The following is a 144,179-nucleotide window of genomic DNA, read 5'->3' on the forward strand; positions in this document are numbered from 1 at the left end:
CCATTCTCTTGTCTTGTGAACAAGGAATAGTCTTTCTTTGACTGTTTGTAACCAAGCTTCATTAGGAAGCTTTTCAATGTTGAATTCCATGCTCTAGAAGCTTGTTGAAACCATAGATGCTTCTAATCAATCTACATACTTCACCTGGTTTGCCTTTCTGTATCCTTTAGGAGGCTTCATGTAAATTTCTTCTTCAATGTAACCATGCAAGAAAGCATTGTTTACATCTGAATGTTGCAATTTCCAGTTTTTGATAGTGGCAAGAGCTATCAAAATTCCCACAGTACTGAATTTTGCAGTGGGTGAGAAAGTGTCTTTGTAATCTTTTCCTTTGACTTGTTTATCACCCCTAGCAACTATCCTTGCTTTGAGCCTCACCACCTTTCTATCTCTATCACACTTCACTTTGTATACCCACTTATAGTCTATGGCCTTCTTCCCATCAGGAAGGGGAACCATTGTCCAAGTTCCATTCTTTTCCATTGCTTGGAACTCTTCTTCCATTGCAGCTTCCCATCCTGCATGCCCTTGAGCTTGTTCATATCTGTCTGGTTCTTTCACTTTGATTACTTCACTCATACAAGCAATGTAATCAGTAGAATGACTCTTCATTTCTTTCACAGTCTGGACTGTGAATGAGGCTGATTCATCTGTTTCATTCTCTACTCCAGGGATCTTATACACAAAGTCTTTGAACTTGTTGGGTACAGTTCTTGTTCTTTCAGATTTTCTAATCTCATGAGGTTGTTCGGGTTCAACAAAAACACCTGAATTTATTGGAGAAATCTCCTGATTTGGTGAAGAATTTACACCAGTTTGAGAAATTTGAGGGGAGTTCTCATTTGGAACCTGTTCACTTGACTCTGATGATTCCAGAACTCTAACAAATCTTCATCACTTAAAATATTGCCTGAATGATCACCATCTTCAGTTGGATCACCACCAAAAGAAGGCAAAATTTTCTGATGTTCTGCTCTTTGTAACTTTGTTTCCTTTTGTTCAATGAAAGGAAACACATCCTCTCTGAACACCACATTCCTACACATGTATATTTTCCTCCTTTCCAATTAAATCAAAAAGCTTATATCCTTTCTGCCCATATGGATATCCAAGTAAAACTGATCTAATCCCTTTCTCTCCAAATTTATCAGTTTTCTTCAAAGTGGGAGAACCATAACACAAACATCCAACTACTCTTAAATGTTCATATTCTGGCTTTCTTTTATTGAATCTTTCAAAAGGAGTTTTCCACTTTAGCACAGAACTAGGTAACAAGTTAATCAAATAGGTAGCTGAAAGAATGCATTCACCCCAGAAATATCTAGGCAAACCTGTATGAAGTCTGATTGCTTTTGCAGTTTCCAAAAGAAATCTATGTTTCCTTTCAACTCTCCCATTCTGCTGAGGTACCCCTGCAATGCTTCTCTGATGCATAATACCTCTCTCACCAAAAATTCTTCCACATTCTCATTGGAGAATTTCAGTACCATTATCACTCCTTAGGGTTTTAACCTTGCTGTCATATTGAGTTTCAACAAAACTCAGAAAATTACTTAGAATGCTTTTCACTTGTTCCTTACAAGAAAGAAGTTGAGTCCATGTTGCTCTACTATACTCATCTACTATAGTCAGAAAATAACTTGCACCTGTGATACTTTTGACCTTATAGGGTCCCCATAAATCAACATGAATCAATTCAAAAATTATGCTAGCAATGGAATTGCTTGGTTTAAAAGGAAGTCTGTGATGCTTTGCTACACAACAGGTGTCACAAAAATACTCATTCAAGTTCTTACAATGACAAATACTCAAACGTTTCATCTTAGACAAAGATACATGTCCCAATCTACAATGTAATACACTCAAATTTTGTTTCATACTAGCCATTGCATTATTGCTAACACTACTACTGCAAAGAAAACTACTACTCTTCACTTCATTTCTCCCAAAATCCAGCTTATAAAGTCCCTCTTCACTCCTTCCTTGTGCTATCACATCCTTACTGATAGGGTCCTGTATCACACACCCATTTTTGTCAAAAATCACCAAACATACATCTTCCTCTATCAGTTTACTTACTGACATCAAGTTATGTTTGAAATCATACAACAACTACACATTTTTAAGCACAATTTTAGGAGTTAATCTTACCGAGCCCATCTCCTTAACAGTTTTAACCTGACCATCTGGTAGTCCAACCTTCACAGGAAATTTGAGAACTTTTGTCTCAATAAATAAGTTTCTATTTCCAACCATATGGTCGGAAGCTCCTGAATCAATTATCCAAGGACCTGGGTCAAAAACTTGGAAATAGTGTCCTACATTTGAGGCCAAGAGATTACATGCGAAATTTGCCAAATGTTGCGTCTCACTCAATGCCTTCATCACTTCTTGCACCAAAGTAGCTAGATATAAGAGTTGCATCTGTCTTTGATCCACTAGTTTCATCTTGCTCAGTATTCTTGTCAAGAGGACTCTCCCTTGCATACTCAGTGGTCTTCTTGCTCACATTTGCTGCTGTCTTCTGAGTCGCCTTTCCCTTGGAAGGGTTTTTGAACTAGTCTGGATAACCCACCAACTGAAAACACTCTTCCTTAGTATGTCCTTTCATCAAGTAGTGGTCACATTTCTTTCTCATCTTTGCTTCTTTGGATTCTCTCTTCTGCCAAGTGTTCCCAAATTGCTTCTTGACATTCATTGCACTCATCTCATTGTTGACATTCATGTGTTCCTGTGATCTCTTTTTGCTTCTCTTGCTGTTGAACAAGGTGAAAAGCCCTGTTGACTGGAGGCAAAGGTTCCATGGCAAGAATACTTCCCCTTATGTTCTCAAAACCTTCATTAAGAGCCATAAGGAACTGAATCAATTTGTTGAGAGATTAAGCATCAGCCAACTTTTTCATCATGTTATAGGTGCACTTGGTCATTGCACCACAAGTACATTCATGTATACCTTCAATAGAAGATATATGATCCCATAAATTCTTCAACTTGCAATAAAAATTTCCAACTGCTTGATTTTCTTGTTTTAAATCACTGAGTTCCTTTTTCAGCTGATACAAAAGAGGAGCATTAGTCTGTCCATACCTTTCTTTCACTTCATCCCATAGCTCTTTTGAGGTTTCCAAATAAATTAGGCTCTCAGCAAGTGTTGTAGTCATTGAGGCCAGTATCCAACCTCTTACAACATTGTCATTCCTGTACCATTTCCCAAAATCAACATGACCTGGATTTGGCCTCTTAATCTTTCCATCTATGTACCCAAGCTTGTTCCTTGAACCCAACGCCATTCTGATGCTCTTGGTCCAGTTTAGGTAGTTCTCACCATTGAAAATGATGATTCCAAGCTGCTGATTTGAGCTACTGTGGTCAGAATTTGCCAAGTAGTAAGGATCTGCATATGCATTCCCACTTTGATTTCCATCAGATTCAGTAGAATCTGGCATTTTCTTTCCTTAAAGATCGAAGATTTTAAGGAGAAAAGGATTTGTTAGTGTATTTTGAGCGTTTTCTGCTCTGATACCATGTAGAAAATAGAAGATTTTGGAGATTATTGCAGCAAAGTTACTGCATTGATTTCATTCTTTTGTTTTGTTCATACACTGATTTTTGTGTACTAACTTTCTTGTTGGCTGCGCACACCCATCATGCATATATTTATATGCTCATTACAATCCCTAGGAAGATTCTAACCTAGGACAAACAACCAAACAAAAGTGGACAGCACATCAACCAACAAGGCCAATGAAATACTGCCACAGAAGAAGTAGCACACTAGTCAAATGGCTCACATATGACAGTGTGAAATACCCATTTTCTACATATATAATGAAACCAATTTACTCTATCGAGTTATCCCACCTTAATTAATTATAAACAGGTGGGCAATTTTGGTGTGCCAGATAATTTTGTTCTTAAAAATATTTATAAGGATTAGTTTGTGTTTTATATACGCTTTTCAAAAATATTTTTAATGATAAAATGACCCTAGATTTTCCGGAGACTTGGGTCTACTTCGGATATTCAACCAAATATGCAAAACCTCATTACGTTCCAGTTATGTTTTCTTATATATTGGACGCTCACGATGTAATTGTAAGTGAATCGGATGATCCTCACCATATAAAGTGTGATAAATTGAGGTTGTTGATCGATCATAGATGCTTATAATTGGTTTGAGTTTAAAGCTTAGCAAGTGAAAATAACATCTATGAGGATCGATTACGTGTCTTCTGGAGATGGATTTGAGTTAAAATGAAGCAAGACGTTATTTAATTATGAAATATCAAAATCAAACATTGTCTACTCTTTCGATCATAAGTCAAGTTATACAAATCAAAATGAAGTGATTCAAATTGGGCAGGAAACTAGACTTGAAGAGCTTTCCAACTAAATAATAGTATGTAAAAGAATCAGTTTACAAAAAGAGTGTTCCTTGAGTTCCTTATTGCTATAAGCTTTATTACGTACTAGAGTTTTCTATCAAATTGTATTTTGGGTTTAAGGGTTGAATTGAGTGATCCTTGAGTGACTTAGAGTTAAGTCAGGGAGAGAAATAGTGACTTAGAGTTAAGTCAGAGTGAGAAAAAGGAGCACAGTAATCGACGGAAATTGATGTGGGGAACTCGTGTTCGAGAGGAACTCAAGTTAAAGAGCGTATTTGTAATAGAGGTATTACATTAATACAAAAGAGTTGTGAAGTTCTTCTTGATTAGTGTCAAGAAGGTTTCTCAGTTTCATATCTTTCTTCGCTTATTGATCACAGTTTCTTTATTGTTTAAATTCCGCAAGAAACTTACCCAAGTTCACAAGAAGCAATTCACCCCCTCTTGTCAAGTGTTCCTACTGAACTATCAAACGTCCTGCCCATTTGGCGCCTAATCGCCTATCACACTGATGCATGGTTGTCGATCGCTGCACACCCCAAGACTCGTTGTCGCTAGGGGTGTTCAAAAATACTCGACCCGCATTACCCGACCCGTTGACCAGCCGACCGGCACAAATAAACCGGGTAATTAATTTTCTGTTTTTACAAAAATAAATGGGCCGGGTACCCGACCCGGATAAATTAACGGGTCTCTGGGTCGGGGCATGGGCCGTTATTTCTGGGAATCGGGTACCCGGATACCCGTTAAAACTAAAAAAAAAAAAAAATTTAGGGTTTACTGGTTTAACCATTCATTTCTGGGTTTGCAGTCGCACACAAAGTTACAAACCGCTCCCCTTCTCTCTCTTCTCTCCCTCTTTTTCAGTTTTCAAACTCGATCACTCTCATTCACCACCATGGTCGACCATTGTAACCCCAACTCCAAGGTGGCGTCCAGACCGGGCAGACCCACTGTTCCAAACACTTCGCTGCACAATTGACATATCGAAGCTTTATCACCTTGCTGCTTCTTTTTTGTGCTTTGCAATTACTTAATCATTCTATTTTGGTCCTTTGTGCTTAGCCTAATTCTTTGTAATTAATTAACGATTTGGAGTAATAAACCTCAAAAATTGTCTTGATTGATGGGTGGTGTAAAGTCAAGAGGGTTGATTTTGCAGAGAGATTATTGAGAGAGATGATTGATAAAGGGATTGACCAGAATGTAGTTTGTTACAACAGTTTGATCAATGAGATTTGTCAGAAATCAAGTCTGCACCTAGATGACAGATTCGAGAGGACGATTCGAGCTGCAGACAAGGTGTTTGATGAAATGCGTGATAGAGGAATTGAACCTGATGTTACCACCTACTCGATTTTGCTTCATGTGTGTAGCCATGCTCATAAGCCACACGTCTGACTTGACTTTACAGAGGTTGGAGGGGATGAAGTTGAAAGGGATTTGCCCAAGTGTAGCTACCCATACTTCAGTTGTTAAGTGTCTTTGCTCATGTGGGAGGCTTGATGATGCTGAAAGTTTTTTTTTTTTTTTTTTTAATTTGCAAGGTGAATGAAAATGAGGATAAAACATCCGGGTACCCTACACCTCGACCCGGGAAAGTCGGGTACCCGCAAGTCGGGTACCCGGTTTTCCTGGGTCGGGTCACGGGCCGACTTTTCAACTACCCGCAAATGTGGGTACCCGCTTTTCCAAGTACCCGAAAAGCCGGGTACCCGGTACTGAATACCCCTAGTTGTCGCACATCTCAGTTCTCACTACCTGACGTACACCATTAATCGCACGAGTCGTAGGTTATCCATTTTATTTTATTTATATATTCTGATTATTTTATTTTATAAGATTAAAATTACGAAATCTAATATATATATATATATATATATATATATATATATATATATATATATATATATATATATATATATATATATAGAGGAGGCATATTTGCTGAACTATTAGAGTGCCACCTAGGATTACTAATGGTGTCGGACTGTCGGCCAATGAAAAATAAGATTTCTAATTTATTTTTGAATTAAAAAAATCGAGTGCCACGTAGATAATTAAATTAGTTAATTAATTACTAATATGTATAATTCCATCCAAAATCAAACGCTCTAATAATTAAAAAATAAATCTAAAATAAAATTCATCCATAATCAAACACTAATCTAAAATAAAATTCAATCCAAAATCAAACATTAATCCAATATTAGAGCGCCACTTCGGAAATCTAATGGTTTCGGCCAATGAAATATAAGACTTCAAAATTATTTTTGAATTAAAAATTCGAATGGCACGTAGATAAATAATTAGGTGTCACGTAAATATTTTTATTAATTAATTATTAATATTTCTTATATACAATTTCATCCAAAATCAAACACTATAATAATTAAAAAAATAATCTAAAATGAAATTCAATCCAAAATATAAAAAAATCTAATCTAATACTCCATATAAAATATAGCGGTTAATATATATAGGAATTTTATTTTAACCTAACAATTTAATAGAAACTGTGCATCACACGATATTAAAGGAGATTTGTTTTATTCTTTTCTTCTCTCTAGAACGTAGGTTAGGTTTTCTCTCAAAGCCGTATTTTTTCTTGTTCTTCATGAATTCCACAAATCTAATTCATGCATTGAGGTACTTTTATATCTTTCTCTTTTATTTATTTATTGCTTTAATTATGTTTTCTTTACTAGATCTTGGTTTTTTTACAGTTATTCTACGATTATTGAGTGATTTTCTTTTTGCCGTTTAGGGATCCATGTTTATACTAGGAGTCTTTATTGTATTGTTGATGGTTTGATGATTCATTTAGATTTCTAGTTGACTAAGTTTACATTGTTAATATTTGCAATCTGATCAATTGGTTGATTTAATCATGCTAATGGGGGTTATGATCAAAATATCGATGTTTAGAGGACACCTACCGTTAGCATGAACTTCTTATTATCTTAGCTAGAGACATGTTGAATTGAGAGCATTAAAACCCGATTGTATAATTAACTCATACTTTATATATTTGACTGATTGAACTGTTGATGGTATTTAGTCTGTTTGGTGCTATGTGTAATGGTCTATATTTATAAAGACCCTAGTACTCTATTTAGTGGGTAAATCTTTTAATTTATGTGAAAATTATGCCCATGTCAAAAAAAATAAACAAAATTATCACTACAAGAAATTGTATCATTAACGACGGGAAATCCCGTCGCTAAAAGCAAATAATTGTTGATTAACGACAGGATTTCCTGTCGCGAACCTGTCATAAAAGGGGGCCGTCGTTAATGGAAAATCGAGTCGTTAACCCGTCGTAAAAGACATTTACGACGGTTGTTCCATTCTTTGTTTGGTTGTTAGCCCCGTCGCAAAAGACTTTTGCGACGGGATTTTAGACCCATCGTAATTAGGTTGTCATTGTCATTCTGCAATATGCCTAAATATTCTGTGAAAATGGTGTATAATAAGCTCATTGCTTCCAAGCCTATGGTTCACTGGGATAAGATGGTATGGAATAGGCTTACTGTGCCAAAACATAGATTCATTTCTTGGTTGGCAATTTAGCACAGACTGCAAACAACAGCAAAAATGGCAAGAATTGGAGTTAGCTCAACTTCAGATTGTCTCCTCTGTGGTCAAGCTCCTGAAGATCATGAACACTTGTTTTTCAAGTGTCCTTACAGTAGCAGATGTCTCACTGATTTGAGGAGTTGGTTGGGGATCCAAAGTTCCCTTAATACCTTACAGAGAGGGTTTAGACAACTGTCTAACTGCAACAGTTCCAAATTTAGGAAAAGTGTTATGTATGCTAGCATGGTTGCTTTGATCTATCTGATCTGGAGGAGTAGAAATAGTAGTTTCTGGGATAAAGCTTTCCCTACTGTATTGAATGTAATGACTCTCTTAAAGCAGATTGTTAAGAGTAGAGTGATGGTTGTAATGCCAAAGAATGTAAGTAGGAAGGATAGTTTGTGGTTTCAGAATCTCTGAAACTTAGTTGTTTTGTGCTTTCTCTTGTGAGGAATGGTCCAACCTAGTTGGTTTGTTCCCCTTGAGTTAGCCTAGGTTGTATTCTGTTTTGTGAAAATTAATATTATCCTTACTTGCTTAGCAAAAAAAAAAAAAATTAGGTTGTCATAAAATATATAAATTCTTGTAATGTATCGATGGTATTTTGATAGATTAGGACTATAATTAACATGGTGAACAAATTCGCAAGGTCTTTCTATGTTGAGATAACGTATTTGTCCTAGATGATATAATATTGTATGTGATAGATTTATGCTATATCTGAGCTATATAATTTAACATAAAAATTTAAAAGACTTAGAAAACCTACGAATTGTAGAATAATTTATCCCTCAATAACATTTTACATTTTATTTGTTTTTCCTATTTTTATTAGATTCAAGACTTTGTTAGTTTTTCCGTACGTTGAAAGTTAGATCAAAATAGTCATCTGTGTGTGGATTTGATGCTGCTTACCCTAGTCCATTATTAGGAGTTTTTGTTAAGATTTTATTTTTGATAATAAGTGTACGCCAACTCATCAAATATCCAATCCAAAGAACTCTGAATGACTGGATGTGCTAATTAATCCGTACTTATGTTTGTCAAGTTACAAGAATAACAAAAAGAAAGAAAAACTTACATCTACGTAAAAAAATCAAGGTAAAAGGGAATACAAATACAATATGGAGTATACAAAAAAAAAAAACTAGTAAAAAAAAGTTAGTAAATTTAGTTGATTGTATAATGGGGTAAGCTTGTCAATATATTTTAAACGGTTTTTTCATGAAATGCCCCCGAGGTTTGCAAAAACGCACCAAATACCCTCGCGTATTTTGAATCACATAATATACCCCTATTTTTCCGTACTGTTCATGAGATGCACCTTCAGTTAACAGACGTTAGTCTGCCGTTAGTGGCGTTTTACTATTTTGCCCTTAATACATGTTTTTCGACATAAATTCCAAAAAAAAAAAATCTCAAATTCTTTCTCTTTCTCTCTCCTCTCAGATGTTCTTCCTCCTGCTCTCTAGTCGCCGACGGCTTCCGATTTCCACTCTCTGGTCGCCGGCGGAGGCCGATCTCGGCCCAGGGTTCAACATCCTCGGTTGCACCGTCGATTCAGTGACCCAGTCAACTCTCCATCTCCTCCATTTCTGGCGACGCTCATTCCAAACTTTCCAAAGATTGGAAACCACTGTTGCTCAAACCCAGCAGGAAATTCGAAAAATCTGGATTAATTCTTGAATTCTTCGAGAAAAATGGATTCTCAAAAACCCAGTTGGAGACTTGGAGGAATTGGTGATACGTGATCCTCGTGTTCTTGCTTCTGATCTTAACAGAGGTATTAGGGTAAAATTCGAAGGAATTAAGGATTTAGGTTTCTCAAATGATGAACTGGCCAATCCATTGTGTGCCGCTCCGGCCATTTTTACCCTGCCACGGAGCAATACCTCAAGTGCAACGGGCCATCAACCCGGCACCCTTCAGGCACATAAACAACAATCAAATCAGGAGCACCAACCCCATTAAGAGACCAAAACAAATCACCTTCAAAATTTGCCACAAATTCAAACACTCTTTTTACAATTCCCTCAGAAGATAGCTTTGCCAAGCTACCAACATACACACCCTCGGCTAAACCCGATAACCCGGATAAAGAATCAATTGAAGATGATTTTGACGAAATTGGGTGTTTTGATTTGCGATTGAATGAAATTCGAGAAGTTGAGGGTGTTGGGAATTGAGAGAGTGAGTAAAATTGAACGGGGACTGTTTGAAGAAAATTGGGAGTCAATGTAGAAGCAGACATTGATTATGGTGGTGGATTTCCAGAATCGAATTCTAATTCTAGGATTTCCAACTTATTACTAAGATAGTATGAGCACTTAGTTAAGGAATTCCCTGTAAGTGTTGTTGTAAGTGTTGTTGATCTGAATATCTTTGATAAAGTGGCTCAATTTTTGCAGCCTTTGTGTTTTAAGTAGCTCAATTCCGTATGTACTTCTCTGAGTCCGCCCTTATTGTTTCTCCAATCTCAGTCCAATTTGTGGGCGATTATTGTGAATGGAAGTAATTGATTTTTCGAATTTGATTGTTTGCACATTGATTCTTATTTTGGCGGTTGTAGAACAATGGAGTGCACCGGAGAAAATGGATCAGGAAAACAGAAGGAAGGGATGGAGAGAAAAGAAAAAAAAAGGCAGTTTTGATATTTAGTGCAACTTAGTTTACAAATAGGTGTATATTATGCATTAAGTTTATAAAAAGGGGTATATTGTGAATTATAAACACGACTTAACGGAGGACTAACGGAAGGTCGGTTTAGGGGTATTTGGTGCAAACTTGGAAAAAAATAGGGGTATATTATGTGAATTGAAACACGCGAGGGTATTTGGTGCGTTTTTTCAAACCTCAGGGACATTTCATGAAAAAACCGTATTTTAAACACTTATTGCTTGTAAAGTTGTAATGCTAGACTTTTACTTTTGTCATTTACTATTTAGTTTAAAATATTTTAAAATAGGATTATCCTGATGTCCAAAACTTGTCAAATATGTTTTTGATGGCCTCCAAATCATCCAATGCACCATGTTGCTGGTTCTATAAACCAAACCAGTTATTATCTGTTTGATGGTTTAGGAATTAGGACCACACTTTTGGGCTTCGGTACTTATCCACTTTAGTTTTGGGCCTCCTCAACTGGCATCCATGGACCCATCACTTTCCTCCTTTTTTATGATGTTGTGTTGGAAGGATTGGATCATGTGTTGAATGGATCATGTCCTTTGTTTTAAGTTGAGCGGTCTGAAATTCTGAATTACTCCGTAATAAATGGAAGAAGTACGTATTTTAATAAGCTGATACTGTATAAATATACAAAATGACTGGATATATTGCTGCATGTAGAAGTAATGGAAAAAAACAATAAAGTAAAAGTAGCAAAGAATTGAAAATATTCAAGATAGAGAAAAAAGAGTTGTATATTGAAAATTTGTGTATGATACAAGAAGGCCCCTTATTGAAGCTGCTCTTACGAGTTACGAGTTACGAGCTGAAATGTGTTTTGGCCATAGACAAAATTATGTCTTATCCTATTTGTTGTACCTTTGTATGAATTCTTTCTTAGAAAGAAAGAGATCGATAATAGTTACAAAAAAACACATGCACATGCACATGCACATTGCACAAGATATGATATTGATCAATCATCAATCATCAATCATGAATCATGAATCATGAATCATGAATCATCAATGGCAGCTTGGTCCTGGAGTTTGATCCATTTCAACTTCAAATCCTTCAGCAGCAAGCCACTTGTCCTTGTACATATACCATTTTGCACAAAACAAGAAGACTACAAAGTTAATCAAGCTTATGATTCCCAATAGCCAATAGAAGTTGTAAAGGCGTCCTTCGTTAAGGTTGTCTGCTAACCATGGTTTAGAATGTGCAGTTAGAGAGTTGACTAACGAAACTAGTATTGTACTAAAGAAAAAACCTAAGGAAAGTGTGCTTAAAAACAAGCCTGTACTAATAGTCTTCATTCCCTTTGGACATTCTCTTAAGAAAAAATCAAGTTGACCTGCATATATCATTGCTTCTCCAGCACCAGTTAATATAAATTGTGGAATTAACCAGAAAACAGATATTGGTAGTATTGCATTTGGATCATGTACCAATTCATGTGATTCTGCAACTTTAACCCTTTTGATCTCAATAAGGGCAGCAACAGACATTGCAACAGTAGCAAGGAATAAGCCAACACCAACACGACGAAGTGGGGACAAACCTTGTGGGTTTTTAAACAACCGGGCTGCTATTGGAGCAACTAGACGGTCATAAATAGGGACCGTTAGTAGAATGCTTGCAATTAGGAAGGCTGTCATTGATGCTGGTGGTATTTGGAATTTCCCACCTATATGACGGTCCATTGTTACAGCTTGTGACACTGAAAATGTTGTCATTTGTGCATGTACTGTCCAAAACTCTATTGTTGTTGCCCATATTGGTAGCATTCTTACTATCATTTTCACCTCTTCTACATCTGTTTGTGTTGTTAAGTCCCATTTGCTTACTGTGGCTAAGTCTTCTCCCATTTCACCTGTCTTTATGGCTGCCTTGTCCAAGAACCTATTTTCCATACATTTAATCAAACTACGTTATTCAATATTAATAAACATAACTATATATATATGCTTAAACGTAACTATCTAGTATCTAGGGGCTAGGGGCAATAAATTAAATAATATCAAGTGTCCCTTACTTAAAGGATACATCAAATAAAGAGTTTCAAAAATGGGATCCAATGAATCTAACAACTAATGAATATATTATACTTCTATATAGTATCAAGGGATTAATTACTTATTGTAATGTGAATATCAAAGCTGTAGATTCCAATTTAAGAAATCAATATTCTAAACATACTTAACACTTCCATCAGATTGCCCGGTGCATAGTGGTTAAGACTGAGGGCCTGTGTACAATAGGTCTCAGGTTCGAATCCCCCGCCCCCATTTATAATTTATATTGCCCTTGTGGCTCATTCGCACCAAAAAAAAGATTGCCTGGTGCATGTGTACACTTTCCTACATACTGCAGTCTGCATACACCTAAGAAATCCATCAATCCATCTGGGGGAGGTCGTTTCTTAGATTCACTTGAGACCAAAACGTGGGGTTTTCTAAATTATACTTGCTCATCACTCACACGTTACTCCAATTACCAACATTTTTCTACTCCAACCTCTAAGTGGTCCTAGTTAAAATTCATTCCCTCCATCACCCCGTCTTAAAAAATAAAAATGATATTCATACGTTAAGCAAGAACTATTTAATTAGCCAGTCTCTTATCAGATCATATGACACTTTATTTAACTGTCATATCATGTCTAATGTCAATTGGTCTTCTTTAAAAAGTTGTATATCGTTTATATGTTTCATTTGACCAACTTTATTGAAGCATAGAAGTCTAGGTATGTTTAAAGTAGAAAGGTACTTAATTGATAGTAGTGGGTGGAAATATCTAATCAAGACTTTAAGATCGAGGCAGCCAACAAGGTTGGAAAAGTAGTGCTTTGTTGAGTATCTAATTAGAATCTTTAGTGGTATGGGGGGAATCACCGAATCATGAATTCGGCGTCTCCTACGCAAACCAATAACATGGAAGATCGATACTCCCAAATTCCCAATAGTTTCTTTGACATTATTAGGTTAAAACTGACAAATACATTACTATTTTCTGTGGTCACAACTCACAATCGCCAAACTCTATTTTCAGGTGGTCACGCTCACACTCTCACGTTGAGATGTCTCCATAAAATCACGAAAATTTCGTTTTGTTTTCTTTTACAGATTTTTATGATTTTTTCCAATCTATGAAGTATAAGGATTACTGATATAGACGAGATTTGATCAATGTTCTTAAATATGGAGTACTACCTATAGTTGTCATATTCACGGTTTTCATAATTTATTTACCTATAGTTGTCATATTCACGGTTGTCATAATTTATTTGTGAGATCCAATGGTCAAAGTGATATTACTACTTGACGCAATGACAAATTAACAATGGTCCGTCCTATGCTAAGGTAAATCAATGTGAATTATGAACGGATGAACCAATGATGTCTTGTCTAGTGGTTAATATACCAGGAGTCTGTGTACTATTGGTCTCAGGTTCGAATCCCCCGTTCCCGATCATTTGTAATTTATATTGCTCTTATGGCTCATTTGCGGGGAAAAAAAAATTATGAGTACTATGGATTTGACTGGGCAAAATTTTCAGAAAAAGGTATCTTAACATGGACAAATTAATCAATGGACTGCAATTCACATGATATCATATTCCTAGTGGTGGATGAGATGTTTACTTTTAATACTCTTAATAAATAAAAAAAAAAAAAAAAAACGTATTAATAGACACTTTTGTCTTTAAAAGGTGAATGAATACATATGGTCCATATACTAGCCTTACTAGGATGTATGATGTATCACTATTCACTACGTAGTTGCACTTGCCAACAAATTAACCACTAACCACTAACCACTTCGCCCAACTTGGTGCGTGTAACAATATAATAAATCAAATATCATATGCATCTTTAAATAAACCTAATCAGTATAGAATATGATCGAGTATATATTAAGGAAAATCTACATATCTGATATATGACTACTTTTCAAACACTAAATAAGAGAAAGGAGGAGAATTGAATCCGTAAGTCTTATGAGCCAGTTGACATACTATATTTTACCAATTGATTGTACGTCAAAACTTTGCAAGATTATTATTTGATCACATTTCCCTCCTACCTAGCTAGGATTGTGCTTGGCCTAATAAATTAAGTAATTGTTGATTCCTAAATGTTTGTGAGAAGTTTGGTAGGACAAACGATGTGAATAGAGAGTTTAAGTTACAAGAGAAACACGCCTAATTTGATAAACATATATAATACATGTTTTTGTTTTTAGATTTCGTATATAGAAATATATATAATTGGAATACCTATTCGATCAGTTTTGATTTGTAATTATAAATTTGTTTGTTTTATTCACGATACAATTAAGTGGGAATTTACATGTGTATGTTCATTTAAGACTATTGTTCGGGATCATAGATGATATAGCTAGTGATTATATTAATATATTAATAAAGAAGGAACTTAAAAAAATATATTAAAAAAAAAAAAGAAAAAAAAAAAAAAGGAAAACGTGGGAGAAACGAACCTGAATTGCTTGCTATGAGGGAGTTTTTGCTTAGATTTAACACTAGTTTCTGCCAAGTCATCAATGTTGAAAAGTTGGGACGAATGAGCAGGAAGTTGTATCTTTCTCTTTTTCCAAGCAGCGACAAATACTGCGCCTATTTGAGATAGAGGGCTACCGGCAAGCTTCTTAAAACGGTATCGTTTAGTACCCAAAAGGAAGAAAATAATGCAGACGACAACAGCACAAGCACATATTCCATAACCCCATTGTCTTCCCAAATTATCTTCAATATAAACCAAGACTGTAACTGCTGCTAGTGAACCAAAACTGACTATGAAATAAAACCAATTGAAAAATGTTGTCATCATTGATCTTTCATCTTTGTCCTTGTCATCAAATTGATCTGATCCGAAACCAGATACACTCGATTTAAGACCACCCGTTCCTAAGGCAGTCAAATAGAGTGCTAGGTGAAGAACGCCTAGCTGAGTTCCATTGGCTTGAACACATGTTGTGGAATTCTCCGGGCATGCGGGTGGACGTAGATTCGGGATTATAGTTGATATTGTTAAGATTGTCACACCCTATATATATAGTAATTCAACATAAATCTTCTCAGTTTCAATATATAAATTTAAATTTAAATTTATTTAATTAGCTAAATACTAAATACTGGAGTACCAAACTAGTACGTACTACTCCGTATATGTTAATTAATATGTGAATATTATTTAATTATAAGCTTGTGCTGGATAGTGGATATGGCCCGGGTTAGATCACTATTACATCTGTTCTCATTCCACACCCGGAACAACATCCATCTTTTAATTTGCATCCAATATTAAACTTCATTGCTAATTAATATATAATAATTATGTTTACATATTTTGTCTAGTCGATTATATATGTTCATATTAATTACACCAAATTCAATCTTCATTATCATTAATGACGAATATTCCGATTGAGAGGTCTTGTTTTCTTATCATCTTTTTCAGTTCGATAATCACCAAGTGTTTGAGGGAGTCTGTTTTCTTATGGGTGGCCCATTTTATTAATTGGATCTACTTATTCGCGCGCAATAGACAAAAGAATCTTAATAGGGAAAGGGAAAGGGAAAGGGAAAGGGAAATAATTTTGACATCCCATGAGGAAATTAAGATTTTAAAACAAGATTGTCATCTTAATTACCAGAGCTTGAACTGTAGCAAAGATAGCAATGGTCAAGTACCTGTTCACAAAAAGAACAATCAGATATTAATAATAACCATGAATATTGAAATAATAAAGAAAATATGTCATGGGAAATTATTGATTTGATGACCATGCATTTCACGTTATTTGTCTAACTATAAGGTGACATGTCGATATAATTTTTAGCTAAATCATATCCGAATAAGGGTTCACATTTATAATTTAGGGTACGGTGTATATCATTAGAACATGCCACGGTATTTCATGCACGGATAAAATTCTAGCCAGCTCGATGGAGCGGTCGCGGACCAGAAAATGATAGGTTTAGTGGTCACAGGTCTCATGCACCAAAATTTCATCTTCTCATGCACCATATATGACATATATATATATGTTGGATATTACTTTAAAGTATCTTTTGAGTTTAAGGAAATTTTCGCTTTTGTAACGATATTATGTAAAATATGAAGGAAAAACACAAAAATTAAACTTATATGAGAATGACCACGATAAAATGTTTTGGTAGGACCAATATTTTGTAAAGGTGTTGTGATATTATTTAGGGGTAACTTGTTATATTGTCAGATTTGAGGGGTATATAACCTGTTATATATATTGTCAGACTTGATATTATTGAGGGGTAACCTGTTATATATATTGTCAGACTTGATATTATTGAGGGGTAACCTGTTATATATATTACCAGACTTGATATTATTGAGGGGTAACCTGTTATATTGTCCGGCTTAATTGATATATATTTTTTTCTTAACAAGAGATAGTAATACCAAGTTGGAAAATTAAAAACATATTTTGTAATTTGGAATTTACGTCGATACCAATATTTACGTAAAAAGATTCTAAAAAAGTCCAGGTTGTTTAGTCATAATACGGAGGTCTGATGTTAGATGTATATTATATTAAAAAAGAATAAAGAAATGGAGGAAGAAAAATGAAGAGTTTACAAACCGGCCGAGAAAGGTGTCAGCAACGAAGCCACCGAGGAGACAGAGCATGAAGGAGGTACCAAGGAAGTTGGTGACAGTATTAGCAGATGTAGCATTCCCTAAATGCATAACTCCAGTTAAGTACGTCACCAGGTTGAATGCAATCCCTAAAGTTATCAACCTTTCACATGTTTCAACACCTGCAAAAATAAATATAAATATAATTAAGAAAATGAAAACCAATATATACATATAGAAGTATATAACAAGGTTATATATATATTTAGGTAAAAGCTAGAAAAGAAATGAAATGAAGATGGATGAACCTAAAATCATGGCGGAAGGGATCCAACCGCCAGTCTTAGAGCGATTCGCAGGAAGGCCTTTGTAGTCCCAGGCATCACTTAGAGTTTTCCCGAATTCATCGCTTATGGGAAGAGCCATTATATTTCTATTTGTGAACTATAACAATTAACTAGCTTACCAATATTATACTTTTTATAGAAATATATTTTTATGTTGTTGTTTTGAAGGAAAGCAAATGAAAGTAAGGAGAAAGAGAGAATTAAGAGATGATGTGGTATATTCACGTTAACAAGGATTCATTCCCTTTTATAGCACTTAGCCAACCAATTTGTATCCTACATGACATATTGACATGTCCTAATAGGATACCAATCTGGACCCACCTTCCCTATACAATAATATATTAACTTTCTTACTTTTTATTTCTTTCAATTCCTCTTTACATTTTACGTTTTACGGCCAGCTAGGAACCGATATTAATGTACTTACGGGTGGAGGGGGAACCGGGGAGAAATCGAATGAAACCTGGCGAAAAAGAAGTTCACACGAGGTAATGTAATCGCTAAAGTCCAACCCCGTTCCAACAATGCACTTCTCGGACTGAGAAGCGAAGATTTTGGTAGTTTACTCGCTTAAGCGAAGATTTTGTGGAAGAGACTTTTTTCTATATGATAATCAAAGGGAGTGGGAAAGGGATTTCTTCTCAACTCCTCTAGAGAATTTCGGTCCGATGGAGCCTTCGGCTGCCCCTCCGACTCATTGGGCAACTTGCTCTGACCAAGACTCCACTTTTGACTCCGTCCATAGAGCGTATGAATTTCCTGGTAAAATATTAATATCTATTTTCAAAGGAAAACGGGTGTTTGGATTCCTAAATTTGAACAAACATGTCACATGTGTGAATTTGTTAGTCCTCCACTGGCGTTGGAAAAGCGTTATTAACTTTGTATCTTTAGAAAAGCTCCTCCAATTAGCGATCGAACGTCCACGGCTGCAGGAAAATTTAGAATATTCTGCAGGAAAGTGGTCAATCACTAGCTAGCTAGGGCATCTCCTACCGTTCGTGGTGTTTCATTTATCATCCATCATGCCTTATGAATCTTGCAATTCCATGCCTGTTCTCTGTATAGATATATTAGTAAATTTTATTTAAAATATAGGATAACCTTTTTTTGCTCATCAAATTACTACAGAGAATATACTCTTGGTTTTTAGTTTTTTACTTTGTACTTTAATTAATTAACAATACTGTCAAGGTTAATTTCCATCGTAAAACAATCTTGTAAAATTCCGAATCAATGAATTAGGGCTTGTTTGTTATCATTTTTTTGTTTCTAATTTTTTGTTTTTTACAAAACTAAAAAGCAAAATATGAAAACCGCATAAAGTAGTTCCCTTTTTGTTGTTGTCGTTTTCAAAACCAACGTGATTATTATACATATGACTATTTTTTGTTTCATGATTCAATCTTAACCATTTGACTTTTAAAACAAAAAACTTGAAACTTGAAACTTGAAACTTGAAACTGACAATGATATCGAAAGAGTCCTAATTAAACTTTCCTTTTCTAAATTTTAATTAGATTTTTTTGTTTTTGTTTTCTAGGCCAACCAATAAACCCAAATTGGCCAAGTATTTCGTTGCACTATAGAAAAAGTTCATTTAAACTTCATTTTCACAAAATCAAAAACCAGGCCTCCTATTAAATTCCCCAAGTTGCATATAATACTCCATTATCCATGCATATTTTAGCTTCACATATACTCTGTACTTCATTTTTGAAAAGTCTAAATGATGTGACCGATGTCAATCAATGTATAGTAATCAAGTCAGTAAGCCAAGTTGTGAACTTAATTTCTCATAGGAAGAATCCTTGATGGAGAAAATGTACGTAGTACAACAAAAACATAACAAAATTAGAGAGAACTCGAACTTTTATAAACACTATTTCCGAAAATGGTTCATATATATTACGTATAAAATGATTACTACGTAATTAAATAATTTCAAACAGAGGGTGTATTATGGCATACGGAGTACAATAATGTAATTAGTTTTCTAAGTAGCTGATAAAAACAAAAGCTAAGATCACAATACTTAATTAAAATAAACATTAATCCTATATATAATTAACAAGCATTTGATCAGTCGGCAATTTTAGAATAATACTCCGTAAGCGTGCACGCTCAACTCTGAGCGGCTCATTGGCTCAAGGTAGAGCTGTCAAAACAGGTCATCGGGTCGGGTTTGGGTCGGGTCATCCCGGGTCTCGGGTCATGATCAGGTCGGGTCAATATTTCATCCGGGTTGAGTTCGGGTTCTGTCGGGCCGATTTCAGGTCGGGTCATGTCGGGTTTTTTCTTATCCCGGGTTCAGGTCGGGTTCGGGTCAGGTTTGATTTCGGGTTCGGGTCTTATCGGGTCGGGTTTAAGTCGGTTTGCAACACAGTTATTTTCGGGTCTGGGTCTTAGTTTGGATCGGATAAAAATCAAATCAAATAGAATTCAGGTCGGGTCACTCTCAGGGACGGGTCAAACTCGGGTCTGATAATTAACCTATACATTTTAATTATTTTATATTCTAAAAAAATTTGTTTAACTTATTTTAGAGTTAAATTTTTCAGTATCTAGCAATAAATAATTAAAATAGATTTATCGTTGAAGTTAATATTTGATCGTGTCATTGATAACTCGGGTAAATCGGGTAGCGGGTTGTCACAGGTCGGGTCAATAGCAGGTTTCATCGAGTTACAATCGGTTTCGGGTTGACATCGGGTCGGGTATCGAATCGGGTTCGGGTCATTGTTCGGTCGGGTCAGTTCGGTTATCGGTCGGGTTCGGGTTCGGGTGTTACAACATCGGGTTAAAATCGGTTATCGATTTTTTCGGGTCGGGTACAGGTCGGGTTTCGGGTTACCTATTTTGCCGTAATTTCGGGTCATGGTCGGTTACGGGTTCGGTCGGTTCAGGTCGGGTTTTCAGGTCGGGTCAGTTTTTGACCGCTCTAGCTCAAGGACCTTCATAGCGCAACATATGTCAAAAAGCCTATGGAGTATGGAGTAGCAACAACATTAAGAATTTCCCACCACAAACTTGTTCAAATTTAATTTTAATAATTAGTACTAAAACAGAACATGAGATTAATATTTTATTTGATCGAATTAACTGTCCAAATTAAGCTTAATTAATCCGGTATTAGTTATAGGTATTTATACAAGTAGTTGATTTAATTTTCTTTTTCTTTAATTGATCCTTAACAACTGATGGTGACATTTATAAAATAAAAAATAAAAAATAAAAAATAAAAAATAAAAATAATCTAGGTGATGACTTCATATTCTTTCAAGGCATTGCCAAAGGAGGAAAACAAAAATAGTACAGAACTTGTACTCTGTATAAAATAACAAGAGTCGTTTGTTACATTTAAAATCTCATGCAAGAGGGCTAATAAATACTCGACGTATATACACTAGTTGTTACATTTTCTTTTCTTCTTTTTACAAATCTCTCAGTGTCGTATTTTTATCTGTTTATAAAATGAAAATATTCCGATTTCAATTGTCCTACTGTCCTACAGTACTTTATATTTATATAGACTACTAATTTAGCTACCGGTCTATATACAATACTCCTAGCTAGTTAATTAAGTAATGATGATGAATAAATGAGTAATAATATATCATGCATAAGGGATTACTCTGATTAGGATTTATATTTCAAGGCAATACATAGTAGATAAAGTTATACGAAGTAAAGAAGATAAAAGTATTCCGTACACTATAAGAATTTGTATCATTAATGGCAACCCCCAATAATGACAGGTAAAAAATCCAGTCGTAAAAGCCTTTTGCAACGAGGCTAATTAACAACCAAATAAAGATGGGACAACCGTCGCAAATACCTTTTACGACGGGTTAACGACGAGATTTTCCATCAATGACGGACCCCTTTTATGAGGGGTTCGCGATATGAAATGCCACCACTATTTCTTTTAGCAATGTGATTTTCCGTTGTTAATGGTAGAATTTCTTGTAGTGGTATTACGGATGTGGTACGCCATTTTAACCAGATCGGAGTATGCATGTGGTATTTTTCATTAACGATTTTATTATGAGTTCCAATTTACAACTGTTTTTTATGCAAAAGAGGCAATAGAATTACAAAGGGAGGAGTTAGCTGCAGATATCTGACTTTATTATGAGTCACAAATGAACGATTTTATTATGGAGTTCCAATATCTGCAGATTCGATATTGAGACCTAACGTAAACACTAAACAGACTCTCACTGCTAACCACTAAGCAAAGACTTCATTGGCACAACTTACAAATGTTAAACCCTGTATTTTCAATAAACAAGTGGAATGATTAATGTGGTTAGTTGCTTAATTAAGGAAAAATCTACTTTGAAATTCCAATGGTTGCAAATTAAAGGATATATACTTTGAGAATTAGTAGAGATTCTGTCGAAATTAGAATATAAGATCTGTTATTTCATTAATTGATGAAAGGGTATGTACACTTATACATGAAACATCAATTATGTGTTACCATTAAAGTCAACTGTAATGGAATCGAGCAGAATCAACCAATTCTTTAATTAGCAAATTTTATCTTTATCGCTCTTTCAGGAGATCCAAAAGCCAATAGGACAAGTGGATTCATTATAAAACATCCTTAATTAATTATATTCAATGTATTTTATTCAATCATTGAGAATTTTATTTTGTAATTACCTTTTTTTTGTATATGGACGTGTATTATTAATCCGTTATTTGAACAGACATAGAGACAATGTGAGATGCAAATAGAACAAATTCTAATGAGTGAGGTAATTAACTACCATAATACCATTAATAGTCAATTTTACAACCCCATGCCTTATCCACTTTCTAATTCATTTTCTTTGGAGAAAACTGATCAAATATAAACAAAAAGCATAACCCATTAATAAATATAAAATTCTAACTGGTTTGACCTAAGTATATAGTTAGACCATCTGATAAAAGACATGCTCTTTTGAAGGGAAATGTTTGTCAAAGTAGCTAGCCAATCATCATAAAATTTATATCAAGAAATAGATATTACATAAAATTACAAACTTTGGTTTGATTCCATGTAAAAGCAATCATAGCGCTGTGGAATATGATCATAAGAAGTAAGAACTACAATGTACAAAAATGTTACACCATTTTTTCAGTTGCACTTGCATGTCAAATACTTCGTATACTTTAATTATAGAGTGCTCTGATTATGTTTACCTTTGGAAAGTTCAAATTGGCAAAAGATTGTATTGCACGAGTATAATATTTAAGAAAAGCTTAATTAAATTTGAAAATAATCATCAACAAATAAATAAAATTTACACAATGCGGCATTAATTTGAATTATGAACAAAGGTGATATTAAAACTCATAAATCATACGCAGTACTCCGTATAAATCACCAATCTTTTCGACTAGGTTAACGGTTGAAAAACATGGGGTTAATAGTAACATAAGGACATTATCAATGAAAACACTCTGTGGTCTATGGCATCTTAATTTGTGTCAACAGCTTACATGATTGAAAAACTGACTTGAAAGTTGAGGTTTATATGCAGTAGGTAATACAGTAGTTATATACTTCCTCTGTTTTTATTTACATGACACAATTGGATTATGGACACTATTCATACAAACTCCCACTACAAGAAATTGTACTATTAACGACGGGAAATCCCGTCGCGAAAGGCCAATAATCGTTGATTAACGACGGGATTTCCTGTCTCGAACCCGTCATAAAAGGGGGCCGTCGTTAATAGAAATTCCGTCGTAAATTCGTCGTAAACCCTTCGTAAAAGACATTTGCGACAGTTACTCCCGTCATTGTTTGGTTGTTAGCCCCGTCGCAAAAGCCTTTTGCGACGGGATTTTTGACCCGTCGTAATTAGGTTGTCGTTAAAGATACAAATTATTGTAGTGTCCTTTGGCTTCATTTTGTGATTAAAAAACGTAGTCGTGTGGGGTCTTATTAGATTTGTCTCAATAAATATTTTTTAAATATCAACTTTTTATAATTTTTTCTTATCCATAATTGAAGATATTAGTATTTGAAATCGTGTATTGACAAATATGTCTAAATAATTGTATCATTTAAAAGAGAACAGAGGAAGTATATAAAAAGTAATTCAGTAGTTGAAGAAAGGCTTCAATTAATACGGAGTAATTAAGAATGATGAAGTGAAGGGAAGATATAGCGCGTGGTGTATACTTTCAATGTGTGCCACTCAAAATAAATGTCCACTAAGATGATGGGTTGACTGGATTAATGTATAAAATCCAGATGTAACATTATAATTGGACCCAGAGCTTTTGGAACCCTAAAGTCCAATATCCTACAACCACCCACCGGAAAAAGAATCTTTTCATTGGCGTAGGGGTCGAAAAGTCTAAAGTTAATCAATGAATCTACATTTACCTTTTCTTTGGGCCCGTCCCTTTAAACTTTAATGTTTCACTTACAAAACCTAAGGGTTGCAAAGGAGCAATTATTTCCGATTAAACTTTAACACAAATTCTTATTTACAAAGGTTGTACAATAATTATTGTACACTGGAGTAAAAGTTAACTCAAAATGCTTAAAAGTTATGCTTACGCATGTAAAAGTTATCTTTTTTTAGTGATAAATTTTTTCATTTTAATAAAACTTATTTCTTCAAAATCACTAATAATGTATAAAATTAATCATTTAATCCTTTAAAATGTTTATCCATCAACTTTTTTTTACTAATATAAAAATCAAAACTAGGTTAAAGTTACAAAAAAATGGGTTAAAATTATCTTGGTGTACAATAAATTTATTGTACACCTTGTGCACGCAAGACCTTTTGAAACTTTAAATGTTTCACTTACAAAAGGAAAGGGGTGCACACTTGCACAAGAACAATTGTTTTGTTGTTGTGTCGAATCAGGTGTATAATAAATTTATTATAAATATCGGAGTAACTTTTAAGTATTTTGGCCAAAATTACATCCAGTTTTCAATTTTTATCGTACACCGAAGTGTAATAAGAATAGTGTTCATAGCATTTGTCCTCAGCTTGAAAAATCAAGTTTCACGTTTAGATAAGCTAGTTTCTATCAGATCTAATAAGTTTTAATGATCAGGCCGGATAATTTTTCTCTCTTGTAATAGTCTGATCTGATCAAATAAGTTTCAATCATATCCAATATTTAGATAACTAGTAGATAAATTTAGGGATTTTCAGGTGAAAGATCACATGCTTATACAACTTCACATAGTATGATAGAGATAAATCTTATTATTTCAAGCTAAGTCAAACCACAAATTTAATAGTTTTAGATGATGGGTAAAACGGTAATTCGAAAATACAAGGAATACGAAATATGCGTTGTGTATGGGAGGCACCATGTTTCTCGGTATGCAACACGAGTATAAATAGAACTATTGGGACAGCTTAAGGGGCATCTTTATAACATGACGGTTATTATCAATACAAGTATTATTCTAGTAAGCTTAAGTTGTTTAAGGTATTCCATTTTCCATTATATACTCCGTAGGTGTCAAGACAACGTACATCGTCAGAAGAATCCTTAGTTTGTCCCAATATTATTTGCTTTGAACGTCACAAATCATAAGATAATCAATAAATAATTTACTAGATGCATGTTTGAGAGTTTGGTGCATCGTACTTATGAACCCAATGTAGGTTCGACATTAAAATTAAATGGCAATAGTGAGAGTAATTCTTCAAATTGATGATGATTTCTCTTCTCTTTCTCCAATGTTGGACAATTTACACATGAGTAACATTGAGTTTCAACAATATTGACAAAAATCCTGTAAACAAATTACACTTTACGTACGTAGTATTTCATAAAAAGATTGTTTGTTGGATATCGTTACAATGAACCAAATGTCGTTTTGACGGGTTATGGACGGAACTTTTCACTAATGACGACCCCCTTTTATGACGGGTTCTCGACAAGAAATCCCGTCGTTAATCAACGATTATTGGCCTTTTGCTACGATTTCCCGTCGTTAATGATACAATTTCTATATTCAGATAGTTCACTTTGTGCATAACGATTAACGACTACTAACTTTGGTTCTAAAAGTTCTTGACAGCACTTTATTTCTACATCTTCCACCAAATGATAGTGCTTTTTTCTAATACTACTTCTGATTTAAAAAGATCTTTACACTTACTATTTGCACAGACTCATGTGCAATGTTTGACCGTTAATATATCTAATTCTGTACGACATAAAATTATAAAAAAATATGATATTTATAAAAATACATTTTGAGACGAATTTAACAAGAAATATCATGATAATTATTTACAGATATAATAGTGAGAATTTATGGTAAATTTTATTATTGGACACATTTTTCAAAGCGTAAAGAACTAAATGAAACAAAAGTAGTATCTACCATAAAAAAAGGACGGAGAAAATATAATCTGGTAAAAGCCACCCGATTACCAAAAGGCACCGGCATCGATCCGAGGGATGAACAAAGCATACAAACCAAATTAGGTGCTACTTTTAGTCGGATTATCACGTGGTATCTAACGGGTTAATTAAATTGCATATAAGATGCATATGGTAAAGTCAATTCTAGGGGAATTTCGAATCAATAACTTTCATTATTCGGGAAAATGTAATATGATAAACTCTCAGGCCATATACATGTCCATACAAGAGAAGATATTGCTAACATATAAGTTACGTGAGGATTCATCCTAAAATTAATTGGTGATAGGTGGATTAGCCCACCAATCTTATACGTTTATAATCTCCCTTTATTTCTTCCATGTAGGACAATTAGTCTTCACTCACACGTGGATTAGTTTTCTCAATATGGTATCTAATTACAACATAAACTTTTTATAACGTATTTAAACTCTTTTTTTCCCCGCAAAAACAATTCTATAAGGTAACTTTTAACAAATTTGTCACATAACAATGTTAAATGGTAAGTCAACTGTATTGATGGCATCGTCCAGAAGATGTTGATCTGTCAAGCCTAGTAAGGCTTTATTTAAATTGATTCAGTAAGCAAAGATCATACAATATTAGTAAATTTTTCAAACTAGATACAATATTACATTCTAGCTAATTATTATTCATCAACAAAGTACTTTGTTAATAAACAAATTAATATAATACTGTGACGTGAATATCCGACCCTGATACTACAAACCGTGATGTGAATATCCGACTACGATCCTAATACTTATTTTATTTTTTTATCGTTTTTATGATGCCTTTTCCATTTTCTCTAAGGGCATCTAAGTAAAAACAAATAAATAAACTTGGTTTCACGTACTTGTTTTGGTGACCATATCAATCAATTAGCACCTCCCTCAAACATATACCATAAGTGTGGAATTAGCTGATGTAATCTTGAAATTATTAATTTTCAAGGTCAATTGATTGGATTAAGAACAATGTATTTTCTTAGGAAATTTTATACGGGAGAATTATTAATTAGAATATTATAAAACTTTTAAAAAAATATTCTTAAGATTAACAAGAATTTCTTAGCTAGCTACAAGGACTTAAAAAAATGCGACAAACTACAGAGTACTACGTATATTTTACTATCATTTAATCACTTTATTACTACGGGCCATTTGTTCTCTACAAGTTGGGCTTACCCTACCACTCTTAAGATTCGGACAAGATTCTACTTATGCCCTTTCAATCTTCTCACCCTATCCTTTACCAATTAATCCACTTAATGATTTATCCTATAATTACGGATAAAATAATTCTTTTATTTATACGTTACATTTCGCTTAAATAATCTACATTCTTTTTATTTATACCATACATTTCGCTTAAATAATCTACATTCCATTTATTTTTATGCAGTTTATTACATTTACATTGCGTATTGACTCCAAATACATACACGTACAGATTGTAATTACGCCCCAAGCTCTTGTAATTGGGCGACTTGTCATCAAATAAATAAATTAAAAATTAATCTGGTAAATCATTAGCTAGATTGTATAAGTATTAGTATGATGTGGAGATGGAAAATGACAATCTACTAAAAGAATTAAAAAGAAAATGACAACATATATTTGACAAAGTTTTCAAACCTTTAGGTGTAAATAAATTAAATTATAAAAGAAAAAGAAAAAGAAAAACATAAGAAGAATTGATAATAGATTTTTTTTTTTGGTTCTACTACGAGGAGTTCCCACCGCCTTCGGCGAGGTAATCTCCCGTGGGAGTTTGCATGGGTACCTCGATGGGCAGCATCCCTCTCAGTTGAGATTTTTTCCATTCCCAAGGCTCGAACCCGAGACCTTGGTTAAGGAGCAAGAGGCCCTTAACCACTCATGCCAACCTCAATTGGTATAAGAATTGATAATAGATGATTGGTGGTTAATTAGAATAAGATGTTGGTCGGGGGAGTCCAAGTGTATTAAGGTGATGTAAGTTTTGAGTCAACTCTTCTTAAAACTTAAAGTGTGATTAATGTATATCTTGCCACCTTTGAAGGTTCCCATGAGCCACACGGCCCACACTTTAAGAAGTTTTCATATTAACCACTTATCCCTTATCCTAGCTATAAGCTATAAGCTACTACTTCCGTTTCAAAAAATTCTTTACAGTTACTATTTGCACGAACTCCAATGCAATATTTAACCACTGATATATTCAATTTCGTATGTGGAAAAATTATAAAAAGTTGATATTCTGAAAATACGTATCGATACCAATCTAATAAGATCTTACATGTAACGTTTTGATGTATATAATAGTGAGAATTTACGGTCAAAGTTTTCATATTTTGGACACATATTCCAAAACGTAAAGAACTTTCAGAAACGGAGGAAGTATAAGCTATAAGCTATAAGCTATATATATTATCCCCTACTTAAGAATTGAACATCGTCATTTAGGTCTCCCCCTATAACAACCTTATTTTATCAACGTGTTTATTTTCCACATCATCATCTTTCATCTTTTTAGATGCGGAAATTCATCTAATAAGACCAGTTCATAATTCTAAGATTGATTGAGATGGATCGGAAATTGCAATACAAAGTTTAATAGGCGGAAATTATTTAATGTTAATTACCATCATCCATCTATCATCTATGATATGACTTATGTGTAAATTATTTTGAGTTGTACGTACTAACTATTAAATTATCTTAAGCGTCGATGTTTGCTGTTAATTTATTCAAAACTAGGCCCCTTTTTTTTTTTTTCAAGTTTTGGTGCGGGAATGAGTCATAAGAACAATACAAATTACAAAAAATTGACCTATCTTACACAAATCGTCATTCTTAACCTATAGACCAAGACTGACCAACCGCTACATAATTTCTCGTTCTTTGAACACACTCATAAACTAGTCTAACAAAACATTGACCAATCAAAACTTTGACAAGCCTCTTTAGATGATTCAAAGCCCACATTAACGGTCGTGGACTTGTGGGTCAAAACATAGGATCTCATTCAAAGCCCACTCAGGATCTAACAACTTGATGATTATTTATTGCTTTTTTATACACGAAGGCCCAATTCTAACATTGAAAAAACTTTGCCAGGCTTTGTCATACTCATTTTGTTTAGAACTCGAGGGGGGTTGGGCCAACTTTGGACGGGATTTAAGCCCATTCTAGGCCACGCTCGAGGAGTCTCCTTGTGGGTCGAGCAAGGACCGGGAGAAATTGATTCGAACTTATTAACCCGAATTGATTGACCCAATCCGATACGCGAGTTTAACCCAAAACGGGCGACTAGATGTGAACTCGAAAATCCGAAAATAATCTGAACTGAAACTGAAACAAAATTTGACTTGACCCTATATGATCCGATACCCGAAACGATCCAGGCAAGCAATCGAACCGAAATAACGTCCGGTCCCAAATATTAGTTCGTTTACTACATAATATTTTTTGGATCAACCACTAAACGAAATATTATGTTTTCCGACCATTATTTGCTATCAGTCTATTACTATTATAGAGTATTTTTTATAACCATGACATGATTTAACCTGAAAAATACGATCTAACTGAAAAAATCCATGTAGACATTTCTGTTTGCAAATATTACACCATACGTACGGTTTTGATGATTAATGTCTTTAATTTAAATAAATCCATATAACTATAATTTGTTTATGTAAAAATCATAGTAAATTATGAGTTATGAGTAGGTAGGAAACTGTATGGGATGCTATAAATTAAGTTGAAAGGATGCAAATACTTATGGGACGAAAGATAATGAAAGTTTGCATCTTACATGCATGACATTAATAATTAAATCTAAAGTTAAATTAATAAATTCATTGAGAGGTTCTTTCCCAATGTACGTAATAGAGAAAGCACAAAATACAAGTTAATTAATTTCTACTACAAAAGCAGAAACAAGAAGAAAACAATTATATTGATTAAAGCAAAGCTAAAGCTGGAAATGTATTGAAATTGTTATTCGATCCTGGATGATTTGCAAATTAATTAGGCGCATTGGAAGTCGGAGGGAGTAGACTTGCCGCAAACGTTGATAAGAAGGTTAAGAACAATGGGAATATTAAGGTTAATCCCAAGAATATTAGCCTTAATAGCAGTGCATAAGCAGATTGCAGCTTCCAAATCAAGAAGGCCTTGAATAACACTACAACAAAGGTGGGTTGGAGGGGTTCCAATAACAGCATTGACAGGGCCATTCAACACTTTTGCACATATGCCAAGTTTCAAGGCATCCCTTGGGCAGTGTTGTTGACCACTCGACCCTCCCCCTATTGATATTGTTGGTGATGGCTTGTTTGGCTTCCCACAAACGTAACAACTGTTAACCAGGCGGAGATTTAGTAAGAGAAAAACAATTGCTAAAGCTGAGCTCTTGCTCTTCATCTTCATCTTCATCTTCATCTTAATTTTGATCGATGTTTATTTATTTTTAGCTAATTACTTAATTAGTGTATGGATAAGGATTAGCACCGGTACGTTATTTATAGAGAGGATTAGGGTTATAGATCGAGTATATTATATATATATACGCCAATTAATTAATATGCATATACAGATTACAGACTACTTCCTAGTTCCTAGTTCCTAGTACTAAGCTAATTAAGCTAGTTGGTGTAACTTTCAAATGGAAACAAATTAACTACGTTTTGTTAAGCTTTTGTCTTTAGTCAATTTAGTATTAAGTTGGATTCAATTGGCTCCAACATCTATGTTAACTTGGCCCGTGATCAAAAACCCACGTTGTGGTCAGTGCTCACTGCTCACTGCTCACTGCTCACTGCTCAGTGGTGTTGTCTTTGGTGAATGTCCTAAGTGCATAAAACCACCGGCCTAATTCTGCCCATTCATTGCCCCTTTCACTCTCATCCTCTATCATGTGTATTCAACTCATTTTTATTGACAAAGATTCTATCAATTTAGTAGGACCATAACGGATATTTATAAGGTAAAAACCTTGGCTAGCTCTTAATTATGTTCCTTTGGGTCATAAGAGATCGTCGTTGAGCCAACTTCTAATAGTGTAATTAAAGGCGATACGTGTTACAATATCAAGTAGAAATTCTAGGCTGGCTAACCTCAATTATATGGCCATCTCTTAAGATTTGTCTTTACCGTTTATAATGTTTTCCCTTTGGCCCATCGTATAATTAAGATCCGTTTGCTGATAGTCCACTTAGATAAGTTTAGTTAAGATAAGTTAAGGACAAATAAGGGATCACTAACTACAATTTATAACTAAAACAAGTTTTGATATTTTCTAATATGTTCATGAAAAATAAGTAAAAGTCAGATAAATAGAATGCACCCTAAGAGTTTGTTTATTTGGTTCAACTTACTTTAAGTGTTTTTAACTTATCTTGCTTATTATATTTTGAAAATTGAATATTTCAAAATTTGAATGTTATCTAACTACGGAATGTTAGATGTTTTGAAACTACACATTCATAAAAGTAATTAATCTAATAACATAACATTGTTTTGCATAATAACATAAACGTGATCCCTCCATCCAATGTAATTATTCAAATAATATTGACCTTATTCATATTCATATATAGTATATATCTAAGTAAAGAACATATTTGTCCATCAATATTACTTATATTCATATTGAAATGAATTAGTACTTATAAGAAATTGATATGGATTTGTACGAGTATTAGTTGATGTTTATTCCAAATTTCCAACTAATATACTTCTTCTCAAGTAAGTATTAGTTGAAATAATTTGAATTGCTTACCTTTGGCAAATATGGGAATTAATACATGAACGAGGTCGGGAGATATGGGTTAAGATTCATAGGATAGTCAGCCGTTGACTTTAGAGTTTAGAGCTATTAAGTGACAATGACATACCTATAGGCCAATATGCCGGTTGCATGGACCCCTATCGGCTGACATGAGATATGTTGGATTATGTATGTTTATCTCTATGAAAAATACAATCGTTAATATAGCAAATTCATTCAAAACCCTAACTAATTGCTCTTGTAATTGCGCTTCTTTTTGTCGGTCGACTGCTTTCATCTTCTCCAATCTCTTTCTTAATCTCATCGCTCATATTAACTACTACGGAGAAGGTTATTGATTGGTGTTACTTTTGACTTTTTATGCTGGTGTTATTTTACATTGTATTCGCTGTTACTTTTCTTGTTTTACGGTAGTTGCTTGAATTTCATGTTAGAGGTTCCTGGTATAGGTTGATGTTACTTAACTTTCTATGCTGGTGTTGATTTAAGTTTCGTTAATCAACTTGTTGGACTTTAATCGTGCTAGGCTTTTTTATAAGTGTGAGCGTTGAGATTAAGAAATATGGAGTAGATTTTATGAACAAACCAAACTTTCTTTTTTCCTGTTTTTTTTTTTTACCCGCAAAGAAGGATGAAGGTTGATTCTAGGGTTTGGACTCATTATATAAACTCTCCTCTCTGGGAGGGCTGACTGTGTTATTATACCCAATCTCAGGGGTGTAAATGTCCGTGCATAAAAAAGTTAAAAGAACACGAACTCACTTTTTTGTAGGTCCAGAATTAATAAGTTCTTGCCTGGTCGGAATGCTTTAATGGTACTTCCGCCCAAATAATGAATTGCAATCGCCTCCTCGTCCAACGATGGCGACACGGCGGCGAAATCTTCACAGCTTTCTTCAGAGCAACTGCAAGCAAATGGCGAGGGCGAGGATTTCGGAGGCTGCAGCAAGACGGAACATATGGGAGGTAAATTTATTTTGCATTGATAAATTAGGTTTAATCATATTTTATTAGAAATTATACCAAATTACTGAATTTATATGATGTATGATTCAAATTCATAATCCAATGAGTAATTGATTACTTCAAACTAAGGTCGTGATTAGTAATTCTTATGTTTCATTTTCAATTTTGAAATCACATTAGCAAAGTCATGCAAGGGCTGATTGAAATCAATCATACCCTCTTCCCCAATCATTCACAATAAATTCAACGGTGCTTAACAAAGATTACAATTAGACATTGCTTTTGGCTAAATTAGAACTCCATTTATTGTTGTATAACAAGGTAGTTTACCCCCATAAAGCCCTAGATATGAGCAAGATTTAGTCTAACAAGGTAGTTGGCCGAGGCTCCATTTATTGTTGAATCATTGTTGATTGCTCATTTTATGAAAGCTAACCGACTTGCTGCTGTCTTTGTTCCAAGTTCACATATTTGATATTGTTGAACTGGATTATGTCTGAGGAGAGAGCTATTGCTAAGGTCATATTGGTTATACGGACTTTGAGTAGTGTTGTTATTGGACTTTGAAATGTTATTAATTTTGAAATATCAAAATTGCGTATTATACTAGGTGATCACTACTCCTTGCTGCTTGGACGCTTGGTAGTGTTATGATGATAAGTCTATGTAAGAACTTGTGACGGAGGAGAAAGGTATAGGTTAGTGACTTTGCTTAGCTTCCATGTTCCAGCTTTATGTTAGTTTTCGTATCCTTGTCAACAAAATTTTATGTTTAAGGATGATTGTTTGTGGAGGAGCTTTTCATTGATTGTTCTGATAATTTACAATATATATTTTGTTGTTGTCATTCAGTTTGTTTTGATATTTGAGTATAGATGTGTGCTTTATGGTAGCGTATGAACTTGATGGTAGTACTGGCCAGTGGCCACAATAGTTTCTGATTAGGCTCCAGATCATGTCGTATTTCATAGAAAAATTCCTTGGGCTTATAAGTTTCTGGACCAGGTTCTTTTCAATCCAAATTCTGAGCTTAGTGAGCTGTATGCTTTTATAGTTGTAATTCCACAACTTCAAAGTTGCTGATGTTGTTGCAGTACGTGTTCTTCTTGGCTTGAGTTTATAATTTATGAATTTAACTAATAACCAAATGCTACGTGCATGCCGCTGACAAGGGGAAAAAATTATTTTGCTAAAAACAAAAAACTTCAAAGGAATTGGTATTATCTGTTTCCAATTGTAAATCTATCTGAGAACTTGTGACTGAGGAAAAGGGTCTAGGTTAGTGACTTTGCTTTGCTTCAATTTTGTGGATTTATGTTGGGTTTATTATCTTTGTCAAAAGAATGGTCTATTAGCTTGATTATTTGTATAGTTGTATGTTGAAGAGTTTTTGTAGATCATGGAATCGATTATTCTGGTAATTTACTTGATTCTTTTTGTTGCTATTGCCTTTTGTTCATTTTGACTTTTGAGTTCAGGTGGTGTGCTTTGTGGCAGTACATGAACTTCATAGCAGTCCTGGTCGCAGACCATACAGTCGTCTCTATGTAGGCTCCAAAAATATGTGGTCTTTATCTATAGAAATCCCTTAGGCTTATGAGTTTTGGACCAGGTTCTTCTCAATCTGAACACTGATCTTAGTGATGTACGCATGCTTTTAAAGTTGTTGTAATTCAACAGATTTAGAATCGCTCATGTTGTAGCGTTATGTGTTTTTTTAGCTGAAGTTTATAGTTTATGAATATTACTATTATTTGTATCACCTTGTGCCTAACTGGATATTTTAGCTATTCCTAACCTTCAAGAATCATTGAGAACTCTAAAATGTAACTCACCCTCAAATACCCCTCAAGGACTCTAGAAACTCTCAAACGGGGTATCAATCAGCTGATATTCAGATACTCATTTGAATATAGGAACAGACAGAAACAAGCTAAAACACTTAATATAATTAAACCTAAGCCATATGGACCCTAGACATATTCCATGATGTATTCAACTACAAGGACGAGACCAGACCTCTCCAGTTTCAAATTGGATGTCCTGTTAGTGCATTTAGGTTATGTGACATGTTTCTTTTATTTTCAATGAATGTCCAATATTTCTCCCACTTTCCAAAATTACTTCTGAAAATAATAAAAAACCTTCTGGCAGCCATAAATAGACACCACCACAAGACACTTACTTTCATTTGGTAATGACCATGTTTCCACAATGACTATATACGAAATATATCACCGGAAACAGGGAGAGTTGGGTTTTTTTTTTGTTATTTTAGAAATGGCACTAAATTGGGAATTTGGGTTATCTTCTACAATTTTGCTCCCTTCTCACCATTGCTGCACAAGTTGAAGCTTTATTGAATTTCTCTCACAGAATCTTGCGCACAGATTCTCATTGTTGAAGTTAAACTTTTTTGGACTCCTCCTCTAATAATTTGCAGGATTCTTTTCTAAACGTCCTTTCAGTTTCGTTGGGATACTGGAGAGGATCTAAGTTCCCCTAGGACAACCTCTTAGTCGACTCCCCCAAAATAAGGTCATGATTAGAAATTGTTATCTTTCATTTTCAATTGTTGAAATCACATTTTGCACCAGCCCTCTTCCCCAATCATTCCCAATAAATTTGATGCTGGGAAAAAGGTGGTTAACAAAGATTAAAATTAGACAATTGGTTTTGGCTAATTTAGAACTCATTTATATTGCATAACAAGGTAGTTTACAGAGATAGCCCTAGATACGAGCAAGATTTAGTGTAACAAGGTAGTTTGCCATGGCACTATTTATTGTTGTATCATTGTTGATTGCTCATTTTACGCTAACTAATCGACGAGTTGCTATCTTGATTCTAATTAAACATGTTTGATACCTTTGAAGTGGCTTATGTCTGAGAATGAGCTGTTGCAATTTCCTAAGGTCAATTTTGTTATACAGACTATGAGTGTATTTTGATATGTTAGAAAAATACTTTAGTGCAGTTGACTAAAATATCAATGTTCCTATTATATTAGGTGATCCACTGATCCCTGCTTTTCTTGCTGGTTGCTGGTGATATGATAATAGTAATATTAAAACCTTGCTTGTGAAATGCCAAGCCACCTCATCAGACTAAGCTGTCACGTTATAAAGATAATTGCGTCTTTACTCTTGTTTTCCCCGTACCTCCTTTCTTATAGGCTTCTTCTATCTACATGCCACTGACAAGGGAGGCAATGTTTTAGGTAAAGACAAAAAGTAAACATATGAATTAGTATCATCTGTTCCCAACGTCGAGTCTATGTAAGACTTGTGACTGAGGAAAAAGGTCCCGGTGTGACTTTGCTCTGCTTCAATATTGTGGCTTTGTGTTGGGTTAAGTATCCTTGTCAACAGAATTTGATTTTTAAGCTTTGATTATTTGTGTGTGGAGGAGTTTAGTTGATTATTCAGTTAAGTTACAAGATTTTCTTTGTTGCTATTGCCTTTTAGTTTGTTTTGTCTTTTGGAATTTAGTTTATATGTTTTGTGACAGTATATGAACTTCATAGCATTACTTGTTACTGACCTTACAATAGCTTCTGATTAGGCTCCAAAAACAAGTGGTCTTTAAACTCTTTATCATAGAGAAATGCCTTAGGCTTATAAGTTTTCGGACCAGGTTCTTCTCAACCCAAACTCTGAGCTTATTGAACCATTGTTACCTGATTCACTAGTATGGGATTGGGTACGGGTCCGCAATTCGCTCCATAATTTGCTAAATGAGACCAGAAAGTACCATTTTCATGTTATAATTCGCCTTTTCGGTTCGTGGGGTGATTAGGGAATTAGGTAACACTGTATTGAACTAGATGCTTTTAGAGTTGTAAACTTGTTATTCCATAACTTTAGAGTTGCTGGTGCTGCAGCTATACGTGTTCTTTTTCACCGGAGTTTATAATTTATGAATATAATTACTATTTTCATCACCTTGTGGTTAACTGGATACTTTAGCTAATCGCCTAATCCTAACCTTCTTCAAGAACCATTGAGAACTCTATGTAATTCACCCTCAAATACACCTTAAGGACTCTAAACCAGAGCATACAATGAACTAATATTCAAATACTCATTAAGGGGGGAGGGGGGGATAAAAAGAGTCAGAAAACAAGCTAAATCACTTTTAAAACCTAAGCTGTATGGGCCTGAAACATGTTCACTGATGATTCAACCACAAGGACGAAACCAGATGTCTACAGTTCCGAATTAGATTATCCAGTTGGTGCTTTAAAATAAAATAAATTAAACCTCTGGCAGCTATCAATAGACACCACCACATTGGCAAGGGCCATGGTTCTACAGTGACGATTGTCTGAAATGTATCACTGGAGGAAAACAGGGGAAGGGGTTAGTATTCTTGAAATGTTACTAAAATTTGGATTTTGGGTAGTCTTCTCTAGATTTGCTCTAGTTGAAACTTTGTTAAATTGTGCGAGCAGATTCTCACCAACATTTTTGGGCTCCTTCTTTAACCGTTTGCAGGATTTTTTTTATAACTCCTTCAATTTCCTACAGGTACGGGTGAGAATCCAAATTTCACCAGGACAACCTCTTGGTCTAAGATATGAAACCAACCAAAACTGTTTGAGCAAATTTACGACCTTCTACCTGTTGCATTGGTATTACAGAGCTAGACGGAAGAGCCTACTAGCTTAGTCTCCTCTTTCCAATTGGATTTCGAATATACTTGAACGTGTCACCTTGATTAGCCTAGATTTAGTGTCCTCGTAAGCCTGTAGATAACATTACTGATGTTGCTTTTTCAAATTTCTTTCCTGGTATCGCCTTCTTGCTGCTGTGATTTATCTTTTATTTAAGGAGCATATATGTTATCATTTTTGTCCTCCATGTATCTCCTCATAATCACAACTAAACAATTTCCAAGTGGTTGTTTGGGAAGTAAATTATGTTATAGGAAGATGTTTTTCCCTAGTTGTTTCACTTCATAGGAAATGCAAAATGTAATTTTCCATTAATTTCTGGCTTCTATGGGGACTACAATGTGCAGATCTGAGGATGGCAGATCATCCGATGATTTTGGTCTTCCATGTTCAACACATAGATTAACTTTTCCCTCTGACCTCTGGGATGTATCAATTGTTTGTCCCTTCTGCAAAAAAGATCGTGAGCTTGATCAGAAATAAACAGTGGAACTCCTCTTCAGAGATTGTGAGGATCGAATGCTTTTGGGAGGCAAATAGACTTGGAATGGAAGTGGGTAAATGTTCTTAAATCACCAATTCTGCTATTTTGAAGCATTGTCTGAGTTTTTTGGAATGGAAGGAACAAAATCCTCGTGGATCGTGCAGAGGGGGACACTAAGACAGCATGTTCTATGCAGCGAAGCAGTACAAAATGTTAAGTGTTTTCAGGAAGCAATACCAAACGTTTGAACTTTTACTGCAGACATCTCACAGGGTTACCACAATTGAAAAAGATGCTTCTTGAGTCTTCAACTTTTATGATAGGATGGACCTCCAATTGTATTACCAAGAATGTCGGTTATTCAGGTACTTAATAGCCATGCCGGGGTTCGATTAAGTTTACTTGGAAACATGAGGCAACTAAGAATAAGGATACGGTCCTTGGTGTGTTCTAGATGCTTAACATCAAGCACCAAGGCATATCCTCAAGTGACCACTACATAAGCAGAATGCTGGAAAACGGGGAGGCCAACACCCCTACAATATCCTCTACTCATTTGGATAGCTATGGCATTCCATTACTTATGTAACGGCATTAGACACCACCCCCTATTAAGGAATCCACAGAAATGGTAAATACATCATGTATTTCCAGTAACAAACGTAATCTGACCGTTAAGTGACATTGAAGATGAAGATGCACTTCGTGATCCTACCATGCATACCGGAAGGATTACGGCCTGGATTTATAAGCTTGCACCTACTGCTCACTGCTTAGCTACCTCTTTCAGTAGAACTCTAATTCAGAGATTGTAAATCATCCAATGCTTTTGAAGGGGAGACGTGGAATTGAAGTGGATAAATCATACATGTGCCGAAATTCCCGATTCTTTAGGAGAATTATCTGCGTTATTTGGAGTGGAAGGAACATAATCCTCAAGGATCGATAGGAGGATGGGCGCATGCAGTGAGAAGATTATCTCAACCGACCACCGCATAAGCAGAATGATGAGGTAGTTTTACCTTCCGCTTGTTATAATAACAGGTTTTGCAACTTTAATTGCTTTAATGCTTTCTATCTGTTACGAACTTGTGCTGCTTGTTTGTTAATCTAGGGTATCATACTACTTTGTGTTAAACTTGCCTGCCTATTTACCAATTTCCTTCAAATGGATCATTTAGTATGCAATTTAGTACATTCCCTAGTTTTCTTCTATACATTCTCCGTATTTGTTGTGAAGTAGGAAGTCTTTTGATTATGGGTCATGAGTTCATGACCACTGCCACCCTGGCGAGGCGTCACGTATCATACTATCATGGAATGCTTCTTCTAGATTAAGGCCTAGACTAGAGGGTATAGGTGAATGTGATGTGGGTCAGAAACAGGTATTATAGCCTTCAATTTTGGTAAACTTTTGGGTGCTTTGAACTATCCCCTTGGCCTCTTAAATGACACTTTAGCCGACTTTTTTAAAAACACGCGTTGTCGAATAAATGTCATTCTGGGGCCGTAAGGGACCAATAAGTTGGGTTTTTTTTTTTACCAAACCTTGTTATATGACCATAATAAACATTTTCCAAAATTTGAGGAGATTTCGGCACCAGGTCTCATGTCTTCGTTGTTGTACCAATGTATTTTTTTTTTGGTTCTTGAAACTTCAGGAGGCCATAATTTTGCGCTCGGGTGTCCAAATGACATGATTTGATTTTTGAAAGTCATTGTTTTTAAGAGTATTAACTAGCCATGGTGGCAGATTGTTTCGTCGATTCACGGATATTCATACTAGCACATGAAAACTTTGAAGGGCCATAACTTAGTCTCCAGTGCTCCGATTAGAGGCAAAGCATGAGCAATGGTGAGTTTGTCACAACACACTCTCTCCTCTTGGTGAGTAAGCTCACCCACTAAAAAGAAAACTTGTATAGCTACGGATTTATAGCCGTATCTAATTTAGAGAATATTCATAATCCGTCTCTAAGGACGGAAATTGTAAATCAATCCCTATGTCAAAGAAACTTAGATGTAATTTAGAGACGGAATTTAAAAATCCATCTATAATTTAGCGGAATTTTAAAATCCGTCTCTAATATAGAGACGAAAATTAGCAGCGTTAATAATAATCCCAGACGTCTTTATTTTTATTTTTATTTTTAGTGAACCTAAATTTAGGGACCGATTCCAAAATCCGGCCCTAAATCTAGAGACGGACTCCAAAATCTGTCCCTAAATTTAGAACGGATTTAGAAATCAATTTGAAGAGCAAGTTAGTGACGGATTTTAGCGACAAATTTTAGTGACAAATTTGGAGACCAATTTAGCGACGGGTTCCGACAAAATTAGAGACCAATTTAGCAACGGATTTAGTGACCAAATTTAGTGACGCCTGAAACTCCATTTGTTTTCGTGTTGTCAATCACAAGGCCTCCTTAAGGGTTAGATAACTTAATCTGGCTCGAGACGCCGGCCTTGCCAGTTTCGACCGTGAACCCAAACTCCAGTCTGATTGAGTTTTTTATATTTAAGAAAAAATAATTCTTCAACTTGAGTGAGTATCTTCCGTTGACGTTCTTTTGTAGATAGAATCTTCTATGAGTGAAAACAAGCAACCTTTTACTAAAAAAGAAAGGTCTTTGATCAAGTAGAACAAAACTCTTTAAACTATTGATCCGATTGGAAGCAAGCACTCTTCTGTAAGCCTTCGAGAAGGTTCGTACCCTTGTAGGTAACAGCAGGCACAAGCAACTTGACCGAAGGGGACCAGCGCTTCTACTCTTCCACCGCACCGAGGAGCCGGTCGCAGCGAGAAGCAAGGGATATCGTGAACGGTGGGAGGTCACGGAGAAATGTAACAGATTCAACATGTGAGATCAGATTGCACTAGAATATGCACACTCGAAGAACAAATGCTGCACCGACTCAGGGAATGCAGAACAAAGAGCTTAGTAACTCAGTGCTCTATACGGGGGAAATAAAAGCAGTTGCATGGGGACTATGATGTTACGCTGCTCCGCAGCTCTTTGATTTAGTGACCATATTTTCTGATTTACCTCATGTAGTTACCAACTTTGTTTTTTTTTTTTTGAGACAAACAACCAACAAGCCTTAGATGTTATTGAAAGCCAAAATAAAGTCTGAAGCTATAACATCCTCAAGCACACTAGATACACTTCCAGCTCATACCCTCACCGAGTAATTTATAGGACTGAGGTGTGCCATTGTATGTGCCGCTACATTAGCTTCTCGATAGACATGTTTGAAAACAACTAACGCAAAAGTACTAGCTACTTGCTTAATTTCTCGCAAAATCACACCTAAGTATGACCCATCTAACTGGTCATCATTCAGCTACTTGACAATGGAAAGATTATCACATTCAACCACTATATTTCGCTCCCAACACTGGCTGGCCATTTGCAGGCCTAAACAATTGCCTTCGCTTCTGTAATCTCAGTAGACAATTTATGTTTAACCTGTGAAACAACTGCACTTCTCACGTTCTCCTCATGGTCACGAATAATGCAGCCAACCCACTACCTTGCTCACCAAATGTAGCTCCCACCTCGCTTGGGATCACAGCTGTCTTCTTCCCAATTCTGACAAGCTGGAGATCAAGCTTTGCCATTTGATACACTGCTAGCAGCCCCTGGGCATTAGCTACAACTTATTCAGGTCTTCTGTACTCCCCACCTAGCCTAACACGATTCCTTTCAAACCAAATATGCCACATAACCACACAGGCCAACTCCACATTCGCATTACTCGTGTTATTTAGAGCCCAGTTGAACCAATCAGTAATAAAAATGTAACCCCTCCACCATATTCTTCCCAAGCCCTGCCTCCTCCCATATTACAATGGACCACTTGCACCTTAAGAGTGCATGAATATCACCCCTCCTCGCATCTGCACCTCATACACGTAGCATCAACACTGCATCCCCTCTTGTGCAGTCCTACACAGGTGGGTAATGCACGACGACAAGCTCTCCACATAAAAGAGTGTACCTTAGGTGGGATGTTTAAACTCCATACCCTTTTCCATAAATCATTTGTGCTCGATATCCCTGCCCGCCCCCAGCCACTCCCTTAAAGAAAGTAATGAAGTGGTAACTCGTTTTGACAATATAGCTACCATATTTGTTGTAGTACCACGCGAAGATGTCATCTAGAGGTGTTGAACATGATGGAATAGCAAGAACCTCAGCACCTTCAAAGGGCAAAAACAGTTGGTTCACAACCTCCTCCTTCCAGTATTTGACTCTTCATGAATGAGATTGAGCAGGAAGACGTCGGTGGTCTTCCAAGCCATTGATCATTCCATATATCAACTGATCTACCATCCCCTATCACCCATATGCATCCTTTTTCTATTACCAATTTGCTTCCCCAAATGCTCCTCCACACGTAACTTGGCATGTTCCCTACATTTGCACTTAAAACAGTACAGTTAGGGAAGTCTCGTGCCTTAAAAATCTACCTGCCAGAGAGTCAGGCTGCTACATCAGACGCCATACTTGCTTGGCGAGCATTGCCTCATTAAAATCTGCTATTTTTCGAGAACCCAACCCTCCTCTAGCTTTGCTCGAGTACATTTTGTCCCAAGCGACCCAATGTATCTTCCTCTCATTTTCCTTACACCCCCACCAGAACCTCGACATCATCCTCTCAATATCACAACACAAGGCACTAGGTAGTCGAAACAAGCTCATCAAATAAGTTGGGATCGCTTGTATGACTGCCTTTATTCAAATTTCCTTTATTCAAATTTCTCTACTTGCGTAAGACAAGACAAAGTGTGTTTCTTCCATCCCTTTATCTTCTTCTGGACACGTTCTTTCACTGACGCAAAATCTTAAGTTTTTGATCTTCCAATCCACGTTGGCAGCCAAGGTATTTCCCTTGCATTTCTACCAATATAACACCAAAACTTGCTTTAAGCGTTTCCTTCCTCTCAGCCGGTACATTTGCGCTCATTGTAACTTCAGACTTGCTGAAGTTTATTTTCTGCCCAGATTCATTCTCATATAACTCAAGCACCCTTTTAAAGGCAGCCACATCTTTATCATCAGCCCTACAAAAAATAATACTATCATCGGCGAACAACAAATGTGAAACCTCCGGTGCACTCCGACATACTTTAACACCTTTCAGCTCACCCCTATCCACCTCCATCTGTAACAAACTTGAGAACGCTTCAGCACACAAAATAAAAAGGTAAGGTGACAACGGATCACCTTGTCTAAGTCCCCTTTCCGGTAAAAAAACTCACAAGGTTCGCCATTAATAATAACTGCATGAGATACAATTGAGATGCTATTCTAATCCAATCAACGTGGAACCCCATCTTCTCCATAATTCTCCTCATAATCACCCATTCAACTCTATCATATGCCTTACTCATGTCCAACTTCACCGCCATACTTCCATATCTCCTAGTTTCAACACTACCCATATAATGAAAAGTCTCAAATGCTACCCAAGTATTATCTGTTATTAGTCTCCCTCGGGTAAAAGCAATTTGGTTAAGGGAGATGATATTTGAGAGAAAAGGCTTCAACCTATTAACAAGGACTTTCGATGCTATCTTGTATATAACATTAAAGAGGCTAATAGGCCTATATTCTGCCAATGAAGCTGGGTTTTTCACTTTAGGAATAAGCACTACATGGGTTTTGTTCAGTTCCTTGAGATTACGTGAGCCATTTAGCAAGCCTATAACACACTCAGCCACATCCTTCCCCACGATGTGCCAATGTTTCTGATAAAAATTTGCGTTCATCCCGTCTTGGGTGCATCTAAAACAACGCACTATGAACTTCACCTGGATTAAACGGTCGGACCAATTCCTAATTCCCATTAATGCTTCCTCAAAAGAATGTGGCCCAGCTGATGCAAATAATTTGGTAAAGAAATCTACAGCCACCTTAGACACCTGCAATTGATCACCAACCCATTCACCATTATCATCCCTCACACCCTTGATAAAATTCCTTTTCTTTCTTCTAGTAGCCTGCTGGTGAAAGAACTTTGTGTTCTGGTTCCCCTCCGCCAAGTTCATCACTCTCGAACGTTGACACCACATTGTTTCTTTAATCAATAAGAGCTCATCAAGCAAGTTAGACACTTTTTTCCTTCCATTCACAACAACACTCGTAGGAACAATTATCAAGATAGCTCATTTTCTTCCTAGCCTCCTTTATCTTAGTTTGGACATGTCCCAACTCTTCCCTGTCCCACGGTCCCACCTCATTAAGGTCTCCCCACATATTTTAATCTTCTCAAGAATATCAGCTGCATTTTGTGTACCATCTCCTGACATCCAAGCCTCCCTAACTACATTCTCACACCTCGACAACGATAACCACATATCCTCAAACTTGAACTTCTTACGCCCTCTTCCCCCCACTAGGATATCAATAATTTTTAACGTCTTGTGATCCGACTTATCGCGTGGCAGATGCTTAACAGACACATGAGGGAGTAACACCACCCACTCTAGTGAGGCCACCCTTTTGTCTAATCTTTCAAACACTGAATTATGGGCTGCTTGTTTGTTCCACCATGTAAAGACATCACCTGTATACCCTATGTCTTGGAGCTCACAATCATTTAATGCCTCCCGAAACTCATTCATCTTTCTCTGACTTTGAATAGCACCACCCTTCTCAACATCAAACAAAATTTGGTTAAAATCACCTCCAACAAGCCATGGGAGTAGCGAGGCATCCTTCAAGGAGCGTAGCAACTCACAGGAAGATGTTTTTGATTACTTTCCGCCCATCCATAAAATCTCGTAAAGCTCCGCAATTCCGCCGTAAAGAGCCCCTTCACCGTGCAATCAATATAATGTGATGCAACCGAGAGTATGTTGACCTCCACATTATCCGACCAACATACTTAGTCCACCCGATCTTCCCATTGCATCTACGTAGTACGTACGTAATACCCATACTGCATTTGAAGCTCACTATGCAAAATATTCATTTCTTCTGATCCTAGTTGTCTCCATTAGGAAAACCATCTCCGGATGCTCCCTCCATAGCAACCTTTTTAGCCTCCCAACTGAATGAGGGTTGCCAAGCCCTGGATAGTTGTAGCCAATAAGACTCATTGGTCCCGACGGGGTTGACGTAGAACATCAACCTTCGCCTCGCGTGAGCTAGCAATCAATGTGGAATAGGAATAACCGTCTCAAACCTATTAACCATAGCACCAACCAAACCCTTATCATCGTACATAGGGACATCGATATTCTTTCCTTGAACCGCACCTTTCACCACCTGGTGCTGCTACCCTCGGCCTCGCTTTAGAGTCCTTGCCTCCTCACTTTCAGAAAAGTCCACCACCTTTTTGTCCAAGGTCATCTTATTTTTTATTGAGGAAACACTACTCCCTATTCCAACGTGTTTGGTACTCTGGGTTTGGTTGGGAGCTTTATCAAAGTCTAAGTGCATCTTTGCTCTTGAGTTCGCAATTGAGCTTTTGAATTCCTGGTACATCTTTTTCTCCTCATCCTTTATATGTTCATTACCTTTTTTTTTCTTCTTGTTTGGTGACCCAGCCAACCACCCTCCGTACTCTAGCTTATCCACAGAAGTCTGTCCGTCATAAGACTCACACTCACTATAAACATGCCCGAAAAAACCACATGCATAGCAGAAATCCATCAGGCTTTCATACTTCAATTTCACCCACTTGCTCCCCTTTCAACCTACTTGCAGTCTCATTCTTCTTCTCAATGGTTTGTTTAATGGCAAGTCAACCCTCACCCTCATGTACTTTCCCCACCCTACCCAGTGTTTAAAAAAGCGCGCTTAAAGCACGCTTAAGCCCTGAAGCTCGAAGCTCTAGGGCAAAACGCTTAATTAGGTCTGAGCGAAGCTCTTGTGATTAAGCCCGCCAAAGCGCGCTTAAGCGCATGAATCCCGCGAAATGCAATAAGCACGCTTTTGGCGCTTCATTGATTATTTTTTTTTTTATTATTATTATTACTTTACGTTGAAAGCTTTTTTATATGTTGTTATTGTATTTTGGACCACTCCCTATTAATCCTTAACAATAGAAAGTATACCAACAGTCCAAAAAAGAAGAAAAGAGAAGACAACAGTCACAACAGCCGACCCTAGCTTCTAGCTTCTGGATAAAGACTATGTTATATGCTTTATTTTTGTTAAAGCAAGGAGTAATATATTTTTGTTAAAGCAAGGAGTAATATGTTTTTGGAAGCAAATCTGATGTTTATATATTTTTGTGGTTATTTTAGTAAGATATATATTCATAATAGTAAAAATCTTTAATTCTTAAAAAGTGCGCTTCACTTCGACGAAGCTTGCGCTTGCGCTTTGCGCTTAAGCTCGAGGACTCATAACGCTTTAGTGCGCTTTGCGCTTTTTTATACACTGACCCTGCCGGATCAGAGTATCAGACTCATCATATTCAACAGAAGAGCCCATTTTCTGAGCCATAGCTACAGCCATAGATTTCTTCCTCTTCTCAAAAGGTACATCTTTTATTTTCACCCAAAACCTAATCGTATCAAAGACCACTTCCGACGGTTGTTCTCCCCCCTTGATGCTTTTGACTAGGAGAGGGCTACCATCTAACTGCCACGGGCCGTCTTCAAGTACCCTTAGCTTGTCTGCCAGAGCGAAAAACTAGAATATAAACAAGTTACTCTCAATCTCTCTAACAACCAACCCCTTCATGGATGTGCAGGACTCCAGGCAGACCTCATTGTATTCTTTAGAGCCTCCACACTAAAAGGTTTCGAAGTAAACAGTTTTCCTACCAAGCAGTGTTGAATTTGTTCCGCGACCACCTCGTCCTCCTCATCGTCACACACCACAATATCCTCTTCCTCCTCAGTTAATGTCATCCCCGAAAATCTGTCCTCCAGCATTTGAGCCATTGAGGACACCTTTATACTCCCTCACAGTCTGCTTGCTACCTTAATAATGACACTCGTACGAATCACAGGGTGTGAATTAATTCTTGCTTCTAGCAAAGTTTAGTAATCACACTGTATAGAGTGAATAGAGCTCCACGAAAACCCTAGGGAAACCCTAAAAGCCACGAGAGATAACTAAAATTATGTAGTTACCAACTTACCATTAGGATATATAGATAAAATGATGTACGAATAATAGGCACAAGTAATTAACTTGTGCTTATGTCGTGTACTAATGTGTATCACTTGTATGTAATATGTACTAGTTACCCATACTAGATCTTTTGATGATGTAAAGCTTACATAGATAATTACAACTATTCCTTATTATGCTCTTCTTATTGTGGATCATTAGTAGTTGCTTGTTTTGTTTTGGAAGTCAGAAGAATAGGATAAATCCTAAATATTCTGATTTACCTTATGTAGTTACGATTAGGATAGAAAAAATTGTGTACGAATAACAGGCACAAGTAATTAACTTGTGCTTATGTTGTGTACTGTGTACTAATCTGTACTACTTGTATAGTTGTATGTAAATGTACTAGTAACCTATGCTAGACCTTTTCATGATTTTAAAGCTTACATAGTTAATTACAACTACTCCATATTATGCTCTTGTTATTGTGGATCATTAGTAGTTGCTTGTTTTGTATTGGAAGTTAGAAGAATAGGATAATTAACTAACTGTTGGATAGTATAGGATGAGTTGAGATTTGAGAAAATGGAAGGTATCGGATTTTGTTGATTGCTGAATATATTGTATATGTATGCATGGTAGTCTTTCAAAAGTAACGAATATTGGATGAAGAAGGACTTTACATCTTTATACCTTCTATAGGAGTTTATGGTTATCACTTAAGTGACAATTATAAGTATTATATTTTGTCTGTAGTACAATATTTCTCCGCCCCATAAAGACGTTAACATCTCCATTTTGTATGGAGTTTGAGTAATGTGTGTAAAAATGGAAGATGTTACAAGAGTAATATTTTTATGGGATGAATTCACGGGAGGATAAGTGTTAAATATTTGTGCTTATTGTAATGTTTCAATTGTAGTTTCGTGATGCAAATATGGTGTTGGAGAATTGCTAATTAGATGTGCCTTTGAAGAACTTCTAAAGTTTGTGGATGCAACTTGGCCAAAACATACATGTGGTTTTAGAAAAGCAAATTTATGGATGGATATTTTGTTGGTCATTGGTGTTTTTACTTAAATGACATATTAGGTAGTCCAACCCTTTAGGGTTTTCTGTTGCAAATTACTATCGATTTGTCTCGATCATATGTTGGTTTATTCCAAGTTTTTCAGCATTGTCTTGGAGCTCATGTGTTTCTTTCCCTAGTCATTTTTTTTCTTACAGTCTATATAGCTGTACAACAAAGTGTTCATGCTTTCCCCTTAATTATAGCTTGTACGTGGATAAAATATAAAGGATCGATTTGTAAGTTCTTTTTTAGAGAAACTATACCCGAACAAGGAGTGAAGAGATTGTGAGAATACTATACTCTGGCAAAGAATGGAGATCAAACCCTATTCCTCTCCTAACTTACAAATTTTATATTAGGGAGTGCTCTATGGATCATAATACTGCAGTTATTATGGCTGCAGGATGTCGAGGTAACACTTGGGCTCAACACCCAAGTGGGCTCTATTCTGTTAGCTCTGGGTATAAATGGTTACAAAGTCCCTATCAGAAGGTAAATTGGCATAGATGGGTTTGGAATAGGTTTAATGTGCCTCGTCATAGTTTCATATGTTGGTTAGGTGTCCAAGGTAGACTGTGACTGCAGCCAACTTGTTCACCATTGGGGTCAGTGATGATAATAAATACACCATCTGTGCTGAACTTTGTGCTGAACTTCCTGAGACCCACAATCACTTAATTTTTTGATAATAAATGCATTATTGGTTTACTTAATGCTTGGCTTAATATTCAATGCTTTAGTTTGCAGTTTCTTCATCTATACAAGTGGATTTCTCGTAGCAGGGCTTCTAGATTCAAGAAGGCCACCATATATTCTGGGCTTTGTGCTGCCATACATCAGGTGTGGATAGCTAAAAAATGAAGCATTTTGGGAGAAGAGACTGCCCACTGTTAGCAGTTCTTGGCTGCGGATTCAAGCTGTTGTAAAAGGATGAATTCGGGGTGGTTTTATGCGTAATTCTTTACAGCTTTGTTTTTGGCCGTTGTTCTGCTGCTTTGTTTTGGTTGTAAAACGTTTTAAGTTCGTGTCTCTTTGGGCCTTTGCCTTGTAGAATGTAGACATGTTCTTGTTTTGCGCTTATTTGTTTAATTCGATTATTACCTTTAGAAAAAAAAAAATTGTACATCCGCCTCAATTTTAGCGCCGAAATATTATAATCTATAACTAAATTTAGTGACGGAAACATCTGTCTTTAAACTTAGCTAAGGAAATTTTAAAAATTAATAAATTTAACGACATAAATAATTGTCGAGACATTCTTCTATCTATAAAAATCTGTATCTGTAAAAGTGGTGATAACTAAATCTATCACCACTTTAACATGACAGATGTATCATAAAAATGTTGGAAAAGCATAATTTTATCGGCGCTATTATCTGTTGGTAAATGTACAAAAAAACACGAAAAAGCGCCTAGATATATTAAAATCCTGGACTGTTACAGACTAACAAGTGTCGAAAAAACTAAATATAATCGACAACGTTATATGTCGGCAACAGTCTAATAAAAGCGGCGAAAATGAATTTTTATTGGCGACTGAACCTTACGGAAAATGTTCTGCTAAATTGACAGTAATTTAAATTAACCGACGCTTTTTCCTGTCGGAAAATTTAACAAAAAACTCGGAAAAAACGCCCAGGTACTTAAAAACCCTAAATTGTGTTTTTATCATCGAAACCAAATGTCGGTAACAATTTTTTTTAAAAGCGCCGGGAAATCCAAAATTTTCGGCTACTTTTTGTCTGAATATGTTTTATAAAAGCGCGGTTGATAAACTAATAGCGTCGGAAACACCTAATTTTGTTTCTTTAAATAGACGGAAAGTAAATATTTCCGTCACCTTTTTTCCAGCCAATAATCAAGTAAGTGAGACACGAATAACAACGGAAATTGGAACTCATTTTACGCGGATTTTTCTGACAGCAAATTTAACGACGATTTGGAATATTTAGCGACCGAGTTAGTGACGAATTTAGCGACGGATTTTACTGACGGGTTGTTGGAATAAGTAGCGATGGATTTAGTGACCTATTTAGCGACATATATAAGGACTATATTGAGACCAATTAGAAGAACCATTTAACGGGCTTCACGATTTTAGCGACACATTTAAACTCCATAATCTGTATACCTTCTTTTTTTGTTTATTTAATTGCATATCAAGCACTTATTCATATTCATCTGCTTTCAGTTTTCTCATGCTTTATGTTTTGATCCAACTCCACTTCTACTGTTTGTCATTTTTTTCATTTTTATCTTCTTTCAAACTTCTATTTGAAACTAGGTACTGTAACTAACTCAATGTTGTAAACTAAATACTAATGATGTCTTGGCCTGAAGGTTAACCAAAAGGGCCCGTGTAATTTGTATTTTACTTAACTGCTTATTCACACCAAAATAAATGTTGTCCAAGGGTAGTAATGTAGAAATTCAAGACACTGGCTTTAACCTTGCTACTTGCTAGATGCAAGTCAAAGGTCACAACAAGTCACCCGCAATTTGGATTATACACCATTTACCGCATAACGCATTCTACTTATTGAAGCCAATCTTCAGAGGAATTCTACGTCGTGTACACTGGTAAATAACCAAATTCATTTAAAGAAAGCTTCTCTGGAATCGTATACATTTTCCTCTGAGACTAGTATTACACGGCTGACAGTTTATTATGCCTTCCTGCAAGTTGTAAGTAGCTGCGGAGAGAGCTTATACTGGTGATAACTAGCACAACTACGAAGCATCACAGGTTGGATAAGAACTTTTACAGCATATAACATACAGAGTAGTTGATAACAAAGTACGAAAAGAATCAAATCTGGAGTTAACCACGTTATCATATTTAGGATAGCCCCTGTTAATCAACATCATAAAGGTAGCAATGGCATTGCACATCCTTTCCAATATATTTCTTACCAGTCTCCGCTCAGAAGTCTGGACATAGATCTGTGTTTCGGTAAGCTACTTGTTTAAGAAAGACAAATGGCATGGGGGAGGGTTATGGAGTTTACAGCAACCCTTTGGGCTTGTGGCTTCACAGTAATGATATTATCTAAAGAAATCAAGTTCAATTCATCATGGGCCTTGACTGTAATCCAAGAAAGAACAAATGCTGGATAACTGGCCGGATTGAATCAAATAAGCTACTATTAAGCAGGCTAAGGAAATTGTTGCATGGGATGCAACTAGCACAAGAATGACAAAGGTGCAGTAGACTATAAACGAGTTTGTACATGAATCGGATGAAAACAGAGAAATAAAGATGTCATAAAAATTCCCGACATTACCTTTCAGTCAAAATCCAAGATGTTCCATTAATCAAGAACCTAAAACTATACTCTAAGCTTACATAGGCGCATGAGAACAAAAAAATAGGCGCCCATAACACACCACAACCATCAGAACCGCTGCCAAACATATGGTGACACAGTCCAACACAATATATGGGACACCATATAAAGATCTACTAAATACACCATAAATCACACGTATCTAAGTCATTTACATGCACATATCACAAGAGAGATTATTGGAAACCTAGGTCAAAACTCACTCCCTCAGATTGAGCACCCTCGGAATTAGAACATGCCAATGGAAATAACAAATCAATAGATGATAAGACCAGAGTGAAATTCATGCCTTTATAAACACCTGTTTGAACCAGAAAAGAAAGGTCATGTATTGCCAACATCCAGACATGGCATAATGGCAGAGCAGTCGACATAACCAACCATTTATTATTTCAACTGGGATTTTGACGGGAAATATGTGGGATAAAGATAAAAGGAACACTATAAGTTTATTAAGATCATACTACGTACTATTGCATAGTATTGTGGGATGATTCTATGATACTATACTAACTTGTGATGAACAAACTTAGTCAATTTTGGGTCGAAACTCGTTTCTAAGTAAACAAACAAGCTTAAATAAAAGTATAAACTTGATTAATAGATAAATCTAACTTTGTATCTAAGTAAACAAAAGAGCTTAAACAAAAGTATAAACTTCACTAATAGACAAATCAACTTGTGTTTTTCGTCCATAAAGTCGTGTGTGTTTGTTAATAAGCTCGGTTAAAGTTCGTTCAAGCTCCAACTTACAAAAAAATAAAATAATGGATATTGTTTTATTTTAATAATTGAATGATAAACAGTAAACCAGAATTGAAGAATTTAAATAAACGGAAGGAGTATACGATTAATTCAAGAAAGATATACAGAGGTACAATAACCTTACACAATGTTCTTGTTGATGATCTAGTGTGGAATCTGCAAATGGGAGTCGGCATCAATCCAAAATTAACACCCAAGAAACTGCAAGAATCTGAGCAGTAATTAGTTTTTAAAAAAAATACAGAAAAAAATAATCCGTTAATAAAGTTACCTTATAGGCCTGATGTCTTCATAAATTCGCCAGCAAAGATGATCTTGGATTTGTTCTCCATGTACCAATTTATCTTTTTTTCCCTTTCAAAACATAAAGCAAATATGTTCAGAAATTATCTTTAGAAGGCTTGCTAAGGCAACCTTTTTTGGTTACATTTGATTAGAAAATATGGTACTATGGTCTGAGTCTGAATATAGGCATCCAAATTATTAAACAACACCCAAATTATTAAACATAAAATATACCAGAATGGTCTGATCGGCTCTTGACATCCCAAACTTAGAGCCATCCGGCATAGGTAAACGAGCAGGGCTATTTCTGACATAGTTCTCTTGCAGAGGCTTTGGAATTTGAAATGAAAACAGGGACATAGTCACTCCTTCCGTAATGAATTATGGATGCTCCAACAGGTATATGCATACAGACAAAACAAAGGAGTCGTGGATATTGCATAAGAATGAAACTTCTGAGCAGTCTTAACATACATTACAAATAAATATCTATTAAAGTAGATAATTTCAAGATGAAGAGGATAATAGAAACATACCTCTGAATCTCAACCATCGACCGAAGTCTCTTACCAGATGGTGCAATATAGTGCCTGAAATTATTAAGCAATCAACATTCATTGTCATGAATATACATAAAAAGAATCGCATAAATAACAATACAAGCCGGGCTAAGGGTGCAAAACTGGATTGGTTAAGAGGAAAAAATAACAATTGAAGTTTACGGGGGATTGCGACACGAATTGGAATTAATCAATGGCTACTTTTGTCCGGTGTAAGAATCTCACCATTCGTTTGTTGATCATTGTGATGATCATTACTTGTATTACTCCTTTGGGGGTTATGTTTGGAATTTGGCTGAAACTGATGAGTTGCAAGAGCTTCATAGCTGCTAGAACCTAAATGTTTCGAAGGTGGAAACTGACTGATAATTGGCCCGTTTTCCACTTGATAATTGGGCATTCTGATTAGATTATCGTTCAATTGGTTTTGGAAGGGCATGGTTGAATAACAAAGCAGATTAGTAATTTTAGAGGCCCCAGTAGGTAGATAGCTGCTGCTTGGGCTTCACCTGCAACTTGTTGAATATGTGGAATTTCGCGAGTTGGGTGGCATCAGATTCCAACAACCTGAGTGTATCCTCCAAAGTAGGAATCCCATTGCCAGTACTGTTGTTCATCATGAGACTATTTCTGAGGTTGACAGCCATGAGCAACTGAGGGAGGTTAGCTAGCAGGTTGAGGTCTGTCCTCGGCCTGTGAGTCACATGGTCGATACCTATCTGCAGAAGCTTTTTTTTCAGGTGGGTGTTCCAGAAGTTTTTAATCTCGTTGTTCGTGCTCCCTGAAAGATGGCTTGCTATTGCAGACCGACCACCTTCAATCAACCAGACAATAATACAAATGCATAAGAAGATATTAGACGCATACAATGCAGTAAATTTGCTGTTAGTAAAATTGTCTGATGGACATGGACATACTTGTTGCCAAGCACATAGCGAAGGTTGATGATGGTTTGCTCTTCATCCTCAGAGAACTTTCCGCATTTGATATCAGGACGAAGGTAGTTGGTCCAGCGAAGCCTGCAGCTCTTTCAACAGCAGTTCAAGTCAGCCAGTTTTGGTAGAGCTCGCCAACTTCCATGGCCGTGTCTGTCAATGTAATCCACTAGCTTCTTGTCCTCCTCCGGTGTCCATGGCCCTTTATTTAGCCCACTTTCATCGCAACACGGTGATCTCCCCATCATTTATCCTTTTATCAGGTCCTTTCCCCTTCTTGTGTCATCACATAACTCAATTAATCAAATCATTATCATATGTTAAATGCAAAATACACAAGGTTGTATCTATAGTCTGATAATATATCCGTACCAGCAACACCGATCCACGCGGTAAATTCGAGCTCAAATGTATATTGATAGATGAGTTTGTGTTTGCTAAAGGATGGAGTGGATGGTGTTTATAGAAATTGCGTTTATTTTAGAAGTCCTAATCTAAAAAAATTTAAAAGTTAATAAAAGAGCTAACCTAAAGGATAGAGTGGATGGTGTTTATAGAAATTGCGTTTATTTTAGAAGTCCTAATCTAAAAAAATTTAAAAGTTAATAAAAGAGCTAACAAAAGCATAATTAATCTGGGTAAATTCCAGAGCAACATAAATTGATTAATCAATACATTCAGAAAGATAAAACCCTAATTTAAGTTGTCATAACCAATCAAATATGTTCACAAGTTACTCTTAAACCAAATGCAGGAGATACTCTTAAAACTAACCATAATTAATCAAATATGCTCACAAGAATTGAAGGAAGAGTAAATAACCTGCTCAAGGACGTGGGCAATAGAATCGCTGAGACATTTGACACTCCTCCAATCGATATGCTCCAGAAAATCCACCTTCAAACAAAAATCAAAACTAATTTGATTAGTTATATATTCAATTTATATAAAGAATGCCAAGCTCCACTGGTGGGTTGAACAAATCAACAACATTTTTGCAACACCTATTCAATTCCACAGTTCACTCAAAACAAATCAAAATAAATAAGTAAATCGATTTGCAAAACATGTTCACATTAAATCTGAAGAATTGAAACCAAATCCTAATTTTGTAGAAATCTTCAGAAGGCCGACTACTAAATGGCGACTTCGTGAGGGCGCGAGGTGTCACGGTCCGAGTGTTTTGACACTGGATCCGTGCGGCGCCCTCTTGCCTATTGGCGGCAAGGAGGCAAGCCTTGTGCGGAATGAGTGTCTTGTGACTCGTAGGGGCACGAGTAAGCGTCTAATCTGAAAGGGAACTCTTGCCTATTGGCGACAAGAGCGAGGGTTGAGGGTCGAACGGGGCGCTTGTGTGCGCACAGCAGGCACAAGCGGGACCGACGACGAGAGTGTATCTGTTTTGCAAGGGACTTTGATGGGTCTTGGAAAGCTTAAAGCATGCAGCAGCACAATATCTATAAAGGCTAACAATAACACATGAACCAAGCAAAGGCAACTTCTGATGAGAGGTATTGGTTCATACCCCTCATAGAGGTTTATTTTGAATTAGCTAAAACTTGCCAGTGAACACTGGAATTACAGTAACATAATAATTCTCCCTAAAGCCTAGAAAACTATTAGAAAAATCCTAGAAAGCAATAGAAAGGAGAAATACAAGTAAAGGAAGGTTGGATTCTAACATCCTCCCCCACTTAAGCTGTCGACGCCCTCGTCGACTTACAAGAGTTACAAAAGATGAAAGAAAAAGCTCCTATCCTAAACTCTGTAGTCTTCTCTGCGCCGTTGGTTGATGGCGGTTGCTGGAGTCTTCTTGAATCTTGATAGGCTGGTGAATCTTGTGAATCCAAGTCTTCCTTGTTTTTGGTTTCTGGCTCGGAGCAGCTTGACTTGAGCTTGTATCTTGTTTCTGATGCGAGGGGGTATCTGGGATGTCGCATTTCTGAGTGGCTCCATCACTCGCATTGCCGAAAGAAATCGGCCCTTCTCTTTTTTCTTTGTGGGAGTACCTGTACTTCGAACTAGACAAGTTTGTCCACCTGCTACAAGCAAAGAATTCAAGTGAGGCATTACAACTGCTTTGCTGGAGCGGAGGAACTCCAATCCAAGTACAAGGTTGAAGTCGTCCATGTTGACGGCAGTGAAGTTCATTTTTCCTTCCCAATCTCCCAACTTTGCTTCCACCTGTTCTGCCACTCCGAGAATCGGTTTGGCTTTGAAGTTGACGGATTTCATGCTACCGCCTCCTTTCTTGAGCACTAACCCCAATCTACGGGCTTCTGCTTCGGTCACAAAGTTGTGAGGGGCGCCGGTGTCTACCATGGCTCGAGCATTCCTCCCATTTACCATGAGGTCCACATACATCATGTCTGTGGATTCCTCTCTTGTCTTCGGGGTCTCTTTCCCCATTGCATACATCATGTAGATGGAACTCATTCTGCGGGGCTCGTCGTCTTCATGGCATGCTTCTTCTTCTGTCTCTTTTGGGGTTTCCTCCACGGACATGGCCGACAACTTCCTCTGTACGTTGTCGATCTCCCCTTTGTGTTTGCACTCCCACCATTTGTGTGGAACTCTTGCCTATTGGCGACAAGTCTACTAATGTTTCCCGAGGGCGTGCTGATCTTGGATTCCTTTGTTGATACGGAAGGTGATGACCAGGATTTCTGTGAATCTCCTCCCCCATTTCCTTTCTTGAATCCCCCGACTGAGCTGGACGACACCCTTGAGTCACTTCTGACACTCTTGGGTGAGCTTGGAGTCGGGCCCTCCGAGCTTGTAGGCGTCCCCCTTGTTCCTTCTTCCGAGCGATGACCCCTTCCTGCGGAGTAGTCCATCAATCGCTCTGCAGCAGTCATAGCGGCCGAAAGCGTATCCACTTTCGCCCTCAATACTTCACGTTGCGCCCATTCTTGTAGTCCGTGAACAAAGTTGAACAACCGATCTTTCTCATTCATGTCTCGGATGTCCAACATGCAGGCCGAGTATTCCTTCACATAGTCGCGTATGGAGCCCTTGTGGCGGATCTCCTGTAGCTTCATTCTTGCAACAAACTCGGTGTTCTCTGGATATAATTGATCTTTGAGTTCCTTCTTGAACTCTTCCCAGGTGTCTATCTTGATCTTCCCACCTTCGACGTCGGCAAGCTTTGTGCGCCACCATAGCTTCGCATCATCCGACAAGTGCATGGTCGCAGTATCAACCTTTAGATTGTCACTCAGTTGACAAATTCTTAAATACTGCTCCATGTCGAAGAGGAAGTTATCAACTTCCTTCGAGTCTCTAGCCCCACTGTAGTCTCGAGGCTTTGGAGGTTTGATCTTGATCGCACCACCTCCACTCGAGTCAGTGTCGCGCATTTGTCTTGGGCATCTTCAGCTTGCTTCTGGACAAAGTTGAGTTGTTCCTGAAGCGCTTCTTTCTCTTGCATGAGCTCATCGACCGCACCCTCGAGTCTTTCTATCTCTTTGGCTTGGCCAATCACAATTTCCTCGAGTCGGGTCCAGCTCTCCAACTTGCCTTCTAGCCAGGCTAGTCTTTCTTCGATCGTTTCCATCTCTTTCTTTCTTGGGTCTTTCGGGGCCTAGGTCGAGCCTTGGCTCTGATACCAACTGTCACGATCCGAGTGTTTTGACACCGGATCCGTGCGGCGCCCTCTTGCCTATTGGCGGCAAGGAAGCAAGCCTTGTGCGGAATGAGTGTCTTGTGACTCGTAGGGGCACGAGTAAGCGTCTAATCTGAAAGGGCACTCTTGCCTATTGACGACAAGAGCGAGGGTCGAGGGTCGAACGGGGCGCTTGTGCGCGCAGCAGGCACAAGCGGGGCCGACGACGAGAGTGTATCTGTTTTGCAAGGGACTTTGATGGGTCTTGGAAAGCTTAAAGCATGCAACAACACAATATCTATAAAGGATAGCAACAACACATGAATTAAGCAAAGGCAACTTCTGATGAGAGGTATTGGTTCATACCCCTCATAGAGGTTTATTTTGAATTAGCTAAAATTTGCTAGTGAACACTGGAATTACGGTAACATAATAATTCTCCCTAAAGCTTAGGGTGAGTTTATCCCCAGATTCACCTTCAATCTTCAGACTCTGCCACATCAGCTTTCCACTAACTTTTTCATTATCCAGACTCACACAAAACTCACCCTATTTTTACAAATTATCCCCAGACTCACCTCAGACTCACCTAACTCTTAAAGTATTTTATGTATATATTTTTTTTTTGTACATTTCCCAAATAATATTGAAACTATGTTTTCTTATATATAAACAAAGTAGACCCGATCAAAAGGTGGGCCGGGTCGAGAACATAAAAGTTTGTCCATTATGTCGGGCGAGCCGGGCCAAACTTCGGGCAAATTTTGTATGCCCAAAACCCGCTATTTCGGGCTAAAAATAGCGGGTTTTCGGGCCAATTTTGGACCGGGGCAAATTTATAACTAAAATTGTTGTTTTGCGTTGTCCAAAGGCCGTATATTTTTTAAAAAAATTGGGTCGGGCCGGGCCTTCTGCCCAACACCCGGCAATTTTCGGATCGGGTCGGGCCGGGCTAGCGGGTCAAGCCCATGTTGATCGGCTCTAAAACAAAGTAATTTATAATTCGAGAAAAAAAATGAAAAGAAAAAAAAAGAAAATGTTAATTTCGAAATTGACATATGTTCCGTACAAATTAGAAACAATAATACAACATAGTATTAAATTCAAAAGATCTAAAACATAAACTTAAAGGCAAATGAAACAAAATAATACATAAACCATCAATAATTTAGTTAGGTGAAATAAGATAAATTAAGTATGATGATATGATGTGGCATGATTTGATTGGAGGAATAAAAAAAGTGGAGTCTTAAGTGAGTCTTGAGTGAGTCTTGGATTTTCAAACTCACTTCAAGACTTAGTGTAGTCTTTTACCACATTATCCCAAGATTTAAACTTGAGACTCAACTCGAGACTCCCTTCAAGACTAGGGATAAACTCACCCTTAGAAAACTATTAGAAAGATCCTAGAAAACAATAGAAAGGAGAAGTACAAGTAAAGGAAGGTTGGATTCTAACACGAGGGCATGGTTAATGTCTTAAACCCTAGAAATAGATGGTTCAACTTACTGGATTCTTCGTTGATGCTCGTGGCTTCTTCATTGCCATTGTTTTTCTGATCCATGTCTGAGAGTGTGCAGAGAAATAGCTGGGAAGCACTGCTTCTCATCAAAGTGATGACGGGAGGTAAAAGAAGGGGAAATACGAAAAAAGTATGAGGGCCAAAGACAACATGTAAGTTAGAGGACAACAAAGAAATGGGCATGAAAATGGAGGTTGGACCATAATTGCACTATTACGTGAATAGTAAATGGAAGTTCTCTCTGTGTTGGGACTAGTTGTTGGCCATTGCGCTAGCGCGTGCACAATCACCCAAGGTATACAAAATTGTCTTGTAAAAATGTTATATAAAATACGAGCACTTACAAATTCATGATTTTTTTTTTGAAATATTGTTAATGATACGGAATATAAATGTTACGTCAAATTTGGTTTAACATAGAATAGATAATACGAAACCATAAATAGATAAATAAAGTAGGAGTTATACATACATGCTTGAGATTGGTTATGTTGTGTTTTCTATACTAAACTAAATCACCAAATCATTGTGTTGGTATGACAATATATCATCACAATTAACTACATAATTCTGAAACAGATTATCCACAACCATTCTCGTAGTAGAGAAAAACATCACGTCCTTCTGTTCTCCATACTCGGGAATGATATCTACTAAGAAATAAAAACCTAAACATAATTAGTACTCATGATTTTTCCTCAAATCATTTATGTTTCCACTACTTTTAGGAGGTACTAAAATTGTTCAAGTAGCACGTGACAAATTATCCACTACCTATTTATTTTTCCCATATTTCGTATTTAGTCATCCCTATTGTTTTACTATTTTAGACCGTTTCTACTATTTTACTCATCTACACTTCCCTGTAACATTTTAAAATCCAAATGATTCGCAAAATACTTGTAATCACCTTGGATTTCAATTCATGTCATTTTTATACCAAGACTTCTTAATAAATTTACAATAAAGCGAAAACCAGGTCAAATGAGGAAGGAGGTAATCGGTAGAGAACCACAACGAAAAAATTGGGGCGAAGAAACCAAAGTATTTTGTACTATGAAAGAAGAAGGCAGCGCCGTGGGAGAGAAGAGGAGAAGGGTGAGGGTGGATAAACCAAAGAAAGCGGATCGAAGAGGAACGCCATGGCATAGAAGAGGAGAAGCGTAAGCGTGAAGAAACCAAAGAAATCTGATCGTAGAGGAAGAGGGGCGCAAAAACCAGAGGTTCCTTGATCAAAGAGGACGTGTGGCATCATCAAGTGAGGAGGGGTAAAAAAAGGCTTTGCTCTATTGATAAAGAACGAGACAAAAAACTACTTCATCGGTCCAAAAATTGTAGTCCTATTTCTTTGACTAAAACACGAATTTTAATAAAGTGGAATATAGTGTGTGGGAAATTGAAATATAGTACACTGATGATGAAAAAAGTAGAATATAGTACATGTAAAAAGGAACAAAATACATGTGGAAAGGGAATATAGCACATGAGAATGTTTTCAAGTGCATTTTTGTTTTGTTTTGTGGTCCCAAATTAGGGTAACAACTCCGCATGTGAGTGTCACTTATGCGGCAGTCACTTGTAAGTATACTTATGCGGCAGTCACTTGTGAGTGTCGCGTGTGCGGCATTCACCCAAGGATAAAGGAGGAGGGTTGCGGTAGGCTTGGGGCGGCCAGCGTAAAACTAATCCACATATTATAACATGAATCGACAATGGAACATCGTGGGGGCGTCCGCTTCTCAGCGAAGCGCTACACCTCTTAAGCCGGTGTAGTGAAAAATATGTGAGGGTTGCTAGGTCGTCGCCCAGAAGCGGAGCGCCACCCCTACATTTAGGGGTGGTTTCAAGTATGCAAGGGTGTGTTATACTTCCTAGGCCCGAGTGTAGTGGAAAATATGCAAGGGTTGCTAGGTCGTCACCCGGAAGCGGCGTGCCACCCGAGGATGGTGTTAACTATCCAAGGTTTCATGGTAAGGATAGGGGTAAGGGTAAGGGTAGTAGGATGCGTTTTGGGACTTGGAACATTTGCTCTTTGACAGGAAGATAAGTCGAATTAGTAGAGGTTATGAGGAGGAGAATTAACATATTATGTTAGCAGAAGACCAAGGGGGTTGGAAACAAGGCAAGAGAAATAGCTTCATGGGGTTATAAACTTTGGTATTCGGGAAACACTACAAGAAAATCGCGTTTTAGTGACTGATTCTTGCGACTGACAAAAAAATCCGTCGCAAATTTGATTTTAGCGACTGCAGTCGACGAGCAGTCGTAAAAACTGCGACTACATTAGCAGTTGTCGCTGCGCCGTCGCGACCTTGCGACTGCCGTCCTATATCCGCGACCACATTGTAGTCGCAAAGATCAAAATTAAGTAACCTTTTTTTTTTTATCAGTTAGCGACTATCTTCTGCGAGTATTTTAGCAGTCGCAGTGTTTTTTATTTAAAATATTTTGTTAAGAGTTAAGTAAAATACCCTTCCTTTCTGCCTTTCTTTCATTTCTTTCATTTTTCGATTAACAGAAGGGTTTTCATTCCCATCCTTCGTCGGTCTACATCCCCGTCGCCCCACATCTCCGTCACCCCACATCTTTGTTGCGTCATCACTACTCTGTCATCTTCTCCGGCACCGTGCTTGTGACTATGTAAGTCTAAATTGCCCACTTTACTGAATTTCTTAGTTTAGGGTTTGGTAATATAATTTGAGTTGTTTTTATGCAAGTGTTGGAGTGAGTTAGAGTCTTCTTAGCGTGGATTTGGGGGGCCTGTAGTTTGGAATTAAACACAAGAACTTTGAATTTAGAGAACCAGTTGTTAAATTTGAATGTGGAAAATTTGATTTTCGGGGTTGGTACAGAACTTCGGTTGTGGGTTTTAATTTGAGTAGATGGAAGTTTTGGGTCAAAATCATTGGAGATGTAGGTGATTAGTTATGTATATTCTAGTTCCTAGTTCTGAAAATAACTTTCCTAGAGAATTGAGAAAGTTATGAAAATTGTTTGGGTGTCAAGCTCGCTGCATACAATCCCTTAGGGCTAATCAGATGTTACTGTGAAGCTGATAACATTCTTGTTTTTAGTTATATAATGCAAACATGTTGATTTCTCTTTCTGTTGAATATTTCAGTATAGTGGTGATCTGCAAGGATGTTCATTAACTTGTTTGGTAGGAATAGGTGTTTCCTTTCTTTCGAGAAATCGGCTGCTCTTCATAATTCTGTTTTTATGACTAAATCATGATGTTTATTTGGAGTACATCATCTTTACTTTTTACTAGCTCTGGTCCGTGATTAAACAGTCAGCCAACCATTTAAGTGATACAAATACTGCCTGGAAAGGCAATGATAATAACCCCTGTAGTGATAGGAACATCAGTAGTACATTAAAGTGAAAGTAAGAAATCACAAATTCATAATCAAGTGATATTGTTATGGGAACACATTAGTAGAAAATAGAACTAGGAAATATTATGTTTATATTGTTTAGATTTCAAAGAGCTTAGGTATTTCCTAGGGGTCTTAAACACGATAGCTTAGATATTGATCTAGGTGGCAACTTTTCTCCATGTAAGTTGTTGAAAGAGACTGACTTATTTGGTGAACTGCGGTACTTCTTATATCAGCTCTTACATGGCATGAAATATGTACACTCTGCAAAGGTCTTACATGATGATCTCAACTATAAATTAGAAAATAATTCGGCTGGGTTTTAATTTGAGTACTTCGTATGTATTTTAACCAACTCTAATCATTATTATATGGAAATTACATGTACATGGATGCATATGTGTTGTTGATGTATTTCTATACTTTGGTGTAGCTTGTTATTTGCTTCATTTTTTTAGGTAGTTCATATACCGATGTTGTCAAGCTGGTTTCGTATATGCCCACTTTAGTTTATTAAGTTATTGTCTATGTAGCTTTACTAGATTTTATATTTTTGGAATGGAAATCATCTTTATATATATGTAAGACCAATACTTTATAGTACTCCCTCCGTTCCTAAATAAGTGTCCAGTTCCCATAAATAGTGTTCACTTATAAGTGTCCAGTTTCCATTTTTGGACATACATCTTTCCCACTTTTCCACACACTTTTCCCACTTTTCTATAAATCATTATTACTTTTTCTTACACATTCTACACTTTTCATACTTTTCAATCCCCACATCCCTTTCTATTTGTACTTTTAACATTAAACAATTATCTACTTTTTCCTTTCCCCAAATAAAACATTCCCAATCATTACCCCTTACACACAATTCAGTTTTATTAAATCCCGTGTAAATGTCCAAAGTGTGTAGGAACGGAAGGAGTAGTAATTTTACAACTTTTATAATATACTCGTTTTTACAAAAAGAACATGTCAAGTTAATATTATTTTTTTAATTTAAATTTAAGCTACTAGTTCATACTTAAATACCTAATACACATTTTTTAAAATGTAATTAGTTAATGGGGGTGGTTTAGATTTGATTTCTATCTTGTAATTGGCAGAAAGTGGAAACTATCACGCTAAGTTATATTTTAATAATATACTACTTGTAAGGGAAAATGTCATATTATGTTTTATAATTTATTATGTCATTTCAGAGCCATGGAGAGGTTGGATAGAAAATGGATGTATGAGAGACGTGAAGGTCGCTTACTAAGAAAAGAGTTCATAGATGGCTTGCGAGGGTTTATTGAGTTTGCTAAGCAACACCATGATTTTCAAGAATCTTCAAAGATTAGATGCCCATGTTCTAAGTGTAGAAACACTGCATTTTTAGATCTTGATGGTGCTAGGCACCATTTGTATAAAAATGGATTCTTGAGTAACTACTTTGAATAGGTTTGTCACGGGGAGGATTTCGCTTCTTTAAAACCATCATATGAGGCACCTAATCCTTACGTTGACATAGTCCATGATGCTCTTGGTCAAATTAATGGTAATGCATTTCCCGAAGAGCTACATAATGTTGAAGAAGAACCCAATCTTCAGGCTAAGAAGCTTTTTGAGTTGTTAAGAGCAGCAAAAGAACCATTGTACGAAGGAAGTCGATTATCTCTTTTAGAGATAGCTTCAAGGATCACAACCCTAAAATGTGAGTACAACTTTCCCCATAAATGTGTTTATGGGTTTGCATCTCTCATTAGTGAAGTAATTCCTGATGAGAATTCAATGAGGAAAACATACTCCGGAATCGAAAAGGTGGTTAAAGGCCTTGAACTTCCTCATGAGAAGATACATGCATGCCCCAAAGGGTACATGTTATTCTGGAAGGATAAGGCACACCTTGAGAAATGTTTAAAATGTGGCGGAGTGCGTTATAAGATGACTTCTCATGATTATATGCGACCAAAAACCTTGCAGATGTTAACCTACTTTCCGATCACACCAAGGTTGCAAAGATTATATGCGACCAAAAACCTTGCAGATGACATGCAGTGGCATTCAAAAAATCCTAGAGTCAGCGGAACACTAGCTCATCCAAGTGACAGTGAAGCTTGGAAACATCTAGATGACACATATGAGGATTTTGCTAATGAGCCACGTAATGTTAGAATGGCTTATGCACGGATGGGTTTGCACCACATGGAAAATTCGGGGGTCAGTACTCTTGTTGGCCTGTTATCATTACCCCATACAACTTGCCTCCATGGTTGTGTATGAAGAAGCTATTTATGTTTTTATCCTTACTCATTCCCGGTCCTAAAAATCCTAAAGGGAATCTCGATGTATACATGCAACCTTTGATCGATGAATTAAAATCCTTATGGGAAGTGGGTGCAATGACATTTGACGTGTCAAAAAAGAAGAATTTTAATATGCGGGCTGCCCTTTTGTGGACCATTAGTGACTTTTCAGCATATAGGGTGTTATCCGGTTGGTCTACTTCAGAAAAGTTGGCTTGTCCGTATTGCATGGACAAGACTAGATCTTTTTGGCTCGACAACGGCTCCAATGTATCATGGTTTGATTGTCATCGTCAATTCCTCCCCACAACTCATCCTTTTCGAAAGAACCGCACAGCTTTTTGCAAGAAAAGGGCGGAGAGAAAGATTCCGAAGTCTGTTGACCAAACAATCCCTTCGAACAAGTCAAAAAAGGGTAACAAAGGGTGGCATAAGCAAAGCATCTTTTGGGGGCTTCCTTATTGGAAAGATTTGTTGATTCGACATAATTTAGATGTCATGCACATTGAAAAGAACTTTTTTGATCAACTCATCAACACAATATTGAATGTGAAATGAAATGTAGTTGATTCACAAGGTGCTTGCGAAGACATTGGGTTGTATTGTAAGAGAAGTAGTCTAGAGCCTATTGAACTTGATGGGAAATGGACTTTACCGAAAGCACCATACATTCTTGATAAAGCACAACGCAAGGTGCTATGTGAGTGGATAAAAGGTCTAAAGTTCCCAGATGGATATGCATCTGATTTGGATAGATGTGTTAATTTGGAAGCTTGTAAGATATATGGAATGAAAAGCCATGATTGTCATGTGTTCATGGAGAGGTGGTTGCCCGTTGGAATGAAAGAGCTACTCCCGACCAATGTTTGGAAAGCGGTCACTGAAATTAGTCAATTTTTTTGAGATTTATGCTCTTACACTACAACAGCTGATAATATGACAAGTCTAGAGAAAAATATCCCTGAAACTTGTGCAAATTAGAGAAAATATTTCCCCCTGCCTTCTTCAATTCTATGGAGCATCTACTTGTGCATTTGCCTCACGAGGCAAAGTTGGGTGGTCCTGTGCAATACAGATGGATGTATCCATTTGAGAGGTAATTTTCCTTTTTTCAAGTTCCTCCACATGATACAGATTTATAAGTGCTAATTGGCCACCTTGACTTTTTTGTAGATTTCTTAATCATTTGAAAAAAAAGATCGGTAATAAGGCAAGAGTTGAAGGATCAATATGCAATGCTTACTTAACGGAAGAGATTTCGAACTTTGTACTCACTACTTTCAATCCCATGTTGACACAAAGGCTAGAGATCTTGGACGCAATGTAGTTGGGTCTGATGAAGTAGATTCAACTATTCCGGAATTATTCCAATGTAGTGAAGGTCGTGGCCTAGGTGGGAAAACATGGTTTTTGGATGCCAAAGAAATCCTGCATGCACACCATTATGTTCTTTCTAATTGTGGGGTGTTAGGAGAGTATGAAAGGTAAAATTTTATACACTTAGTAATAATGTTAGAAATTTTGATAATTAAATAACATTTTACGGTTTTTAGGAAGTTTGAAGAATCGATGATGCAAACCTATCCTAATATTGATCTACGTGATATTTGGAGCAAGTTTGCACTTCAATTTTCAAAGTGGCTTGAAGATAACGTAAGCTTTTACAACTAACTTTCAATGTACCAACAATTATATTTATATACACATTTTTATATTTTGTTAAATAACACTTTGAATTTGAAAATAGGTAACTCACTCTAATGAGACCGATGAAGTAGTTCGTGCACTGGCCATGGGTCCATCTAGACAAGTCAAAACATGGAGGCAATTTCACATCAACGGCTTTAGGTTTCACACTTTTGACTATGAAAAACACAAAGCTACTATCAATTATGGGGTGGGTGTAAAAAGTGAGGAGGAAATTGATTATTTCGGCATTCTAGAAGAAGCTATTGAGTTAGTTTACTTAGGCACCCGAACTGTCTATAAAACTGTCTTGTTTAAATGTAATTGGATGGATTCAGTGAGCATGAATATCCATCCGCAATATAGATTGGTTGAAGTTAACCATACTAAGAAATACCCCGTTTATGATCCTTTTCTACTAGCACACCAAGCGTATCAAGTGTATTTTACCTCTTATCTAAGCTTAAAGAAGGACAAGAGTCAATGATGGGCTGTTTTTAAGACAAAATCCCGATCTACTATAGATGCTCCCGTTGATGAGTCATTTTTCCAAGTGGAGGATGAAGATACTCCAGCCCTTTGTGAACCGGATGGTGATGAGGTTATCTACGAGGATGATATGGAGGTGGATGGTTCAGATGGTGAAGATCAGGAGGAAGAAGAAGAAGGGGAGTGGGAAGATGTTGAATCTGAAGAAGAGGATGAAGAAGAGTTAAGAGATGATAATGATGATGGTGATGATAATGAGGAGGAGGATTGGGGATGAGGATGAGGATGAGGATGAAGAAGATGATGAATGATTTTGATTTTAAAGTGTTAGACAATTGTTGAGATTATTTGGTTTGGTAGACAATGTTTATTTCTATGGATCATGTTTTGAGATTATTTTTTTGTTAGACAATGTTTTTAATATGTGATTCGTGTTTGAGCTTATTTGTTAATTATTTGTTTGTTGGGCAATGTCTTATTTATTACATTTCTTTATGTATATTATTTTCATTTGTTTTTATCATATTGTATTAGAGAACTCTAACTTAATTTATGAGCATGTATTTTCTAGTTCTTTGACAATAAAGGGATTCATGAGAGCTTCAAAAAGTGGTCGGGGTCGAGGCCGTGGTCAGGGAACTCCTATGGTTACACCTCCACCGCCACCGCCACCGCAAATTGATGGGTTGGAGGAGGGAAAGATTGAGCTAACACCTGATTGGTTATGGTGAGTCATAATTATTGGTACATGATATTTATTGTCCATATCATATGGAAAGATTGTTCCTTGATGTGACACTTAACTCTTCTTTGCTTATATTTTTCTTCCACTAGGTTTTCCAATAGTACAGTTGTTGGTGATGTCACGAAGGCTTGGAAGGCGCACTACAATTACCCTTACTTGAACTATAAGGAGGTGCCACTTGCCGTGAAGGATCGTTGGTTCAATGAGTTTGAGGTACTTTTTATTGTTGTTGCAGTGTTGGATTTTGAAACCAGAGAGGTTTCCCTTGCATTCTTACATTCCACAAACAGATAACAAACTAACTATTACACCAAAACAAGCCAAATATATTGAACAATTAAACTAGTATATAACTATAATATACCTGTTTATGTTGCATTGCTAGTAATTCAATATAACAGATTCATACAACATTATCATGTAAAACTAAACTTCGTTTATAGGTTTCTCCCTTAAGCTCTATTTATTGGTAGAGATATGTCTTGAAATTTGAAGTTGATTATCAAGAAATGTCTTTTTTTTATGATACTGATAATGATGCATTTTGAAGTAAGTAATTGGTCTCACATATCATGGATGTATGTTGCAGATATAATGTGGGAGTAATACAAACAGATAACAAGTGCCTTCATGAGTTAGTTATATTGTAAGCTTAGTGCGAAGTTGATATTAGCTGACTTTGTTGTTTTTTGTTGCTTTTTCCTTATCTTTTTGTGCAGCGTGGATATACTTGGAGACCTGAGTTCAATATTAAGGCTAGGGAAGATTTTGATGCAAAATGTACGGATCGCCTAAGGGATACAATGAACAAAGATGCTAAAATTCATCTTCATAAGGATATTGAGTTCATGCTAGGTGATGTTCGGGCTGCATATATGAAGAGAAGGGAAGATCCAGAATTTCAGAAACGTTCTAAGATAGGCAAAGCTAATAGATTATCTGGCCAAACGGAAGGTAGTTTTGACCCTGGCCATCGCCAAGGTAGCATTTCTACTCCTATGGTGGTTGCAAAAATGGTAAGAAACTATTGATTATTGATTATTTATGTGGTGTTGATTATCAATTACAGACGAGTCTTATTCAACCACCCCTTCCCCGCTTTTTTCTGTATTATTTTTTAAAAACTCTAATAACTTCATTTATTTTAAGGCGAGCCTTAACAATGGAGTTTTACCAACTGTTGCCGATGTCTATGAGAAGACACATTCTATTCCCGTGGGTGACGAGGGTGAAACTGATGTGATTGGTGAAAAGGCAAATGATATCATGGTAATGGTTTTCGTACCTTATTTCTAATTATGGTAATGAAATCAATTCTGTGTTATCTGCTAGAGCATTCTTAGGTTAACTCACTACTTGTATGTTAGGAGTTTTGCAGTTCTGTTTGATTTATTTGGGTTGATATTTGTGTGGGTTTGTTGGTTTGCTGGTTTACAGTCTGTATCATTTTGGAGTTTTTCGGCCTCAGTATGTGATTTGCAGTTGGGATTAAGTTTGTTGCGGGTGCTGCTCAATTTTTTTTTCTGTTGGCTGTTTGTTTTTGATGCTTTTGGCTTGGTAGTCTGTTTCCTAGGAGTTAGATCATATGGAAGATTGTGTTGTTCTTGTTGGTTAGTGTTTAGTTTTGGTTGTGTTTGTGTGGTCAACTTTGGCATGAGTTGACTATTTGGGGTGCTCTATTTTTTTCTTTTTTTTGGCAGAAGGATAACAAAACAACTAAACTAAAAGTCTGCCTCTCAAGATAATCTTCACTATTTTCCCCCCTTTCCCTTTTAATTACAGAATGCAAAAGAAAAAACACATTAAGAAGCTAACTAGGACAAAAGTAGTTTCCCAAATAAGACAAACACTTGACTTCTGAATCAAATTTTAGTGTTCCAAAAATCAGCCCAGCACTTAGATTATGCAGTTATTGCAGTAGAAAAATACCAGTTACATTTTGTATTGGCCTTCGGTAACCTCGTGTGGGTTCAATAGCTTTGACATGTTTGAGTGTTAGACACTTCGGCTGTTACCTTGTTTAACAGTTTTGTCTTGGTACCTCATTTATAAAATGGGGATTTTGAATTGTGATAAATCTGTTAATGCATTATTAGGAATTTCTTAGTGAGGAAACCTGATACTCGCCTCAATTCCCTAATGCTTCCACACAACTAAAGAAATATAGTGACTTGACTTTTTTTTAAAGTATTTCCCCTTTTCCTGTTATTGCACTCCTATTGCATCTTTTACGCTATCCGCCTTACAGTATTATCATTTTCGGCAAACAGGAACACATAAGCAGCAGCTACACTGCACAAACAGACTGAACAAACAAGATTGATGAGACTACATGCTTCTATCCTAACCATTTATTTGTTTTAGTGAACATAGACGTACTCCATTGAGCATTTGAGCTTCATTATTCCCGTTTATGTTTATCAATCTATCTGGAAGGAAAACTGATAATTGCTGCAGTAGAACTGATAATTGCTGCAGTAGGTTACTTTTCTCATAAGTTATTATTGGATTTAATCTTAAATATACTCACAATGAGAAACTCGAGGCATGTAAGAGTAAAGGAATTGAGATAGACCCCAATGATTTATACCTAGAGGTTGTTGGTGGGAAAAGGTAAGGCAGAGTTTATGGTTTAGGGAGTGCCTCACATATGTATTGCAATCATATTTCTTCTCACTCTACTGCATCATCTTCTACCCCTTCCATTACTTCTCCGTTAAGCTCTCAAGTTGAAGAGTTAAAGAAGCTGGTAGAGGAAACCCAAAAAGTGGCAGCGGAAGGCCAAAAAGTGGCAGCGGAAACCCAAAAAGTGGCAGCGGAAAGCTTAAATTTAGCTAGAGCAACTGCTGAAGACTATAAGATTGAAAAAGCCGAATGGCAAAAGGAGAGAAAAAATATGATAATCTCGATGAGTGAGATGGCAGCAATGTTGCTTTCTACTCCTACCACTACTTCTACCACTACTCCTACTCCTACCGGCTCTCGTGACCCATTGCGATCCACCGGGACAAGGTTCCTCATACGTCACAAGTGCTGCAAGACTTGGTTGAATTTTTTGCTTACCATGATAATACTTGGAGTGATGATTTGGAACGGTCATTTTGTGAATATAACTAGCTTTGCTCATTTGGAGGTAATTTTAAGATGTCTAACATGCTCGTTTTGGAGTAATTTTGTGAATGTCGTTAGTTGGATCCCCATTTTGGAGGTAATTTTGTAAAGCACTAACATGATCATTTTGGAGGTATTTTGTAAATGCTCTAATACATTTTAGGAGGTGATTCTTGAAACCATTAGTGGTATGGTTCAAAACTATGTATTTGAACAATTTATTTAGTGAATGAAAAATCAAGAAATATTTAGGATATTCAATATATGTAAATGTAAGTTATTTACATAGTTACAAAATCATTTATTTTATATAGATCGTTAATATTATATGAATAACAAACATACAAAATCATTTATTTTATATAGATCGATAATATATAACAACTGTTTGCGACTAAATATGGGATTTTTGCGACGAATATGTGAAATAGTCGCAGAAAAATTAGAAAAATTAGCGACTGCACATTTCATTTTTGCGACGGAAATGTTGGTCACAAGGAAAAGTAAATTCAGTCGCCAAAACGTCGCAATTTACTGTCGCAAATGATTGCGACGGTTTCCAAAGTAGTCGCCGTGGTTTTAAAAGCAGTCGCAAAATTGTTGTCGTAAAGCCGTCGCAAAAAAAGGCGACAGCGCAAAACCAGTCGCAAAAATGCAATTGCGACAAGGGTTTCTGCGACCATCCAAAATCTAGTCGCCTCGGTCGCAAATTAATTTTAGCGACGGAAATTATGGTTTTTGCGACTACTTTTATCTGTCGCAAAATCGCGATTTTCTTGTAGTGAAAAGCTAGGGGTGGGGATAGGGTAGGTATCCTTATTGACCGAGAATATATTGATGTTGTAGTGCACGTGTCTCAAAAGAGTGATCGAATTATGAGTGTTAAGCTTATGATAGGGGATGAAGTTGTAATTATTATGGTGCCTATGCCACACAAGTAGGACTAGATGCTTCAACTAGACAAGAATTTTGGGAGGATTTGGAAGAAGCGGTGCAACGCGTCCCTAGAAGTGAGAAACTGATCATTGGTGGGGATCTCAACGAACATGTAGGCTCGAGTCGTGATGGATTTGAAAGCATCAATGGTGGTTTTGGGTATGGGGATCGGAATGAAGCGGGAAATGCTATTTTGGATTTTGCATTGGCATATGACTTGGGTATAATGAACACTTGGTTTGAGAAAAGACACTCTCACCTAGTAACCTATAGGAGTGGAGGGAATACGAGTCAGATCGACTTCTTTTTACTAAGGGTAGCTTTGAGGCAGTGCTACACCAATTGTAAGGTGATTCCGAGTGAGAGTACATCAACCCAACATAGACTTGTGGTACTTGATTTTCGAGGTAGAAGTTGTATAAGGAGGAGAAGACCACTAGTAGAGTCTAGGATCAAGCGGTGGAAACTTCAAGGAGAGCAACAACTAAAATTCGTAGAAAAGTTGGCAAGTGAAGGTATTTGGGCCGGTGATATGGATTTGGATATAAACTCATTATGGACAAGAATGGAGCGCACCATAAAGGGAGTGGCGAAAGAGGTCCTAGGGCAATATAAAGGAATCATGCTACCAAGTAAGGACACATCTTGGTGAAACGAAGTTGTGCAACAAACTATAAAGAGTTGGGAAAATGTAGAAGTGATGAGAACTACGAGAAGTACAGGGAGGCTAAAAGGGAAGCAAAGAAGATCGTAAGAAAGGCTAGAGCAAAGGTGAATCAGGATCTCTACGCAAGATTGGATACAAAAGAAGGGGAAAAGGACATCTATAGACTTGCTTGAATGAGAGATAGAAAGACGCAAGACATCGGGAGGATTAAATGTGTGAAAGATGTTGATCAAAAAGTTTTGGTGGGAGATAAGGAAATCAAGGATAGATGGAGGTTCTACTTTGATAACTTGTTCAACGGAATCAAGGGCGCGATATTGGAGATACAAATATCCCTCGAGATATGGTTAACCTAAACTTTATGCGAAAAATTCAAAAGAGAGAAGTCAAAATGGCATTGAAAAAGATGGGACGCAAGAGGGTAGAGGGGCCCGATGGCATACCTATCAAAGTCCGGAGATGCTTGGGAGAGAGAGGGGTTGTATGGTTAACAACTCTTTTCAACAAGATTTGGGGAAGTAAAAGGATGCCAGTAGAGTGGAGGAAAAGTACTATCATCCCCTTGTACAAGAATAAGGGTGATGTCCAAGATTGTTCCAACTATCGAGGAATCAAACTAATGAGTCATACTATGAAACTTTAGGAGCGGATTATTGAGTAAAGATTAAGGAGAACTGTGAAGATTTCGGAGAACAAGTTTGGATTTATGCCCGGGAGACCGACTATGGAGGTCATCCATCTTATGAGGCAACTAATGGAGAATTATCGAGATAAGAAGAAGGATTTACGTATGGTTTTCATTGATTTCGAGAAGGCGTATGATAAGGTACTGAGAGAAATTCTTTGGTGGGCATTAAGTAGGAAAGGAATTATGAGAAAGTATATTGATATCATCAAGGACATGTACGAGGGAGTTAGCACAAGTGTGCGCACTAGTGTTGGTAAGACCGAAGAATTTTCCAATACGATTGGAGTCATCAAGGTTCCGCACTTAGCCCGTTTCTTTTTGATATAGTCATGAACGAATTGATGAGGTCAATTCATGATGGTATACCAAGGTGCATGATGTTTGCAGATGATATTGTGTTGATTGATGAAACCAAAGAAGGAGTGGAAAGTAAGTTGGAGTTATGGAGACAAACTTTGGAATCTCGGGGTTTTAGGCTGAGTAGAAACAAGGCGGAATATATGAGAGACATGGGCGATTACCTTAGATGGGAAAATTGTCCAAGGTTCTGAAATGTTCCGTTATTTAGAATCTATTATCCAAAAGGATGGGAAATTGGATGGCGATGTGGCTCATAGAATCAAAGCAGGTTGGTTAAAGGGGAAAAGTGCCACGATGTTCCTATGTGATCCAGGCATAAAGATTTAAGGAAAAATTCTACCGCACGGCAATTCGACCGGCGTTGTTATACGGCACAGAATGTTGGGCAGTGAAACATTAACACGTGCATAAGATGAATGTGGCGGAGATGTGCATGTTACGTTGGATGTGTGGGCATACAAGAAATGATCCTTTGAGGAATGAGATTATTAGGAAAAAAGTAGGGGTTGTACCGATTGAGTTTAAGATAATGGAAAATCGTTTAAGATGGTTTGGGCATGTAAGCAGAAGATCAAGTGATGCCCCGATTAGGAGGCTAGAAGGGTGGCAAAGTGATAGAATTGCAAGGAGTAGGGGAAGACTTAAGAAAACTTGGTGGAAGATGATTGAGCACGATATGAGTCTATTTGGGATTGAGGAGAATATGGAGTTGGATAGGACAGAGTGGAGGGAGATAACATACGTTAATGACTTCATTTGACTTATACATCTTCTATTTTGACTATCTTACTTTTACTTGCGTTGTTTTTTTTATTATTTATTTATTTATTTATTAAAATGATATTTTGAAATGTGCTTATTTTACTTATATTTATTTTAATCTTTATTTATTTTACTATCCTTTATAATATTTCTTATGTAATATATTTATATATACGGTTTTTTCATGAAATGCCCCTGAGGTTTGCAATAATGCACCAAATACCCCTGCGCGTTTCAAAATTCATAGAATACCCCTATTTTTTCCGTATTGTTCACCAAATACCCCTATTATGACTTTCCGTTAGTCCTCCGTTAAGTCATGTTTATAATTCACCAAATACACCTATTTATAAACTTTTTGCATAGTATACACCTATTTATAAAGTTTTTTGCACCAAATACCCAAACAACTTTTAAACAAGTACTCCGTATTAAAGATCAAACGGAAATAGAATATTAAAATGGTATAATATGATCCTTGAGAAACTAAAATGCAATGTAGAAGAAACCATGAGTAGTATCAATTGCCCCACAACAGTTTGGGAATCCTCGGATTTTCCCCTACCTAATGCAGCAAACCAGTGCAACACCTTAACTCCCTTTAGGCAAATACAGCAATTCCAGCTGGTAGCTTGTAGTTGGTGGTCACTGGCTCATTGCCAGCTTCCCATTTAACTTTTACGAAATTCTTTAAGTTTATGATGCATTTTAAATGAAGACATATGTGCACTGATCATGTTAGTTTTAGAACCTAACTACAAGAAAAACTAGAAACTAATTGTCCAGCAAGTTTTCAATAAAAATGAACTCTCGAATTAGAATATTAGACGCATGTTCACAAGTGAAGAAGTGCATTACGGCACCTCTCTTTCCATTTTACAAATAAACTAGGTTTATATTCGGAACAAGGAAAAATTCAACAGGTTTTAAAGAAACAGTTTCTCTTAGAATCTTGCAGACCTGAATCGTGAATTTGCACAAGCCTTGATTCTGCAGGTTAGCTCAAGAAAAGTACAACTATGACTCAAAAATCCTACGGTTCTTATCAAGCCATCCTTTCCCTTTTTATCCCCCTTTTTCTGGGTGTCTTCAAGCATTTAAATTTACCCCCAAATAACAAAAAAAGATGCAACATGGAAGAAAAACAGCATTGTCTGGTAGCTTTAGCCTCAGTATAAACCAGTGGTTGTCATAGTGTGGTAAAGGATGCAAGACTCTGATATAGAATGTTAATATTGCAAGAGATCACAAGTTCCCAACCCTTACTCCGTATCAATCTATAATATAAACAAGCAATCCAAATTGATATCAGATGTGAAGGAAGAACAGTTTGCAAACGTTTAACTCTGCAGCAGAAGCACCATTCATCTTTTCTGCAATCTTCTTCAAATCAATCTCGCGCATCAAATTCATTTTTCTAGAGTAGAACTTCAATATGTCACAACGAGACTGAAAAGATAGAATTCAGTAATTTAGTATAATGTAGAAGCGCCGTAATCAGCTGAGACTGTGAGTGACATTGATGAGGATGGATCACTTGAGTTCGCCGTCGATTTGGAAATGGATCAACGAGCAACAATAAGCAGGAGATCATCTTCTTCGTTTCTTCGGTAAATACTCGCCCCTCTTCTTCTTCTTCATCGTTTCTCTTCTCTCGCCACCGTCTTCTCCTTCCTTCGCTGCTACTGCGCTTAGTCCTCTCCTCTCAATGAATTTCTCCGGTAAAATGGATTCGCCGAACTTCCTCTCCTCTCGCCGCCAACCTTCAACCTTAGTCGGCGGAAATGGTGGATTCGCCGGACTTCCCACCACCTGCACCACCAAATTACCGGAAGAAGCAGCTTGTATTTTTGGGTAATGTGAGGTGAATTAATGGCTACTGATGAATTGGGGATGAGATTGAAGATGGGTCAGAAACAACAGAGGAGATGAGAGGAGAGAGAAGAAATGAGATTTTTTTTTTAAGTTAAAATGTAGAGTATTGGGTGAATAAGGGCATAAACGTAAATTAACGCTAACGAAGTACTAACGGCCGTTAAATTCAAGGGCATTTGGTGCACTTTAAGTTTAAATAGGGGTATTCTATGAATTTTGAAACTCGCAGGGGTATTTGGTGCATTATTGCAAACCTCATGGGCATTTCATGAAAAAACCATTATATATATGTATATATATTCCTCTTATCTTACTTTCATTAATTCCACTTTCTTCCTCTTCATTGTTTATTCTTTTAACTTCTCGCTCCTTTCTGGTTTGATTTGTCACAATGACGATCTACTAGGACGATTCATGTTAGCCGACCCCAAATCATTTTGGTTCTAAGGCTTTGTTGTTGTTGTTGTACCAAATGAGGGTAACATGAAAAATATTTTATGCTCAAATAAGGAAACATGACTATAATTATGGGACGCCCGATTTGGAATACAGGACTATAATTTTGGGACGGAAGGAGTATGAAGGAAATTGAAGTTATATAGGTAATTGCACTATTGGGTGAATACTAATAAAAGTTTGAGGCTTTCTAAGTGTTAGGATTTCTATCCATAGATATAGGTATATCACCACTTTAAATGTTTTTCCATTGAGTTAGTTAGCATCTACGTAGTAGACTAACAAATAACTACTCTTTATTCTTTAAAATGTAATTAAAAAAAAATGTTGGATTTACATATGTCTATGGTTTACCCATAATTTATGGTAGAGTACGAATGATTTCTTAGCCTAATGGTTAACTTCAAGGGCCTACTTATAACATATCACATGTTAGAATCCCCCTTATTTCATTTGTAATTTGTATTGCCTTTGTGTTCATATGAAAATAAAAATAAAAAATAATGGTAGATTATTTATTCCGGTATGGGACGGAAAAGGTAGGAAGCGCTTGCTCTGATCTCTTTTCCCATGTGCAAATATACTATGAAGGTGATTCGAGGGTCATCTTCGATTGTTAGGTCAACAAATATATATGATTCTCAAGTAAATATTAGTCGAAAGAATTTGAATTGCTTGCCTTTGGCAAATATGGCAATAAACGAGGTCGGGAGATATGGGCTTTAGAGTTTAGAGCTATCAAGTGACAATGACGTACCGAGATACGCCGGTTGCATAGACCCCCTACCAGTGACAAGAGATATGTTGGATTATGTATGTTTATCTCTATGAAAAATGCAATCGTTAATATGTGTTGAATTCATGCATAATCAACATACTAATAAACTTTTAGTAACTAATTATTACTTTAAAGGCAATAATTAAAGGATTGATTAGCCTAACTCCTATCTAACTATCTCACTCATCAGTCATTGACTCATTTCCCAAGGAACAGCCAGTAATCAAACACAATGGGTTGTTGTTGGCTCGATGGAGAGGGATGGGCTGTTAGGTCGTGTTGGGCCATATTTTCTGTTGAGCCTACATTGATTGTGCTAGGTACTATTCTTGTGTTGTGGCAGCTGGAATATTTGCTGGGCTTAGATGCATAATCCGAGCCAACGTTGAGCTTGGTACATTTCGTCAATATCCTTGCTAAGCATATTTGATATAATAATATTTTCACACCAGTTTGTTGCCAGTTGCCACAGCCGACTTAATTACAAATTATTAAAATTATATTCCTGTAAAATATTAATATTTTCTTAAAAACATAGAGATTAGAGAGCCAGAATCGTGATAGATGTTCGTAGTTGGCTACTCCGTACTTGCTAAGTTGTTACCACCTACCAAACATAACCACAATCCTTGGTATAAATTAAGCACAACGTCATGCAAACCCATCAATCTAGCAGCCCACCATAAGAATGCAAATCTGGGCCAAAACGTAAAGCCCACAACATTAAAATACCCCAGATAAACCGTCAACGACAAACTAACTAGCTCCTCATAATAAATTTAGGTGACCCTTTTCTCTCTTTTTTTATACGGAATAGCATCTATACGGCTATACCTAGTACGATGACAGATTTATTTTTATTTTTGTTTTATAAATAATATTGTTGAATATAATATTAGGTTATTGACGTACTACATATGGATCGACATGTTTATCTTTACAGGTCAATTTACTCAATAAAACCGTAATTATCAACTAATTATTTTTATACACATAACTAATACAATAACAACGCGACCAACAAACAATTAACAACTATCAGAAATAGGCGAATCACGAATGAATAACTAAGAAGTAGATGCAAATTGGCAAATAAAGTTATGATTAAGTAGTAATGTCTAGTGTTTTAGAATATCGAACAAATGTTAAGTAAAGCTTTTCTTAGGGTATAATGTAAACATAAATTATGGATTACTTTAAAAATGATGCTCTAAGATCACATGATATGTCCTGAACTTCTAGTGTGGGAATTAACATTACAAGAGGATGCATGGGAATCAAGAATAGAAGCAGGCAAATGCATCATGTGCACTCGATCATCTTTAGCAAAGTTAACCAAAACTAGTAGGGCCCCCCAACCCAAGCTAGTGTGCAGCTAATTGCAGATTTTGGAGTTGTTATCCCTAATTAAGCAAGTGAGGGCCCCACCCATCACAATACTAATAGTAGTAAAACTCTAGGTGCTCATGTATGTTTCAACTTTGAAGCGGCCAAATGCAACGTAAATGGACATAAATTAAAGGGATGGTTCCCCATGCAGTAACTCCCTGCTTCGGCTGCTTGTATATAAATTATATGAGCAATATTATACCATTCCCTGTGTACTAATTACAAATACATTGCCTAATAAGCAAACCTAAGAAAATACGGAGTATTCCTTACAATTTTACTTATAAGCTAGTATTAGGATCATCACCATTAGTGATTACTGAAATAACCAAACACAAATCTACTTTCTTAGTCAGGCTATAACAACAAGAATATTATACATTTCACACTATGGACAACCTTATGCTCCCAAGACCACAATACACGAAATCGGACCAAAATCTTTTTTAAAGAAAGTTTGATTAAGATGTCATTTAAGATGCAAATCACATGGTTCTAAGAAGTAAGAACTCAATATGTCTCCCGGGGACCAATGGGGTATATGATAAGCGCCCGGATCTCTACACATTCGGGGAATTTACGGGACCAATAAGTTGTTTTTTTACCAAATTTTTTTATTGGAAAGAAGGAAAAACTAGCTACAAAATGTATGCGTACAGTTCGAATAAGTTGAAATGCCACCATCATCATTCATCAATATCCTCCAACAGGCATCAACGAGGTGTTATACAAATAGAGTAATACACTAATACCAATGTTCTTGGTACTTTCCCTATTCGAAAACAAGTTATACTCCGTACAACAGCTTTAATCAATCAATGTTCGAACCTCCCACGAAACAACATAACGTAGAGCAACTAAACATGAAGAAATGGATCAGGCCAAGGGGGTAATTAAGACTCATATATCATATATGGGTCCATCAAGCTCAAAATCGATAGTTACAATACAATATAAGCTCCCCAAAGCGCTTGCTGTTTAGTCAAACTCGAGAGTTAACAGTGCAAGCTACGCCTAAAGTAATGTTTCTACATCTAGAGATCATAAAATTAAATTAATCACTACGTACGTACTAAAGAACTCAGAAACAATAATAGTAACCATCAGGGCATCAGGCCACGAAACTATAAACACACTCAACAAACCTCAGTAGTCCAGCAACTCCCCTTGCTATTCGTTTAGCTTACTTCAACATTGTAATTTCTTTGGGCTTCAAAAACTTGTGAAGTTCAAAGGGTCTGGGGGCTTCAACATGTATATTATACAGCCAGTATAAACACTTACCCAGTTGGATTGGAAAATGCACAGTTAAATTAGGTTAACTAAGATATCCTGATTCCCCCGCCTTCTGCCATGTTCAACTCTCCAACACTCCACTTTCCCACAAAACCATTTCCTCCATTATCAGACATATGTTATTCCTCTTCTGCCACTCCCTTACCTCTTTCCCATAAAATTCTTCTTTATCGATCCCACTATATTTGGTGTTCCAGGATATCCCACCTTCTTCTGCCACATTCAACTCTCCAACACTCCACTTTCCCACAAAACCATTTCCGCCGTTATCAGACATATGTTTTTCCTCTTTTGCCACTCCCTTACCTCTTTCCCGTAAAATCTTCCTTATGGATCTCACTATATTTGGTGTTCAGAATATCTGATTCTGTCAATATCCTCCAAATTTGCCAAGAACCTGATCATATTTCATTAATGCTTAAGCTAACATCAAACAACCCATAGCAGCATAACCTATTCGAAGAAGATAACATAGGGGGTTCATAGTTGTATAAATGGTACTTCAAACTCGTCAAAGGACTCTTTCTCCGGCATCTAAATCAAACCATAATTTTCTAGTAAAGCATCATATTCTTAGCACCACAGTAAAACAATCAAAACTAAAAAGGAATCAAGCACAGTTCCACATTATATATTGTTCATCTTCCAATGTACCTGATATGTGTGTTTTATATAGGGTTTTACCCCCGTCCCTTAGTACTTTTTATGCATCAAATGAGCTCTTAAGAGCCGTTTTTAGTACTAATCTGTGTTATTTAATGTGTCTTGAGTTTCAGGACTACTTAGTGAGAAATTGGCCTTTTTAGGCTTGTTTCATGGTGATTTAGGCCACTACGTAATACCGTGGGAGTTCGGGACGACTATCGTCGACTTGCGGGAGCCTTAGATCCTTATAGTTGAGCCCCGGAAGTTAGACTCGGTGTTACGGGCAAAGGACAGTACATTTAGCTTTTCGCCCAGTTGATCTCTTTTCGCCCACCGGGCGAGCAAGAGGAGTTGTTACATCTCCAGCGGGAGCCCGACGGGCGGAACTCTGCCCGGTGGATAGCGGGCGCGCATCAGAATGAAGAGTGCAAGGCATCTCTCTTCGCCCGGAGGGCGGAAGCTGCCCGATCGGGCGCGTGTCGAAATTTCATGGAACGTCACAATCCGCTTGGCGGGCAGACCTGCGCCCGACGGGCGGTTTTCGAGCTTTTCGCCCGGCGGGCGGTCGTCTGCCCAACCGGGCGACGACAACCCTGGCGGGCTTTTTCGCGGTTTTCTTTCCGGTTTTCTTTTGTTATTTTGGGCAAACTATAAATACCAAGCCCTATTATTTTAGTTGACACCTTATATTTTCTAGTATTAAGCACTTAGTTCATTTTCCTAAGCTTAGATTATTCTCTCTAAATTGTTTTTATTTTGAATCAAAAATTCAAGCTTTCTTATTTCATTGTTCTTCAATTAGGTATTGCTTCGTACTTTAATTTATTGTTTTTCCTTAATCATGTTTTCAATCATATTAATTGCTTTGTTTATTGGTAATAGGTGTGAGTAGTCTAATTTCTAGGGTTTGGGGATCCATGAATAATTATGAAGGGATGATTGAATATTGTTGATTGTTGGTATTGTAATTGATTCTTATTGATTGGTTTATTCTACTATGCGATTAGATTTGCGCAGGTTTAATTGTGATAGTCTAGCAATATCAAGTTAAGATTCGAGTGATGCAATTTGATGTTTAGGCTTGTGTCAATAGGTAGAATTAGGATTAATACGTAGCGAGAGCCCATTAATTCTAAGTCTATGATTAGTATCGATTCGAGAGAGCATGTTAGTCTAATTAATTACTCTATTGATTATTGTCGATTGTTTATCATCCTGGATTGTTATTTGTTGGTGAACCTATGCCCTAGATTCTTTAATATTGTCGTAGTCTTAGTATACAACCCAACCAACTCTTGTTTCCCAATAGTCTAGATTAGTTGATTAATAATAGAAAGAACGCATGTTCCCTGCGGATACGATCCCTACTTCCCTTGCTATCTTGTTAGTGGACTTAGGTTATCTTTGACTAGGTGATACGACTTTAGCCTGTGAGTACCCCTATACGTAACAACAGTCACAGTCCAAATCTGCATACTTTACCACTATTGTTCATCTTACTCTAGTCAATAATAACACACTCAATCAACGAGATCAAAAAGACCACCCTTCACATTCTAGTTTTCAGAAACAAACTTCTGTAACCATATCCCCCCTCCCCCTAATCGCTCGCTCTCCTACTTGCCATACAACCATTGTAACATTTTTATTTCCTTAACGACAATCAGCATTCAAAAACATTTTGGCAAAATTCCGCTAATACTGCTTTGTAAAATATTACCTCGAGTTTCTCGAGCAGATGATTTATGGTGGAATCCGCTAGCCGATGAAACTCATCTTCCTGCAGCACAGAAATGTTTTCACATCAATTATTATATTATCACATTGAAATTGAGATATATAATCATCACAAAACATATTAGCATTGCTTGTTCTAAAGCTGCTCAATTTTACCTCAATCGAGAATTTTTAACAATCTTCAATCAAGCAAACAAACTCAATAACATAATACAAATAACGAATTGTATACTAAGTTTCAATTTCACCAAGAAAAAGGGTTTCATATGCTAACTAACCCAAATTTAAAATGCAAATTAACAACTTCCTAAATTCACTTGAAATCTAAAATTTTCACCTATTCAATTTTTCACAGTTTCGACATTAAAAATCAATAATAAAAACTCAATTGAGCAAAAACCCTAAAACCTTAAAATTACAGTATAATGAATTAAACAGAGAGAAATTGAGAGTGAGTACAGATAATCGATGGGAGCAGGGGCTTGAGATTCGTCGACAACATTGGAAGAGAAACTTCTAGAAGCGAAAAGAGGAGCAGTGTAGAAATAGCGCGGTGAAGAAGAGGAAGGAGATGATGGTGGTTCCAAAACATTCCAGATGGTTCTTAAAAGAAGAAATCTGGTCGGCATGATGGACGCCATTTTCGAGTGGCAGTGCAGTGTGGAGGAGAGAGATAGACGAGTGAGGAAGACGGCATGCCGGAGTTTCCGCATGTTTACCGATGCCGGCGTTAGGAAGGGCAGTGAGGAAAGAGAAAACAAGAATACAGAAAAATGGAATCGTGCCGGCCGTTTAGGCACGCGTGTAATGCCACGTGTCCCAGTAGGCTAAGGAAACATAGTTTCTAAATGCAGAAAATTAATTTCTTTGTACAAAATTGGAAAAGTCACACCTACCCTTTATATATCCTATTTTTTTAAAAGAAAAAACACATCATCAGATTCATCATCATCTTCCTGTTTTTTTGCACTAGAAATGCTGAACATGAGAAACACCATTAATACTTTCCAACGTCAACCATAATTAACTTCCTTGCTACTTGACACAAACCATTTCCATGCCAGCCATTAAAAACTAATGACAGCCATTAAAACCTACTCAATGAGTAACTTATTATTGCGGATCTCATCATAAGTTTGAGTATTCAATGGGTATCCCGTATGGCCGTATCCTTATATTTCTTGTTGAAGATGGCTGGTCTTTTGGTTTTGCAGTTATCAGGAAGCTCGAGTAAATAGGTCTGGAGGTCCCTAAACTTTGCCAAAGGAGCAGTTAGGTCCCTCAAGTTTCAAAAGGAGCATTTAGGTCCCTCAAAATGGATGGAAAACGCTGCTTTTTGTTTTCCGTCACTAACGGCCGTTAAAATTCAATTAAATTAAAAGGAAACTAAATAAAAGGCACTAAACGACAAAAAAACAGTTACATTTACCATTTACCAATAATTAAATAAAGGGAAATTCATTTCAGTTAGCTTTTTACAAAAATATAGCCGTTGAGGCTCTCAAAAAACAGAGTATTTAACATTCCATGGCAAACAAAACAACAATAAAACACTTTAAAAAAAATCCTTGAGGGTAGTGGTATGGGAGGCGGTACCGCAACTTGGCCCACCTACGCCACTGCTTGCACACCATCTGCACAGCAGCCTGCCCCTCCCAGTCCAGCTTGGTGAAGATTTGGGTGATGAGGATGTCTTGATGATGACAAAGGGGGTGTGCCTCCCTTAAAGCAAGGTCTCCTAAAGTCAAAGTAACGGCCAAAGTCAATAAAACAGTAAGTAAACCCTAATTATTATACGGAATCTAGATTAAAATACTTCCAAATTAAACAATAGTTTAAATAAACACCATTTTCAAGAACATGCAAGCATCAATTCGAATTAATCAAACTCTGTTTTTTATTTAAGTGAATCAAAAACAGTAAGTGAAACCCTAATTACTACAAAATCTAGTTTAAATTAATTCCAAATTAGGCAACAATTGTATAATTTAACATATTAAACACCATTTTCAAGAACATGCAAGCATCAATTCGAATTAAATATTGGAAAGTAAAAACGGACGAAACCCTAATTCCAACTTCAATTGATAAATTATGCGAAATCAGCCCACGATTGTTTAAATTAACATATAAAAAACCACAATCAAGATAATGCATGCACCAATTTTGGGAAAAAGTTACTTAACAAAAAAGCCCTAATTTATCATGGCTCAACTGCAAACATTTATTGAAAAAACCGACAAATTGAATGAAAATACCTTCGTCCCATCTGGAAATTCTTGTTCTCTTGGGGGTGCGACATTCCCACTTATCAGCAGTCCTCTTTCCTGATACGCAAGAACCCATTTTTGCAGAAAACTCAGAGCAATAACTTCAAATTCTCTTAAGTGTTTGAGTAAGTAAATGGCAAAAAGACAACTGAGAGTGAAAATGAGGAGGGACCATATAAATAGGAAGTGAAAAGGGGGGAAATAGGGTTGGGAACAGTAAAAAAATTACCGCCAAAACATTATTAGGAAGGAACCAGAAAATACGAGGGAAGTTGGAAGGTTTCCACGTGTACACATTGAAAAAGTAAGTTGAAAAGGCTAAGTAATTGGAGAAGGCTTATTTTAATCAAAATCATCTGTTTTCAATCATTAATCTACGTGTATATTAATTCTCCTTTTATTTTAATAATTTTTTATATTATTATATTCATTTTAACGGCCGTTAGTGACGGAAAATAAAAAGCAGCGTTTTCCATCCATTTTGAGGGACCTAAATGCTCCTTTTGAAACTTGAGGGACCTAACTGCTCATTTTGGCAAAGTTTAAGGACCTTTAGACCTATTTATTCCAGGAAGCTCGGTAGCTTGATATTCTTTTTTTATAATTTAAAATATTTGGATATTTTAGTCATTTCTAATTCTGTGTGAAGAAATTAATTTCTGTATTTAGCAACACCCTAAGGAAAAGTTGTTTCGGGTCGAGCTCGTACCCTATCTTTTAGAATGAGGCTTGTGCACAGCCGGTCTTATAAGTAGGGGTGTTCATTAGCGGGTACCCGGCTTTTCGGGTACCCGAAAAACCGGGTACCCGCTTTATCGGGTAGTGAAAAAAGAGGGCCATGACCCAACCCGTGAAAAGCGGGTACCCGGAAATCGGGTACCCGGATTTCCCGGGTCGGTTAATAGGGTACCCGAATTTTCTTAAAATTTATTTCAATTCCACCAAAATTTGAAAATAATTTTGTTTATTACGAATCTTACACATCAAAGCTCCTGCCTTAATTTACTAAGCAAATTACAAAGACAATTAAGTCAAATCTTTCATCTTCACATTATTTTTTTCTCCAACTCTGATTTTTTCCAATTGTTTTTAAATGAAAAAGAACCAATACTTTAATTGGTGAACCACTGAACATCCTCTAATTGATAAGTTATAACCTATGGTATGAAAAATTAAACAAAAGAAAATGAAGCCTTGTTTAAGCAATAACAACGGGGTGCATGCGGTGGAACGTCATCGCTGGCGCAACCGTTGTGGTGTGGTGCGGTGGTGTGGTGCCGCGGTGGACTCATACTCCATAGTATATGTCTTTTATCCAAAGATTAAGTGAGTGAGTTTGAGTGATTAGGTGAGTGAGATTGAGTTTGTGTGGGAATTGAAGGAGAGGAGAGAGAGTGAGATAAGGAAATGAGCATTTGTGAGTTTGTGCGGCTAGAAGGTAGGTAAAAGAAAACCTACAGACTACCAAGAGCCCAAGAGTACTAACGGCCCAATGCTCAACTTCCAACATTTTTTTCTTTTAAATTATTTAGCGGGTATTCGTTTAAATAAAAGAATGGCCCATGACCCGACCCGGATACCTGGACATTTTCCCGGATCGGGTACCCGGTTCGATTATTTTTGGAAAAACTGAAAATTACCCGGTTAATTCGTGTCGGGTAGGCGGGTCAACGGGTCGGGTAATGCGGGTCGGGTTTTTTTGAACACCCCTACTTATAAGCGAAGTTTTTGGACTCTTCCTAATTTAAAAATTTAACTAGCTTTTGAGTCTTTGAAAAACGCACAAATATATATTGGTATGTCTTTCAAAGTTCTAATTTTATTCAGATTTTGTATTTTTAATGATAATATATATGATTTAAACTGAAGTGAAATTTGAGGGTTAGAAGAATATAGTGGAAAAATGATCAAACAGATAAGAATGTTCATGACACCTTTTGTGGGTTTGGTCCTAAAGTGTGGATCATCGGGTTGAGAAGAGTTAAATGATGAATTAATATTGAGTGTTAAATAGAGAGATGAAGTGAAAGACGTTGAATGAATTCTGAACTAAATGATGAATTGATGTTCATTGAGGAAATAAAGTGGAAAGTAAAGTAGCAAACAATAAAAGAGAAAATTGAAAATAATGAAAGTAGGGGATGCAATGTGTCACTTAATTATCTATAGTTTTGCTTTTTAAATACTAGGTATTATTGAGTGTTGAAAAGAGAGATGAAGTGAAAGACGTTGAATGAATTTCTGAACTAAATGATGAATTGATGTTCATTGAGGAAATGAAATATAAACAACAAAAGAGAAAATTGAAAATAAATAAATAAATAATGAAAGCAGGGGATGTCATGTGTCACTTAATTATCTATGATTTTTATTTTTAAATACCAGGTATAGACTAGGTATAGATAGACTAGGTATAGACTATGGTCTTGTTCGGCAAAATTAGCGTTAGCGAGTAGCGGTCAGCGGTTGAGTAGCGGGTAGCGGTGAATAATAGCGGGTAACGGTTAGCTGTCAAAGTAGCGGCTAGCTGATATGTGTGTTCGATAAAAGTAGCGGTTGATATTCCAAAATAAAATAAAATGTAGAATATTGTTTAAAACTTTATTAAAATTTGTCAAAAGGTACCCGCTACCTTAAGGGTGCGTTATGTTCACCTTAAAAAATTAAGTTTCAGTTCAGATAAGTTCAGATAAGTTTCAGTAAGTTCCAATAAGTTTCAATAAGTTCAGATAAGTTCCAATAAGTTCAGATAAATTCAGATAAGTTCCAATAAGATTCAGTAATAATAATAATAAATAAATAAATAAATAAATAAATAAATAATAATAATAATAAATAATAATAATTAAAATAATATTTAAATTATTAAATTATTATTCTTATATTATTATTCTTCTTCTTCTTAATATTATTATTATTCTTATTCTTATTATTCTTCTTATTATTATTAGTGATATATTACTATTATGGTTATAAATAACCCGACACGATATTAACCCGAACCAAAGAACACAAATTCGGCAAAAATTAACCCATTACATTCAAACCCGATTTACCTGATCTGACATGAAGATGACCAATATGATTCTCAAATCCGTTTAAACCCAACCCCTTTTCAACTCATTCCCGTTTAAACCCGTACCCGTTAATACCCGAAACCGTTTCAACTCTTTCCCGTTTAAACTAGATCTGTTAAAACCCGAACCCGTTTCAACCCATACCCGTTAAATCCTAAACCTGTTAAAATCCGAACCCGTTTCAACCCGTACCAATTAAAACCCGAACACGTTAAAATCCGAACCCGTTTCAACCCGTACCTGTAAAAATCTAAAAACGTTATTTATTATTTTATTTATTTTACATATATATTATTAATTAATTATTATTATTATTATTAATTATTAATTTTTTTTAATTTTTTTTAATTTTTTATTATTATTATTTATTATTTTTTTTGTTATTATTATTTATTTATTTATTTTTAATAATTTGATTTATTGTTATAAATAATAATCATTATTATTATTATTTTTATTTTTATTTATTTAAATTATTATTTAAATTATTTTTATTTATTATTATTATAATAATAATAATAATAATAATAATAATAATAATTATTATTATTATTATTATTATTATTATTATTATTATTATTAAAAGTTTCAATAAGTTCCAATAAGTTCCAATAAGTTCAGATAAATTCAGATAAGTTCAGATAAGTTCAGGTCAAATAAGTTGAACAGAACGCACCCTAAAGCTATTAATTTTAACGTTGGACAAAAGCTACACAAACGTTACATCTGCCGCTACCCGCTACCTAAACCGCTACCTTGCCAAACACTAACAAAATTTACAAGTAGCAACGTGACTAGGTCAAAACGCTACCCGCTACCTCAAACGCTACTGTCAAACACACCCTATGTATACATGGGAAGAGTTTGATAAAAGTGTAAGATGTTCATCCACATCCACCCCGTTTGACATAAATGGTATTGATTTGGTGGAAAACTTTGGTAGAGTCAATGTGCATAAACGAAGTAATCATTAATTTACATCATTACCAAAACGTAACATTAATTATAATATATATTAAATTGACAATGATTATAGGTTAACTACCTCGCCAAAGTTTGACCTGTGCAAACTGCAAAACAATGGCAATGGGTCCTTCAATGTTTTCTCCTGTAATACGCATCATCTGCTTAGCGAACTTGTCCTACAAAGTACAATTCAACATGTTGTTTCTGTAATACAATTTAAAATAATATAAGAAATTATGTTTAAGAGTAAATAACATTTAGATTATATCAAAAGAATAAAGATTATGTACTCGCAAAAAAATAACAAAAGAATAAAAAATAACAAAAGAATGCTTACTTCAAGTCTTGTAACACGAGAGGTAACTTGTTGTTTGGTGTAGTGTCTTTGGACGTACATATCAATGGGATCTCCCTTTTTAATTTGGTCACTTCCGCAATCACATATGTCGTTATGGTTTTTTATTTAGTAAATTAAGTAATGATATTATCTAAATCCCCCCCCCCCCCAAAAAAAAATCAATGGAAGAAGATTAATTAAAAGTACATAACAATAATAGCGACTGTTAACATACCAACTAAATCAATCTCACTAATTTCTCTTTGCAAAATTTTATCAAATGGGACCAAATCCAATCCGTGTAGGGAGAGTCCCACATCATCACATTCCTTCACTTGAGTTTTGAAATAAAAACTACGCTTATAGGTGTTAATTGCCCTATATTTATCCCCATTCGGCACAACTCCAAAACTTGAAATTATACGACAAGAACCATCTTGCACCAGACGACCAAAACGTTCAAGGGCTAGCAGTTTTGTTTTTAGTGAATTTAGTATTAAGTTGGATTCAATTGGCTCCAACATCTATGTTAACTTGGCCCGTGATCAAAAACCACGTTGTGGTGTTGTCTTTGGTGGATGTCCAAGTGCATAAAACCACCTAATTCTGCCCATTGATTGCCCCTTCCACTCTCATCCTTGATCATGTGTATTCAAGTAATTTTATTTATAAAGATTCTATCAATTTGTTTGTTATCTCCTTTGTATCGATGTTCTACTCTTTCCGTATTTTTTTTAAGAGTCTTAATTACTACGGAGTACTCCCTCCGTCCCAGAATACTCGCAACGGTTTGACTGAATACGCTTGCCAATGCACAACTTTGATCATTAATATCTTCAATTATATATTATAAAAGCTTATAAAATATTAATATTTTGAAAATATATATTAAGATAAAGCCAACAATATATTATATGCTACTCCGTAACACTTATTTTCATATACTATAAATAAAATAGGGTCAAGGTGAATTATGTGAATAGTGTAAAAAGTCAAACCGTTGCGAGTATTCCGGGACGGAGTGTGTACTTCCAATCCTAATTTTTACGAGTCATTTTTTTTTATATATATATATATATATATATATATATATATTTTACACTCACTTCTCAATTGTTTATTAGAGAGTATTATTTTTTTATATGATCTCACCTAAGTCATAAATAATTCCATTTTTGTTAACTTTTACAACCCACTTGTTTTTTTTTAATATTTTTTTTATTATCAACTACTCCACTTGAATTATTATTATATCAACTTCCACTATACTTCCTTAATATTTGTGCCGGTCAACATGACATGTAACTCTTAAAAAAATACGGAGGGAGTATGAAGGATTTCGTACTACCTCCGTTTCAAAATGATCTTTACACTTTCCGTTTTAATCCGTTTCATAATGTTCTTTACACTTTGCTTTATTCTATTTGTGGACATGAAAATTTACCACCTTATCCTTCTTACCCCACAATATTTACAATTTTCCATTGACTTTCTCTTACTTTATTCATGTTTCTCTTACACCTACACACTTTTTTACAAATTTATCTTATTTTATTATATTCAATCAATTTTTCTACTTTTATCTTAATATTTGTGCAAATAGTAACAGTAAAGATCTTTATGTAACGGAGATAATACTTACTTAATTTTCGTTTTTCGATATTTAATATCGTTATATTCACTTTTACTTTAAAGTATTTTTTGCAAATAAAATTTATCATCAAGTACTCTCATTTTCGATACATACAATATTTCTACGTACACTTTCACTAATTAATTGTCTCTTATTTTATCCACCATGTTTATGTATAATGTCTCGTATGTGTTGGATGCTGCAATGTTCGTATGGGAAAACTAGGATGGTCATCTACACAAAGAACAAATATGGCCTCGAGAATATTAATTTGTTTCCAAGTAAACTTAATTCTCCGATGATAAAGTCACTTGCAGTTTTTAGGTTTAGACAGAGTATTAGTTTATTTTTTTTGATAGCACAAAAACAAACAATCACACCATCATGCCCCTTCTTGCGTTGGTCGCAAGAGTATTAGTTTTAGGGTTTATTTGTTGCTTAGTACATTTTAATAGGACCATAACGGATGTTTATAGGGTAAAAATCCTGGCTTAATTATGTTCCTTTGGGTCGTAAGATATGATCGTTGAGCCAAATTCTAATAATGTAATTAAAGGAGATACGTGTTACAATATGGAGTAGAGATTATAGCTAGGCTGGCTGGCCTCAATGATATGGCCATCTCTTAAGAATCGTCTTTACCGTTTATAATGTTTTCCGTTTGGTCCATCGTATAAGATTCGTTTGTTGACGTGTTGTAGTCCACTTAGATAAGTTTAGTTAAGATAAGTTAAGGACAAATAAGGGATGACCAACTACAATTTATAACTAAAATAAGTTTTGATAATTTCTAATAAATTTATACGTAGTATAATATAAGTTCAGGAAAAATAAGTAAAAGTCAGGTGAATAGAATGCACCGTAAGAGTTAGTTTATTTGGTTCAACTTACTTTAAGTGTTTTAACTTATCTTGTTTATAGTTATAATTTGAAAATTGAATATTTCAATATTTGAATGTTATCTACCTAAGGGACGTTGGATGTTTTGAAAGTACACATTCATAGAAGTAATTAATCCAATAACATAACATTGTTTTGCATTAACATGCATAGACGTAATCCCTCCATCCAATGTAATTATTCAAATAATATTGATGGACCTTATTCATATAATCATATTCATAGTATCTAAGTAAAGAACATATTTGTCCATCAATAGTACGTACTTGTATTCATATTGAAATGAATTAGTACGAGTATAAGAAATTGATATTTTAAAATTACACCCCTTATTAGAAATGGATTATGGATGGTGCCATGCATGGTGGAAATTATTATACAAAACAAAAGTAGTATTTAAACACAAATAAGATAAAGTGAAATGTCTGATTCGGTCGATCTCACATATACATATTTCAATTTGTACTACGCAATATATACGAACGTACTAGTACTAGTACTAGTAGAAGAGATCAAACAACTTAGAGATACAAGTAGACACTAATAAATAACAACAATTAATTGGTAAAATATATAATACGTACGTACGTTTGGATCGAGCATGTGAAATGGAAACAAGAAGTTAACCATTGAACAACATCATGATTCATGCATGCACTTATTATTTTGATGTCAAATATATTATATATAGTCCATCAATTGCAAGCTAAACCTCATATATAGTTTAAGAATCGTGGATATATGTAATGGCATGTACGTTCACCATCGATGTAATTAGGGACACTGGAAGCCTCGAGGGACAGTTGTACCGCAGTAGTTGAGTAGCAAGCTAAGTGAGAGGGGGATGTTGAGGTTGATCCCCAATATGTTAGCCCTAATTGCAGTGCAAAGGCATACAGCTGCCTCCACATCGATAAGCCCTTCAATTAAGGGGCAACAAGGTGTCCTTGGAGGTGTACCTAGGTTTATGTTTAGCAAACCACCTAACACATTTGCACACACACCCAACTTAAGGGCATCTATTGGACATGCCCCAGATGATGATCCACCTGATCCCCCTCCACCTCCGCTTCCCCCTCCACCTCCACCTCCCCCTCCCCCTCCACCTCTGCTTCCACCTCCACCTCTGCCTGAGTAACCACCACTACCGGGGTAAGGTTTACTGTGTCCAGGATTGGGCTTGGGCTTGGGCTTGGGATTAGGGGTGGTACCAGTTCCGCATTCCCCACAAGCGGAAACAAGGGAGAAAAATAGAAGATTGAGAACAAGGAAAAAGATAATGGATTTCGAGAATGATGAAGATGCCATTATATATTTCAGATCCAGGAGGAATATATGTTTTGTAATCGATGGAGAGAATGGCGTTAAAGGGGTTGGAATTTATAGATTGTAATTTGTATGCATGAATTAATTAGTGTATTATTTTATAATCAATAATTTAATTGTAAAACAAGGTAATTAAGAAAGAGTTGCTGCAATCTGCATGCATGTGTAGCTGGCAAAACATATCTGAAAATGGGCAAAGTTTTGGTCTATACTCTATAGTGAAATCATCCAGACGATATGGCCCGGGGTTGGTTGGTAACTTGGAATTATGTCACAAATTGCTTATTAATTTACGAGTAATTTAATATGCGTTGTCAGTGTAACTGTAACCTTATATATGCCCATGTCTCGAGATCTCCCTCTCTCTCAATTCTCAAATGCATGTATTCGTCTAATGTAAAAAGTTTAACCCTATGCCAATGTATCAAGTACGTTTATTTAACCCTATATGGCTATATGTCAATGTACGTAGGACGTTTAGTTAAACATTGTCGAAATCTCTTCATCGGGAGGACGAGAAAAATAAAATGCAAACTTTAAATTGTGAACAATGTACATAAGTAATTTTCAATTGAGATGTGTCCACCTTTTAAAAGGAGGAGATTTTAGTTTTTTTTATTATATTTTCTATTTTTATTTTTATGTATCCACTCCTACTCTATTCTGATTTTGGCAATCATTTATTATACTCTTACCATTTTTTCCATAATAATTACACATTTTTATCATCTCTTATTTTTTTTCACCTTTTTCTTACACTCAATCACCATTCCTCAAAACAAGAGTTACAGTAAACGGGAACATTAAAAAAACGGAATGAGTAGTTAAGGTGAAGGAACCCACTTATTTTTTTAGGTACCCATGCAAACTCCCACGGGAGATTACCTCGCTAAAGGCGGTGGGAACTCCTCGTAGTAGAACTTGTTAAGTTATAATGCAACTTGAATATATTGCTTTATTAATCTCAAAAATCACGGGTAATTGATCTAACCGTTACAGTACTAGTTCACGTGTTCAACCATAATTTATGATTATTAATTGACTAATAGTTACCTTAATAAAAGTTGACAAGCCCTACAATCCTGATTTTAGGAGTCAACCTAAATTTGCTTCTGTATACGGACTATTCTGCATATATAGTATGTGCCGCCGGTTTCACCTATTTGTAAAACAAATTTGTAAAATTTGATCTGACCTGAACTCGTACTTAATCTAAAATACACATGTTTTATCAATCGTGTCAATCAGAGTCTGAACTGAATTTTAAACAGTTAGAACGTTGAGGTTTGAAGTTTGAAGCCCATCACTTACCATTACTATTGTACATTGTACTAGAATTTAACTTGGATGTTTATACTTTATAGCACACAGCTAGTATATATAGTCCGTGACCTCCAAGAGTTTCCCTCCAAGAGTTCATATTAAGCAAAACGAATAAAGCGATGTCAAATCATAATAATTCAATCTAGTGCTCATTTCTACCAAAATATATTATAAAATATAAATAATGATAATTAATTCAGATGATCACATCTTTGAAAGCACATTAATTAAGCAAAGTGATTAAGTGATAGAGGATACAAAATGTATCCTAAACGTAGGCCGGAAGAGAATATTTTGCGCATATTTTCTAATCTCTATCACAAAATATTAACAACAATTAAGTATACTTATTGTTTATAACAAAAATGTCATTAGGATTTTTGGATATATTTCACGGAAGGTTTTTTAATGGCTACAAATGAAATGGTAGGCACCAAAATTTTAGTAAATCTCAACCCTTCAAATTTAAGGATTAATCCTATCCATTTATTTATTTAGCCATAAAAAAATTAATAGAATTTTTTTTTTTAAAGAAAAAAAACTGTGGTTCGGCAAAAGGAAGAAAAAAAAGGCAATTATTAATCTTATAGTCTTATCAAATTTGCAAACATCTCAAATCCACAATACGGAGTATCAACCAAATACTATCATCATCATTCATCATATCTCTCACCCACCCAACAATCAACCCCTATTACTTGTACTGTACATAAAATAGATTCAGATCGATCTTCTAAAAAATAAAAATAAAAACCGTTTAAAGAGGTTAATTAATTAATTTTGTATTATTTATTTTCTTCAAAAGTCAAGTCAACAAAAGTAAACGGCGTAGATTTCGTATATCAAAATACAGGGTCAGGATTAAAAGTTTATAGTGGCTACGGAATTAATATAGCCATTGTAAAATTATCCATATTTCACAATTGCTGCATCTTTTCATGGATTTTAATGTGCGCACTTAAACTAATTACTCTACTTTTAATTTGGTACACATACAATTTCACATTTGTTTTTTTTATAAGAATGAGTCACTTCACCATTACTTTAATTGTTCACCTAAATTCACATTAGTTTTTTTCTTGTTTGATGTTTTAGTCGACTTTGGAAAGTCGACTATAAAATGGGACGGAGTAGTAAAGTTATTAATGAGCGGGAATTATTTAAAATTGAATTTAGTATCACCACTCTTTGTAATGTACTCGTATTCCCAATAGTTCAGAACAATTAAAAGGCCACATGTAGTATATCTTTAACTTTAATCATGTAGTGTAAAACTTAACCCTAATAATACAGAATAGACGGAGATTAGGAGATTTGGTATTGTCACTTGTGATATAATAATCGGCAAGCATATAATTAAGTTAATAATTTGTTCTTTAATCAATTATAGAAACAGTTCCCTCCCGTGAACTATTTTTGTCTTATTCTAAATAAATATACAATATCTAGATAATTACAATTATACGATCCATAAGCTGTATTTATTATATTTCCGCAAACTAATGGTGATGTTTTGTCTATAATAATCAAGCTGGATTTTAAAGGATATATGTACGTGCTCGCTCATTGCTAAAATGTCATTTTGCTAAGAATAATAAAATCAAGCCTTAATTACGTGGGAGAATGGGAATTGAGACACGTTAACTAGAATGATTTTTTTTTTTTTTTTTTTTTGAGAGGAATGCAAAATGTTAGAAATAACACTGTGGGGAGACCGGATAAAATCTTCAAGGCACGAAATAGAACGCTTTCCTAATAGTATTTTATCGACCCACAAAGGAACAATAAGGTTCACGATAACACTATTGAGATACAATGAAGAATCAATTGATCTTGTGTGTTCTCACAAAATCAATCCAACAAGAATTTGTGTTAAGCACTCAAATGTCTCTCTTTGAAGAAATAATTTGCAAGAAGATTTCTCAAAAGTATGCAAGAATATTAATATGTTAACCATTATATTAAATGTGTCATAAGACTCTATATATAGAGTTCTTAATGAAGAGTCACCATTGGAAATAATATCCAACGGTTACATCCAAGCAACCGTCACAAAAACGCTCAAAACGGACACTTTCTCCATTCGCCCGGTGGGCGGAGTTCCGCCCGGCGGGCGATTGGAGAAAGTCGCCCGACGGGCGAGGTTTGCCCGGTCGGGCGCGCGTGCAAACATTTAACTTTCTCCATTCACCCGGTGGGCGGAGCTTCGCCCGGCGGGCGATAGGAGAAAGTCGAATGCAACGCCAAAACCGTTGCAATAGTCCAAATAACCGTTGCATCCGCTTGGAATAAACTCTAAACATTGTACTACCTCCTCAACTCCCAGTATAATACATACTTCACATTTAACTCATAAACCCATTTACTCTATAAATATTCCAACACAGAACCTACTTCATTTTTTTTGCAACGAAAACCTACTTCTTTGTTTATATCTATTGCAGATCATTATTATATTTATATGTCAGGACGTTACATACTTTGGACAGTCATATAATTATTGCAAAACGTACTTCATTGTTTATATGAAGTATACTTATTGCAACAACGCGTCTCATGTGTGACCAGTTACACCATCAAGTTGATGGTGTGACTTGCGCACGTACACAACTACTATGGATTATGGAGAAGGTTATTGACTGCTACACTACAAGAATTTGTATCTTTAACGACAACCTAATTACGACGGGTCAAAAATCCAGTTGCAAAAGCCTTTTGCGACGGGGCTAACAACCAAACAATGACGGGAATAACCGTCGCAAATGTCTTTTACGACGGGTTTACGACGGATTTACGACGGGATTTCTATTAACGACGGCCCCCTTTTATGACGGGTTCGCGATAGGAAATCACTGTCGTTAATATACGATTATTGGCCTTTCGCGACGGAATTTCCCGTCGTTAATAGTACAATTTCTTGTAGTGTTATTACTTGACTTCCTATGATGGTGTTACTTATATATTTTATTCGTTGTAACTTTTCATGTTTTACTACAATTTCTTGAATTTCATGTTATATACAGGTTCCTTGTATATATTGGTGATACTTGACTTCCTATGTTGTCGTTAAATATACATTGTATTCGCTATTACTTTTCCCCGTTTTACTGTAGTTTCTTGAATTTCATGTTAAAGGTTCTTAATTTGTATAGACTGACGTTATTTGACTTTCTATGCTGGTGTTACTTATTCATTGTATTCGATGTTACTTTTCTTGTTTTACTACAGTTTCTTGAATTTCATGTTATAAGAGATTCTTTGTATATATTGGTGTTACTTGACTTTTTATGCTGGTGTTACTTATACTATATTGATATTACTTTTGTTGTTTTATTGCAATTTATTCAATTTCATGTTATAGGTTCCTTGCTGTATAGACAGATGTTACTTTATTTTCAATGCTAGTGTTACTTTTATGTTCAGTTCACCAACGCGTTGAGCTTATTTATAAGTGTGAACACACCACACCATCAAGTTAATGGTGTGGCTGGTCACATATAAGACTTGAGGTTATTGCAAGGTTTTCACATACCGTTAATTGTCTTCCATCTAGGGCAACCTAGCTGGCTAGTCGGCCGACCGCGATGAAGTGTCACATTTCATTCATTTTTTTACAAGATTTTTTGTTGGAATGAGCTACAAGGACAATATAAATTACAAATGGGGAGGGGAGATTCGAAATCTGTGATGCTGAGACCTAGCTATTGTACACATACCCACAGTCTTAACAACCAGACAAACATACCCACAATCTTAACAACTAGGCAAACATACCCACAATCTTAACCATTAAACAAGATCTCGCCGGTTATATTTTTTGCAAGTGATATGAGAAGTTGGGATATTTTGTGTACTTGTGTGTTAATAAACATATATAGTTAACATCGATCTATTGCCTCGCCTAAATTGAAATGTTTGTCTTGCAATTGAGGGTATTCCTGTTACAATTGATTTTCTAATGAAACTAAGTACTCCAAATAAAACAACTTTCGTAGATGGCTCATGGCTACACACATGCATAATATATACGCTTTCATTCTACGACCTAGCTTATTTCTATGTGTATAGTAAGTAACACTAACATCCCCAGCCTGATAGATGTAGATTGAGATTATTATTGACTAACTTGACAATAATTAATCATTAATTAAGGATTAAATAAAACAAATACCCAAGCTAAATAAATAGAATTTTCTTCAAGGACTTAATTCCATTGACATACAACAAAGAAACGATGAGCTAAACAAGTACTCCGTAGCAAGTTGCTACTCCTACTAGCTAGCAACTAAGCTAAGTAAACTCGACGACGTACTCAGTACAGTAGATAAAAATAAAAAATACAATAACATCTTAAAACACTTAATTTTCTGGGCTTGTTAATTAGGAGGTGGATCGATAACAGACTACAATGAACATAGATCGAGAATAAAATTATTAAGATTTAAGAGATAGGTGGACAAACGAAAGCAGGTGGAGGGTTCAATCCACAAGTTGCAAGGACAGTAAGAGCTAGAGGAATGTATATGTTCAAGTTTAGAACCTTTAGCCTTATTGCTGTGCATAGACATAAAGCTGCTTCAAGCTCTAATAAACCTTGTAGTACTGGACAACACACGTTTTTCACTGGGTCTCCTAACCCAATATGCACCAAACCTCCTAACACATCCAAGCATAACCCTAGTTTTAGTGCGTCTATTGGACATGTCTTTGGAATTGGAATTATAGGTGCTGGAGGACCATAACTTCCTCCTCCACCACCACCACCACCTTTCCCTGGAGGACCATGACTACCACCACCACCTTTACCAGGGGATCCAGGACTACCAGGAGCTCCTGGTGGACTAGAAGAACCAGGAGCTCCTGGTGGACCAGAAGAACCAGGAGTGCCAGGTGCTCCGGGTGCTCCTGGTGCACCCGGAGGACAAGGAACTGATGGAGGAGTGATAATTACTGGAGGAGGCGTAATAACAGGAGGTGTTGGAACGATGATTGGTGGCATGATTATTGGAGGGACGACAACTGGTGGTGATACCCTAGCTCCACCACTACCTCCTCCGTGATGTGGTGGCCCATGATGCCCACCACCATGGCCTCTACCTCCATGATGAGGTGGATAGGGGCTTCCATGAGGAGATGGTCTTGAAGGAGGGTGGTGAGGCCTGTCACAATAACCACAAGCATAAATGGGTGGAAATGAGATCACCATGCATAACATGTAGATGAAAAACACCGCCGCTACTTTAGTTTCTCCCATTCTAGGGCTTTTTATTCTATTTTCTTTAATATAAGAAGCTTAAATTAACTAATGTATGATGGATGAAATATGAAATATGAAATATGAAATATGAAATATGGATCATAGGTTTGAGAATATATACTCCTCCAAATTACAACCCGTGACTAAAAGTTGAGAAATGCATGCAAATGATCGAGTACGTACGTAAATACACGTTGTGGAAATATTTCCTAAAACGAACACGTATCACTGTTTCACTAAAGAAGTGGGAAAATTAAATGAATATATTTACTCTTTAATTTTTGGAATGTTGTTTTCATCCGTTTGCTAACTTGGATGCTAAAAAATAAGAATCCGTGACTTGGAAAACATTACAATCCGTGATATCATAAACAAACAAAGCTTGGATCTCATAATTGTCAGTTTGATCTACTCCGTATGTATTACACGATTTTTCATGCTTGTCTATTTCTTTATCATGTTGTAATTTTGCACTTAAGTAGGTCCAAACTCGATTAACGTGTGTCAGGCTCAAAATCTCATGAGCCTAGACCAACGTACTCCATCATAAAATCAATTTTATTGAAAGAAATTCAATTTTGAACTAACAAACAGATTACACCAATCAAGCTAAGGGATAACGAAGCAAATTAATTAAGGTGATTGAGTACAAATATATATCATGCACGCATGCATGAATATATATATATATATATATATATATATATATAATGATTAATGAGATGAGAAAGTGGTAACATGATGTTAATTTCAATAAGGACATTGGAAGCCGGAGGGCACACCTTTGCCACAATAGTTAAGCAACAAGGTCAAGGAAAGATGGATGTCAAGGTTAATGCCCAAAATATTAGCCTTAATGGCAGTGCAAAGGCAAATTGCAGCCTCAAGATCAACCAACCCTTGAATGAGAGGGCAGCATGGTGTTTTTGGTGGTGTACCAACAACAACGTTGATCAAGTCACCCAATACATTGGCACAAACCCCTAACTTTAGTGCATCGATAGGGCATTTTGCTTGAGCTGGCGGCATTATCGGTGTTGTTGGCGTTGACGGGCTTCCTCCATGGTGGCCACCGTGGTGTCCTCCATGGTGACCACCGTGGTGTCCCGATGATGGAGGGCAATTTGGTGCATAGGTTGAGCTAACCAAAGTGAAGAACAAAAGGTTTAGGCAAAGGAGGAGGGAAGTTGATGCAAATGCTTTTGAAGCCATCTTAGGAGAACTCACAAACAGAGTTCAAAATTAAGTTTATAAGATGGCTTGTGATTGGGTGGATTATGGTGAGAATTATAGAGGTTGATTTAGGCTTTTTATAGTGGAAGGTTGTGATTACCTTAAGAATAAATAAATTGGATAATTATTAGAGGGTACGTTGTTTTGTATTTTTATAAGGATACTAAACCATGTGTGGAGGCCGGGGTTAAATCAATGAGCACCAAGCTGGAATACGTTGTTCATATATATAGATTCTTGATCACATTATTGGTAGTAAACTAATTAAAGTTGTCAATCTAATTATCATGTGTCTTTCCTTATCGATCTTGAACTTGCTCACTTCAACTAGTATACGTACTACAGCTTTAAAGAATGTAAATTATATATGCTATGTAGTGAGGATTCATGGAAACAGATCTAGCTTGATGCGTATATAATTATATATGATAATTGATTATGTCTCATAGATCTATATTAATTTGTTTGTCAATACAACGGGATTTTCTGTTCCGAATCCGTCATAAAAGGGGGTCGCCATTGATGGAAAATCTAATCGTTACCTCGTCGCAATAGGCATTTTCTACGTAATTTTTAGTCTGTCATTATTGGGTAGTCATTAATGTCTCAAATTCTAGAAGTGAATATTGTTTTTGGTAATTAAAGAGGATGACCTTGGGAGTAGGGGAGGTAATTAAGGGATCCTCGTTCAAAAATAACCACTTGGTAAGATTTTAACCCGAAACTTTTAGGATTTAACGTAAAACTCTTTATGAGCGAGTCAAGCCTTTCCAATTAAATTCAATTTTTAGTTCATTTACTACCTTTAGAGATCTTAAATGAATTGAGCGGTGATAAACTAAAATTTATTTGGTTTTAATTAAGGAGCCTTAAAAATAATGTTAGTGGAGTGTTGACATGGCATAGGATGAACAAAAGTCTCTAACTTAGTGTTAAAACTCAAGCTGAAAACATGCATAATAATTAAAGTCACTTTAATTTAATAAGTTACTTCTAATAGCTGCTAATTAAGATGTAGCTCCGGATTAATGATCATACGTTAACGTTGCAATGTCTTATTTAAGAAATACATGTATATATATTTATAAAAGTATATTTAGTTACTTGAATGAAGAAGTTACAACAATAATCTTAGGCGTGAAGGTGATGGAGGGCTTATCTAACTTATAGCTAGCTAGCTTAATCATCAACAAAACTAAGTTATACAAGTACGTACCAAAGAAATATCAAACGTATACAAATTTGAATAAAACAGTATAGTAACGTAATTATATATTACTTGATGGGTAGCTTAAATATCGATGTCCATATCCATATTTAAATGCATTTGAAGCCGGAGGTATTCGTTTTGCCACACTGATTGAGCAACAAACTCAAAGAGATAGGGACATTGATATTAATCCCTAAGATATTAGCTTTAATAGCGGTGCAAAGACATACTGCTGCATCAAGATCAGCCAACCCTTGAAGAAGAGTGCAACATTGACTCCTTGGTGGGTTTCCAATAACAGCTCCGAGCAAGCCACCTAACACATTGGCACATACTCCTAACTTTAGAATATCAATAGGACAGTTTCCTTTTGATGGTGGTGTTGGGGACATTGGTGGGTTCCCTCCTTGTCCACCGTGGCTAGGTGGGGTAACTGGTGTTGGAGACATTGGTGGGTTCCCTCCTTGTCCACCGTGGCTAGGCGGTTGTGGAGTACATCTATTACATGATGGTGGTGGTGGACATGGGACAGAATGGGAACTCACCATAGTGAAAAACACTATGTTGAGGCATAGGAAGATAGCAATTGATGACAAAGCTCTTGATGCCATCTTACAATGATCTGATAAACAAAAGAAATACTCTAGTATATTTTCTTAAGTGCTTACTATGCTTTGTGATTAGAGACTAGAGAGATTGTTGTGGGAAATTTAGGAATTGAGCTTCGGCTATTTGTAGGACCCTATTTTGCGAAAATAATAGGTTCGGAATATAATAATAAAAAATATAGCGAAATGTAGATATTATGTTTACCAAAAGATGGTCCATTGAAGGACTAATAATATCTACTCGTATAAGCTCAATTATTCAACACTTTTTTCTTTATTTATTATTATTATTATTATTATTATTATTATTATTATTATTATTATATGATCATTTCAAATTTGTCTATCTCCATTTACTTACGAGTTACAACTAAGGACAGGGAGTGCTACTTTTAGTAATTAACCTATATTTTAAGTTTTAAGAATTAAGCTATCTAATTCATACAAGATGTATTGTCTCAATTGATCTCTAGAAAAATATTAGTGATCGATAGTGGAGTTGCAAAACTAAATGTCGTACAAAATAAAATAAAAAGTCTATTAAAATCATACGCATAAAAGAACTCAAGGTTGAGTGAATTTTAAACGAGCATGAAAAAATAAAAACGAGTTTATGAACGGACACAAATGAGTTGTCCGTGAGTGTTAGCGAGTCAAACACACAATTGTTCTAGTCAGACTTTTGTTCAATCAATCCTAAAATATTGTTCAAGCTCATTTAGTTATTTAGAGATTAAGTTTTTGTTCAAGCTCGTACGTTCACGATCTTATGGACCTTAAACTTTTTGTATAGCTAGTTACTTCTAGTGAGCAATCAATGTCTACAAATGCCTTAAAATGATTAAACTTAAATCAGATGACTAAAAGATAGAGTAGATCGTTAATCCATATTATTGTTCGTGATTCTATTTTAATACGAGCTGAGGAGAGATATCAACCAATCAATATGTTTGTAGTAGTATGTCAAAAAAAAATTGTAGTAGTAGACTAGTAGTTATACTATTCAAACAAGATATAATGGCCATGTTGGTGATCGATGTAGCCGCACAAGTGCACAACAAAACAATGAACAAGTTGTATATATTGCTGGATTAATTGCTAAATATAACCCATCAAAATCATGCACTACCTTATGCATTGGGGTAACTTGACTATCACAAAATTGAATTTCATTTGGAAAGTTTAATCAATGCTAATTTTGTACTTTAACTTCAAGCTAAGCTAGCTAGCATAGCCTCATTTGACATTTGTAGTATCACATTACATTCAATCCAATCTCACCTTCTTACTAAGTACGTATTACATATGCCATTCGATCAACATTAATATTGGTGTACAAGAATCCACGAATCTCGACGATATTTTGGACCTAACATATGCAATTGGCTAATTGTTCACTTTCACCTTGCACCGATTTCTTAAATGGACCTGGTTCACTATAAATTTATTGTAGATCATTGTAAAAAAGAAATTCAACAACTTGGCATGTTTATTAGAGTTACTTTTTGAAGAAAAAAATAATTGAAATTGTAGTTGTTAGTACAAGTTGTGCTGGAATAATGTAATTTTAAGTTGAGTATCACTTAATAAAAAAAATAAACTGCAGTTTTTATTAAAAAATGGTTACTATATATAAGAAAATTAGTGTTTTATTATAGTGACAAGCTAGAGGAAATTATTGAGTTTGATCACACTAAGATTATTCTTCACATTGCTACGGAGTATTTTCTTAGGATTTAGGATAAGTGAGTAAACGCATTATGCATTTTCCTCCTTATAAAATATGGGCCGCAAATGTAGGTTTTCCTCTCATGTGGGTTGTATACTGGATATGTTAACTTAATATTTACATGCCTACTTTCCCTCTTTATTTATTCGTCCAAAGTCTGTTTAATTTTCATACGAGGTGACACATATATTAGGCAATGAATTTGTAGTTTAGTTTAGGAAATTCCGAAGAGATGGTGGTACGTACGTTCAATAACTATTCAAATATATGAGGACGAGCACAACGTAGCACGCACTGCGAAACGACCAACAAGTTGCATGTATAATGTATTGCTTTAATTTTATGTTCCTCTCAAAGAATGACACATCAAAATCACTTCCTTATGCTATGCATTAAATCGTGGAGATCTCAATAAGGAAAGAACTAGCATATATAGTCGACATTGATAATTTTGTGAAGCTTAAGTATTAATACTTAACATATATGTCTAGGGGGCAATAAATAACATTATTTGATAGAAAAGGTAGGCTACATTTATTAAGAAGTAATATTCGGAAAGTTCGATACAAACTTATACGATATATTGAGATATATATAAATAACAGTATTGATAACATTATAAGTGATATTCGGCAATAAAAATAACAGTATTGATAATGAACTTATATGTAATTTTGTAATTATATAGATTTGATAATAAACTTAAATAAAAATTTGATATATTAGTGGTTAAATATTACATTGAAATCCGTGTAAATTATAAATATAAAAAAACTTAACGGGGGTAGTACTCCGTATTTTATAGTGAAGATGCAATTATTCAAAATTGATGCGCATAGCACGCATATAAATCCAAGATAGATGAGACATAAAAGGAACATTGACTGTGTTGGAAAATAATGGTTCATTTACATATAAACTAGTTTGTATATATTATCTTCATATCAGCATCGTCTTGGTATGAAAATACGCTGGATCAGGAAACAAGAATCCAAGAAGTTGGATGATATTTTGAACCTCAAATCTGCAATTGGTAAATAGTTGACTTTGACCATGATGTGAGCCATTAATTAAAATAATTGATAATGATACTGCTGATGATGAAAAATTGTACAAGAGATTCGTAACAATAATAATCCAATTACAAGTTCAAACAAGAGCTCTTGACGGTGCTAACTTTGGCTACATCTTAATTCGATCGGATCATAACATGTCAACTTTTGCCACTAATTAAGTACTACCTCCGTTTCAAAAAGATCTTTACAGTTACTATTTGCACGGACTCCAATGCAATATTTAACTAATAACTAGTGTGTAGCCCGGGCGATGCCTCGGTTGCTACTTTGAATAATTAAAATTCGATTTTTTTTTTCAACTCAATATTTGAGTAAGATACATGTAACCATAAAAATGAAAAGATTCATTAAGTTCATCAACTATACATGTACATTACCTTCATCATGCAAAGTAATTTTTCTAATATTTTAATTGTTTAATTCACGGCTTTCCTAATATTGTAACTGTTCTTTTTATTCTAATATAGTCCATACGAAATAAGAAGTAACATAAAAATTTAGTTGTTTTAGACTTCATGTTAACATGTATTATAAATTAACGTGCATGGATAAACAACAATTAGTGGTTGGTTAAGATGGTAATGAGAGTTATTCTCCAAACTTGAGGTCTTGTGTTCGAACCTCCTTTTAATATATTAGTATAGATGTGAATAAATAAACCACAATTAGTGGTTGGTTAAGATGGTAATGAAACTTATCGTCTACACATGAGGTCTTGTGTTCGAATCTCATTGCATTAGTTTTGGTTGTCTATGACATGGCATAACACTTGGTGAGTGGATGATGTGGCGTAAAGGGGAGAGTACTATGTGGCACATATACATTTTTCACAACGCCTTTTAATATATTATATAGATATATCCCATTTTGTATGTGAAAAAATTATAAAAATTTGATATTCTGAAAATACATCCCGAGACTAATCTAACAAGATCTTACATGTAACGTTTTGATGTATATAATGGTGAGAATTTACGGTCAAAGTTTTTATACTTTGGACACATTTTCCAAAGCGTAAAGAACTTTCTGAAACGGAGGTAGTAGTAATTAACATCCACATCTACCCATTGCTTTTGGTTTCCGCCGGCCGTATTCACACTTAATTATTTCGGCAATTCAACTCTTCCGCGCACCTGATTTATACTGGAAATTATTAGTTATATCTAAGGGTATTTTTATGTCCGTTGGTGAATATTTTCTCCTTATATGTAAGGAGAAAATAAGAGAGGGTGCACCGTGTACCCTGGTACATGTAATATGCTCTATATTTATGCTAGTTGTGGTTTTGGTTTTGAATCATCTGTCCACGATTCTTATACTACTTATTTTTCAAATAACTTTATTATCGGTTGATATTCGAAATTGATGAACTATTTTTATTTCTATATTTGAAATTACATTATTTTCAACCAATATAAAAAAGTAATGCACAATATTATTGGTTGGTTAGAGGATTTTAATTCATTTCAAAAGAGTTATAATTCAATACTCCGTTGTTGTTGTTTTTTTTCTAAAGCTTTTGTTGATGTCGGTATACTTATTTAGTTATTTACAGATACCCAATTGACCATGTACTAACAAAAGCACTTATCATGTATTAACAACAAAGGTTGTGCTCATTCAAAAATTAAACTAACCATTATGATTTATGGGTTAAGACATCCTCTTTAGGTCCAGATTTCAGAAATTTAATTCACGTTAGTGTTAAAATGTTAATCTAGAAAAATCTAAATTTAGAATGTACTATACAAATATCTAGTAGTAAAGTGTGTAGAAAAATCTAGATATGTAATGAAAAATGAAGTATGATGTATCTAGAAATATCTTAGACATGTGATGTTTAATAGACAAGTCACAAGTGTAGAAAAATCTAGAAACTAGTATACACCAACTATAAATAGGTTGTATGTGCCTAAGTTGAGAGGTGGGCTAATCAAGAGAGCTCCACAAATATGAGGGGTAGAAACAAGTATTCTATCAAAGAGATAAGTGAGAGACATGAGCTCTCGCAAATATTGTTGTACATCAATTTTTATCCATATAATCAATGATGGAAATACAATTTTGTTATATTATTCGGGTCCATCAAAACTTCCGCGTGCGTCCTCAAATTTCTATCATGGTACCAGAGCCGGAAAAGTGATTACGACAAGATTGAAGACCGAAGACCCAAGACATGAAGGGTTACAAGATTTGAAGAAATTATGGAAGAGAAAGGAGGTAAGTTCTAAATCTAAAATATCTTAAAGATGATAACAAATGTGGGAAAATTAAACTAGAAGAATAAATTTATGAAAAAAAATGAAGAAAAATAAAAGTTGATGATAAAAATAAGGAAGGAATGAAAAAAACTTAAAGAAGAAAATATGTTTTTGAAGAAGAAAGTATTTGAAGGATGCTAATGACAAAGGGCATTAGCAAGTAGGTTGGTGGAAAAAAAAATTCACGAAGAGAATTTTGGAGTTTGCTAATGACATGAGCATTAGCAGTGATGGGTGGTGACATGAGCACCACAACAAAAGAAAAAATTGGAGAAACAAATATTAATGGAGAAAATGTAGAAGAAAATTTTTTGAAGAAAATTTTGAAATTTGCTAATGAAAAGAGCATTAGCGGGTTGATTGGTGACACGAGCACCAATAACAAAATAAAATTTGAGGAAAAATTTTAGGAGATAACTGGTGACATGTGCATCAGTGGGATAGTTGGTAACATGAATACCAACGAAAAGATCATCAAGATTAAGAAAAGGTATCAAGCCGAGAAGATGGAGGTTGGTAACACGGGTGCCAACATTAATGGAATTCAAGTGTTTATGTCGATTGGTGGTTGGTGACAAGTGCATCAACGAGATTTTTGAAAGAGAAACATTTTGGAGTACAAGATTTTTCTAGATTAAGGGGGAGTGTTAAAATGTAAATCTAGAAAAATCTAAATCTAGAATGTACTATACAAATATCTAGTAGTAAAGTGTGTAGAAAAATCTAGATGTGTAATGAAAAATGAAGTGTGATGTATCTAGAAATATCTTAGACATGTGATGTTTAATAGACAAGTGTAGAAAAATCTAGAAACTAGTATACACCAACTATAAATAGGTTGTATGTGCCTAAGTTGAGAGGTGGGCTAATCAAGAGAGCTCCACAAATATGAGGGGTAGAAACAAGTGTTCTATCAAAGAGATAAGTGAGAGACATGAGCTCTCGCAAATATTGTTGTACATCAATTCTTATTAATGTAATCAAGGATGAAAATACAATTTTGTTATATTATTCGGGTCCATCAAAACTTCCGCGTGCGTCCTCAAATTTCTATCAGTTAGATAGGAGTACATATAATTCGATCACCGTTTAAAAATACGGAGTAATTGCAATATTCTGAATTTTAGGCTTGTTAATTAACCCATAACTTTAACTAAATGTTACCTTGACTTTAATTTACAATAAAAGTGTTAAATTTAGGGTCACTACTAGAATTTGAGTTATTAATGACAACCCAATAATGACGGGCTAAAAATCCCGCCGTAAATGACTTTTGCGACGGGCTAACAACTAAATAAAGATGGAAGCAATTGTTGCAAATTCCGTTTACGACGAGGGAAACGACGGAATTTTTCATCAATGACGGCCCCTTTTATACGGGTTCGCAACAGGAAATCCCTTCACTATTGGTCTTTAGCGACGGAATTTCTCGTCATTAATGAAACAATTTCTTGTAGTGTACGGAGTCCTTAGTCTCGTCATTAATGAAACAATTTCTTGTAGTGTACGGAGTCCTTATTCTAATTAAATGGCATTCACAATTCATAATATTCCGTATAAAGAGAGATTACCTATAAAGTACTCCGTATAAGGTTAGTATTAAAACTTTTTTAATATTTTTGTCAGTTTTCGTGCATGCGATGTTTGCGTAATATACGGAGTATAGCAATATTGTAATTTACCTGAATTCATCAAAACCTATGAAATTTACGTAGTTATAAATTATACTTTGTTAACCCTTTTTTTCCTAAACTTGTTTAATCTGAACTTATTTTCCTAAAATAAGTGAAAATAAGGTAAATAGAACATGATATCAGAAATGTTCCTAGCAACATTGTGGTGTTGCAATTGTTTTTCATTTTGGGACCAAATGCCTATTTGATCTTTTGATTGATGTAAAAGAACGGCATTTGGTCATGAACTCATGATATGCAATTCTGCAAAGCATGTGAGCACTATACCCTGCTAAAGGAGTACTTCATATATTTGTTTTTGGTGTTAGCACCCGATTCATTTTTAGGGCTAATTCAGATTCGGGGCGAGTTTTGGGTGGATAGGTTCCAGTCCCCTCCCAATTGTTGTTGCGGGGGATCGAACACGAATTTTCCCAACCAAATTCAGCTCCAATCACCACTGAACCAACAAGCAATTGGTGGAGTACTTCATTTATAAGTTATTCCTGTGATCGTTATACGTACCAAGGTTAAACACGAGTTTTAGATCTATAAAACTAAAATTGATACTGAACAGGCCCTAATATTTTTTGTGTTATAATTGTCATCACCGTTATCGTGCATGGTGCAACCTTACATTATTTACCTAGAAAGAAACCTTTTGGATATTCTGAGTTTCAAGTTGTATCAAACTATCAACGGTGAAGTTTTTAGACAAAGCAAGAGTCACTCCTGCTTATGGGCGGGGATGATCTTCAGGTCTCACAGACTTCACCATTCCATATTTATTTGTATCTTTAGTCCATCCCATCTATGAACCAGTGGGATTTCCAGCAAATTAAGCTTTGTTAGTGGTAACTGGAGAATGAGGTATTAAACACTACATCAATACTTGGTTGTTAGAGCAAGCAGTCCCAAGATCTACAAACTTATTACAGATTTATAGTTGCCATTTACAACAAAAAAGCAGCATCACCATTACCATAAAAGGTACCAACCATATCCCTTACCAATTTTAGAAACAACAGAACTAACAACAATGTCAGATATTTATTTTCAAAACCCCAGAGTTACAAACGGAAATAAAATATAAAATGTAAAATGAGGGCCATGTAGCTGAATAACATTTGATACAATTGTCCCAATACAGATCCATCTACGGTTCTTCGCCAAGCTCTACCCTCAAGTTGTCATATGGATAAACCTTTGGAGTCTGTTGAGCACAAAACCATTAATAGTGAGTGATTAGCAAGAAATTAAGAACTTACAAATACCTCAAACAAAATATCCAACTTCAACATCCTCAAAATCAAGATTTTCAGCTCAACTTTTTGAAAAAAGAATGACAACCTACTACAATTCAGGTGATGTTTCAACTCCTACATATCCACGGATCTAAAATAATCTTTAGGTTTACTAAAGAGATGTTTTGTGGAACTAAAACAAACATGTCTCAAAGAGATTTACAGTTTGTTTGTATTAGTGCAACGTGAAGGGAAATGGAGGGAAGAGAAGGTGAGGGATTCTTCTTCACTTGTTTGGACAAAACTTTAATATGCCAAATCCTTCTAGTGTTGGGAGAGATTCGGAAGGGAAATACTCAAATACTCCCCTATAGATTCAGAAACAAGGCCATGGCCAGACAAGGATATATGGCCCAAATAAGATCCCAAGCCCACTAGAAACAGAAGATCTAAGTTGTAGCTTCCACTTTCGGTTTCTTGGGAACTGTTTTGCCCCATTTAACGAAAAGTTATATTGGCAATAATACCCTTGATAGAAAAAGTATGGACATCCTAACATCTCTCACACACAAATCATACTAGAAATTAACAGCAAATATTCACTCTCTTTGAATATGGTGAGTAACATCAATCAATATCAATTATTTGCAGTTATAAAATGGTTGAAATCTAACATACAGTGTTGATGGGTATCAGATTTGGATTTGATAACATGATTTTTCTTTTCATAATGGTGAGTACGATAAATCCATCATTGTTTTTTATAAACAATAGTGATTACTCGTCGTTACTGAAATAGGGACAGAGAGGGCTAGGGGAGAAGGGAGACGAAGGAATAAGAAATAAAAAGGGCCAAAAATTCATTAAAAATGGGCCAAACACTGTAAGAGTGTTTTTGTTTCTTAAAAACAATTCTTAAATTTGTTTGGTCAAACAACTAAAAATTTATGTAAATATAGCTTCTGGAAAAGTGAGGAAACTGTTCTTTTCGGGAAGCTTGGCTAAACAGGTCCTTAATTGCAAACTTCAACACTTTAGCAACCCAACAGGTGGGGGAGACAGGTAGACAAGTAAAGAACTTGGTAGAAAAAAAGACCAATAGATCACTACCATCAAATTGTTGAAAACTAGCACACAAGCAAAAGTACAAGGGAAAAAAAACAGGAAACAAAGAATAGTAGAACAAATATTTGTTACTAGTTACTCATGCTGCCATGTAACTTTTGTTACCTTCAAGTTACCCCAATCCACATATGTTGACAGAACGCACTCAAGTTTTATGACATCTTAAGCGCCATGTTACAAGTTTCACGACAAAATTAACAACCTCATCTATCCACCGTAACCTAATTGGCTTAACCCCACTCCCCCACCCTCGAAACACACTCGGGTCTTTAGCGCCATTTGACAAGGCTCACAACATACTTTAAAGCCTCATCTATCCACCCTAACCTAATTGGCTTAACCCCACCCCTGGAACTCACTCAAGTTTTATAACGTCTTAAGCGCCATGTTACAAGGTTCTCAATGAACTTAAAAGCTTCACTTATCCACCCTAACCTAGTTGGCTTAACCCCACAAATCAAGTTACGGGCATGCTCACTAGTACATGGTATACTGGACTGATCGGTACACAGTTGAACTAGTCTATAGGTAACATTATTGATAAATAGGATTTTATGTCAAATTGTCAACATATTTTATTTTTTAGGAAGAAACATAGTACATTTAAATATGTAATAACGCTCCCACCCTAATTATGCAGTCCTAGGAGCCCGAGCTATACAGCCACTTCAGACGAATAACAAATCAACCCTCCTAAAACCTAAGGTTTAAACCCATATATAACAGAGCATTCGACCGTAGTTTCTCTGCCTAATTTATTATTATCTGTCTTATTTCGGGATGAGACAGTTCTGGACTTCTGGTGCTGGAATGTGTGGGTTGTCCTCACCCAATCAATAATTCGATGCTCCAGTCCCCTGGTTATTCGAAGAACCAGATACTTGATGCTATTCTTTGGCTTGTTAATCTGGCTAAGGATTCTGATGGGAAGACCGAGAGGTTTGTTTTACTTGATTTGTGCAACCTTCATTTTCAATATGTATTGTTGAAGGAAATGTGAAATGCTATTACTCGCTCCATGAGGAATTGTTAGTCACTTCGATTGTGTGGTTAGAACTACCAATGTGACCTTTGAATTAATCAGAATTCACAATTTGGGTTTTTGTTTTAATTTATTTCACAAGTGTTATTTTTTTTATTTTTTTTTGCATTTTGGTTTCATGCAATTATAATGTTGTCTTGTTCGATATTTTATCACTCCCTCTGTTCGGGATTAAGTGTCAAGTTGATGATGGTGGATTAGAACTATCTGTTACATATTGTGAAACTCCGTGAATTGGAGTGTTGTCATTGGTCAAATATATATAGTGGGTCAACATTAGTGTTAATTGTATTATTAAACCTAATGCAACTAGAAGTCTATCTCTATCACTATCAATGTGATTATTAACTTCAGAAGGATTTTTCATGTAGTATACGGTGTATGTAGGAATTAGCTTGGCCATTTGATTTGAAAGGTCTATCTGCATTTAGTCAAATTAGATTTATTAGTCTGTTGAGCACAAAACCAATAACAGCTCAGCTGAACTTTTTGAAAAAAGAATGACAACATACTACAATTCAGGTGATGTTTTCAACTCCTACATATCAACAGATCTAAAATATTCTTTTGGTTTACTAAAGAGGATGTTTTCTGGAACTACAGAAACATGTCTCATAGAGATTTACGGTTTGTTTTTATTAGTGAAACGTGCAGGGAAATGAAGGGAAGAGAAGGTGAGGGATTCTTCTTCCCTTGTTTGGATAAAACTTTAATATGCCAAATCCTTCTAGTGTTGGAATGATTACGAAGGGAAATACTCAAATACTCCCCTATAGAAAGCAGAAACAGGCCAAGGTTAGACAAGGATATATGGCCCAAATAAGCTCCCAAGCCCACTAGAAACAGAAGATCTAAGTTGTAGCTTACGCTTTCGGTTTCTAGGGAACTGTTTTACCCCATTTAATGAAAGTTTATATTGGCAATAAATACCCTTGATAGAAAAAGTATGGACATCCTAACATCTCTCTCACACAAATCATACTAGTAATTAACAACAAATATTCACTCTTTGAAAATGGTGAGTAACATCAATCCATATCAATTATTTGCAGTTATAAAATGGTTGAAATCTAACACTGTGTTGATGGGTATCAGATTTGGATTTGATAACATGATTTCCTTTTCATGATGGTGAGTACCATCAGTCCATCATTTTTTTACAAACAATAGTGTTTACTCATCGTTACTGAGAAAAGGACAGAGTGGGCTAGGGGAGAAGGGAGAGGAAGGAATAAAAAATAAAGAGGCCAAAAGTTCATTAAAAATGGGCCAAACACTGTAAGAGTTTTTTGTTTCTTAAAAAAACACTTCTCGAATTAGATTGGTCAAACACTTAGTTTTAAAAAGCGCGAAGCGCATTGAAGCGCAAAAGGGCCCTGGAGCTTAAGCGCAAAGCGAAAGCGCACGCTTTTCGTAGGCGAAGCACACCCGAAAAGAAATAATAAATTTTCAAAAGTTCAGAACATATGGAGAAAATATGGAAAGAAAAGATGGAAAAAAAATAGAGAAATCAAAACGATGAAAGAAAAATTCAGAATCAGACGGGAGAAATCCGGCGAGAAGGCTAGAGAAATCCGGCTACGGGAGAAAATTGCACTAAGGTTTTCAAAAACTTCCCAAATATTCGCTTTTTAAAAAAAAAAATCACGTGATACTTTTAAAAAGAAGATTAGAGTCACGTGGCTTTATTTGTTATAGAAAAGAAGGGTCTGAAGTGCCTAGACTACAGGAAGCGCAAAAGCGCTAGGAAGCGCAGAAGCACCGAAGCGCTAGGAAGCGCGCGCTTCTTGTATGTCGCTGGGCTTCGGCTGGTAGAAGCGTTTTGGTGTGAGCTTCTGAGCTTCCGAGCTTTAAGCGCAAAAAAGCGCGCTTTTTAAAACTAAGGTCAAACAACTAAAATTTATGTAGATATAGCTTCTGGAAAAGTGGAGAAAATGTTCTTTTCGAGAAGCTTGGCTAAACATGTCCTTGATTACAACTTCAACACTTTAGCAACCCAACAGGTGGGGGGGACAGGTAGACAAGTAAAGAACTTGGTAGAAAAAAAGACCAATAGATCACTACCATCAAACTGTTGAAAACTAGCACACAAGCAAAAGTACAAGGGGAAAAAAACAGGAAAGAAAGAATAGTAGAACAAATATTTGTTACTAGTTACTCATGCTGCCATGTAACTTTTGTTACCTTCAAGTTACTTCGATCCACATACGTTAAAGACAGAAAGCACTCAAGTTAAACATCTGAAGCGCCATGTTACAAGTTTCATGACATACTTAACAACCTCATCTATCCACCCTAACCTAATTGGCTTAACCCCACTCCCCCCACCCTCGAAACACACTCGGGTCTTTAGCGCCATTTGACAAGGCTCACGACATACTTTAAAGCCTCATCTATCCACCCTAACCTAATTGGCTTAACCTCACCCCTGGAACTCACTCAAGTTTATGGCGTCTTAAGCGCCATATTACAAGGTTCACAACAAACTTAAAAGCCTTACTTATCCACCCTAACCTAGTTGGCTTAACCCCACCCCCAATCAAGTTACAGAACATGCTCACTAGTACATGGTATACTGGACTGATCAGTACACAGTTGAGCTAGTCTAACAAAACTAGGTAACATTATTGATAAATAGGACTTTATGTCAAATTGTCAACATGTTTTATTTTTTAGGAGGAAACATAGTACATTTAAATATGTAACAACGCTCCCACCCTAATTATGCAGTCCTAGAACGCCGAGCTATACAGCTAGTTCAGACAAATAACGGATCAACTCTCCTCAAACCTAAGGTTTAAACCCATAAATAACATAGTACCCACTCAGCCAACACCCAAGCCTTCTAAAATTAGAGGTAGAGAGTAAACCATATATCTACAGCTAAGACCAGTGACAAAGTAAAGCATGGATATTTACAATGATTTAAGTATACTTAACAATCTCTTTGTTCAGATATTAGGCAAGGTCACACCAGCGTCTGTCAGACAAAAAGCAAAAGAGCAGTCTTCTCATGCTCAGATGCTCTCATGGAGATAAAAAGTGATTATAAAGGAAGTACCTAACTTCTTGTTTTCGGCAAGTTTTATAGTGAAGCTAACTATTGCACGAATAAAAAAGACCTTACTCGAGGTCATTGAGCTCATTCGATGTTCCAAAACCTCTACCATATGTTAGTGATCAGTGATGATACAAAGAATACTATCTGGATTCATCTTGGTAAATGATTCCTATGCCTCTATTTCTGGTAGTGCAAAACTTAACTTGACATGATGACATGACTCCATTTCTCAATCCCATATTCCCATGGATTTTGAGATTTAAACACAAAACACGCCGAAGAAATTGTACTCTTAACAGAAATTCACAAGACACAAAGATCCATTTGTATTTTGTAACATATTTACATAAACCTGTCGGGCCAAATAGAAGGCAATTTTATATGTAATGGTAATGATTTTATATGTATGAGCTTCTAATCCTACCATGTGTCTACTAGCAAAAGCTCATACATATAAAATCATTACCATTACCATTACCCTATTTATTACCATCTACAGAAAGGGCTGTTAAAATGGAGGAATTGGGAAGAACTACAGCAAGAAATTATAGCTAGCATATGGCAATCAAATGCAATGCAGTCAAATTTAAATACTCAGTAAAATGCTTCTACCTAAATACAGACATTCAAAGGTTCGCAACTAGACAATCGTAGCAACTATTCTATCCAAATTAGGAAAATGAACAAATCAAAATGTCTCATCAGCTAACCCAATTGAGATCACATGTCAGACAAAACCCTAATAAAAGAAAAAGGAAAAAAGAACTTACAAAGGGATATGTAGAAGCCTTATCATTCACGACGGCGGCCAATCCGAGTAAAGCGAAGAAACTCAGTCCACCGGACAACCAAGCTAATGCTTCGTACTGAAATTCCCAAACCAACAAAATTAATAACTCAACCCTAATGATTTTGATTTTAATTACTAACTATCAATATCAATATCGAACCCTAACCTTGCCAACAGTGTCGGCGATCCGATCGATACAAGGCTCGGGAAATGGAGTACCGTTATCCCATGTCAACTCATCGTTCACCGAAAGCTAATGCCCGCAATCAATTTCAGAAAATATTAAACCAGAATTAAGTCCGATTGTAAAGCGAAAAACAAATTATGAGTATTTAACTAAAGAGAAAATGAGGAGAGAGAAACCGGTTTGTTGGGGACGAGATGCTTGCCGACGGGAAGGCCCATGCCCGCACGTTGACGGAGGGAGTTACCCACAGAACGGGAAACGACGCCGTTTCCACCTAGTATCGTTGAAGCTACTTTGCTCAATCTTCCTGCCATTTGATTTCACTCTCTCTTTCACCGGCGATGGTTTGATTTGCGAGACGACTGACGAGGGAGTTCGGTTGTTGATCCACACACACTGAAAATGGTGGTTCGTCAAACTCTCATGTCCTAGGCCGAAGGATTGAGCATATGTTAATGGGCTAAGAGAACGTAATGTAGATGACTACAAATAGATTCATTGCCTATTTTAGTCTGAAGTTGTTGGACCCGGGCCCATACCAGACTCATAGAACATTGACCCATACCTATAGCCCTATAGTTCTAACTAGTATGGGTTTATCAAATAACACTTTTTTCTTTTTTAAAATAAAAATTTTAAGATAACTCCCTATTGTATTTTGCATTTGAGATAACTCCCTATTGGTAATTCTATCGTATATTTTAAAAGGTTTTTTTTTTTTTTTGGAGGCGGAGGGGATTTTTTTAAGGGTATAAATTGTATCTTTTTCTCTAATTATCTTTTACTATCAAAGGTTTGATGTAAATAAAACCTGGGAAGCACGGACACGCCATTGGGCTGCCGTGTCCCGTGTCCGACACGTATTGGACACCGACACGCTTTGGACACTCGGAAATATGTGTCCGACACGCGAAATCACGTGTCCGATTTTTTTTGAAAAATTAGGGCACGAGACACACGATCGGATACACGATGAACACGTCTTGGAACGTTATGGACACGTCTTAAACACATATTTCAATATTAATTAATATTTCAGATTGCTATCTCTTTTTTACAATTCTTTCGAAGATCTCCTGAGCAATCAACAACCTTCATAAACATAGACCAGATTCACAAGTCACCATGAAATTAATTACGGTCTCCTTTGTGGGTTACTCTATCCATCATGTGGATTTGATCTTATGTTTATGAAGGCTTGGTGTTCATTCACAACAATTTCCGTCTAATTTTTAGGAGGAGTGAAAGTTATTACAAGGGAAGAAAAAAATGAGGGATGTGAAAGGAGATGATTATCATGTCATTTTATGTAGTATAGTTCTATTTTCTTATTTGAATGTTGTTCATAAATTTAATTACTTTTTGCATATTAATTTATTAATAATTTTAATCTTCTTTGATATATTATATTATTTTAATATTATTATTTCCCGTGTCCCCGTGTCCGTCATTTTTAGGAAGGCGTATCCCCGTACCCGTATTGTGTCCGTGTCCGTGTCCGTATCCGTTTTGGTGCAACCTAGAATAAAACCCTATTACATACTTGATAATTATAAAAAAAACATATAAATTAATTGTATATTATGCGTATGGTGCAAGAAGTTGAAAATAGTAGTCATGAATCAATCAAACAAATTGAAGAAACCCATGTATAATGTATTGAATAAAAGACGAATTCGACTTGCTAGTTGAAGTCAATGAAATAATGTATGAGGATCGAAAGTGGCCAATTAATATATGCAACCAACAAAATAGCAATTTGGATAGTTACACTTGATTTTGAGGGTTGATACACAAAAATCAGATAAATGGACCAACAAACAAATAACTTCGATCACTTTCAATTCGTAAAAAGCAGTGACAATTTGTTTTAATTGTATATATTGGACACATAGACGTACAGTAACCATCAAAATTGGATTTTGATCCGTAAATCGGTAAAATTAATTTCCAATTAACAGAAAATTAGCTCAAAACAACATGATCAAATTCTAACAACGTAAAAAATAGAATCGCTAAGATGAATCATGAAGAAATTAGAAAATGTATCATATGATGGAATGCATCATCTTCCTTAGTAGGAAACAAAATGATTAATCGCAATTAATTCAACCATAATAACATACTAATAACCAATAAAATTCTTTATTGTGGTAATTGAAATTAAACAAAATTGCGTGTTTCTTTGTTATTCATGTCATCCACATATATACGTATATATATACAAAAACGTGGAAAAAGTTTGTGAAATCTATCTTTATCTTATTAAGTAGTCAATCATGTCAAGACTCTAATATTATTAAAATTTATCTTTATCATATTAAGTAGTCAATCATGGCAAGACTCTATTATTATTTATTTAATTAGTTAATAACTTAATTATATGTGATGACGTGGAAATCCTACGTGGACGCTCTCAATGTTTTCCAAAAAACTCCCCTTTATATATATACTAGATTAGATCCCGTGCACGCACGGGTTTTGATCATTTTTTTCACAAAATATTTAACTGAATATATCTCCCAAATTACTGCATAGTTATAACATTTAGGAAAAATTGATATTATCGGTCCCAACTATGGCCGATTTACTTTAAAAGGTCCCAACTTTTGATTATGTCAGGGTGGTCCCAACTATAGAGAGTGTTTTCCAAAAATGGTCCCTTAGTTAAAATTAAGTGCTAAATAACTTAATTAACACTCATATCTCTCGTGCAATAATCATATTTTTTAATTAAATGAAGTAAATGGAACAGTATGATATGCTTAAATCAACTTAATTAATAGTTTAATAAACCAAAGGACCATTCTTGGAAAACACACCTTAAAGTTGAGACCACTCTAGAATAATCAAAAGTTGAGACCTTTAAAAGTTAAACGACCATAGTTGGAACTGTCAATATCAATTTTTCCTAACATTTATAACATACTCGTTTAAATGTATTCATATTCATCTAATTGCATATTTAAAATGCTAATATGGTAATTTGACCAAAATATTGAGTGATATATTTTCCATTACTAATATAGCGATTGACTAAAATATTGCCAATTTAGAATAATTATTATTACGTCGTATCTATTATTGCCATAATTTATAAACTAAATATATTTTGTTTCCATACATAAATAGTTTATATAAAAAAAGGTAGAGAATAAAACTAAAATCAAACAGATACACTTTTTTTAGGAAAGTGATTTTTGGCGGGAAAAAATGGCACCAGGAATTGACACGTGTCATTCCTGATGTCTCTTTTAGTATATAATAATAGATATTAGATTTTTTTTGGATCTAGACCCTTTAAATAGAATATGATCTTGGACTCATTGTCATTCCTAGTGAGGGCATATTAATCACATTTAAAACTCCAACTCTCCCAAGATGTGAAGGTAAGATAAGGAAACATTAATTGTCCACTTTGACAATAAAATTAAATATGGAAAAAGAGATCGAAGGACCTCTTATGAGTTTCTCTCTCTAGGGTTTTCTCCTGCTCAAGATATACAGGAAGCCCAGAAGCCGTCGCCAGGGTCGCCGGTAACTAGTAAAGCCTCCGTAAAACTGGTTGCCGGCGATCCCCTTCTCTTGCTTAATCATTTGAGGCGACCGAGCACGCCGATTACCGACTGAAATCAGATTGGGGCGAGTCCGATCCAACGGTGGTCAGTACCTGTTTCGTCGACTCATATCCGATCACTAATCAAGTTAAGTAATTGGTTTGCGGTATTGATTTGGCAATTTGATTGAAGTAGTTTTATTATCTTTAATTTGGGTCGATTTAGTTGTGGTAGGAAGGAAGCTGCAGTTTGGTATCTTGATTGTTGTGGTTTTATTATATTCGTTAGTTTATTTGTGGTTGGAAGGAGTTTGATTTCATGTGCTACTGTATGGGTGGATGCTTAATTTTCTTTATTGGCTTCCTGATTAGTATTTGAAAGTTGTAAGATGTTCGGGTTCTCCGTCTTTGTTGTTAGTGTTTAGCTCAATTTGTTGGAGTCTGCTTTCCTGTGGTGTCGGATCATTATAAGTATTGTTCTATTCTGATATGGACTTTGCTTTTGAGAATTCGGAGTATTGGAGGTTAAGGTTTGAAGTGCTGGGGGGAGGATTTTAAGTTGCATATGTTGAGAGTATGAGATCTTGGTGAAGCCCCGGTTCAAGTTTTAGTGACTTGGGCATCTGGGTTGAAGGAGATAGGTAATTGCTACTTTAAGAAAGGGGAGTTTAAATCGGCAGTTATGGTTTATGAAACAGTCTTGGATGTTATTGTTTCTGAATTCTCCATGGAGGAAGCAATGGATAATAATATCACCATACTTGTCAATTCTTGTTTTTCGAACTTGTCAGAGTGTGAATTAAAGCTTGGAAACTATGACACTGTCATTTCATTATGTTCTGTCATCTTGGCTAGGGACCGAAACAACACCAAAAGCCTCTACAGAAGAGGTCAAGCGTATGCTAGATCTGGTGATGTCCAATCCGCTATGTCAGACTTTGAAAAAGCATTAGCATTAGCACCTCTTGATAAAGCTATCAAAATTGAAATTTCAAGCCTTCATGAAAAAATCAAAGGATACCATCTTGAGCAAGTGGTTTCCATCAACGGCGTTCCGAATGAACTTGCCAAATCAACAAGCTCTTTGACTAATGAGAGTCAACCAAAAGGAAGTTTTGATCCCTTTCATTTATTGACAAAGATTCCCCCATCAAGTGGGAAACGATCATCTGAAGTGGATATTTTGTGAGATAGCTAAGGACAGGAAAGGTAAGAAGGCCCTTTCAACTGCCCAGTTTTGTCTACCTATACCAGGAAGGGGAAGGATGACAATCTTAATTGCTTTGAGAGCAATGGAGGAAATAGTTCAAATGCTAATGTGTGTATGTCTGAACAATTATCTATGGAAAGTTCTGAAAAATTTCCTGGAAAGTCAAGTTCAAGCTTTAAATCTATTGGCAATGGAAAGAGGAAGGTTACATTCACCAACAAGAAGAAGAACTCCTCTCTGCAAATTTCACCCTCAACTTATGAACACCTCCTGCAAGGGAAACAAGTCAATGTTTTTAAGCCTAAAGATTATACTTGGATGTCAGTGTGTATCACTCCGAAGAAAGGAACTAAAGATCAGGTGAACCAAAATCCTAGTTCTAAGAGTTGTGAGGGAAAGGATCAAGCAGTTGAAAGTCTTGCAACAATGGAGGGCATGATCACCACCAAGGACATTAGCGAGTATGGTCTACAAATGGATATGGACTTCAACCTCGTACCCGAGGCTTGTAACACTTTGGCACCCATTGAAATCCAAGCTTGCTTAGGGAGCTCGTCAACATCTATCCCTTTTGTTTTCTCAACATCGACACCAAATCACCGAATCTCTGCAGCACGAAGGTCGGCTCATGTGAAAAGGAAAATGGTAAGTTACAACAAGCGCATCCTCTTTACCAAGGTAGGTATTGGTGACAAACGGAAAATGTCATCACATGTCCTTAGTCATTTCGAAAGCAATGTAAGAGCTAAAAAAGCTCGTAGCAGTAGTAGTAGTAGTTTTTCAATTTCTCTTTGTATGTTTTAGTTGTTCTTTGCGATTAGCTATTGTCAAAAAAAAAATTGTCCACTTTGAGGGGATGTTGGGATTGAGGATAATATGATAAAAAGGTAATAATAATTAAACTAAATTTAGTTTGATAAGTTTGGATAAGTTCAAATAAAATAAGTCAAGAAAAAATAAGTTAAGATGAGGTGAATAGAATGCACCCTCTTATATGTTGGTATTACAACTTTTTTAAGGATCTCCTAAAAAGTCTCTTTCTTCAAACATCCAATTATATTACTCCCTCTGTGATCTATTCATTATTTTACTTTGGTAATATTTGGATGAGTAAATTTGGAAAATGCAAAAGTGGTTAAATTAAATGTATTTTATGGTAGAGTAAAGTTATGGTATCTGATATGAATGTAACATAGGAATCTTAGAGAAAGATCTAATAAAGAAATTGGGGCAAACAAACAGTCAAACAGTACATATTACAGAGTACTCCGTAAGTAACTAGTACTCCGTAAGAAATATATATCATAGAAGACAGCTAGTACAAGTGAGACATATAATGATAAAGATAAAAATGCATGAATTTATTGTGCTAAACGTGGATGTAATTAATTTAAAGACCAAGGTGCTCTTGCAGTTCGAGAATAGTCTTAGCACTTCCCCTAAGATGGTCAGCTTCTTCATCAGTAATGGGTACGTTAATAACCCTTATGACACCACCTCTCCCAAGCTGAGCAGGCAAGCTGAGGAATACTTCACCATCTTCAATGTTGTGGAAACCCTTAGCTAGCACTGAAACTGGATGAATCCTTCGTTGATCTCTCAAAATGGACCAAGCCAAGTTGGCAACCGAGTAACCAACAGCCCAAGATGTGTAGCCCTTTAGCTTGATCACCTCATAAGCACAGTTTATGACTTCCTTGTGGATTTTCACCAAGGTTTCTTTCTCATAGCTGATTTGCCGCTTCTCTAAGAAACTTAGGATTGGAACCCCTCCTACGCTTATACTTGACCATAGTGCCACTGAGCTGTCTCCATGTTCTCCTATTATGTATGCCTGCATATATATATATATAGGTTAAATCACTCATTGGATCGGAGTATAATTCAACTTGGTCTAGTTAAAATGTGATATATATGATAATAAAGATTAATTAACAAAAGATGAGATCTAAATCATCTAAAAGATGATATTAAATCAATTAAGACATTCGATCGCTAGCGTTTGTAGTATGTATGTTACCTGAACATCCTGGGCATTGACATCAAGATGATCAGCGATCAAGAAGCGAAACCTAGAGGAATCAAGATTAGTACCCGACCCAATAACCCGATTGGAAGGGAAGCCGGATAACTTCCAAGCAATATAAGTTAAGACATCAACAGGATTAGAAACAATGATCAAGATAGCATCAGGAGAATATTTAACCAAAGGAGGAATGATCTTCTTAAACAAGCTGACATTCCTCTCAAGTAAGTTAAGACGAGACTCCCCAGGGATCTGACGAGCACCAGCAGTAACAATACAGAGATCGGAAGCAGCCGTAACAGAATAATCCGTGGAGGCGACGATCTTTGTACGAGGGAGGAAGGCGGCGGCGTGTTGGAGGTCAAGCATCTCACCACGGAGTTTATCAGGGAGGGCATCAACGAGAGCGAGCTCATCGGCTAAGTCTTGAGTAAGGAGGGTTTGAGTGATTGCCATTCCAACATTACCTGTACCAATAATGGAGATCTTAATATGTCGTTTGGTTGGGGATGGTGGACCTGCTTCTTGGATGGGAGCAAAGAAGGCTCCTGCTATATCTAGACCTGATAGTGATGTTGTTCCTGATTCATTTTTTGGCATTGCCATTTCTTTCTTTCTTACTTGTTCTGATTTTCAAGCTGATTTTATAGTTTGTGATTTCTGATTTCTGATTTCTGATTTCTGATGAGATTGGGGAAGAACTTTATAGTGGAAAACAAAAAGGGGTAGAGGAGGAAGAATATTTAGGTATAAAAAGTTTAAAACTGGCTGACTTGTTTTTCTTTTTTTCTTTTTTTTTAAACAAGGGTTTTGCTTCCTTGACTGAGGAGTAGTCAAAAGCCACTTCTTCCATACCGGAATACTCGATCCGGTTTGACCGGCACAGAGTTTAAGGGACTTGAATTGACTTATTTAATTTAATAGATGGTGGTTGATGGTGGGGTATTATTTTAATGTAGTTAGTGGGAGGTGGGTTAAGAGGTGGGGTTGGGGGAGAGTAGGGGTTGAATTTTTAATTATTTTTTGTATGGAGTATGAGGTAGGTGGGTTAATAGGGGTGGAGTGAGAAATAATATAATATTGTTAGAATATTTCCATTTTTACTTTTTTTAGAAACAGATCAAGTATTAAGGGACGACCCGTTAAGCAAAACAGGTCAAGTATTCCGGGACGGAAGGAGTAATAGATGGGATAATGGTATTGGGTAACACCACCAAACTAAACCAGTTGTGGTTTTAATTGTAGAAACCACCCCGTTTGAAAGAATGTGCATACCGTAGACGACCCGTTTGCTTGCTATTCCGTACTTGTCTTGTCTTCCAAGCAAATATTTAATGTGAGTTTCACTTTTGGAAGGAGAGTCTGAAAGAGTGGAATATCACATTAACACAAAGATTGTCGTAGGCAGTGACTTGGGTCGAGCTGCGTATCTTGGGTCTGAATAAGTCTAGTTTATATCAAGTTCAATATTATATTGTTCTCACGTGTCAAATCTAATTTCACTTAATGTTTGAATGTATTATTTTAAGAAATGATGGTTTGAATGTTAAATCTTAAACACGATTAAGTATTAGCACTTTTATCTAAACCATGTGCTTTATACTAGCTAAGGAATACTGAAGGATCAGAAAATGCTAATCTATGTGCCAAAACATTCTTTTAAAGAACTTGATTAGCTTTTCTTCCGTATCAAACTAATTAAAATTCCGTGAAAGCGTAGTTGACCAACTTGATGTGTTTAATAGTACTCCCTCCGTATTTATTTAAGGGATACATTTGCCTTTTCCGGCCGTATTTATTTAAGAGATACACTTGCTATTTTTAGTAACTTATCAACCCCACCATCTAATTAAATAATACATCTAATTTACCCTATGACCCACCATCCTATTAAAAAATCAATTTCATAAATCCACCCCACCTCCCACCCACCAAAATGACATGGTTCCCACTTGTTTAATTATTAAAATATTTACCCAACTCTACTTGTCACTAGTGGAAAAAGGGTCATTTGCATCGCACTTTTAAGCACATTTGCGTCGCACATCGTGCGTGGCAAAAGCTCTCGACGCAAATGACTAAAAGTCATTTGCGTCGCACATTTGTGCGACGCAAATGAACCTCATTTGCAACGCACATTTAGCAAATGTGCGTTGCAAATGACTTTTCAGCACCATGCCTGAAAAGTCATTTGCAACGCACATTAGCTAAATGTGCGACGCAAATGACTTTTCAGCACCATGCCTGAAAAGTCATTTGCAACGCACATTAGCTAAATGTGCGACGCAAATGACTTTTAGGCGAAAAAAAAAAGTCATTTGCCACGCACATTAGCTAAATGTGCGTTGCAAATGACTTTTTTTTTTAAAAAAAAAAATCGTTTTTTAATATTTTAGTTACAACCCAATAAAAGGCAAAATCACCATAGATCACCCAACATGTTGATAACCTAACTACACTTTTAACATAAAAGTTTAAGTGAACCATAAACGAATGAGGCCCAAGATATCATTCAAGCAGATGAAAAAGAAAGTGGAGATGGAAACAATAGCCATGAGATGAGTAACTTGAATATGGAGCTGAGTAAAAACAACAACAATCTCTAGGAAGTTGATGACCAAGTTGCAAAGACAGAGAAACTTGGACTGCAACAGACTGCAGCCATAAAGTTAGTACAAGAAGCACTTAATGCAATCCTACAATATGATGCAGAGTCATTTCATCAACAGCCAAATCCAGTCCAAGAAATGGCTACCCAGCAACCTGATTTCCTACACAGCAATCTGACATAAAAGGTAAGGACCGCAACCATACAGAACAACTCAGCTACCCAGCAACAAGCCTGCATCACCATTGACCAGCCCTTCAGAATTGTACAAAATAGTTCACCTGTCCAGCAGTCCACACAGGACAACAGTGGCAGCAAGTCTGCATCACCAACCCCTCTGTACATGGCTAACAAGTCAAAACTACTAAAAACAATCTGAAATTTGAGGCATTAACTCAGATCCCAAATACTAAAAACTAATAAGCTAAAACCTGAGTCAACGCATCTAGAAATTTAGTTTACTTTAAGAGAGATTAAGTTTGCTTTTGTATAATTTTCCTTTAACAGATTTTAATCTAGCTAATTCATTCATTTCTAGTAAGTTTTTAATCTAATTTTAAAAATAGGAGAATCATAGGAGGAAAATGTAAATTTGTGTGCAAGCCATATCCCAAATTCCTAATCTAAACAATGAATCTGGATAATACAAATTCATCTGAACTTTGTCAATAATCATCTTCTGAGGTGGTTCTTCCCTTAGTTGCTCATCATTATAATCATTGTTCACATAATATCCTACTCTAATCATTATCATGGAGTGATAATTATTGCATTAGTGACAACGTTTCCTCCAGAAAGGAGGTTGGTGGGTATAAGTTAAGGTTAAAAGGAAAGATACAGAGGAGTGTTAGTTTGCATCAAGAGATACAATTTACTTTTATAGACATGTAATATACTTTTGCACAATTTTAGTTTATTTAAAGTCTAGTTTAATAAACTTCGCCCGTATTACATTGGAGTTGTAAGCTCCTACAACAGTTGAAGCAATAGAAACTCACCGAAAGACACCTTAAAACATTCTTCATGATAGCCATAGTACAACCTACGCAACCTGCTCTCTGTTTCATTAGAATAAACAACTTCCCAACTGATCATCACAAACCTCAGGACACTTGGAAGTTTCATTAATAATAAAACAACCATAGCAAGCAGGCATATATACACTTCCCAACTGATCATCACAAAGACTACCAACCAGAAACAACCAAAAATAAAGGTTATCCAACATCCAAGTTAGATATGGTTACATATGAAGCACCCATAATAACCAAGGTTATCCTACGTCTTCCTGACAGTCACAATATATAAAAGGAAAGATATGCCAATACAATCAAAGGGCCCAGGAAATTCATTGTGAATGAAAAAAAGAGAGCAAGCTCTAGATAATTAGTGGATGCAAGATTCCAATTTAATTTATGCAAGAAAAATACAGAACTGTAAAAATCAAAAAAAGAAAAGAAAATGAATGCAGGACCTTGCGAAAGGCATTGTTCACGGCGAGCATCAAGCTTACACTGGTTCAATTTCTCCGGCATATTCGACTGTTACATAAAAAAACTCCATTGTCAGACCAAAATCAAACAAATTACAATATGAAATAAAAATAAAAATTTGAACCGAGAAAAAAAAAGCCGAGAAATTAAAATTGAAGCACACTAAATTATGAATTTACAGCGTTCGTGCGACACTAAGCCACAAATCTGTCCTAACTGATGTTCTAGGCTTTTTACTATAACTTTAAGCAAGTTCGTTCTGGAGTCTGGAACGACCAGTCTATGGTCAAATTGGTCGCCATTAACTGATACTATTAAGAGGACATTGTATATCACTGCACCTTATTCCCCTTCCTCATGACACATTTCTAGTCTACTTCAGAAATTAAACCAAAAATTCTCAACTTTCCAACAAAACTCTAAAAGCGCTAACCAGATCAATAACCAACCATTATTCTCAACTATAACACTAACTAACCAATCCAAATCAATAAAAACATCTATGAAATCAACAAGAAATATACCAGGAAATTAAGGGGGGAAAGAGTAAAAAAATCTAGCAAAGAAATCACAATATATCACAACAATCAATCATTCTAAAACAAACAATGCAAATTTCGGATGAAAACTAAAATTAAGAAGAAGAAAAAAAGGAAACAAAGAGAGTTATTCAAAGTCAGTAAGTAAAGAAGAAAGATACAAACTTCTATCTGAATTCATACAACTTCAAGCTGATTAACATTTGCAAGCCAAAATGTATAGCTTAATCAAGAACAAACAACAATAATTCAAAGTCTTACTATAGTCTCATACATTTTGGAAACATGAGGAATGAAACTTACCATCGGAGTAAATCTTCTTACTCCCAAACGAGACTCAATTCAGCCAAACCACTGCAACAGAACATTCAAATGAACACAATGTCAGAACAAAAAAAATCTGCGCAAAATTAACAAAAACAAATTCATAATCCCTAGCAAAATATTACGCACACTCACCCCCTCATTGTTCTAAATTATTGGAAATTAGTGACCTAATTCACGTAATTTCTCACCAAATCCCAAACCCAAAAAAAGAAACCCTAAATCTTTCAAATTAAACAAAAAAGTAACCACAAAATTCAATGAAAGTGTACCTGATTGAGTAAATAAGGGAATCAATTGAAGAATTAGGGTGAAGAAGATGGAAATTGAGGGTAAGTAAGTGTACCTGATGGAGACAGGGATCGATTCCTATTCAGTGGGCATTCTCCAATGGAGGCGGCGGCGGCGGCGGCGGCTGTGGCCTACGGTTCCAGCGAAACTCTCTCTAAATGTAGCTGCGCCTGGTGTAGGGTGAAGAAGATCGATGGAGGATGAGGGTGAAGAAGATCGAAGATCGATGGAGGATGAGGGTGAAGTCGTGAAGGTAGCTGCGCCTGTTTGTTTTGTTCTTCTACAAATTAGGGTGCAGTACGCGTGGGTGAGGAATATAAAAACTTCCGAATTTTTTTTACCTCCTCTGCGTCGCAGAATTACTAATCTGCGACGCAGGTGACTTAAAGAGTCATTTGCGTCGCAGATTAGTAATTCTGCGACGCAAAGGAGGTAATATTTTGCGTCGCATTATTACTAATCTGCGACGCAAATGACTCTGAGAACATTTTAGAGTCATTTGCGTCGCAGATTAATAATTCTGCGACGCAAATGACTAATTTTAAAGCTTAGAACTGTCAATTGCGTCACATGTTTAAATGTGCGAGGCAAATGTGGTGATGCAAATGATTGTTTTTCCACTAGTGTGTTTTATTATATTATTTCATTCAATTCTTTTCTTAATACCCGTGCCCGAGCAAGTGTATCTCTTAAATAAATACGGAGGGAGTAACAATTTAATAAATGCTATAAACTACTCGTAATAAATTGAGATACATATTATAGGGAATAACTTTAGATTAGATAAGTTAAAATCAAGACATGTAAGTACTAGCAAAACTTAATACAGAGTATATGAAGTACGTAGTACAACTAAAATCAATTCAAACAAGTACAAATAAGTGAAAATCAAAAGCCAAGCCTAGTGTTAAAGGCTATCAAACCTCACTGGGAGGTTTTTGGAGATGGGAATTTTCCTTATAATCTCCTCTCACTTTAATGAGTACTACCTGCAAAGATGACTGAAAATAATTGTGAGATATCAGTTCAGTAGGGTATTTCATCTTACCTTCTAAAAAAACACTAAAATTCAAAGAATAATACTACATATCTTAAATAGACCTTGTTATAGTAACCCAATGGGTATTAACTATTAGGGTTATAGTGAAGTTAAAATTATTCTTATTGGACATTACTCTTATCGAACAAAACCTTTATTAGACATGGTTAATATAGGATAAAGTTGGTAGCTCAATAAATTTTAAATTTAAGGAAAATTTCAAATTTACCACCTTATAAAGTCCATATTTTCAAACTTACCACCATGTAAAATTTTAATTTAAAATTACCACCTTTATAAAATCACAAACCTTCAAAGTTACCACATGTTAACGGATTTTGTCATTTTTTCCGTTAATAGTTAGTAACGTTGAAAGTTTGTGATTTTATAAGGTGGTAATTTTAAACCCAAAAGTGAAAATTTTGGAGGAAAAACATAAGGTTTGTAATTCTATAAGGTGGTAATTTTAAATTAAAATTTTATAAGGTATTCCCTCCGTATTTATTTAAGAGATACACTTGGCCGGACACGAGTATTAAGAAGAATAATTGAATAAAATAAAGTAATAAAACAAGTGGGGCTGGGTAGATATTTTAATAAGTAAAACAAGTGTGGACCATGTCATTTTATGTAACACCCCGACAATTCCCATTTTCTAAAATAACCCCTTTTTAAATATAACTGTAGGGAATTATCAAAGTATTATCGCCCGTGTGAAAACGTTACGGCTTATTCAGAATTTTGCAGCGGAAAACATAAACTAACTTTTAGGTTCATAAATAAGCTATTACATATTAGGTCCAAACCAATTAACTGAATTAAGGAAATACGAATAGTACGACAAATTTCAAATCCAAGTTAACAAATTAAATCACTTAATTAACCGAATAGAACTACAAGCTCTCTAATCCCGATCCCAATGATGCATCATCTTCAAACCTGTAGATGGGCAACGCTTATTGATCCTTAGAGACTGCTCACCAGAGATGGGTCATCACAGGATCAATAAGGCATAGCCATGATCAACACACACAAACAAAGCACGTAATCAGCAAAGCTGAGTACTACATACTAAAACAACAACAATCCTAGCATGATACTATCAAACCAACAACCCTAACATGATACTACTAAGTATAAGTAAGGACAGACAAAACATAATAAATTGACGATTATACTTGACTAGACTAAGCTAGGCTTAATAACCATAACATTATTTTAGTTGAAATAGACAATGGACCGAGTTGACCATCCAGAAGTCTTCACTAAGGAAGACGAGGTACGGGCGCGACTCCGTGACCTCAGTGACCTGCGATATCGAGGAACGTTTAAATAAAAATAGGACACGGTGATCAATCCGGTCCCAGAAAAGGCCATGGGCTACCACCATGAACCCCAACTCCTGTTTGTCCGTCACTTCAGACGTGCACAGTCTAAAGCTATTGCTATTCAGTTTCACTTTACATGATTTACAAATTGGGATTCCGTTATGACTCGACCATTACATAAGCCAGACAATTCACATTTGTTCACAACTGTTTTTATCTTGGAATTAAGTAAGTGATCATAAAAGCATCAATCAAGACTCATTCCAACTTAACCCAACCTTTCCTTTAACCATGAGCAACCCTGTATATGGGCATAAAGTTTCAACCTACTAAACAAGGTCCTCCGCCCTTATAAAGTAGTGAAAAGATAGAAAGGGAACAACAACCAATTGATCCAACCCAATCATATAGAATAATCTAGTGTTCCCAACCAACATGTTTGTATCAAACATCCATACTAACATGTTACAGTTCTTATAGTGCAAAATAAGTTCAATAAGTTTGTCCAACAGTATTAAACATGCACATTCAATATAACCCAGTTCGTCCATAATATCAACATCACCAAGTTCCACAATAATATTAACATAACCAAGTTCAACAACAAGATTCAACATGGTTTCAACAATTAGCACACATTCCAGGCACACAGGTATGTACGTACCTTGTGTAAACAAACTGATAGGCCACCTTAACACTTTCAAAAGTCGCCTAGAGAGAATTCTCCGCCTAAAACAACCAATAAGTAATACCAATCAATTTCTAATCATTGGTAACCATAATAAAGTATTCTAAATGCATCCTAAACATATTTAGAGCTCTCCCCAATATCAAAACTTAAACATTTGATTTCCTAGCATCATACTTATTGAACTAGTGACTGAAATTCGTTGAAAACTTTTTGCAAACACCGTACTTTAAATTTTCAGCAACATAACTAATTTCACACTACTCCCCAAGCTTTGAAATCATAAAAACAATAACTTTAATAATTTATAATCATCCTACCATGATCTCGAAACTATTAAAACCATTAAAATTCATACTTTAATAATTAAAACCATTATTTCAATCAAATTGCATAATCTGAAAATTAAATATATTATTTGAGCATACTACATAAATCTGAAAATCCAATTAACTCATAAAAATCATAAATTTATTAAATCAAATCATGAATTAAATAAACAAAATAAATCAAAATATTTAGTTTACTTAGGGTTTAAGAAATAACCACGAATTAGAGAGGGGAGAGGAGGCTGGCCGGTAGACGGCGGCGGCTTGCGGCGAGGGAGGAGCACAGTGGTTGCGTGCGGTGGTTGCTGCGCGAATATGGTGGTGGTCAGCCACGAAATCGAAGATCAAGCAATGAATCGAAGAACGAAAATCAAAAGAAAAAGGAGGAGGAAAGAGGAGGCTACCGTGCAAGGCGGACGGCGGCACGATGGGTGGTTGCCGGACGGCGGTTACAACACGGTAGGCTGGGCGCGGTGGTGCTGCGAAATTGACAAGCTAAGCTACGAAAACAGAGGAAAAGGAACGAAAAGAAAAGAAAGAAAGAACAAGGGGAGGAGAGATCGAATGAGAGGGAGAAGAACTCACCGGCGTCGAGGGAGGAGCCGCGGCGAGGAGGTGGTTGCTGGGGCTGCTGTGTCGAGAGGATGAAGAGCAGAGCTTTGTTTTTTTTTTTTTTTCTTTTGTGTTGATGTTTCACGTGAATGAGGAAGGAGAAAGAGAATAGGGTTTTATTTTTGTTTTACATGAATTAGAAAAGAGAAAGGAGTATGGTCATATGGGTTTTGTTGGTTTGGGCTTTGCCCAATTGGGCTAGGAATAGTAATCGGGATTTGCTTTCTAATTCCAATAGAACGTGATTTCAAAATTCGAATCCGTTTCAACGTAAAATTCAAAAATACATTTGATTTCGTAAATCATTTAAAATATTCAAAATGTAATAACATAATTATATTTCAATTACATATTCATTTCTAAAATTCGTAAATTTACATTTAAATATATTAAATATACGTTAAAGTATATAATTAAAATATAATAAAATTACGGGGGATTACAATCTACCCCTCTTAAAAGAAGTTTCGTCCCGAAACTTGACACGAAAATTCACATTTTTTTCCAAACTTCACAACTTATTCTAATTGTACTCGTACTTTGTGCCACTCTTGTGCACTCTTTTGCCAATTAAGAATTACTTGTTATATTCACGAACACATTTCCTTATGCGGAGAATCTATTTGCTTGCATCAACATGTAAAGGTTGCTAAAAATTAAGTATAAAATGCATAAAAATACCATGAAAATAGGTAAAAGCGCGAATTTCTATCGCATTCTACCCCCCTTAAAGAAAACGAGTTACGCCCTCGTAACTCACCTCGGAAAATAACTCTGGGTACTTGAACTTCATTTCAGCTTCGGCTTCCCACGTTGCCTCTTCGTACTCGTGGTTCGACCAAAGCACTTTCACTATGCTGACGTCCTTATTGCGTGTACTACGCACTTTTCTATCAAGGATTTTCACAGGCCTTTCTTCGTATGTGAGGCTACTATCAATCTGAATTCTCTCAGGCTCTAAGATATGACGCTCATCAGGGATATAGCGCTTTAGTTGGGAAAAAGAAACAGCTTGCAAGGACATACATTAAGCATGTAGTGAGGTTGCATGGGGTCCCAACCGATATTATCTCAGACCGTGACTCAAGATTCCTCTCGAAATTTTGGCAAAAAGTCCAGTTGAACCTTGGGACAACTTTGAAAATGAGCACTGCTTTCCACCCTGCAACCGATGGTCAGACTGAGAGAACTAACCAAACTATGGAAGATATGTTGAGGGCTTGTGCAATTGACTTTAAGGGTAGTTGGGAAGACCATCTAGACTTGATCGAATTTTCATACAACAATAGCTACCACGCAAGCATTAAGATGGCACCTTTTGAGGCACTATATGGGAGAAAATGTAGAAGTCCCACCTGCTGGAATGATTTCAGTGAAAATATAGTCTTGGGAACGGAATTCATTGAAGAAACTGTCAAGAATGTGAAAATAATTCAGGCTAGAATTCAAGCTGCCCAGGATAGGCAAAAGAGTTATGCTGATTTGAAAAGAAGAGATGATGAATTTGCAGTAGGTGATAAAGTGTTCTTGAAAGTATCACCAACCAAGGGTGTGATGAGATTTGGGAAGAAGGGCAAGCTAAGTGCCAAGTATGTAGGCCCATATGAAATTCTGCAACGAATAGGGAAAGTAGCATACAAGTTAGCCTTGCCAATGGAGTTCGAAAAGATGCACGACGTGTTTCACATTTCCCAACTAAAGCGCTATATCCCTGATGAGCGTCATATCTTAGAGCCTGAGAGAATTCAGATTGATAGTAGCCTCACATACGAAGAAAGGCCTGTGAAAATCCTTGATAGAAAAGTGCGTAGTACACGCAATAAGGACGTCAGCATAGTGAAAGTGCTTTGGTCGAACCACGAGTACGAAGAGGCAACGTGGGAAGCCGAAGCTGAAATGAAGTTCAAGTACCCAGAGTTATTTTCCGAGGTGAGTTACGAGGGCGTAACTCGTTTTCTTTAAGGGGGGTAGAATGCGAATTTCTATCGCATTCTACCCCCCTTAAAGAAAACGAGTTACGCCCTCGTAACTCACCTCGGAAAATAACTCTGGGTACTTGAACTTCATTTCAGCTTCGGCTTCCCACGTTGCCTCTTCGTACTCGTGGTTCGACCAAAGCACTTTCACTATGCTGACGTCCTTATTGCGTGTACTACGCACTTTTCTATCAAGGATTTTCACAGGCCTTTCTTCGTATGTGAGGCTACTATCAATCTGAATTCTCTCAGGCTCTAAGATATGACGCTCATCAGGGATATAGCGCTTTAGTTGGGAAATGTGAAACACGTCGTGCATCTTTTCGAACTCCATTGGCAAGGCTAACTTGTATGCTACTTTCCCTATTCGTTGCAGAATTTCATATGGGCCTACATACTTGGCACTTAGCTTGCCCTTCTTCCCAAATCTCATCACACCCTTGGTTGGTGATACTTTCAAGAACACTTTATCACCTACTGCAAATTCATCATCTCTTCTTTTCAAATCAGCATAACTCTTTTGCCTATCCTGGGCAGCTTGAATTCTAGCCTGAATTATTTTCACATTCTTGACAGTTTCTTCAATGAATTCCGTTCCCAAGACTATATTTTCACTGAAATCATTCCAGCAGGTGGGACTTCTACATTTTCTCCCATATAGTGCCTCAAAAGGTGCCATCTTAATGCTTGCGTGGTAGCTATTGTTGTATGAAAATTCGATCAAGTCTAGATGGTCTTCCCAACTACCCTTAAAGTCAATTGCACAAGCCCTCAACATATCTTCCATAGTTTGGTTAGTTCTCTCAGTCTGACCATCGGTTGCAGGGTGGAAAGCAGTGCTCATTTTCAAAGTTGTCCCAAGGTTCAACTGGACTTTTTGCCAAAATTTCGAGAGGAATCTTGAGTCACGGTCTGAGATAATATCGGTTGGGACCCCATGCAACCTCACTACATGCTTAATGTATGTCCTTGCAAGCTGTTTCTTTTTCCAAGTCTCTTTAATCGGAATAAACACGGCTGATTTTGTTAGACGATCCACAATCACCCAAATGGTATCATTTCCGTTCTTTGATCTAGGCAAGGCAGTAACAAAATCCATAGAAATGGAATCCCACTTCCATCCAGGCACTTCTAAAGGTTGAACTTTCCCCATGGGTCTTTTGTGGTCTATTTTGACTTTCTGACAGGTTAGGCATCTAGACACAAACTCAGCAACTTCCCGTTTCATATTAGGCCACCAATAGATTTGTTTCAGGTCTTTGTACAACTTGTCACCCCCAGGGTGCACAGAATATGGAGTATTATGCCCCTCGTCCATAAGACGTCTCTTGAGTTCTTCACACTTTTGTGGTACGCACCATCTCCCTTTGAACCTCAAACTACCATCTTCATGAATCTTGAAATCCACTTCTTTCCCTTGACCCATCTTTTCTTTGATTCTCTCTAGGCACTCATCCCCAGCTTGACTTTCTCTAATCTCCTCGAATATAGGCAACCCCAATGATAATGCGCTCAGTTTTGCTTTGGTTTCCCCAGGGTTTACTATTTCCAGGCTAAGTCTCTGCATGTCTCGACACAACTCTTCAGGCACTACCAAGACATTCATACTATGGCTAGATTTTCTACTCAATGCATCGGCGACTACGTTTGCTTTCCCCTCATGGTACTGGATGTTCAAATCGTAGTCCTTGATCAACTCTAACCATCTTCTTTGTCTCATGTTCAGATCTTTCTGGGTGAAAATGTATTTTAGGCTTTTGTGGTCTGTGAAGATCTTACATGTTGCCCCATAGAGGTAATGTCTCCAAATTTTCAAAGCGAAAACAATCGCAGCTAGCTCTAGATCGTGGGTAGGGTAATTAGCCTCATATGGTTTTAATTGACGCGACGCATACGCAATCACCTTCCCATTTTGCTGTAATACACACCCCAACCCGTTCTTCGACGCATCACTATATACCTCAAACCCTTCATTCCCATCAGGCAAGGTTAAAACAGGTGCTGAGGTTAAACGTTCTTTGAGAATTTGGAAGGCTTCCTCACATTTTTCGCTCCACTCAAATTTTGATTCTTTCTTCATCAAGTTGGTCATGGGTCTTGCTATCTTTGAGAAATCTCTCACAAATCTTCTATAATACCCAGCTAGACCTAAGAAACTCCGAATATCAGACACATTCTTCGGGGTAGGCCACTCACTCACGGCTTGAATCTTGGCAGGATCCACAGAGACTCCTTCCTTTGACACATAATGTCCCAAAAATGCTACCTTTTCCAGGCGGAATTCACACTTAGAGAACTTTGCATACAACTGGTTCTTCCTAAGCGTCTCCAAGATAACCCTCAAATGATCATCGTGTTCCTTTTCACTCCTCGAATAGATCAGAATATCATCAATGAATACCACCACAAACTTATCTAGGAACTCATGGAAAATCCTATTCATCAGATCCATAAAGATGGCGGGTGCATTGGTTAACCCAAAAGGCATTACTGTAAACTCGTAATGACCATAACGAGTCCTAAATGCAGTCTTAGGAATGTCTTTTTCAGCTACCCTCAATTGGTGATATCCCGAACGCAAATCAATCTTTGAGAATACACTTGCCCCGCTCAACTGGTCAAACAGGTCATCTATCCTAGGCAAAGGATATTTGTTTTTGATTGTTACGTTGTTCAACTCCCTATAATCAATACATAGCCGCATACTCCCATCTTTCTTTTTGACGAACAATACTGGAGCTCCCCACGGTGATGCACTAGGCCTAATGTACCCCTTGTCGAACAAGTCCTGCAATTGTGTCTTTAACTCACTCATTTCTGGGGGTGCCATCCTATAAGGTGCTTTGGATATAGGTGCGGTTCCGGGATTTAACTCTATGGTAAATTCAAGGGTTCTAGCCGGTGGCATACCCGGAATCTCATCCGGAAATACATCTACAAATTCTCTTACGATTGGGACATCCTCTATCTTTACCCCGACTTTCTTACTTACATCTTGGACGCTACAGAAAAATAGTTCACACCCTTTATTTACCAGTTTCCTCACTTGTAATGCGGAGATCACCCCAAAGTTCCCAGACTTCCCAAAACGTCTATATGATATTGATTTCCCAGTAGGGTTCTTTAGGCTTACTTTCTGAATCTCGCAATCTATCCTGGCCTTGTATAAGCTTAGCCAATCCATCCCCAGAATCACATCTAGGTCCCCCAAACTAAATTCTATCAAATTAGATGGAAAAGTGCAATCTTTTATCTTCAAAGGCAAGTTCTTAAATAATTTCGTACACCTTATTGTTGCACCATTAGGCATACTAACAGGTAAATCAATTGCCTCAAAATCTACTAACTTCAAATTTTTAACAATAGAGGTCGAAATAAAAGAATATGTTGCCCCTGAATCAAACAATGTTTTAACAGGTAAGGAGTTGATAGAGAAAGTACCCGAAACTACGTCTGCAGAACGTTCAGCTTCATTTCTACTCATTACGAACAGCTTTCCGGGAGCCTTGTTGTTATTGTTGTTTCCATTGGCAGGTTTGTTTTGGTTTCCCTGGTTGTTTGGTGCCCCAGCATGCTTCGAACTTTGGTTTCCCGAATGGTTAAAACCTGGTTTCCCTTGGTTACTACTCCCACTACCATTCTGCTCTCTCTTCTGCTTTGTGAAGCACTCAAACTCCCTATGTCCCTTCTTATGACAATAGTTGCAAATTACCAATTCCCCCTTACAATCCTTCCCAGGGTGGTTGTTGTTGCACCTCTTGCAGTGGTACACTCTGTCAGTTTGGTTTCTGTTGTTATAGTTATTCCCCTGGTTGTTTCTTCCCTGGAATTTACCATTACCATTACCATTACCATTACCATTCCCATTTCTATTCCTTTTGAAGTTCCCCTGACTTCCCCCAGCATTAAACTCTTTCCTTTTATCCCCAACAACAATATTCTTTTTGTCTCTCCTGGTCTGAAGGCCATAGATATGAGCAGCTCTCCCATAAACAATGTCTAAGGACGTAAAGGTTTCCCCGCCTAATCCCAGTTGGATCTCATCGGTTAACCCTTGCTCAAACCTCTGAGCTTTTAGTTCCTCAGTAGCTACCACCTCAGGTGCAAACCTCGACAAGGCTATAAACTTACTGTAGTATTCAGCAATGGTCATATTCCCCATCCTAAGGTTGATAAATTCCTGGGCTTTCTGCTTCCTCATAAAAGGAGGATAAAACTTCCCCCTCAAAGCAACAATAAAAGAATCCCAATTGAATCCCTCAGCAGCGCTTAGTCTAGTCCCATTTTCCCTCCACCAAAGGTCGGCCTCATCTTTCAGGTAGAGGACAGCTTGGCCTACTTTCATATGCTCAGGACAGTTTACCGCCCCAAATAGTTTCTCAAATTCCCTGATCCAGTTTTCAAGGAAGGTGGGGTCTGCCTGCCCCTTAAAGTATGGTGGCTTAACTTTCGCAAGCCTTTCAAACATGTCCCCTGCAGAATCGGGACGCTCAGTTCTTTCCTGGGTTAGTTTTTCCGCCAAGAGGCGAATAGCAGCAGCTAGGTCACTATTATTGGCCATCCTAGAGCGCGACCTGAAATTTATATGCTCTAATTCAGGTTCAAAACTTTACTTACATTATCCTCTAGCAATGCAATATCACATTAACATTCAAAATGCACACGAAATGAACAATCATGCAAAACATTCAACTGAGAGACAAGGAATGACTTCAATCATCACGAATAATAAGTTAGAATAAAAAAGAAAACATTCCCCTTGCGTGCCCGTAAAACTCTGATCTTTTAGATAGTCAATCATCTAGCTTTTATTCCTCAGAAGAATGTCAATAACAATCCTAAATATTAACACACACCTGTTCTCAAAATAAAGTAAAAAGGTTCTACGATATAAACATAAACTATGGTTGGGCGGATTGACCAACATTTTTCTCACACACAACTAAATATGTAAGCAAAGCTAAAGGGAAACATCATCAGACTTGTCCTTTGACTCGCTATAACCTTCTAGGGTGAATAGCTCATATTTAAGTTCATCATCGTCATCCATATCAAAATAATAAGCTTCTTTTCTTGGCCTAGAGGATCTTCGTAGACCTTGAAATTGATGATTAGCTTCCTCTGGCTCAGGCTCAGGTTCAGGTTCATGTTCGGGCTCAAACTCAAACTCAGGTTCAACCTCTAATTCATGTTCGAACTCAAACTCAAATTCTTGTTCGAACTCAAACCCAAATTCATGCTCAAACTCAGGCTCCGAATCGCTTTCAGGTCTCAAAACAGCTTGATAAATATCGACCCTAGTTTGCCCTCTAGCACGATCAAATTCACGAAGGGCTTCATCATCACTATCAGGTTCTCCTGCTCTTAAAACTCGACGCAGAACAAGTTCACGGCTGGTGTAACTGTTAATGTCAGACTCGTAATCCATTTCATTTTCATCATCGCTTAGAATAATAGGGTTAGAGTTGCTCCCTATTCTATTTCCTTGTATGCCAGACATGATTAGTGATCTATAACAATTAAACATAGTTTCTATGTTAGTAATTAGTACTCTCACTTACCGTATGATCCCACAATACACAATAAGTAAGAATATATATCAATCGCAATGCATAGGAAAGACACAACAGTTAGCAGGTAGAGAAATTACAATCATGTTGACATAATGCATGCACAATGCTTCTATTCTATATGCCCTTTCCTATACTACCCAACTCTCAAAATAATCATAGTATATGAAACATTGAAGCATAAAAGGATAAACAAGAATGATTTATACGAATTAGATTGATTAAAAGAATAATTATTAAACGATAAATAATTAATTTTTTTTTTTTTTTTTTTTTTTTTTTTTTTTTTTTTTTTTTTTTCACGGTACTGTAGCAGCAGCAGCAGTAAAATTTTTTTTTTTTTTTTTTTTTTTTTTTTTTTTTTTTTTTTTTTTTTTTTTTTTTTTTGAAATATTAATTTAAATTTCAAAAGAATCGAAATACATTTATTCGCATAAAAACGTATTTCAAAGCACGATTCAAGAGTCAATATTAAAATAAATTCAAACATTTCTAGCTAATAACTTTAAATTTATTCACTAATGTGAAATTACTTTTACATAACTAATTAGTTGGTTAGGCGCCTAAGATATAAAAGGTAGACACGAAATGTCAGTGAAACCTTTAGCTCAAAAATACCACTTTGTAACACCCCGACAATTCCCATTTTCTAAAATAACCCCTTTTTAAATATAACTGTAGGGAATTATCAAAGTATTATCGCCCGTGTGAAAACGTTACGGCTTATTCAGAATTTTGCAGCGGAAAACATAAACTAACTTTTAGGTTCATAAATAAGCTATTACATATTAGGTCCAAACCAATTAACTGAATTAAGGAAATACGAATAGTACGACAAATTTCAAATCCAAGTTAACAAATTAAATCACTTAATTAACCGAATAGAACTACAAGCTCTCTAATCCCGATCCCAATGATGCATCATCTTCAAACCTGTAGATGGGCAACGCTTATTGATCCTTAGAGACTGCTCACCAGAGATGGGTCATCACAGGATCAATAAGGCATAGCCATGATCAACACACACAAACAAAGCACGTAATCAGCAAAGCTGAGTACTACATACTAAAACAACAACAATCCTAGCATGATACTATCAAACCAACAACCCTAACATGATACTACTAAGTATAAGTAAGGACAGACAAAACATAATAAATTGACGATTATACTTGACTAGACTAAGCTAGGCTTAATAACCATAACATTATTTTAGTTGAAATAGACAATGGACCGAGTTGACCATCCAGAAGTCTTCACTAAGGAAGACGAGGTACGGGCGCGACTCCGTGACCTCAGTGACCTGCGATATCGAGGAACGTTTAAATAAAAATAGGACACGGTGATCAATCCGGTCCCAGAAAAGGCCATGGGCTACCACCATGAACCCCAACTCCTGTTTGTCCGTCACTTCAGACGTGCACAGTCTAAAGCTATTGCTATTCAGTTTCACTTTACATGATTTACAAATTGGGATTCCGTTATGACTCGACCATTACATAAGCCAGACAATTCACATTTGTTCACAACTGTTTTTATCTTGGAATTAAGTAAGTGATCATAAAAGCATCAATCAAGACTCATTCCAACTTAACCCAACCTTTCCTTTAACCATGAGCAACCCTGTATATGGGCATAAAGTTTCAACCTACTAAACAAGGTCCTCCGCCCTTATAAAGTAGTGAAAAGATAGAAAGGGAACAACAACCAATTGATCCAACCCAATCATATAGAATAATCTAGTGTTCCCAACCAACATGTTTGTATCAAACATCCATACTAACATGTTACAGTTCTTATAGTGCAAAATAAGTTCAATAAGTTTGTCCAACAGTATTAAACATGCACATTCAATATAACCCAGTTCGTCCATAATATCAACATCACCAAGTTCCACAATAATATTAACATAACCAAGTTCAACAACAAGATTCAACATGGTTTCAACAATTAGCACACATTCCAGGCACACAGGTATGTACGTACCTTGTGTAAACAAACTGATAGGCCACCTTAACACTTTCAAAAGTCGCCTAGAGAGAATTCTCCGCCTAAAACAACCAATAAGTAATACCAATCAATTTCTAATCATTGGTAACCATAATAAAGTATTCTAAATGCATCCTAAACATATTTAGAGCTCTCCCCAATATCAAAACTTAAACATTTGATTTCCTAGCATCATACTTATTGAACTAGTGACTGAAATTCGTTGAAAACTTTTTGCAAACACCGTACTTTAAATTTTCAGCAACATAACTAATTTCACACTACTCCCCAAGCTTTGAAATCATAAAAACAATAACTTTAATAATTTATAATCATCCTACCATGATCTCGAAACTATTAAAACCATTAAAATTCATACTTTAATAATTAAAACCATTATTTCAATCAAATTGCATAATCTGAAAATTAAATATATTATTTGAGCATACTACATAAATCTGAAAATCCAATTAACTCATAAAAATCATAAATTTATTAAATCAAATCATGAATTAAATAAACAAAATAAATCAAAATATTTAGTTTACTTAGGGTTTAAGAAATAACCACGAATTAGAGAGGGGAGAGGAGGCTGGCCGGTAGACGGCGGCGGCTTGCGGCGAGGGAGGAGCACAGTGGTTGCGTGCGGTGGTTGCTGCGCGAATATGGTGGTGGTCAGCCACGAAATCGAAGATCAAGCAATGAATCGAAGAACGAAAATCAAAAGAAAAAGGAGGAGGAAAGAGGAGGCTACCGTGCAAGGCGGACGGCGGCACGATGGGTGGTTGCCGGACGGCGGTTACAACACGGTAGGCTGGGCGCGGTGGTGCTGCGAAATTGACAAGCTAAGCTACGAAAACAGAGGAAAAGGAACGAAAAGAAAAGAAAGAAAGAACAAGGGGAGGAGAGATCGAATGAGAGGGAGAAGAACTCACCGGCGTCGAGGGAGGAGCCGCGGCGAGGAGGTGGTTGCTGGGGCTGCTGTGTCGAGAGGATGAAGAGCAGAGCTTTGTTTTTTTTTTTTTTTCTTTTGTGTTGATGTTTCACGTGAATGAGGAAGGAGAAAGAGAATAGGGTTTTATTTTTGTTTTACATGAATTAGAAAAGAGAAAGGAGTATGGTCATATGGGTTTTGTTGGTTTGGGCTTTGCCCAATTGGGCTAGGAATAGTAATCGGGATTTGCTTTCTAATTCCAATAGAACGTGATTTCAAAATTCGAATCCGTTTCAACGTAAAATTCAAAAATACATTTGATTTCGTAAATCATTTAAAATATTCAAAATGTAATAACATAATTATATTTCAATTACATATTCATTTCTAAAATTCGTAAATTTACATTTAAATATATTAAATATACGTTAAAGTATATAATTAAAATATAATAAAATTACGGGGGATTACATTTTAGGGGTTGGGGGGTGGGGGTGGGGGTGTAGTTATGAAATTATTTATTTAATAGGGTGGTGGGACATATGATATATTAGATAGATTATTTAATTAGATGGTTGGGTTGATAATTTACTAAAAATGGCAAGTGTATCTCTTAAATAAATACGGCCGGAAAAGGCAAGTGTATCTCTTAAATAAATACAGAGGGAGTAGTAAGTTTTAAAAAGTTGACTTTATAAAGTGGTAATTATACACCCTACGAAAGTCTAGAGAGAGGGAGAGCAAAATAACCTATGAGATACCTAAGAGTTTTCTAACAAAACCTAGCTTCCCCTTTTCTGCCTTCCATCTCCACCTTCATTCGCCCCTTTTTTTCTTCAAGATCTTGATAGATCTCTTCAACTCTTCAAAAATGGCTACACTTCGCGTATTTTCGACACTAATTATTACCCTACACCCTATTTAATTTGTTGTTC

The 144,179-nt window shown here is 36.1% G+C and overlaps 11 protein-coding genes and 1 long non-coding RNA gene across 23 annotated transcripts; 1 reads left to right on the forward strand and 11 right to left on the reverse strand.

The window, feature by feature from the left end:
• Positions 1 to 11,368: 11,368 nt before the first annotated feature.
• LOC110792490 (protein NRT1/ PTR FAMILY 6.3) lies at positions 11,369 to 17,842 on the reverse strand. The gene is made up of 5 exons (XM_056831576.1): positions 17,584 to 17,842; positions 17,280 to 17,457; positions 16,308 to 16,347; positions 15,135 to 15,700; positions 11,369 to 12,536 (listed from the first exon to the last, which is right to left on the reverse strand). The coding sequence occupies exons 1-5, from the start codon at positions 17,699 to 17,701 to the stop codon at positions 11,657 to 11,659; spliced, it is 1,782 nt and encodes a 593-aa protein (XP_056687554.1). The 5' UTR covers positions 17,702 to 17,842; the 3' UTR covers positions 11,369 to 11,656.
• An 11,978-nt stretch (positions 17,843 to 29,820) lies between these two features.
• Positions 29,821 to 31,336, reverse strand: LOC110792488 (14 kDa proline-rich protein DC2.15-like). Its single transcript, XM_056831580.1, has one exon. It carries the CDS (start codon positions 30,468 to 30,470, stop codon positions 30,057 to 30,059), a length of 414 nt encoding a protein of 137 aa, XP_056687558.1. The 5' UTR covers positions 30,471 to 31,336; the 3' UTR covers positions 29,821 to 30,056.
• Positions 31,337 to 32,548: 1,212 nt separating this feature from the next.
• Positions 32,549 to 49,272, forward strand: LOC110792491 (uncharacterized). Its single transcript, XR_002534430.2, has 4 exons — positions 32,549 to 32,784; positions 33,395 to 33,482; positions 37,807 to 38,955; positions 48,836 to 49,272. It is a non-coding gene; the product is annotated as an uncharacterized lncRNA (long non-coding RNA).
• Positions 49,273 to 51,335: 2,063 nt separating this feature from the next.
• Positions 51,336 to 83,243, reverse strand: LOC110792492 (uncharacterized). 10 transcript variants are annotated; one of them, XM_021997299.2, is made up of 10 exons: positions 82,864 to 83,241; positions 82,388 to 82,447; positions 54,810 to 54,884; positions 53,970 to 54,260; positions 53,278 to 53,866; positions 53,029 to 53,082; positions 52,727 to 52,860; positions 52,479 to 52,561; positions 52,332 to 52,408; positions 51,336 to 51,743 (listed from the first exon to the last, which is right to left on the reverse strand). In XM_021997299.2, exons 5-10 carry the CDS (start codon positions 53,489 to 53,491, stop codon positions 51,619 to 51,621), a joined length of 687 nt encoding a protein of 228 aa, XP_021852991.1. In that variant the 5' UTR covers positions 53,492 to 53,866; positions 53,970 to 54,260; positions 54,810 to 54,884; positions 82,388 to 82,447; positions 82,864 to 83,241; the 3' UTR covers positions 51,336 to 51,618. The 10 variants fall into 10 exon arrangements, 7 of the variants coding, with proteins under 7 accessions (XP_021852991.1, XP_021852990.1, XP_056689913.1 ...); XM_021997298.2 differs by having other exon boundaries at positions 53,970 to 54,263; XM_056833935.1 differs by having other exon boundaries at positions 52,332 to 52,363; positions 53,970 to 54,884; positions 82,864 to 83,243.
• Positions 83,244 to 83,688: 445 nt separating this feature from the next.
• Positions 83,689 to 89,429, reverse strand: LOC110795420 (uncharacterized). 2 transcript variants are annotated; one of them, XM_056831699.1, is made up of 4 exons: positions 89,055 to 89,429; positions 88,797 to 88,893; positions 84,663 to 84,731; positions 83,689 to 84,142 (listed from the first exon to the last, which is right to left on the reverse strand). In XM_056831699.1, the coding sequence occupies exons 1-4, from the start codon at positions 89,112 to 89,114 to the stop codon at positions 83,922 to 83,924; spliced, it is 447 nt and encodes a 148-aa protein (XP_056687677.1). In that variant the 5' UTR covers positions 89,115 to 89,429; the 3' UTR covers positions 83,689 to 83,921. The 2 variants fall into 2 exon arrangements, with proteins under 2 accessions (XP_056687677.1, XP_056687678.1); XM_056831700.1 differs by having other exon boundaries at positions 88,797 to 88,921; positions 89,055 to 89,209.
• Positions 89,430 to 91,977: 2,548 nt separating this feature from the next.
• LOC110792480 (14 kDa proline-rich protein DC2.15-like) lies at positions 91,978 to 92,959 on the reverse strand. Its single transcript, XM_021997285.2, has one exon. The coding sequence runs from the start codon at positions 92,893 to 92,895 to the stop codon at positions 92,362 to 92,364; it is 534 nt and encodes a 177-aa protein (XP_021852977.1). The 5' UTR covers positions 92,896 to 92,959; the 3' UTR covers positions 91,978 to 92,361.
• A 5,454-nt stretch (positions 92,960 to 98,413) lies between these two features.
• On the reverse strand, positions 98,414 to 99,594 carry LOC110792493 (36.4 kDa proline-rich protein). 2 transcript variants are annotated; one of them, XM_056831805.1, is made up of 2 exons: positions 99,115 to 99,594; positions 98,414 to 99,069 (listed from the first exon to the last, which is right to left on the reverse strand). In XM_056831805.1, the coding sequence occupies exons 1-2, from the start codon at positions 99,488 to 99,490 to the stop codon at positions 98,678 to 98,680; spliced, it is 768 nt and encodes a 255-aa protein (XP_056687783.1). In that variant the 5' UTR covers positions 99,491 to 99,594; the 3' UTR covers positions 98,414 to 98,677. The 2 variants fall into 2 exon arrangements, with proteins under 2 accessions (XP_056687783.1, XP_021852999.2); XM_021997307.2 differs by having other exon boundaries at positions 98,414 to 99,594.
• A 439-nt stretch (positions 99,595 to 100,033) lies between these two features.
• LOC110792494 (14 kDa proline-rich protein DC2.15-like) lies at positions 100,034 to 100,840 on the reverse strand. Its single transcript, XM_021997310.2, has one exon. The coding sequence runs from the start codon at positions 100,703 to 100,705 to the stop codon at positions 100,244 to 100,246; it is 462 nt and encodes a 153-aa protein (XP_021853002.1). The 5' UTR covers positions 100,706 to 100,840; the 3' UTR covers positions 100,034 to 100,243.
• A 963-nt stretch (positions 100,841 to 101,803) lies between these two features.
• On the reverse strand, positions 101,804 to 102,659 carry LOC110792481 (pEARLI1-like lipid transfer protein 1). The gene has a single exon (XM_021997286.2). It carries the CDS (start codon positions 102,545 to 102,547, stop codon positions 102,044 to 102,046), a length of 504 nt encoding a protein of 167 aa, XP_021852978.2. The 5' UTR covers positions 102,548 to 102,659; the 3' UTR covers positions 101,804 to 102,043.
• A 7,495-nt stretch (positions 102,660 to 110,154) lies between these two features.
• Positions 110,155 to 117,181, reverse strand: LOC110792496 (NADH dehydrogenase [ubiquinone] 1 beta subcomplex subunit 8, mitochondrial). The gene is made up of 4 exons (XM_021997311.2): positions 116,909 to 117,181; positions 116,712 to 116,798; positions 116,526 to 116,621; positions 110,155 to 110,496 (listed from the first exon to the last, which is right to left on the reverse strand). Exons 1-4 carry the CDS (start codon positions 117,044 to 117,046, stop codon positions 110,440 to 110,442), a joined length of 378 nt encoding a protein of 125 aa, XP_021853003.1. The 5' UTR covers positions 117,047 to 117,181; the 3' UTR covers positions 110,155 to 110,439.
• Positions 117,182 to 122,740: 5,559 nt separating this feature from the next.
• On the reverse strand, positions 122,741 to 124,244 carry LOC110792497 (L-lactate dehydrogenase B). Its single transcript, XM_021997312.2, has 2 exons — positions 123,519 to 124,244; positions 122,741 to 123,332 (listed from the first exon to the last, which is right to left on the reverse strand). The coding sequence occupies exons 1-2, from the start codon at positions 124,128 to 124,130 to the stop codon at positions 122,889 to 122,891; spliced, it is 1,056 nt and encodes a 351-aa protein (XP_021853004.1). The 5' UTR covers positions 124,131 to 124,244; the 3' UTR covers positions 122,741 to 122,888.
• A 15,294-nt stretch (positions 124,245 to 139,538) lies between these two features.
• On the reverse strand, positions 139,539 to 142,354 carry LOC130463743 (uncharacterized). The gene is made up of 2 exons (XM_056832966.1): positions 142,308 to 142,354; positions 139,539 to 140,261 (listed from the first exon to the last, which is right to left on the reverse strand). Exon 2 carries the CDS (start codon positions 140,249 to 140,251, stop codon positions 139,712 to 139,714), a length of 540 nt encoding a protein of 179 aa, XP_056688944.1. The 5' UTR covers positions 140,252 to 140,261; positions 142,308 to 142,354; the 3' UTR covers positions 139,539 to 139,711.
• Positions 142,355 to 144,179: the final 1,825 nt, after the last annotated feature.

Source organism: Spinacia oleracea, chromosome 6, assembly GCF_020520425.1.
Source record: "Spinacia oleracea cultivar Varoflay chromosome 6, BTI_SOV_V1, whole genome shotgun sequence".
Classification (NCBI taxonomy): domain Eukaryota; kingdom Viridiplantae; phylum Streptophyta; class Magnoliopsida; order Caryophyllales; family Amaranthaceae; genus Spinacia; species Spinacia oleracea.

Bases quoted from the DNA above. Each gene is read 5' to 3' on its own strand.
- LOC110792490 (XM_056831576.1), bottom strand. From the start codon at position 17,701: ATGGCTCTTCCCATAAGCGATGAATTCGGGAAAACTCTAAGTGATGCC. The intron at 16,348-17,279 runs GTTTGTAAACTC...TTTTGTGAACAG, and splicing joins GCTGACACCTTTCTCGGCCG to GTACTTGACCATTGCTATCT. The intron at 15,701-16,307 runs GTAATTAAGATG...CTATATATATAG, and splicing joins TTGCTACAGTTCAAGCTCTG to GGTGTGACAATCTTAACAAT.
- LOC110792488 (XM_056831580.1), bottom strand. From the start codon at position 30,470: ATGAAGATGAAGATGAAGATGAAGAGCAAGAGCTCAGCTTTAGCAATT.
- LOC110792492 (XM_021997299.2), bottom strand. From the start codon at position 53,491: ATGCCCTTCCAAAACCAATTGAACGATAATCTAATCAGAATGCCCAAT. The intron at 53,083-53,277 runs GTGAGATTCTTA...TAATAATTTCAG, and splicing joins CAATGATCAACAAACGAATG to GCACTATATTGCACCATCTG. The intron at 52,861-53,028 runs GTATGTTTCTAT...TCATTACGGAAG, and splicing joins TCGATGGTTGAGATTCAGAG to GAGTGACTATGTCCCTGTTT.
- LOC110795420 (XM_056831699.1), bottom strand. From the start codon at position 89,114: ATGTACGTCCAAAGACACTACACCAAACAACAAGTTACCTCTCGTGTT. The intron at 84,732-88,796 runs GTAGTTAACCTA...CTTGCGTATCAG, and splicing joins ACAGGTCAAACTTTGGCGAG to GAAAGAGGACTGCTGATAAG. The intron at 84,143-84,662 runs GTATTTTCATTC...CTTTGACTTTAG, and splicing joins AATTTCCAGATGGGACGAAG to GAGACCTTGCTTTAAGGGAG.
- LOC110792480 (XM_021997285.2), bottom strand. From the start codon at position 92,895: ATGGCATCTTCATCATTCTCGAAATCCATTATCTTTTTCCTTGTTCTC.
- LOC110792493 (XM_021997307.2), bottom strand. From the start codon at position 99,490: ATGGGAGAAACTAAAGTAGCGGCGGTGTTTTTCATCTACATGTTATGC.
- LOC110792494 (XM_021997310.2), bottom strand. From the start codon at position 100,705: ATGGCTTCAAAAGCATTTGCATCAACTTCCCTCCTCCTTTGCCTAAAC.
- LOC110792481 (XM_021997286.2), bottom strand. From the start codon at position 102,547: ATGGCATCAAGAGCTTTGTCATCAATTGCTATCTTCCTATGCCTCAAC.
- LOC110792496 (XM_021997311.2), bottom strand. From the start codon at position 117,046: ATGGCAGGAAGATTGAGCAAAGTAGCTTCAACGATACTAGGTGGAAAC. The intron at 116,799-116,908 runs GTTTCTCTCTCC...TGCGGGCATTAG, and splicing joins ATCTCGTCCCCAACAAACCG to CTTTCGGTGAACGATGAGTT. The intron at 116,622-116,711 runs GTTAGGGTTCGA...TGGGAATTTCAG, and splicing joins TCGCCGACACTGTTGGCAAG to TACGAAGCATTAGCTTGGTT.
- LOC110792497 (XM_021997312.2), bottom strand. From the start codon at position 124,130: ATGGCAATGCCAAAAAATGAATCAGGAACAACATCACTATCAGGTCTA. The intron at 123,333-123,518 runs GTAACATACATA...ATATATATGCAG, and splicing joins TCAATGCCCAGGATGTTCAG to GCATACATAATAGGAGAACA.
- LOC130463743 (XM_056832966.1), bottom strand. From the start codon at position 140,251: ATGTCTGGCATACAAGGAAATAGAATAGGGAGCAACTCTAACCCTATT.